This window comes from Dermacentor andersoni, chromosome 10 (genome assembly GCF_023375885.2).
Source record: "Dermacentor andersoni chromosome 10, qqDerAnde1_hic_scaffold, whole genome shotgun sequence".
Classification (NCBI taxonomy): domain Eukaryota; kingdom Metazoa; phylum Arthropoda; class Arachnida; order Ixodida; family Ixodidae; genus Dermacentor; species Dermacentor andersoni.
This window is the reverse complement of record NC_092823.1, coordinates 124,708,109-124,818,852: the sequence shown is the minus strand read 5'-3', so window position 1 is coordinate 124,818,852 and position 110,744 is coordinate 124,708,109. Positions and strand designations below refer to the sequence as shown.

Genomic DNA, 110,744 nt, shown 5'->3' with positions numbered 1-110,744 from the left:
GCGGTAAATAGAATGCCGCGCGAAATAGAAAGTGCGGTCTTTACACGCGTCTATACGGCATTTTGGACCTGTAGCGCAATTAACTCGGTACAATCAGGCCAGTCGTCATAATTAATGTCGTAATTAATACTAACAGCACGAGCATAAATCGCGAGCGAGATTTACGAGCCTTACCAGCACGCGCATTATTAGAACAGAGTTTAATTTCTAAGCAGAAGCTCTGACCGCGTCAACGAGAAAACAGCACGCGTGTCCCACCCTGCCCTCTCGCGACGCTTACATAGATTCGTACGCGCAAAAGGTTTGTCGCTGTAGTTCTTACGTATACGTGTTGTTTGTCTAGAGCTGCCTATTCGTGCCTTCTAGTGGCTCACACTGACAGCGCGGCACTCACGTTTGGCCAAGAAGAGTCACAGTCCGAGTAATGTTTTTTTATTATTAGCGTGAACTGCACATTCGTGGCACAATCGAGACCGTCGTTGTGTGTTTCCGAGTCTCAAGATGCCTCGCAGCTTTCTTTGTGATCGTAGTTTCATAGCTGTGCTAGTAGTGCAATTGAATTGATCTCTCTTAACGTTCAAGGTGCTCGAGTGGCACTTTCCCGAGAAACATGCTCGTAAAGCCCGTGCACATGAAGTGCATTCAGTCACGGGAGATTACGGGACACAATATTTTCGAAAATTCGCAACGCTTGTAAAGCCTGGTCACATAGTCCCAGATTCAAAGTTCAATACCGCACTGCCATTTTCATATTACACAGTGATCCATCAAATAGGGAGCGCCAAGAGTTAACACACCAGCAATTCAGATATTTCTTGGAGTTTTTTGTAAATTTCCATGGCTGAGTTTGCGGACTCTGACAGCGCAAAATACTTACACGCAAAGAGGCCCTATGGACGTGAAAACAAACACTGCCAAATAACACTGGGTGAGTCGCATACTCGATCACTGTAAGTAGCGACATGAAACGGCGTAAGTAAATGCGTACGTCCGAAAGCAGAAGTGCTGATAAATGAGGCTTTCGTGGCTCTTATTGTAAAACCAGCCAGACATTGTTAGTGTCCTTGTTTTCCATGACATGACTCGTTCGGGAGTCGGGTCGATGGTTCCACTTGTCATCGAAACAATGCGTCACCTAGAGATCTGCAATATAAATGAACAGTAATATTACAGCGGTCTGCCTAAGAGAGCGCGGTATTTTTCACCACAAATACTAAGTATTAAAAAAAGAAAAGCCTTTAGAGGGGTCGTGGAGGACAAGAAGAGCGACTGTTTTGTGTATTTACAGAAGCGTGGCAACTAAATTACATGTTTGTACGAATAATGCAGAAATCTAATTATGTATGAATACACACACATGTAAATATTATTCGCATTCTTCTTCTTCCTATTATTATTATTATTATGTTTGCAGACGAAAACAATCAAAGAGAGGAGTAGAAGACGAGCTAGGAGGCAGTATAAAGCCTGCACCTTGCATCCGCAGATAACAGAACAATGATTGGCTTAAATATAACAAAATAAAGAGAATCATTTACTAGCGCTGAAAAAATTAAGCTGATAACCCGCCGGCATGGATGACGTTGAAGAAACTCTTGTATACATTTCAATTCAACATTATACATAAAAAACTTGGTGTGCCCGATGTGATAGCCAATGATAGAAATTCTGTCACTCTTTCTAAAAGTCCCAGTTTCGCTGGACAGGCGAAGCATTGATTGCTATAGCTATACGAAGTAAGGTCAGTCGTTTTATCAGCTGCATAAATTGCTCCAAACATTCGCTTAGTGTCTAAATTAACAAGCACGTTGCCAAGCGCAGACAGGCAAACACGGACACATCTCACTCGATGACCGTGGACACTCGCTGTCAAAACACTGGCATGATGTAGAATATGAGCAGCATCGAGCGAATTCTCTTTCGTGTTGCCTGTCGATTCAATGTGATCTAGGCGTGTGAGAGCACAGCGTGCACGAAGCGATCAGCTACCTCAGGTCGGCTAGCCTTTGAACCCAGCGTAGTTTGCCTCCGAAGTATGAGGCGCACGGCTGCGCTCAGCAGCCGCAGTTGGAGTAGACGGGATGCACGCTAACCCATCCCCTTTACACCCCCCTCTCCTAGCGCCCGGAGATCTCCCTGCTCCCCCCTCCCCCTTTGCGGGCGTGGGGAGACGGTGCCTACCCTGCCCATCTTCCTCCCTAGCGAGCGCGAGAAGACATCGCTGCATCAAGCCACCATCCTTTTCGTCTTACCCTCGCAAGCTTTTGCTTGCACCTACGGCCACGATGTTATTGCAATTGGAATTTGAACGGAACTCCATGACGACCCCGGACTTTGGACGGAACTCCATGGCGACCCCGACGACGGTAACGACGGCGAATATTCGACTGGAGTGTCCATATGATTCCTATCGCCATAAAATATATGATATGCCAAAATCAGTAGCCCGACGGCTATTGTTTTCGGCTTTTGCTGTTCCTTAGTAAAAATGCGCTACTGGAAAGGGGAATCAGGACAGAGTCAAATATAAATTTAACTGTGTAACAACTATTTATACGGTACTTCTGCTAAAGGTGACGTGCATACATACATACATACATACATACATACGGAGAGGGAGAGGTGAATATAGATGAATAACATATTTACTCAGAAAGGCAGACAGTGTTGAAAACACAGACAGACAGACAGACAGACAGACAGACAGACAGACAGACAGACAGACAGACAGACAGACAGACAGACAGACAGACAGACAGACAGACAGACAGACAGACAGACAGACAGACAGACAGACAGACAGACAGACAGACAGACAGACAGACAGACAGACAGACAGACAGACAGACAGACAGACAGACAGACAGACAGACAGACAGACAGACAGACAGACAGACAGACAGACAGACAGACAGACAGACAGACAGACAGACAGACAGACAGACAGACAGACAGACAGACAGACAGACAGACAGACAGACAGACAGACAGACAGACAGACAGACAGACAGACAGACAGACAGACAGACAGACAGACAGACAGACAGACAGACAGACAGACAGACAGACAGACAGACAGACAGACAGACAGACAGACAGACAGACAGACAGACAGACAGACAGACAGACAGACAGACAGACAGACAGACAGACAGACAGACAGACAGACAGACAGACAGACAGACAGACAGACAGACAGACAGACAGACAGACAGACAGACAGACAGACAGACAGACAGACAGACAGACAGACAGACAGACAGACAGACAGACAGACAGACAGACAGACAGACAGACAGACAGACAGACAGACAGACAGACAGACAGACAGACAGACAGACAGACAGACAGACAGACAGACAGACAGACAGACAGACAGACAGACAGACAGACAGACAGACAGACAGACAGACAGACAGACAGACAGACAGACAGACAGACAGACAGACAGACAGACAGACAGACAGACAGACAGACAGACAGACAGACAGACAGACAGACAGACAGACAGACAGACAGACAGACAACAAACTTTATTTGGTCCTAAAGGACTACGTTGTCGCAGTCGCGGGCGGCACCCGCGCCGGGGGCGGAAGGTCGTGATCTTCAGCCCTGTCGCAGGCCCTTTGGACAGCCCGAAGCTGGACTTGAAGGTCGTCGCACTTGACGGAAGGCGAGTGGTGCAACGCAGAACGTTGCCACAGCATGCAGTTCAAGGTGGACCGTTCCACGCCGCAGTCGGGGCAGCGGGAATCCACACCCGGAGTGTAGTGGCTCAGCCTGGATCAGACGGAAAGGGGCCCGTCTGCAGCATTCTCAGCACCGAGGCCTGGGGTCTGCCTAGCTTGGGGTGACGAGCTGGAAACTATCGGCGTCCCAGCTGGTAGTGAGCCATGATGTCGTGGAAAGTAAGCAGTGGGTCCTTGGTTCGGTCGACAGACAGGCGACACATTGTTTAACAGGAATACAGTGCCTGCCTAGAAAAGGCGCGCAGCTTGATGATGATGATTATAAAAAAAATGGCTGTGGCTTAGCTAAGGTTAAGCCCAGGATGCGAAGCATACTAGCCTTTATTTTAGTTGTTGAACCACTGTTTAGTTGCTTGGCTATATTTGGTTCGGCTAGTAGAAGAAACAACTCATGCGTTACTCTGCTTCGCCTTCAAGAGTGGAACGCGACAGCGTTCCCGTCGACCCGCCAAGGGGTGTAAGACAATGGGCTACGGCGCAGCGACTACGCGCCCCGCATTGGACGCGGTGAGCGTCGAGCAACGCAGCGTTCGGCGCGGCAACGAAATGTGCGCCTGAGCAAGCGACGCACGCCTGAGCCTTAGAAACAGCTCGTTTCTAAGGCAACACCGCATTCACTAGAGGCGCTTTTGTACCGCTTCGAAGCACCGTACTCGTGGCTCAGTGGTAGCGTCTCCGTCTCACACTCCGCAGACCCTGGTTCGATTCCCACCCAGCCCATCTTGCAAGAGTTGAGCCAAAGCCACCTAGAAAAAGCGCAGCTGCTTATATACCGCCGCGACGCCGCGAGCGACGGCGCGAGTTGGAGCCCCGTTTCTCCTCTGTCGTGACGTCACGGTGTCACGTGGTATTGAAGGCGAAACCGCCGCGCCTGAGGAGCTGGGTTGAGCTCTAGTTTTATGCGAAGCATGTTGCATGTTTATTAACAGGGAGTAGGAAAGGGGCCCTTAGTCTGGGGCTCCTATGATATATCAGTTGCCGGCGGACTTCAGAGCTCCCGTCGCGAAGGACGCCGTCCCATTGTACTGCATTGCAGGAAGCAAGAAGGCTACCGGGGAGAGGAGGACGCAGTATGCCAGGTTGAAAAAAAAAGAGAAAACTGAATACGAATTGTTCCTAAATCACGTTTTGAAACACTGCACTTATGAAAGTGTGAATAATTTACTTTTGCGTGCGCGTATCACATTCTGGCGTATCGATCCTGCACCCCTTGTTCGAAGTCGGAGCCCCGCACGGCATAAGTGACGTGCTGACGCTCAATTCAGGGTAAACGAGCGAGATTGAGTTCTTGAAGTGCGAAAGCGCCACTACTTGTCTATCCCAAGACGTAAACAGCCTATACAAACCTATCAGGTGAGTAAACGTTGTCCAACTGCAGCGAACCTGTACCTGTTGAACATGAAAGTGCACGTTTCGCCACGCGAAAAACGCAAAAAGAAAGCGTTGTAAGTTGGTCGGTCAGTTAAGTTTTCATTGCCAACGGTGAGCGAACGTTTGCGACTTTGTTCAACTAAAGCCATTCGGTTGTATCTTGGGCTGACCCGTGCAACCATATGGTTTTCGCAAGCCTTGACATTGCCGCTTGGTGATTCATGTAAGCTTTCGCGTTGTTTCCTTAGCGAAAAGTGGACATTAGCTTCATTTGCGTGGATCAAATAATTGTGGGAATAAAGTATACGGGACCCGAAAAGTAAATTTGACATCTTTACTGAATCACTGGACTACTTCTCATTACACGCGATGAAACGTGACTAACAAACAACATTGACTATTTTCTGTATTCATGAGCGTTTACAAGTCGCCGTATTGAGCTCAAAGAATAAAGGATTCATGTTCAGTAGGAGTGATCTATCATTCTATAGCACAGCCTTAAGGAATACAATCTTATGTTTGCGCTCTGTAGTAAACCTGTTTTACCTAAACACAACCACGGAAAACGTATTTTTCCAGAGTTGTATTCTACTGAAGTTTCACCGCATATGCGTCACGTATAAGCAATGCAGTGCAAATGCTCGTGATGAAGTTCCTGCCCGTGATCGACGCCGGGACCTAGCTGGTCATTTGGACCTGCTTTCGCGTTGCATAATGTTTCAGAGCGTCCAGGCCCAGAAATACTGCTTGTAGGTTATCGTTGCAATGCCGGCCGGTTCACAGATGCTTATGCACAGCAAGGCTTAGTTACCTCATTCGCAGTGTACAGCTGACATGGCCTTAACGGCGCTACAAGAGTGGCCATGCTGAGCTGAAGTAGTTGCTACCATATAAAAATCATGGAGTTCAAATTGAGAGAGCAGTTCATGAGAAGATGGAGGTTCGAAGTGAATGGCAGTGGTCGAACAAGGAATTTCGTTGGAGCCAATCTGGCATCAAGGGGCCGCGTCTTCGCACGTAACATTGTCGAAAGGCTGCAGCAACATTCCTACCTCGACCACACGACACAGTAAGCAATTAACCTGAGGGAAGCAGTACTGAACTAAATGTTTCTTTTCGTGTTGAAATAGTAATCAGTAATGAAGGTTACGTTTTCGGTTTCCTTTACATGGAAGAGCGAAGGCGAACGGAAAGAAAGAATCAACGGCAGTTGACATTAAACCAAGGCAAGATCTTCTTCGGCGCAGTAGTGTACTATGTTTGTTGTTTAAGCTGGACTACTTCCGGGATTAGCCCGCATTTTTCGTTTTGTAAACAAACAAACATTTCTTGTTCCGGCATTGAGGGAACGCAGTTTGATCGAGGGCAACTTAATTTTTTTCATAATTTTTGCACTAAATACGCACAGTTACTATTCCTTAAGCTGCCCTAGGCTCACTTGTTGCCTGCTTTCTTGTTCTAAGTTTTATCCAATACAACGCAATGCAATGCAACATGTTTATTTAACGTCATAAGGATGTTAAGTGTGTCAGCGGAAAGCCAGTGTGAAGGCTTGGCGAGGACGACGTGTGCTACAGAGGTTTGCAGTTGTACGCGAAAACATACAAACAAAAACAGCATGAAAGCATTTTCAAAGAAAAAAAACTGAGATAACATACACAAGGTCACAGAGTTGGCATTGTTTAACTTTGCGTGCATCGATTGAGATTCCCTGTTTAATAAATGCGGGAGAGTGTAGCACATTTGCCAACCGTAACTAGTACGGGTTTATTCCGTACAAATTATTCTGTTAGTCTGTAAGTTTTATTTGGTCGCCTTTTTCGCTCTCTGGTAAGCACTAGAAGGCCTCGAACAGTCTAATTTGATGAGCAAAAGGTCGCAGCCAGGCAGCCAAATCTCACGAACACCGAATCGATGCGAAGTGTCCAAAGACATTGTTTTTAAAGACAACTTGCTGCTGATGCTGCTGGTAGTAGAAAAACGTAATTGCTGATTCGTACAAAGTATTAGCAGCCGGTACAAAAAAAGGTAACTAAGCGATTTTTTATTTGCAGCCCCAATCGGAGCTGCTGCCTCAAGGAACCATGGTCAGCGCAATGGCCCGACAGTTCAAGCTTTACTCCTGGCTCTGTTGGGCATCTGGCGTGTTCTTTATCAAAAACCTCCAGTCGGGACGCAAGGAAGACGGACTGGTATCGTGGAAGTCGTGGTACGGCGTCTACTCAATCGGCTGTATCCTGAGCGTCGCCGTGATCCAGCTGTATTTGATCATCTACAAAACACTGCGCATCTACGCCAGGGTTCTTTCATTCACCAAGTCCGTGGTCGTGGTAGGCCCCATGATCGTTACCACCAAACAGATCACAAACGTCGCAAGCGCCATTTGCGGCTCGCGGAGAATGCTGGAGTTCTTCACAAGGTCGGCGGAGTACGAGAAGGCAACAGCATTCGATTGGAAAAAGTACGGCTACAGGTGTCGACAGAGCTACGTCCTGAGGTTTGTGCTTCGGGCTCTCTAACCATAAAAGCCCTACTTTTGAAGTTCAAAAATCGGTCTCTAGTGAATTGTCTGTAATTGAAAATCTAACGCAGGCTCATCATAGCGGCGGGCTTTTTTGGGATCCTGGCGGCCAACGTCTTAATGACCATTCGCTTGCTACGATTCACCGGCGACTCATTGCGCGACTACGCTATCCATGCAGGCATGATGCTTTACACAGCTTTTTTCTTCGCCTATGACATACTGGACCTCGCCATTCTGAAACCATGCTACACCGTTCTCATCAGCTACGTTCGTCAGGAGCAGGATGCACTCAATTCGATTCTAGGAAAGGGCATAGACAAACGACCAGCCAAGATAACGGATGTGTCCGTACAGTTGGAGCGAGTGCGGCTGAACCTTCTCGCCATTGCGAAGCTCAGAAAAGTTCTCAACATGACCTGGCACTTCTCCATCCTGATGTCCGCTGTTGTGCTCCTCGTTGTGTCATGCGTAACGATCCACACAATTTTTGACGGAGGCCTGCCTACTGACCAGTTTATTTTGACCATTTCCTACTGTTGCTACATCACCGTCGACTTTGTGGACGTGACACGGCTCAGCCAAAGGATGGCGGATGAGGTGAGTGTTGATAGGCTGATTGATTGACTCATTGGCTGGCCGGTTGGCTGACAGACAGACATACATACAGTCAGTCAGACACATAGTGGCTCACTAACTTAATGTTATCTAAGAACACCTGCCAATGATAGACGCCGTAGTGAAAAGCTCTAGAGCTTTGACAAACTGATGTTGAGTACAGCAAACTAAGTTCGCACAAAAGCTTTCTTAAGATCCACCCAAATCAGAATTCGGACACCTTACTCGGCTAGAAAACCACGCTGTCTCGACATCACGTTTTAGTTTCATCTGAATTTAACAAATATAAAGTTATTTCCTAACAACTTCAGCCCCCATACCATGCTTTTGCTGGTTGGTATAGAACAGGAATATAAGACACAAAGAATGGCAACAATATGGAGATTGCAGGACAAGCATAGGAAAAGATGACACTAGTGCAATATAACAAAGAAAGTAAGTGTACTGCCGATATCAGCGATGAGCTAACACTAGTGTACGTAGCAAACACACTGCAAGATATCGAACCAAACCTACACACAAGAGAAAATGCAGGTTTTAACGACTTACAATGTAAAATGACTCAGTGGGGGTGGGAGGCCTTTTAAAACATTGTTACTCCTGTACATATCAGTGGGTGAATTGATAGTATTGTTACTTTACGAATTTTGTTGGCAATCACGGGCGAGGAGATAAACGGGAAAAGAAGCAACATCACAATGGCGGCGCCTATGTGGTTGGCAGTGCGACGACCGCTGAATGCGTTTAATTTAACCAGAAGCTGTAGCATGGCGACAGTTTTAGAGCGCTACTCTTAGACGCTCGGTTCTGTGGCAAGAGTCGGCGTCGTCTCTTGCAACCGACCAAACGAAGACAGCGGAGGATGAAAGAGGACGCGGAGCGCAGCGGCAGATGAAAGAAGGCGATAGCGAAGAGAACGACAAAAGGAAATCGCAGGACTCGGGTCCAACGGAAGCATGAGGCGGAGAGCGGAGGAGGACTGTATGGCGAAAGCGTGAGAAGAAAAGCCTAGTGCCACACGAGACGGGTTTCGCGGTGGCGATGGTTACGAGACTGCGTCAAAATAGCGGGCGTCATCTGCATCGAAAGAAAGCGTTGCATGAGAGGAGGTATGTCTGCGGCGGCTGTTATTTGTTGCGCCCACGGTTCACCCATGCGCTGCCTCGCGCGATCTCTCGATTAGCGAGGCAGTGGCGCCACACATTGCTCCGTTTGCAACGTGCCGCACGAGACCGATTATTCACGCCAGCCAATATATAGCAAAATGAAAACACGTATACAGCTGCACTCAAATTTCTCATTAGGGGGTATTGTAATCCTCGGTGAACATTTTAGAATATGCCGATGTATACCTAAGAAACTTTGTTAAACTTTAAATAAAACCCGCACTCTAGCGGCCACTGGAGGCACTCGTATGTTCTAAACGCTCACTTTACACGCTGAACTATATGTATTAATATATTGTTCATTTGTTTTCATCTCTACGCCCTCCTAAGGTTCTAGCGCTCAAGAAAAACCTCGTGAACGTCTCAGGTCTCCACAACTCACCGGCGCTGTTGCAACAGGTAATGTGAAATACAACGTACAACAAACGATGTAAATGCTGAATCAGCTCACGGTTTACTCTGCTCTATACTCAAATGAACAAATTAAATTAAGTTATGGTGTTTTACGCACCAAAATCACTTTCTGATTATGAGGCACACCTTAGTGGGGGAATTCGGAAATTTGGACTACCTGGGGTTCTTCAACGTGCACCTAAACCTAAGCACCACGGGTGTTTTCACATTTTGCCCCCATCGAAATGCGGCAGCCGTGGTAGGGATTTGATACCGTGACCTAGTGCTTAGTGGCCCAACAGCATAGCCACTAAACAACCATGGCGGGTCAAAAAAGAAATTCTGTAGGCATGAAGCAAGGCATAGGTGAATTTGTGACACCATGCTAGAAAGGGAAGTTTAGTTCGAGGCGATTCTGATTTTGTTCCGTCAATAAATGTGAAGAGGAATGGTACTAGCTTGGGGAACTACACAACCAGATATAATGACGTTTGTTTCACATTTTGAAAAGTTTGACTCTACTGACTGTGCAGATTGTATTTTTATTTACTGCCTGAACTATTCTCACAGTATCAGTGACTTATTAAGTTAAGAAAAATATTAAGCTGAATATTTTCAAATCAAAAACAATTACCGAATTTCTGTAAATGGCATCTACAACAGCATCGCAAATCTAACCACAGCGCTTTATAGTCAATGTAATATTTTGCTTTCTCTAAAGAAGTTGTTTGAAAGCCTCGTTCACTGTCTTGTATATTATTCCAAAACAGTGCAATTCACATTACCGTATCTCTGCCCCGTTACGGTAGTCCTCACGACACGTTTCACGAAACAGTAATATCTAGATTTACCATTGGTATATTGACTAGCAAAACTGACAATCAATTCAGTAAGCTATCTGTTTTAAAGCTTGTCGTAACTGAGCTAACAGCCCAAAAACATTTTATCGCGATAGTAATGTTATGGACCCTAAAGGCGAATTTCTGTCGCCGCCGTCGTCTCCGTAAGGTTCCGTGTAAAGTCGAAGTGCGATAAGTTCGCGGCTACGCGCCTAGTGCTTTAGGCGCGAGGAAAAGCATGCGAGGGCGACCCGAGAGGGACTGTGGCTTGGTGCAGCGGAATCTACTCGTTCGCGCGAGAAGGGGGGGGGGGGGCAGGGAGATGTGCGCGCGCTAATGGGGGTGGGGTGGGGGGTGAGTGGGAAACGTCAGGGTAGCGCAAGTCTCTGTTCTAGGCAGGCCGCGGCTGCCCATGTCGCGGTCACGGGCGTCCAATCTTTGAAGCAATCTGCGGCGAGTACGAAGGCTAGCTGACCCAAGATAGCTGATGGCCTCGTGTGCGCTGTGTTGTGCACATGTAGCTAGCGTTGAAGCAGGAGGTAACGCGAAAGGGTGATTAGTTCGCCACTGCTGCGGCTATTCACCACGCCAGCGTTCTGACAGTGAGTGTCCTCGGTCATCGAGTGAGCCGCGTTAATGTTTGCCTGCGCGCAGGTGACACACTGCTTGTTCGTTTAGCTAGTGAGCGAATGTTAATAGTCTACACAGCTTATATAAATGGTAACCTTACAGTGTATAGCTGTTTAATAGGTTCCTATCGCAGTCAATGCTTTGTCGTTCTGTCGAAGCTGCCATTTTATTCATTCACGGCAATTTGACACTTCCTTCTATTGTACCAGCAATCAAGCTCATTTATTCTTGTTTAAATGAAAGCCTTTCGCAGTTTCACGACAGTTTTGTATACGATGGTAAACTTTCGTAAGCGTCCTACAGTTGCTCTGAATGTATCACACTTATGACGAAGTACAAATGCGGGAAATAGAAGTCGCATGCCCGCTATATTTACGAAACTGACTCACGACCTACAAACATGTTTCCATGCAGGTCGCCTATCTGCACAAGGTCATCAAACCAGAAGAAATGTTTCTCAGCGGTGGGAAGTTTTTCAGGCTAAACATGCCACTACTTGTGTCGGTACAGTTGGTCTCCTTACTTCTTCGCCTGCAAGCGATTCTAAAAATATTGTGCTTAGAAAGTTGACTCACACGGTACTGATAAAAATTTTGCCTCTGAAAATTTCGCTATAATCAACACTAGTATGCTGGAGAACGCTGCGCCAAAGAAACCTTTCTGAGCACCTTAGCAATTGAGGCAATGTAAAAAGCATGTATTTTAGCAAGGAAATCAGCTGTGTAACAACGCTGCAGCGAGTGGACGGCTGTGCTTCACCAGGAGAATTCATGCCAACAATTCATGCTAATGATAATATTTCTTGACGGAACATTATGTCCACTAAAAGCAAGCACAACTCAGCGGCGTTGACCTTGCTTGGGGATCAAAGTAGGTGAAGGCGATAGGGAGTGACGCATCTTTAGAAGAGCGTTTGTTGTGGCCGTCATTCGAAAGAAAACTTCACAGCTAAAATTTTGGTGAGCTGAAATGGGGTGATGAAGGGCATGTTTACTTCTTTGATACCATGATCATTATAAGTTAATGACACCACTTCAGTTGCTATACACGATCAGTAATTTGTATCAAATATTCGGAGCAACAGAATATGTAGTCACTGAATCTAGTACGTTGACTGCGAAATGACGCGTTGAATTCGCAGATAAATGTTTCAGTATTCGCACGTCTATCTCTATTACTGACACTGCGCCTTTCCTATTGCTGAAGCTCGCAGGCTCGGTGATCACGTACTCCGTCATCCTGGTGCAAACAAGTGACAGTGTGGAAAAGTTGAAGACTGCCAGCTCAAGCCTTGGCACACCTGGAGCGCAGTGAACAGCCAGTTGTCCCACAGAAATAACGTACTTAGTCGCATAATGCTGTAACATATTTTAGCAAAATATTTGTGAGAAGCTAGCTGATGCGATAATTACACGTGGAAAGGCTTTCGAGAGAATCTACTGAAAGCTAATTAGAAAAAGTAGAGTGGGTGTTATTCGAGGTTTTCAAGTCAGCGACTGTAAGTTTAAAAAAGAAAACGTGTGGCAGAAACCGTCGAAGGTGATTATAAATATCAGTGATAGCTTTGTTGTTTCACCTGCTGCAATCTTGGTGTTATTCCTAAATCACAAAATCTTATGGGTGCATCAGAAGGCACACAAAGTGACAATCTAACTGCCAAACACAATACGAAAAGATACCACGGCAATGTACGTATCAATTCGGATCTAAGTCAACCCCGATTCTAAGCCGAAAGCCAAAAGTCAAACAAACAGGAAGAAAAAAAGAGATTATCCTCCAATGTAAGCCAACCGAAATAAAAGCAATGATCTTTTGAAGTCTCCAACGGTGTTTATTTCGAACATGAGACACTAGTGGCGAATTTGCTGCAGCTTACAGCATGCAAGCAATCACTCATCATCGTCATCAACGTCAAGATCACGAGACTCTTTGCCGCTCGTCTCCTCCCGTAATACGTTGTCTTCTGTACGGCCCAGCACGTTGGATATGCAACACTTCTTAAACGCGTACAAGATGACGGCAACCGAGATGTCCTCCCATGCAGTCTCAATCCAGCTTACCACTCAACCAGCGACGCGTGCTTTATGCGACGAGATAGTCACACGGGCCAAATTCTCGAATCTAAGCCGATGCGTGACTTTCGCATCATTTTTTTTATTGTGTGCTTAGAACCGAATAAATATGGTACCTCGTGTTTTACAGCACTCCGGGTCACAGCACCAAATCCCAGCACCTAGCAGCCTCTATTCAGACAGCAGACACCACACACACAGAGGTGCAAGTTGACTACTTCCTTAAACGGCAAAGTAAGGAATAACCAAAGAAAGTTATCGCTTAAAAAAGATTTTCACGCAGCACTTAGCTTTGTAATAAGGGCACAGGTGCCCTGTAGCGACAGTTTCTTTTGCACCTTAAAAAAATGGCACCTTTCAAATTATTTGACAGAAAATGCATGAAATACTGTGCCCAAATTGGCCGCTGCTTTGTATACAAAGGTTTTTTTTTTGCAGAACCTGGCAATAATTTTATTTATAGATGGTGCCCTAGTAACTAAGTAACAATTCTCTATTAAGTAATCTTGTGCAGATATTTTGTTGACGATTTCGCTGATGCTATAAACTTGTATAAATCTTAACGACATAGAATGATACAGGAAAATGAAGGCTGCATGTGATCAAGTGGTTGAAAAAGGAATGTCGCTGAAGCTTACGTCTCAGCAACAGAACTTGTCATGATCAGGGCAGCAAATGATTCCGTTGGCAGCATTCATGTGCACGTAGCGTACTCTCCCACAGCGGAATAGAAGAAGAAGCTGGTGTATGAGTAGGGCAAGGGAAGTCAAAGTGTAAGGCAATGAATATCAGTCCTTGCTTGCATGAATACATCGTTTCCCGTTCATGTACCCTTCTTAAAATATCCAATAGCAGTAGCACTAACTGTTCCCCCTATCCCGAGTAACACCTACCCATTTTAGCACTTTGACTTCGCTTACTTTACGCTATGCACCAGCTTAATCTCTTCCTCCCGCAAGGATGTTAAGGGAGAGTGAATGACTCCTATAGAACCTCTGCTAAGAATGCAGGGGTGGGCCAACAGAAGCAAGTCCCCTTGTCAAAACAACATGAAACGACATTCTTTGTTCAACCACTGCAAAAGCTTGTGACATTAAACACACGCTATTCACATGCTGAAAATGTGTGCTTTCACACAATTTATTATGAGGAATATCAGATTTCAATGTGAATAGCATTCTTTGCCTACTTCAACCGTTTCCGTCCGTCCGTCCGTCCGTCCGTCCGTCCATCCATCCATCCATCCATCCATCCATCCATCCATCCAGACTGCTTGGGCCACAAGGCGTGTGCTCCTGGTCGTGATGCGTCGTGATCCTGACATAGTCGTTATTCCAGCTTCATATCTTACTCTTCTGATGGCGTCGTTGTCACGTCTTGTAACCGGACTCAGTGGCCAAATTGGTCTAAAAGCTTGGCCTACTACGCGTGGGCTCGCTGTCGTGATGCTTTCGTAGTCGTTGTATCGCCGTCATTTCAGTTTTGTCATCCGACACTCGTCATGCCGTCGTCAGCCCGCTATCACCGACACACAGTCGTTGTCACCCCACCATACTGACGCCGTCATTGTCGTTCAATCGCCGTCTCTCCAGCTTCGGGATCCGACTCTCGTCATCCTAGCGTCAAGCGGACTGGTCGGGATGTCACACTTTTCTAATGATAGCACTGTTATATGTGCTGGTGAATTGGGGCCACTGACCAAATGTCTGCGAGCTGTCTCGCCACACCCTCCAAAACACAGTGCATCTAGTCGGGGCACACACCGAACACCAAGTCAAGCTTGGACAGCTAGACAAGTGATGTGTATCCCTTGAAACCACGAGATGGTTTGCCAGCAGACAGGGCTAACTGCATATCCTCTTTCACTTGGCTGGTTGTACGTGTGACTCCCTCTGTTGCTCACAACTGGGTACTTGGTAATTCTGCAATATTAAAATGTTTGCACTAGTCAGAAATAGTTGGATCGCACAAAAATACCTCAAGCACCATTCAAATAATAGCTGTAAATTAAAAACAGCTATCGTAACATACTAGCATATGGCACCATGACATGAAATAAACTTAGAAGAAAACTTACTTTTGCACTTCGACCTTTTGCTGAGACAGAAGCCCATCCCGAAGTACCAGTTGAATTGCTTACAGTTGGACTGCTGCCCTCTACTGGTGCATCCACGCAGCAGCAAACAACCTTGGCACTTTAATCAACTTCTCTCTCATCCATTCTCCACTACAGAGCAGTCATCTCGAGGACCTTATTGACAAAAACGTCTACCAACTTGTTGATTCATAGGTGTCCCTTGCCAAACCAGAGGCCTTCAAGGATGGTACTGGTCCAGTGCACTGCTGGACTCACAGAATGTGCCACAGAGAATTTTTGTTGCAGCCAAACACTGTAGCACCATCTCTACTGAATGTCACAGTGATATCGCTCCACTCACTTCCCTCCACGTGTTTGCGATGCAGTGCCCCTTCTGTGATGTCAATTAACACTGCATCTTTGCTTGAGCTTTCACTCTGACTTTTCATCTACGAGAGAGTAGAGAAGTTTTAATTTCTAGTCCACAAATATACAAGGTCAGTTTAGACTCGCATAAAAAAATGTTTATTTTTTCAAGCATCATACATATACGTAGAAGACAAAGAGCAGTTTGCGCAAACGCACTTGCCCGATTTCATAAATCATGACATCAAGAGCCGAACATATAAAAAGCAACAAATGATGAGTAGACATGAAATAAATAAAAGATATAATGATGCCCGAACTTACGTGGTTTAAACCTCAATTTGTTTCTTCAAATTTCGTCACTGCATAGCAATGTTGTGCACCGAAATCGCAGCACTGAAGTTAGAACAAACTAAACTTTGTCCGTCAAAATTGGCAGTAGGCGTGCTGCAGGTAGTAAAAAACTCGTAGTGCTTCACTAATTGCTCCTGCCAATTTTTCGCCTTTCTCAGCAAATACTGCGGTGATGGCAGCACCTCCCCTCCAAGTAAAGATGATCACGACATGTGCTAGGTTTTCCGTGTCACTCCAGTTGAGCCTTGCTGATGTTGAGTAGACCGTCAATGTAACCAATGCACCAGCACCACTCAGTTCAAATTTTAGCAATCCTTTCCTTGTGAACAGTTTTATAAACACGTCCTCTCCGCCCACCATGTCCGTGCTGTTTCCATTGCCCGTGTCCACATCTACAGACTGTCAGTTCTTCAATTGCAGGGTCATCTACGATACTCCTCAGTGGCTGCGACCGTCAATTACGCTTGCGTTTTCGGCGATGTCGTTCTCATCAGCCGGTGAACTATTGTAGTCGAGCGGCACGCTTTCGTCCGAGTGAGTCGGCAAGCAACAGTTAACTGGCTCCACGTTTGGAGAATGTTGGTAGCCCAAACCGGTACCAGGTACTCTTAAACGTTGTTAAAAGAAAGAGTGCTTCGTGGAAGCGTTAAACTTGCGCCAAGCTGCAAATAGCGCTCGCGCTTCCTGTTACAGAGTTCTGGATTGACATTTGCTGTCACCTGTAACGCCTCGTAGAAACACGAACGTTCGGAAAGCGCGGATGGCCAAGGAAGTCGTCACAAAGCCGACGAAGCCTCGGATCGACCACAATCACTAAAAATAGCAATACCCTGGCAATAACGGGCAATACCACCAAGGTACCACGGGAAAATAAAATATGAAACCAAGAGCCGCCGCGGGGTGACGCTTATGCCCTGCTTTGTTTTGGAGCTAAAATTTGTTCCTTCTGTATCGCAATGCTGTTTTCATGCACCTAATGCTAAAATGTTTTTTAATTATATCTAATCTAACAGAAAATGAAAATAACCAAGCAAACCAAATAAATTGTCCGCTTTAGTAAAATCCATGAAGGAAAGAATTGTAAGCCGACAACAGCCACAGCTTGCTCTTGTTCGTGCTGTCACAAAATCTGTTCATGTGGTATTGGAAGGTTTTGGTACTTGATTAGTCGTGCATCGATCGTGCTTATTATTTGTGCATATTACGTTGCTTGTGTACGCGTGAAAGTGTCCGCATCGGTCAGGTTTCGCGACCACCACTCCAGAGAGGTCGTCAGCGTCAATGAAATAAAAATTTCCGGTCCTAACAGCATTTTAGACTTTCACAGCAGCAAGTGAACTTGGAGGACAAACAAAAAAGTGGCTTTTAGAGCGAATCTCTGAGGCATCCGTTCCTGGGTAGAGCTTCGGCGTCGGCGTAGCCGTGCGAACACGCTCGTGCCACCGCTTGCGCGTTCATCGTCTTCTACAACAGCTGGCTCCGATGCCGTTCATCATGCTGGCGTTCCCATACTACCCCTCCCTTTGCGAAGGCCCTGACGGCACTGGCCGCACTGCCAGTCATCCCGGTGATTTCGGTCTGAAATCCTTTGCCTCAATATATTGCGACATAAAAACACGCATAAAGCTGACCTCAAATTTAGCATTAGGGAGCATCATAATCGTCGGACATTTTTTTCCCCGAGCACAGATCCTGCAGATCTTTTGGTAAGTGAAATGCTCGTGATACACACATATCGTTCTATAATTCTTGCTTATACTTAGAGTTTGCGTTTGACTTTGCTATGCTCCGATATGGCGCAGAGACAAAGGAGGCTGCAGACCAACCGCCAAGGCGGGACCTGGTTCCTCCGTGCCCGCCGGATAGCGAGAGCGAGATCACAGCGTCCAGTGCAGATTCATTGCACGAGGTAACTAAATTTGTACCAGTTACCTCGTGCATTTCATTGTACGAGGTAACTGGCCACATATATTTTGTCTTGCCTGTTATTATGCTGCATGTGCCCAGCGAGCACGAATATCAATTATTCCGATCGACTAAGCAGCAGGGCACAACTATGCAGCGTATCTGACAGCACAGAAAGGGAATTGTGTGGGCAAATTTTTGTAGATTATACAGAGAAAGATATAAAGTCACATCCAGAAGTGAAAGCGACGTCGTGGTCTTAAACTGCTTGGCGCGAATGTTTAAATTCCTCTAAACAGCGGCATTTTGACTTTTATGTTGGCTGTACGTTGTTTCTCTGAGCTTGCAGTTCGCCTCATCTTAGGGGCGAGCGTGTGTTTAAACCTCAATAGAGGCCTCTGCTTTAAGGAGGTAATCACACGATATTTCCGTGTCTTCTTTTTGTACTTTAATTGAAGATCCGGTATATCACAACCTTCGCAAAATATACTGTCAGGCTTCAAATGGCCATAAATAACGTAACTCTTCTACAGCCAGTTTCGGTTTGTTTATATGTGTTGTGACATCATGACACAGTATTCGCTGACGTGAGAAGGATATTACGTTTTAGCAACCCCACCTGCACGTTTGGTCGTTTGCTATGGCCATAGCGACGAGTAGCAGCATATATATATATATATATATATATATATATATATATATATATATATATATATATATATATATATATGTGCCACAGCGCCAGCCGTCAATACCGCTGGTCTAGTGCTTCCAGTTCAGATGCCGGAGACACCGCACAGATTGTTACGAACCTCCTAGGCCCATTTCTAAGATCTAATGTCGGCAACGGAGGGATTATCACCGACACTTACTGCATCACTCGATACACCTAAACATGTGCTCTCCAACGAGGCACAGCAGCCGAAGCAGCGAAATTGGACATTCAGCTTTCATGGCATGGCGCTCCCGCAGTTGTCATGACAGGGGTACGGCGTTCACGCTCACGCTGGTTGACACCGTTTTGAGGCTGCGTGGTACCGTTCGCAGGAAACGATCACCCACAAAATGGGCTGACAGAACGTTTCAATAACACTCTGGCGGACACGATGAGTAAGTACGTCGACACGGACCCCAAGAGCTGGGACGAGATTTTCAACCTTCGCGTACACAACACGGCTCGTCATGAGACAACACGCATGACCGCCTTCAGTCTCGTTTACAGCCATTGGACGTGATGCGGCAGCACGAGTGTGATGATGGCTAGACGGGTGATAAAGCAGTTCACGCAACGGGAAAAAGAAGCCGGGCCGTTTAAGCGTTTGCGAATCAAAGAACAGGGCTACGTTGCCAGGCGCTATAGTCTCAGGGACAAACTGGTTTCGTCCCATAGAAAGCCGGTGATACGGAATGGGTCTGGACACTCATTCACCGATGGGGGCTCTCTGAGAAACTACTACGGAGATACTTAACACCATGCAGAGCTGTGCGCATCAGTGGCCTGAATTACGAGGTTCTTCCAGACAGCTCTTATTGCTCCGAAAGCAGGCTTCCCCTGCCCAAGGTTTTGTACATGCTTCGTACGAAGGCGTACTTTTCAGGCTTTCGTTAACTGTGCACCTTTTCTGCATTGCCTCCAAAGCTCAGAACATTGGTATGATGGATTTTCGAAGAGGGGGGAGGGCCAAGTGCCTCATTCATATTACCGCGTGCATGTGCAGGCCACGAAGACTACGATGAAGTAGCATGGGAGAAGTGCAAGGACGAGACTGTACGATGAAAACCTTCTTTCGTCTTTAATGAAAATAAAACACTTTTTATTTGTGCCGTACAGCAACTTTCACATCTCTCCTACTACGTCGCAAGAATATGCAATACATATTCATAGAATCGTTGAGGCACCCACATTTCTGTGCGGCACTTTAATTTGTGTAATATCCAACACTAATCAAGCAAGACACCGCTGCGACGTATTATCATTTAAAACCTATTTTAACTTACCAATAAACGACCGAACGACAGGTGTGGTGGTGTGACTTTGTAGGAATCACAACCTGGACCATCTCGCCCTTAAGCGCTTGGTGCGCAAGATGCATACAAATCAGCAAAATAGTCATTTCACGTCAAACATTGGGGGCGTATGCCTAGCAAAAGTGAAGTACAAGAAAACAACACACTACTTGCAGTTGTTTACACCGGCCCAAGGGGCCACCAAGGAGACTCTAGAGTTCTTCTCTATAAGTCTAGTTACATAGATGTACACCCTAAACGCAGAGTTGCTGCACCGCGATATCACAAAAGGCCATACCAATGATTATAGCAGAAAAATTAACTTTGGACTTAGTACGTCCTCAGAACGCTTGTTCCATACAATTCATGAAGGATAGGTTTGGCGTGAAATGATTGTTCTCTAACTACGTACACACGTATCGAAGGCTACAGTGCGGATCTGACGGAGACAAAGGAGGTACACAAAGTACACAGATTCAGCGCTTAATTTCAACAAAAAGTTTTGTTGAAGGTCAGCGATGCGTCTGTGTATTGTGTGTACTTTCTTTGTCTCCGTCAGTTCCCGCGCTGTAGCCTTCTACTATGTTCAGCCAACTGGTTACACTACGTACCCGCATCGAGGACGGGTAAGGTAATTCGCCACGTCTTCTCCCGTGGGCTCATTGACTTCACAGCCCTCAAATACGTGGCCTAGTTCCTGATCCACGGCCTCCAGCTATAGGCTGGAGGCCGCCATATAGGCTGGCACCAAAGTGACGGAAATGAAATCCACAAGTCAATAAAACCGGCAGAGCATCGTCACTAAGATGCGTATCATGATTAGACGTGAGTGGCTACATTACGTGGTTGCTGATCGCATTACCGTTGACAATCATCAAGAGGTGGGTTTTTCCAGTGTTTTTTTCTTCGTTTGAGACTTAATGTCGCGAAAATGTGGGGTACTGTTTTGGTCGCCGCGTATTATTACCACCGACAACCACAGTACTGGTCTACCATTAGCAAGAGTGTAGCGTGCGCAAACAATATTAGTGGTGCTGGTGGTCGCCGATTGATGGCGTCCGTCGCGTTGTACGCTATTAAGGAGCAGCGAATGTTCCGCAACCGTGCGGCCATACGCACGAAATATGCATATTACCACCAATGGATTAGCTTGCAGGCGCAAATCGATGGGAATCCGAGATGCAGTCGTACGAAGTCAACCATATTTTACGTGGCGGACGTGGCTACACACCACATTACCCGCTCAGCCTAGCGCAGTGCACGAGTTAGTGCCATAAGGAGGGCAGTGTCCCCAAACCAAGGTGCAGACTGCCGTATTCCACAAGGTGAGCTCTCTTGCACTATAATTTAAACAATGCGCATATTCGTGGCAACCCCCCTCCCCCCAATTCTCATTGTTTAGGGACGAACGTAGATCAGAAGGTAGGCGATGAGGATGCGTGTTACTTCGCACTGGGCATTTTCATTTCGAGCGTGTTAACGCACGCTACAATATGTTTAAGCTTAGAAACCTTGGGGCCTCAAAAACAGGTAACTATTTCACCAGCCGGAGACACAGTCTGGTATTAAGATTTTCAACCCTTGCTAACATATGCGCATATCATAGTGGCATACGGTTTTACTGGCTGCGGTCACAAACGTATCGGTTATTTAACGTTTTTTTTAGGTACCGCGTTACAAAACCTTTGACGCCGAAAGTAAGGTAAACCGGTGATGCGTAAGCTTGAACGAAATGAAGAAGCTCTCCTAAATAATGTGGCCTCTGTAGCTTTCGTTACACGACGTATCTGAAGCCTCAATGGATCTATTGTTCGTTTGGATGCGTAGTATACCAACTCTAATGGAGTTTGCATAAGGTACGAGAGCCTTGTACTTCATTATATGTGTGCCACCAATTGTATGCGACTTTGCTTGTAGTTTCCAAGGTTGAAATATGTTTCTATCAAGAGCCGACAGGAAACCAAACGTCTCTCCTGTCTGACAAATGACCCTCCTACCTCATTCAAACATTAGTACGTTTCGTATTACATTAATGACAGTATAGATTAGTGGAAGCGCTGGGAGTTCAGTGTTCGGATTGTAACGATCTATCAGAAACAATGAATTATTATAGACAGTTGCTTCCTTTAGAACTGCTGGCGCTTTGTCTCGACGGTCAAGATACCAATACTGCGTAACAGTGAGTTAAATACATTACTGATTATCGGGTAAGCTTGTGCGCAAAATAATCAACCTTCAAGTCAGTTATAGGGATAGGCGCAATCCCGGTCAGTTCACTCAGTGATAGCTGAACTCTCAGGTCAAGTTCATCGGCTATTTGCCATGGCTATCAGTTCATCTGATCTATCGACGCAATTTATCGAATAACCCCGCACTCGAGCACATCGGGCGCCTAATTTCATTAGTCTATTTCGCTATAGAATCGGCGACAATATTAAAGAAATTATGGATACACTAGGCGTATCTGGCGCCAAGTGATAATTGCGTAATAGCGATAATCCAGTGACAGAACGGTGCCAGGCAAAAAGCAAAAGAGTGTACGCGTCACACTACTTCCTAGAACCTGCTGTGTTGGAAAGTGTAAATGTTGTTAACTTCAGTGTGCTGTGAACCCGTAAAGTTGTGACCCGGAATGCCTTTGGGCGAAATTGAAATCAGTGCAGCTCTGAGCTAGGCCATAAAATGCAACATCTTTCCCTGCTATTTAAATCTTTTTCCTTAATAGTTTCAAGACGAACTATCATTAGTAATTGGCTTGAGAGGTTTCGGTTGGCGTATAAATCTCATAAGCTAGATATCGATCAACATGCATAGTATAACGACTTTTCTGTACTTTATTTCTTGCAGACGCTCACACCGAGTGCCGATATACACTGTCCTTACCGTCCGGGTTTCTTGAACATTCTTGTAACGTATTTCCGGGCACCTACTATGACATCCTTCATGAAGCAACACTTCAAGTGGTATGGGCGTATCTGTCTGGTTTCTGGAGTCGCATTTGTTCAAATTTCTGGAACTAGCAAAGGACCTGGAAGCAAAACGCCGCTGAAGTCACTGTACCTATTATATTCTATCTTTTGCTTTGGACTGTTCGCTACTATTCAGGTGTTCTATATTTATCAGGTATCCCTGGAAGTTTTTGATAACGTGCAGGATTTCACGAGATCCCTTTACGTTCTCTTGTTTATCGTCCTTACATTAAAAATAATCGTGAACGTGTGTTGTGTTGCCATAAAGTCACGTTCTCTTTCCGATTTCTTCAAGTCATCGACGAAGTACGAGATTGCCGTGGGATTCATCGCGCCGAAGTACTGTGGCCAATCCACAACTTGTGTCACCGTACGGGTTTTGATGTCGCTGGCATTCATCGCGAACGTATCAGCGAGCACTTACCTATCTTTTGAGTTTGTAGACTACCTCATGTGCAACAGAACGCTCGATGTGTTCTTAAAGGCAGTCTGCTTCGGCGGCAATTTCCTGTTCTACGTGTACGAAATGGTACACTTCATTCTCCTCCGACCATGCGCTGAAGTCATCCGGTTGTACATTCGGCATCAGCATGATCTTCTGCAGCCTGTAGTTGATGGTCGCTGCAACGCCCCCTTGGCCAAGCGTTCCAAAGATATCGAAATGATCAGAATGAATCTCTGCTCCATTGTTGCACTCAAGGACCAGCTCAACGCTATATGGGGTTGGTGCATCATGGCCTCTGGTGCGGTCGTCCTTTTGGTATCCTGCATATGCATATACTCGGTGTTTGTCGAGGAATTTTCGACTGTGCAACATCTACTCACGATCATGTATAGCATTTCTTCAGCCCTGGACTTCGTCGACATTGCCAATCTTAGCCAGCAAATGATGAACGAGGTAAGCAAGCGGGAAGTCTTGTGCTTTCGTGGCACCCTTGTTTAGTGCATTTCGGAACTTGTAGATGAAAGAGCTTATAAATATGGACATTATTAAACAGAGGGCTCCTCTTAACCTACCTGAATGCTATAGTTATTGTCTCGTAAAATTGTTCTAAGAAAGTTCACCACTTGAATAAAGTGAACGTTGTTGAAAGTCAGCCAAGGGAATTTTTATTTGCAAACTTTGCAGTTTCTGCCCGTGTAGGAAGCAATGGTATATTGGAAAACAATTTCGAGGCTATTGCAATACCCGAAAACCTCAAAGGACATTAATCAGACGAGGACAATGTATCCGGGCACCGTACCGACAGTAGTGACAATAAGGGTTGTACTAGGCGGACAGGTTGAACGTAGACCACCCTCAATAAATTGTATGGCAAATCGATGGACACAGTACATGTGGTGTGGGGTTGTGCGACATGACTTTATGTGGAGTTCATAGTCCTTTGCATGTGATGGATGGTAGCTTTATTTTTCAGATGAGAAAAATACGTCAAACGCTCCAGAGCGCTCCAACTTACTTCGAAAATGGAGGCTATTTTAATCAAGTAGGTATCTGTACTCTTCCGATACTCAGTGGTGTGTGACGGGCGACTGCTATAGGATCGCACGGAACGGTTGAACCAAGATCGCTGTTCTTCTTCCTTTTTTAGATATGCCTTCTGAGGGAGTCTATAAAACCCAAGGAGATGGCCTTGTCCGGGGCAGGGTTTTTCACGTTTCATTTGCCACTGGTTGTGTCGGTAAGGCAGATTGCAATCATGCCTATTCATTGTTGTAAATGACGGTGCGGCCTCATAACGAGACGTTCATTTGAGGGATCGCCAGCAATTTTTGCGCCGCCGCCAGTAAGAGCGGGTGCGAGAGAGAAAATATGGGGGCTTTTGCTCCTTGAATATATGACTCTGCCTAGGCACTACGGAGGAAGTTTCCTAGCGCGTGTTGTAGGTGTTCGTCCCTAGGCGTGCCGGCATTGCGTAGTGGGGTCGAGTTTGTTTACGCTCGGACGCTGGCTGCCGGCGCTGTAAAATAGTGAAGCAACGGGCAGTGACGCACGATTTGGCGACCGCTGTGTCGGACAGACTGTTTCAAACCTGCGGCGCTCGAGCTAAGTCAATCATAGAGGATCATAACTTTCTCGCGCCTTACGGCGATGTATAACGACCGTAGTGGACCCTGGGCCGCATGCATTGAAAGAAGTTGTGGGGCGCGGTAGGACTGAACTTAGCGTCACAGGTTCGCGGCTGGACGTCACTATATTTATTCAATCGTGTTTTTTTACAAATAGTAACAACGTGCCATTATTGCGCACTATTGGCGGCACCTCCAGCAGGACACCAAAGCGGCAACGGGAACAGCAAAGCTAGAACCCGAACTGGTCCGTGGGTTGGGGCCGCGAAGGCAGCAGCGTGCCAGGGGGTGCTCGCATAAAAAAAATTGGCTGTCAGCGACAGCCGATCTTACACACCTCTCGCACACGCTGGCCCCCGCGGCCCTTCCTCCAGTTTTGGTTTGGGTGCTCTGGAGATCCTGCGCCGCCTGCTTTATTATAACCTCAGGTGTTCTCCTGAGGCTTCCGTTTACCGGTTACGTGTGCCCTCGTGGAGCAGTGCTTGTAAAAAAACCAATCTATCGTCGCGACGAAAAAAGCGAGCCGTGACTTATACAACACCAGTCAGAACATTGCCCCTTCAGACACAGCGATCACCAAATGGGACGTCCGCGCCCACTGCCTCACCGCGCCGGCAGACAGCGGCTGAGCGTAAACAAACTCGACCACACTCCGCAATGCCGGCATGTCTAGGGACAAATGAATACAACTCGCGTTAAGAAACATCCTCCGTAGTTCCTAGGCAGAGTCATATATTCAAGGAGCAAAAGCCCCCATAATTTCTCTCTCGCGCCCGCTCTTACTCGCGCCTGCGCACAAACGTCTGGCGATCCCTCAAATTAATGTCTCGTGTCTCATACCGCTAATGGGTGGCTAATACTTAAGAGCCCCGTGTGCAGTAAATAATTTTGCAATACAAGGACTTTAAGCACCGGCTTTTTTCCATGTGTGAAATTTTTTTTGTGAGCTTCATAGACCGGTGTTCTGCCTACTTAGTTTGCCCCGTGGTCACTGTTTTTCGTGACAAGCACTAGTCCTCTTTATCATCAGAGTAAGTTTGAAACAGCATAAGTTTATTGCAACTTGCCACTCGAGATACTCTTCTATCATTTACAACGACGCATAAAGACTCTTTTTATGTTGTGGTTAAGACAATCATGCACGTCATCACCATCATCAGCCTGGTTACGCACGCTGCAGGGCAAAGGCCTCTCCCATACTTCTCCAACTACCCCGGTCATGTACTAATTGTGGCCATGTTGTCCCTGCAAACTTCCTAATCTCATCCGCCCACCTAAATTTCTGCCGCTCCCTGCTACGCTTCACTTCCCTTGGAATCCAGTCCGTAACCCTTAATTTACCATCGCTTATCTTCCCTCCTCATTACATGTTCTGCCCATGCCTATTTCTTTTTCTTGATTTCAACTAAAATGTCACTAACTCGCGTTTGTTCCCTCAGCCAATCTGCTCTTTTATTATCTCTTAACGTTACACCCATCATTCTTCTTTCCATAGCTCGTTGCGTCGTCCTCAATTTAAGTAGAACCTTTTTTGTAAGCCTCCAGGTTTCTGCCCGGTACGTGAGTACTGGTAAGGCACAGCTGTTATACACTTTTCTCTTGAGGGATAATGGCAACCTGCTGTTCATGATCTGAGAATGCCTGCCAAACGCACCCCAGCCCATTCTTATTCTTCTGATTATTTCAGTCTCATGATCCGGATCCGCGGTATCCTATCCTAAGTAGATGTATTCCCTGACCACTTCCAGTGCCTCGCTACCTATCGTAAACTGCTGTTCTCTTCCGAGACTATTAAACATTACTTTAGTTTTTTGCAGATCAATTTTTAAACCCACCCTTCTGCTTTGCCTCTCCAGGTCAGTGAGCATGCATTGCAATTGGTCCCCTGAGTCATTAAGCAAGGCAATATCATCAGCGAATCTCAAGTTACTTAGGTATTCTCCATTAACTCTTGTCCCCAATTCTTCCCAATTCAGGTCTCTGAATATCTCCTGTAAACAGGCTGTGAATAGCATTAGAGAGATCGTATCTCCCTGCCTGACGCCTTTCTTTATTGGGATTTTGTTTCCTTTATGGAGGACTACGGTGTCTGTGGAGCCGCTATAGATATCTTTCAGTATTTTTACATACGGCTCGTCTACACCCTGATTCCGTAATGCCTCCATAACTGCTCAGGTTTCGACTGAATCAAACGCTTTCTCGTAATCAATGAAAGGCTGTATATAAGGGTTGGGTATATTCCGCACATTTCTCTAACACCTGATTGATAGTATGAATGTGCTTAATGCACCTACATGTGCTCAATTGGCTGAACTTACAAGGCAAAGAACCAACATGTGAGCAAACCGTTAAACACCCTACATGCATTGTAATTAGTTTTTCCTCCTTCGAGGCTGTATATTGTGGCGGAAGGGTACGTTGCAATATAACGGACAGTCACGTTCTTTATAACTTATTCGAGCTGCTTTAAAACGAGCTATTGCAACCCTCCTACAAAAACAATAATTCGACTGTTTCTTTTCTGTTACATAGTTTTGTGCGATAAGTCTATGTACATTTATCGCTGCCTGCAGGGACCTTGAAATTAAGAAAGAAATGAAAGCGTTAGAACAATTAAAGCCCAGTGCATGCCTATTGTAAACATTCCGTTTCAAGCATGTTTGATACAAATAAAAGACACGCGTTAATTATTACCGTGTCATTCATCTTTTCTTTCAGCTTTCAGGTGCAGTCATCACATACACTGTCATCCTTGTGCAAACCAGCCAGAGTGTAAAAACTACCTGAACATGGCGGGGTCAACATTACACTGTGAAGCAATTCGACACCAACGGGGAAGCTGCTGAAATATACGAGAACTTTCGTTGCATCGAACAGATGACGAATGCACCCTGTTAACCTTATCGTAAGCGCTTATGGGGCATCAATAAGACTGGTGTCCAAATCGCAACAGTGTTCTTGCTGTTAATAGGTATGTGGAATAAAGTCAATTATGTCACGTCAAAGACAGCGACACACTCACTGATACGCGAATATATTTGAACTCCTTTTTTTTCTTTGCCGAACCACATGAACGAATATATATACCTTGCTCAAGTTCCAAAAAAAAAATTCACTTCTAGAGTTGTGCAAATGAATACTACGCGATAAATATGATGCTTGCCGTAGTGAGGTACTGCGGATAAATTTTGAACCAGTGCATCTAATTTTGCCGGTGTAAAGTGCACACAATGCACGCTACAGTTACGTTTTCTTTTGTATTTCGCCCCCATCGAAATGCAGCTGCCGCAGCTAGGGATTTGGTCCCGCACCCTCGGGGGTACCAGCACAATACGAGTACCACTACGCCACCACGATGGGCAGACAGAAATTGAAGCAATAACACAACACTGGTTACATTGCTCAGTTCAGAGCTAGGTGACTTTTTCATGCGAAACAGTCCGTTGAAATTCTCTAGCAGTGGTCCTTTGAATTCGCGCTTCCTTATTTTAGTGCAGCGCTCACAACGTTGCCATTTATTGCGAGGCCAAAACTATCTTGAGAGTAGCTCAGGTATACATAACCTCCCAAAACATTGCCGCACGTGTGGCGAGACCGACAAGAAAAAAGATCCAATGCAAAGCGCTCTTCGACGAAACAACAATCCTATTCAGGCACAGGAATCGATTCGTGTGATAGCTCATGCAAGCTTTCCATATGCGTGTCCGCGGGGATAAGTGCGCCAGTCAGACTTCCGTCCGCTTCTCTGGTAGGTTCTTAACCAACTCATTCAGGTACACGGGGTAACAACCGATGTTCAAAATGATAGCCTTGTTTCGTTCTGTTTCGGTTTTCCTATTTATTCGCGCATTCGTTTGGAATGAACTTCAGTCGTTAGTTAGCGCTCATCCTCTTTTCTCGGGATTATCTCCGTGCCTCCACGCAAACTTTTTCAATATGTCGTCAGCTAGCTTGAGTAATTACTGCTTAACAATGTAGCACAGAACGTTTTCTCCGCTTCAGGTGGTCAGAAAATAGCAGATTAGATTGCTAGCGTAATATTTCAAATGAATCACGATATGAAGCTACAAAAAAACTAAGCACAGATCATTTTTGTGTAACAGTGTCAGGGCACGGTACACTGGCGCACTGAATTGCTTATACGTTTCCAATAATTCTCTGAATACCCGCTTTTAAAGACATAGGAGACAAAACCACTAGTCCCTGTCCACTGCACCTAACAGTGCAGTCTGCTAAATTAGAAACATGAATAAATGGCATGTTAGCCAAATTTGTATAAAAAATGGGGGAGGGGGTTTACCAGCATTAGCGAATCCGGGCCAAGGCAGGGGCGAAATGGAGATCTAATAATACAAGCGTAATACAATAAGTGTTTATCCTCTACTGCAAGTAGAATTATGCAAATAAGGCTTCTCACATCATGAAAACACTGCAATATTCATCACTATCTCTTTCTACAGAGACAAGACAATGCCCTTGTCATCCTTTAGTTGTCGTGATCGTAATTTCTTTCTGCCGCATTCAAAGTCGCTGCTGCACTCTCATGTCCTTCTTATTGTACGCGTTTAATGAGGTGTTCGCGCCTGTAGGTGTGACCAGCTACGTCTCAGAGGTTTTGCAGATGTGCACAAAACAATGTAAATACTAAGGCGAAGATGAGAAAATGTGTGCTGACATCCCTTGTACAGTTTTGCTGGACGATCACACACCAGGTTTTGATTTGTTTCAGGCAGTTTTTTTTATTTTCGGCACTGACATTCCTCTCAATTCCAGTTCTGCACTACGTTCGCAGAAATATTGTGGGCGTAATTCACGAAGTCATGGCTTAGTCAGTTTAGCATCCGTCTCACTATTTCCATCCCTTTATTCCCATCCATCTGAGTTTTCGCTTCTATTTGGCCAAGTGGTTCAGAAATGTTTTCTTGCAAATTGTTGAAAATTTTAACGACCACTGATTCTGTGCTTAGCGAGACAGTATCATATCAAATGAAGTACGGAAGGTCGTCGTCAAACATTCAGAAAAAATTATACCGCTGTGGTCACAGACATCCGGTTAGAAGTTGCTAGTAATGATCTCGGGAGTAGTCGGCACTTGTCGGTTATGGCAAGATGGTTTTTTTTCTCAGACTACGCCGACATTACAGACATAAGTGATTGCAAACAAAAAATGACAAAAAGCGACTTACCGTAACACTGGATTTCGGCAGAAGTTATGGTTATGACCCCACCGTTAGCAAAGGTCAGGTCATAAGAGACCTCACCTTTGCAAGAGACCATTGCTCTCTCGCTCAATGGACGGGAAAACATTGCCTGACAGAGGCCAAATCAACCCACATTTAAGGATGTGCGAGATTGAGCATATGCGACTATGCACTGTTGGCGATTAAGACGTAATCGGGTGCCACAGTCGGGCTTCGCAAACATTTTTGGAAACACTTTTCCGTTGAAAATCTGCGCCCGGCTTTGCTCATGTATGTCTTCACGCCTGGTCACTAGCTGAAATTGTTACAGTATTTGACTGTTGATGACAAAGCCAACTCAGTCTCCAGTGCCTTATAGCGTTACTCTCGACGGCTCAAAGTGATCTACCTGAGCGAAGTGGTTGGAAACAATGCATTTACATTAGGAGCTTTTCCCGAGTTTGTTATAGGTACTGTGGTAAATCTATTAGAAATGCGTTTTTTTTGCGTTTTTTTTTGCGAAATGCGTTTTTTTCGATTTAATATACTATTTTGTCTATTCCATATACATCATTGAAAGCTAGCGTTCTTTAGAAATTGTGGTACTGTTCATACACACACTATGGGAACGACTTCCTTGTTGCTGCTGGTGTTGGGAGTTTCGATGAGCGTTTGATCACGTGGACAATCGATCACTTCGGATACACCGACCCAGGTTTGGAAAAAAACTGCTCCAAATACACTCACTAGGGGTGAGCGGGATATACCAAACATAAGAAAAGATTAAGTTGCACGGTTTTACACAACGATCTGATTATGACGCGTAAGTGGGAGGACTACCCATCAATTTCGACCTTGTGGGGTCCCTTTGTCGTAAACTTAAATTTAAGTACAGGAGCGTTTTTGCATGGATACAGGTGATCACCACCTGTATCAAACCCCAGACGTCAAGCTCAACCGCGCAACGCCATAGCCATCGGGCTACCGGAGGGTACGAAGCGCAGCAGCATTACTTCATCGCAAGTTATGCACAGGCTGGCATCGTAATGAAGGGCTGCACGGATAATGTGCTAGCGCAAATGTCTAGGCCAGCAGTAAATACTGTAGGCGTGTCCCGGTGAAGTCAATGAATACCTGAGTATTTGTTGTACTTCTGTGCTGCACGAAACGTTTCCTGTTCTTAATCAAGGTGACCGATGTTTTACCACGCACACTTTAACAGCTAGAGTAATATCAGGAATCACAAGGTCAATAGAAGTTGCGAAAACAGATATTCTTGCATATGTTAGCGAATCTTGAGCAAATGCACAAATGTGCTAGTCCCGACACGGCGCCGACAGTTTAGCATGTTTGTTTGAACCTACCGCAAACATAGTGAAGTTTCGATACAAGAAATTCTCACAAAATGAACCAATTAGGATGTGATCAAAGGAAGTAAGTAGTCGCTACATATTGGTACGATGAGGTGAAGAGAACCACGTTGGCTCCGAAGACGAGTAGTTGGCACAGCTTGGCTGGGATCTCTTCCGTCTTCGCTAAGGCTATGTACTTGTGAATGCACGTATAAAACTATTTACAAAATGTAAAGTACGTAGGAAGTACTGTGTACCTGTCTTGTTCGCAAAGGAGCTCCGCAGCGGACGTCAGATCCAGTGTGTGACCGTGCCACCTGCGGACGACGCGTCGTGTATGCCTACACGTGCATCGTCAGTCACCCAGACACTGTACCTTGCTCTTCCACGTCTGCATAACCTCGACAGATTCTCCGGCCTCGATGGCGTTGACGGAGATGAATGCGTAAGCATATACGAACGTCTCCGCAACGGGAAAAGGTGGGACCCGACCATAGTGTTTTGCAATGTCATCATCTATCTGGACAGAACTTGGCGCGTTTGATTTCAAGAGCATGAGGAGGAACTCAATAGCCGGTAGCTGTTCAAACAGAAGCTGTCCGACGTTTTTAGCAATTCATCCGGTCAGCAGCTAGTTGCCGAAAAGCAGCTCGCTACTCTCTCCCAAATTTCTATAGACTCGTATGTTTTATACATTCAAGACGTCGTGGTGCTTTGTTACAAAGCTCACACGACCATGGCAGAGTCCCACAACGTAATACCTATCTTCAAGAGCACTGAAGATGACGCATTCAACCTCTTCGTTTTCAACAACGTCTCCACTGTCGGCATCACCTATCTATCTATCATCTATCAGAACCACCGTGTCGACCATCAGTTTTCGCGCCTTCTGATTACTACCGCGACATCCGCTTCCATCGACCAAGATAGCCGTCCTTTGTTAAAGCTCGCAGCGTCAAACGTTGATGAGCACCAACTAGACCGGTCGCACACCTTACCAACATACGACAACGTCACTCGTATTATGCGACGCGAACTCGGAGCTGCGTTCCCCGCCTTGCCCCAGCAGACCGCCCTAGGAAAACTCTGCCGCAACAATATCTCTTATCCAGTCCGTAGTTCGCCAGGAAGTCGCCAACTTCGGCTTCCCCACCGCCTGCTCTCTTAATCGCCCTGTCGCCAGCATCACTCATAAAACCACGCCCTATCACAGCCCGCCCTCCCCGTCATCAGAATGCTCCTGAACGACGTGCACCTGACCAGCTGATCTGCTTCTGCTGCAGTTGAATTAGTTATATTTCTTATCGCTGAAACAATCGTTGGATGCTGCCACTCCGAAAATCTTTTCGGAATACCTCAACGTCAACCCGAAGTGCTTCAGCCCGCCACTTTTACGACGCGTTCGGAGCCTCTACTGCTGAGTGCCGTTGCACTCGCTCGCACTCACGACAGTGTCGCCAGCCACGTCTGCCCCTACTTCGCCGCTCCACTTTACCGACGTACCCAGGACCCACTCAGCCAGAAAACTAGATGGCACACCTAGAGGTGGTGCTGCAATATCTGATCTGCAGCCAAATTCTGCATTGATGCTATCAGCAAGGTACAACCTTCTAGATTTTCAAGTCGATGGCACATCTGTTACAGCACTCATTAATACCTGCGCACACACATCCACTACGAGCGTTCACTTTCTTCAGGTGAAGACGAAAGTTCTTGCACCTGCCATCAGTCGGATCATAGGCGTCGCCCACAGCTGCACGGTTGGCGTGGTGGGAATGTGTAAAGCACGCGTGAGGCATTACTGGTCGCAATGCTGTCGTCCTTTCCAACGTGCTTTCCCACTGCCCGCATGATCTGATACTATGGCATGAACTTCCTCTGATTATTCTGCATTCGATTGTTCCGCAAGCACTCTCCGCCTCGACCTGCCTCTCCTCTTCGATCCTCCTGCTACGGTCGAAATTCGCCTCAGTCCGACTGATCTCGTTGATGTGCCACCTCAGATACTGACGTACACTGAACTTCGCCGCTAGTTCCACATAATGATTACATCACTGCCCCAATCACTGCCGTTATTCTTACGCACAGCCCCACCGTCCCTCCTACCGTACTGAATGTTACGGACAACCGCACGTGCCTTTCCGTGGTAAACTTTGTCTTCACAAAGCGAGTGCTACCACAAGGAGTATCCCTGGACACAATCAACGCTTTAATAGATCGCCGCATTGATACTTCTGCCGCCAATGACTTCAGGTCTACCAGTTCAGGTCTGTCAGTTGTTCTGACGATCACATTGCAAACTTGATTTCCCCGGACCTGTTGCCTGGTCAACGTGAAGCTAACGTATTTCTTTTTTAACAAGATATCTGACTTGAACGACCGTTCCTTGGGCCAGACATTCCTTGTCAAACATCATATACACATCGATGTTCAGCCTAGTAATGGAAGACGCTACCGAGTTTCAGCGTGGGGATGCTAAGTCGTCAAAACAGGAAGTGGACAAGATGCTGGCAAAGGTACTGTTGAGCCATCGTCAAATCCCTTGGCGTGACCTGTCGTGCTAATGAAACAAATAAGGAAAAGACGGCACGTGGAGATACTGCGCTGACTGTCGTGAACTCAATCGCATCACAAAGAGGGATGTCTACCCAATACCTCGTATAGACAAGGCCCTAATCTTCATCGTGCCGAGTACTTTTCAACCTTGGACCTTTGACCCCGATATTGGCCTATTGCCGTGGATGATATCGTGAAAAGAGGTCATTTATAACGCCGGACGGACTCCACCAACTTAAGATTATACCATTTGGTTCATGTAACGCTGATGAATTCTTTATTTCAAGGGTTTAAATGATCGATTTGCGTTTGCTACCTTTATGGCGTTCGTGCTCGCGCCTACGTCAGAGCACATCGTCAGTGACACTCAGCCATTCTTTGTGTTTTCTGCAATGCGGGCCTGCAGCTCAACGTCAGGAAACGCCAGTTTGGTGACAGATAACTGCGCTTGGACGTCTCGGAGACGCTTGTTTAAACCGATCTGAACTTGCAAAAATTCGCGCCGTAAAGACTCCTGTGCCGCACTCGGCAAAAGACGTCCGCAGCTTTGTAGGCCTTTGCTATTACTTTCGCCGCTATGTTAAAGCTTTTGCCAGCATAGCCCGGCTTTCCACAAAATAAAGGTGGGCCTTTTTCAATAAGAAGTGTCCCTGAAAGAAAGATGCCTTTTTCACTGGGCTCCTCCCAAGCCGCTTCCTTCTCTAGTTTCATGACAATGCTCACCAGCCCACCTATGCTCGGCAGGTTCGACGCTTCAGCCCCTGCACTGTTGCGCACTGATGGACGGGGCCACTGAATTAGTGCTGCCTTGGCGCAAGTGGCCCGTGACCATGACCGTGTTACTGCATACACCAGCCGCCTTTTCTTACCTCGGGAGGGAAACCACTCTATTGGGAAGCGACAGTGCGATTCCTGTCTGGGCAGTGACGAAACTTCGTCCCTACCTGTATGACCGGTCTTTTTGCCGTGTCACCACCACCATGCTCTGTTGGATATTGCGCTTAAAAGACCCCACAGGAAGGCTTGGACGATGGGCGCCAAGCACATCTATGCAGACTGCATGTCCGGTTACGCTGTACACGCGCGCGACGTCGACACGGATGTTCCCGCCTGCGTTCTTTCCATCTCCCAACTTTTGGAGATTGCCAATGGGCAACGCTAACCTGCGAACCCTCATTGAGCAAGGCGAATCTTCGTCTACTGACCCATAATTATGGTGGTACGTGCTACAGGACGGCGTTTTTGTACCACCGTAGTTTTCACGTCGACGTTCATTCTCTTAGTAGTCCCTCGACACCTTCGCTCAGCCATTCCGGGCCATCGCGACCTTCACGATGCACCAATCGCAGGTCATCTTAGTGTCACTCGCATCTACAACGGTGTCCGCCGTCTCTTCTGGTGGCCCGGATACGCTCATACGGCGATACGTCGCTGCGCGAGCACTTTTAGCATAAAAAAAAAACAGCGACATTTCTTGTCCGGTATATTGAGCCCTTCACATTCCAACTAGCCATTCTTTCGAGTAGCTTCAGTTCTAGGTCCTTTCCCAGAGTCCAGGACCGGCAAGAGGCGGATCGCTGGGACTACTAATTACGTGACGTGCTCATCGTTATTCGAGCGCTTCCGATTAGTTGTGCGACTCACGTCACGGATTTCCTCCATGACGTTAGAGTGCCCGGTGCGCCACGACAGCTACTCAGGAACGTGGTAGTACCTTCGTCTGTCCAGTTTTCGCCGACATCTTGCACTCTTTATCAGACGCAAGCACACTTCCTGCTACCATCCTCAGACCAATGGCTTATCTGAGCGACTAAACCGGACCATCACTGAAATGCTAAGTACGTTTCGCCAGACCACCGTGACTGACACATTGCGCTACCCTACGCCTCGTTCGCCTACAGTTCACGCCGCGAAACTGCCGGTTATGCGTCGTTTTACATGCTCGCTCTCCACCCTGCATTGCCCCTGGGCGCTTCACTTTCCTCTGCTAGTGCCTGGAGAAGTGAGTATGCCCGTGACGCTGTTGCCGATGCTGACAATGTGCGTCAGCCTGCCCGTAGTCGTTTGTCAGCATGCGAGTATCAAAAGCGCGTTTACGATTGCTGGCACCATGACTCAATTTTCACCAGACCTAAATTGTGGTACTTTGGCCCTTCTTCCCGTCGAGTGGGACTCCGGAAGAAGCTCCTGCCAGGCTACAAGGCACTTAATGCATCCTACGTCAAATGAGCGATGCACCCTATGAGATAGTCCCCGGCAGCTCTACGGGTCATCTGGCATTGCCTCACGTGACGCCGTTCCCGTCGCACGGCTAATGCCTTACCATGCTCTTCCTGATGAACCCGTTTGATGCACAAGTACGATGCTTTTTCTGTCGAGGGTCATGTTGCGAGGAGGTGAAGAGAACGACCGCTGCGATGATGTAGCAAAGTTGACACAGCCTGCCCTGGATCTTCCATCTCCGCTAACGCCCTCTACTTGTAAATACACCTTGTAAATAGCTTTATACGCGAAACAATATGTAAGAATGCCTGAAATGAACGTAAAAAGTAACATTTATTTGAACACCGACGTTAACAGTGACAACAAGGTAACATGCACAAGTGTTGACTTTATTGAACAGTAACATTTCAAAAGTAAAAACAGGACTCGCACTCCATTGTAAATATTGGATTGATCTAAACTTCCACGTTCATCTATGTTTTTCGTTCGCGCTGGCACAGAGGAAAGCGTGGCTCCCTTAGATGGGGCACTAACAATGTACTCAATCAAGTGTGGTTTGTATGAGCAACTTGTTGGTGTTGCACATCATCGCTCGTTTGTACCAGAATAACGGAGTAGGTGATAATGGAGCCACCAATCTGCAAGGCAAAGGATTTACGATGTTATTGCGGGAATGACACGAAAACGTAGAAAATAAAACAGTGACAGGGTCTGTCACTGTACGAATATTATTTAATGGCCGCACAATGTACAGAACCTAATACCATTCAGAAAGAGACTCGGGATGGATTCCAGTTTTGTCCACTAACATAGCCCGCTAGCTTTAGCGAGCAAAACAAAGAGCAGTAGCAGCAGTTCGTTAAAACAGAGGCTCACTTATTTTCAATCCTTCAATCTGTGCATAATTACAATATTTCAAGGAAAGAGAACAGACAGGTGGGCTAGTTGGTACTGCTAACTGGAGGTGAAGCGCAAAAGAGCCCGTAGGACAACAGAAGGGGACGACGAGACAGCGCTGTCTATTCGTACTCTTCTGTTGTTCTGCGTGCTCTCTTGCGCTCATACTGATAGTACCTTCTCTCCCTCTCCCTCTTCTTCCCTTAAACTCCTTCCCCTATGTAGGATAGCAAAGGGGATTTGAGTCTGGCTAACCTCCCTACCTTTCCTTCCTTCTTTTCTTCCTCCTCCTCTCATGCGCTAAAGCTAACATTTTCAAAGCAAGTTTGCTGTAGGTTACACATAATATTGTAATACAGGAGAACAGAGGGGGTTAACCGAGGGGCCCGATTTTTATTAATGATATCATAAGACGCCAACAAACACTGACGCCAAGAATAACATCGGGGAAATTATTTGTGCTTAATAAATGAAATAAGGAAACGATAAATTAATGGAAATGAAAGTGGATGAAAATACAACTTGCCACAGGTGGGGAACGATCCCCCAACCTTCGCATTTCGTGTGCGTTGTTCTATTAATTGAGGTGCCGCGGTGGCATTTCCCCATCCACTTTCTTGGGTATTTATACTTCCTAGTAGAACCCTGGGAGTGTTAGCCAGCGCCATCACTCAGACCTTGGCGGCGGATGTGGAACATCCTTTCTGCCGCAGGTGTCATGAGAACGTGATCTTGTTGGGTGAAGGCAACCGGTTGTGGGATCGTTCCGCACCTGTGGCAAGTTGTTTTTTTTAGCCACTTTCATTTCCATTAAGTTATGGCTTCTTTATTTCGTTTATTAAGCACAAGTAACTTCCCCTATGTTGTTCTTGGTGTCAGTGTTTGATGGCTTCTTATGATATGACAATATTGTAAGTAGTAATTGCGGGTGTTATGGGACTTTCTTTAATGTGAAAGCGTAAAGATTGTCTTACATGCAAACAACCTAAAAAGTAGGTTTTTTTTCTGTTCCAGCGTTGAAAACTAAGGCGCATAACAGGAAGTTTCTTGAGGCCGCCGCCTACCTTCCGTTCTCACGCGTATGAAACTGTCTGTAAACATATGTAGGGCAATCCAGCTATCATATGTACCGAGCTAAAGAAAAAACACTGACTAGTCCACGCGAACAACGCTTGGTACATGTTCGGAGTTCACTTGAGAAGCTACAAGCAATTGTTTATTCCTAGATGTCTAATCAGTTCAATACAAGTAGCTTTCTAAGTAACTTGTTCTAATAGTGGAGATATCAAGTAGAAAGATTCGGATAACTTAAAATCCCGAATCAGACCTTTCTATCCAATTACACATCACATGTTCATTTTCACCGGGTAGGAAAAAAGCACGCCGAACAGATATAACACAACTAAGTTACCGCTAGCGAGTTTGTATATGGTCTTCTGTTTTGCTTCATTTATTTGCGTTATTTATATCTGGCAGGGACTTCTTTCTTCCTTACCCGCTAACATTGTATAAGTTTTCTTTAATCCTTTTTGCTATTTCATGCAGTCTGTTTCCTCAAGTGCATTCACATTTGTTAGAGACGCGTACTTTCACCTTTACCCAATAACATTATACAATTTCTTTGTACACCTTTCTTTTTGCATATTACTTTGTACCCTCCCCTCACCCAATATTCATTTGGGATTCTGTGAGCTCTGTAAATAAATATGAAGAAATATGCTACTGCGCGCACACCAGCACGGGATGGTAGCATCATCTAACAGTCTCGATGGGAAATTGAACTGTCAGTACGTCTTAGTTGGGGGACTCCGCATGTACGTTGACCACACTGGGGTTCTTTTAACATGTACGTTTCCCAGACATTGATTGAGCCTTTTTTAAACCTCAACCTGACATATTGTATCCCTATCGCACTTTTCCCTATTATCTGGTTGTTTTGTCCAAGCTCTTCCACAACGTTCTTATGGTGCTTAATTTTTGTTGCACTACGTGTGCGGACACGTTCCTCGTGTTACCTAATCTTAAGGTTAGGTAATAAAATTTCATTTTTTTAGTGCAGCAATCAGTTGCTTCTTCTCTTCTACTCCGGCTTGTGTGGTAGAGTTCAATATGGTAATTCTGGCTTCCATGCACACATATCTACAGAATAGACACCTATATTCAGCTGGTAATCTGTTCTATTACTGGATGGGCAAAGAAAAAAGCGGTACATGGAAACAGTGTAGCGGACTATGCGCATTTGTTGATAATGAAACCTACACTGTAGCTTAGATCACGTAGCTCATAAACTATGGAATCAGGGCAAAGTCCATAATCCGAGCATATTCATTTTATAGGAGCACAGTCAAGAAGCGTTCGTAAATATGTGTTTATTTCCATTGTACGCACGTAGAGAGGAAGTGGCAGCACCGCAAAAATTATTTCATTCAAGAATATCACACACCAGTTGGGGTTTGTGAAGCGTGGAACGATATAACCGAAAGTAAGATAAGAAATTGGTAATCAAGTAATGTGATCCGTTGTGCAGAATTCAGGCTTGGAAATGGAAGTAAAATAAAGTTAATTTAATCAAGGAAAGCAAGGCGAAAGGGCCACAGGGTGCCTCACAGATTTTTAACTAAATTTTCGATGAACCCCTTTTTAATGTTTAAGCTTAATAAAATTATGGGGTTTCACGTTCCAAAAACACGATCGTTTTATGAGGCACGCGCTATTTGGGGGCAGAGGAATCATTTTGACCACCAGGAGTTTTTTAACGTGCACCTAAATTAAAGTACACGGGTGTTTTCGCATTTCGCCCCATCTAAATGCGATCGCCGTGACCGGGATTCGATACCACGACCTCGTGCTTAGCAACCCAACACGATACCTACTAGCCAACTACGGCGGTTTTATTTTTGTATTTGCACTTTATAACTTGACGAAGGAAAAAGAAATCGACGAGATGGGAGAACCTGGCGCGCTGAGCCGCTGTGCGCGTAGAGAAGGCTATTTTCGTTTCAAGCGCACTGTGAGGAAGAGCTTACCGACACAAGCAGAGGTAAGTCAAGACTGAAGAAGCTGCCCCCACTCAGTGACATGTCTTCAGGGCAGATGGAAATGTAGAGATGGGCAACCTGCATAGATGAAAATTGCGTGAGTGTTTAACGTCAATCAAAAACTACTGGTGCAAAGATACCATTTATTGATTTGCTGCAATTCTGAAGAATAGTAACAATACCCACTCTAATTAGCAGTTTCGTTTATAACCTACTCGGTAGCAGGGAGGACGACGCGACGATAGCTGCTAGGTGGAAGCATTGTGGAAGCTCATGGCTGTTCAGAATTATATAAGCCCCTAAAGAATGCATGGATGTCGAATAATTCTTTGTATGAAAGTTGACGGGAAACACGCATGAGAACGTAACCGCAGGATATTATGCTTCTTTAACAGGAACGCGTGCGTAATATACGTCATAGAGGTGAAATAGTTTACATCAACATGGAGACCTGAATTTATCAGCCAGTAACACTAACTTTTTCTCCTGTGCACCCGATGGAGGCTCATTTGGGGCTAAAAGCTACCTTTCAAATAAGACCTTTAAAAAAAATTGCAGAGTAAACAGCTTCAGCATAGGAGGAGGAGACGAAGGGGAGGATGGGCAGGGAGGCTAGCCAGTGTAGGTACCGGCTGGCTACCCTATACTGGGGAAAGGGGTAAAGGGAATAAAAGGCTAAAGAAGAAGAGGGAAAAAGTAGGAACCAGAAAAATCCCACAATAACGCGATACTACGCGCTTCAACATTCAAAGGCGGTCGCACAATTCGCATGTCCTTAACAATTTCAGCAAAACCCTTAAGGCCTTGAGTGCCAAAGTCCGTCTGGACCAGTGTCCTAGAGCTTCTTCCTCTGTAAAGGGGCGATTGTCCAGTTTTTCAAGCGTGGTCACGAGCACTTTTCTTGGCACTTTGTAACGGAGACAGTCACAAAGGAGGTGCTCAATCGTCTCCTCGCAGCCGCAGGTGTCACAAGTAAGGCTGTCGGGCATTCCAATGCGGAATGAATAGGAGTTCGTCAATGCCATGCCGAGCCACATGCGGCACAGAAGTGTTGCTTCCGCTCGTGGTAACCCTGGTGGTAGGCGCAGTGGCAGACGTGAGCTTCATCACAGATACAGCAGAAGAGATAACGAAAACCTAAAGGACGTTCGTATTGCCGGAAATGCCAGCCATCTGACTGTCGCCACAAATTTAGCATTCCTCTCCGCCATACAGAACGTAACAGCATAAGAAAAGCATGTAGTGATGAATGTGGAAAACCAAGAAATGTCGCACACGTTTCGACAAGGGCACTTGTCACGGCCACAACAGTTTTCGGCATGGCAGCTTGCCTATGGCTCTACTCTGCGCCCAGCGAATAGAGCTAGTGCCGGTACAAGAAAGTCTGGTAAAGGCTGCTACTCTCTTTGAAGATTTCCACTAATAAATTGGCACACACATTCAAGTACGCTGACTTGTACTCTCTCCAGACTCATTTCCCAGGCACAAATTAGAGCTTGAGCGAGTGATGAAGGGGGGCCGATCACGTATGAACCGGATTGAGTGCAGGTAACATGAGTACGAATAAGTCAGCGACAGCAATTCTGAGTGGTCGTGAGCATGAACGTGAGGGACAGTCAGTGAGTGTAAGCGCGAGTGAGTATTTATTTGACCCAATGAGTGCAGGTTGGTGGGAATGGACGCGCCTATGAGCGTGAGTGGATGCCTGCAAGTATGAACGGAAGTTACTATGAGCACGAGTGCTGCTGGTTGTCAGTGAGAACGTGGGCGCGTGCCCATGGGTTTGAGTGCACGTAAGAGTGAATATATAGCTTGCGAAAATATTTGGCAGTGAGTGTGAGTATGCGCTTACTCTGGGGACCTGCGCTTCTATATTTCTTAAACAGCGCTTAACTTCCTCTCTCGATGGTGCCTGCTTATGGTCATCGTCCATAAATAAGGGGGAGGGATGAAGTGCATAATCCCAGTCACTTTAAGGAAAGAAGTTGTTACTACCAAGAAGAGAAGTTCACCTGTCAAAACGTTTGCTGCAGCCCACAGGCTTTTATTGATCACCGATCGTCACGAACAGTAAAGATAACAGAAGCAAGTACCTCACGCAACTCGGCAGCGGAGCTCCGGTGCATTGATGCCGTCGCTAGTGTGTCCTTCAAAGCTCGAACCTTTAAAAAGAGCAAGGTTGGAGATCTTTAGCACGAAAAGATCATAGCAGTGTGGGGCCATTTTAGTCGGCAAACACTTACCTCGCTTGCCATCGCATCACTTAAGCGGGCCACGTCAATAAAGTCCATAGCCGAGTACACAAAGTATGACGAGGTCAACAGGATTTGGTTCAGAGGCATCCCACTATCGAAGGTGCAGTAGACGCAGATGCATCCCACGATAAGCACAGCGGCAGATGATACCGCTAGAGAGTACTGCCAGATATCGTTGAGAAGTTCCCGAAGCTTTGCAACGCACCGCAGGTTTGACTTCACCCTGTGAAGTTCCGCCACTCCCGACATTCCCAGAGGACACGTGATCGCATGATTCTCCGTGGGCACAACTGCCCGGATTATGGCATGTTGGTGTCGTACGTAGGCGATCAACACTTCGCAGCAAGGTCTCAAGGTAAACGAATGGAGCATGTCGTAGAAGAAGAAGAAAAAATTCCCGATAATAGTGGTCACCCTCAAGAGGTCCAAGTAGTAGTTGCTCCCGAAGCCTGCTGTGCTGACTATCATATGTGAGGTGACGACAACGTTCCCCACGAAGGCTCCAATCATAAAGAACCTGGAATGTAATGTTGCTTGGCTTGAAAGCATTGAGTCACGGTCATGCAAAACAGTTATAGGCATTACTGGGCATATGGGTAGCATACTCACGAGTGCATGACCACTGATCGCGCGTGCGTGAGATGGAGTTTTAGTGAGCAAGGTAGCGGGGGAGTGAACGTGAGTATTGACAGAAGTGCTGTGCCAATTAATGTGAGTACGAATAAAAGTCGGCGAATTTGCGTGGACGTGCGTATGCAAGTGAGCCCCAGTGAGTGGTAGTGGATGGTTATAGGCACTGAGGGCGGGAGTGGGTGTCAATAAGTGTGAATTGAAGTCACTTTGAACGCGATTGAGGGTTAATGAGCACGAGTGGGCATGAGTAGGAAGGTGAGTGAGTGCTGACGATCGTGACCCCCATGAGTGAGTGAGCACTGGGGAAGAGGAAGTGGAGGGACGCTTGAAAAGGCGTACCTTAGGACGTAGGATATCCCAGAGCGGTAGCGGTACCTTTGGCGCCAGAACGACGTCTGCATCTCATGATTTGCGGCGTTCCTAAAAAACTCCCTCATTTTGCGCGAGCCGAGGATCGCGCTGAAGATATTCGTCACGACTTTTGCCGACACGGATAACGGGACTACGATGAAGAGAGCTTTCGTGAAGGTCCGGGCTTTCGGTGACAACCGCATCATATTCGTGGCGACAAAGTCTATGTTTATGGATCCGAAGGTTAAGAGGCAGGCTGAAGCGTACAAAGTGTACCAGGACTTCCATCTGACTACCATATCGTCTACGTCAGCTGCCTGAAGGTTCTCGATGAAGAAGACTCCAGCGGCACGACAAAGCCAGCCGGGTACTCGGAAGTTCTCGGCCATTGCGCTGGCCATGTCGGTCATCGCGTTTGCAAGGTGTCAATGCTCTCTTGCCGAAATTTGTTGCGTTGGTTTCGAGTCTGTAAAAGCAACCAGTGGTGTGAAACAAGTCTCATTATTCAGGCTGCATTGATATTTCCACAGATGTTTAGTTACATGTCAGACACCGTCCCTACATGGTGTTGAATGCTTTAGGAGGACTTGCTTAAGCACTATTGTTCCTGTCATGATCGTGAGGTGTTGAATATTAGTCATGATGCTTATACATATATTGGCCAACAACTTCACAGCTGCAGACAAAAACAAACATGAGCCAAGGTTTCTTTGTTGCCAGGAGGGCAGAAATATTTTTAACATTAATGCAATTTTATAGGGTAACCAGCCATGTACTGCGAACAATTGAAGAGAGGGCGCCACGTTAGCACAACAACAAATGACCGAAAGTAAATACACATCTCCACTTAGACAAAAACTACAAGGCGCCTTCAAGTGTAAAGGTTCTCGCAAAGACATACAGTGTTCTTGCTCAGCAAGTCGCTAATGTCCTAGTTTGCATAGCACTGAGTTTATTCGTAAGAACGATTGAAGTGATATATTAGGCAATAAATCACTCATTACCTACAGAACATTGCTATTCCTAAATAAATAAATTTTAAAACTCAAAACAGACAATAACAGAAGCGTAAACCGACGTCATTATCGATGACGCAGTGAAGTGCAAGTGACAAAACACGCCTTGTCAGAGCGCAAGCCTATCATAGGGTCGAACTAGACAATGTTATATAAAGTAATTGTTACAGCGACCCTCTTTACCCCCTAAACGTGCCTTCTTGTAGCGATTGCTGGGCCGAAAATCACTGCTACACGTGCCAACTACTAACGCCTTCTTAAGGTTCGCGCTGGTTTCCTGGCGAACTTCGGCATTAGCTGCTTTCGCAGGTTATACTTTCTTATTCGCCACGCACCAAGTTCCAGCTGGACTGACAGTGAACAGCCCGTATTCGTAACCAACTATACTGCGACGTAAATGATGCCGGTTTGTTTCTGGCCTGTGATAACGCAACAAACGGTTTAGCAAGTGATCAAAAACAACGTTGATGTGTGTACCAGGTGCTTGGAGTTACTGCCCACAGCGGTAAAATATACCGGACGTTAAGGACCTTGCCGAATTCTGACTTCTTGCATATAACATGGTCGTACTCTGATAGAAATGCTGACACTGGCCTACAAGGGGATATCCCATATAGGCAATATTATGCGGAAGAAGAGCTCACCTGATGTATTTTTTCAGCTTGTCCACTACAGCTCTCCTCGATCGTATACTAAGTATACATCCGTGGACTCAAGCGACTTCGAAGCCGCTTGGTTTTACCCCTGCTGCCTTTGGGGGCCCCCGTCCTACTGCCGAAATACGGCAAACAGCGTGATCGCCTCGCTTCCCTCGGCCACACGGGATCGACAGTTCCGATCTCATGCCTGAGGACCCTCGCAATTCAGGTGGGAATTATTAACGCTCATGGGACGGACAAACTGCAGGTAAACACCGTGGACACGCCGGCGTTTTCTCCCTCTCTCTCTGTTGTGCGCTGCAGCGGCGCGGAACCGTAATGGCAGGTTTCGCTGATCGATGTCACGTCGTTAGTGGCTAGCCGAAACATACGTTGCAGACGGAGATGAATATGCTTCTGTAGAATACATGGGCCAACAAACGAATGTCTGCTGGGTCGTAGATAGAGTAATAGACGTTCGTTTCTGCTTTTCTTTGGCTAGGGGAAACAAATGTATACCGCATTTGTAGCTTTCAGCGTCAACTTGTGTAACCAGGCTTTGCTAAAATTCAGACCTTTTATTGCATGAGGGTGCCCCGTCAGCTTTAGTTACCAACAGCTTGTCGTACTTGAGGGCCGGCTTGAACTGTTTGTAACAGATTTATAGCGCTGGTTTATGTAGCATGAAAGCAGGAGGCGGGAACAGGCGGAACCGACACTTGCGTTGTTGTCAGGACTGAAATATTAATTGAAAAACCAAACTCGTATGTATAACGAAAATTAGTAAAGGTACGGCAAAACAAAGCCGTAAGCGCGACAAAAAACGACAACAGCTCACAGGCATAGCTCTAATATTTTAGTATATCAAACAAACCGCGCCTACTTGAATGAACCATTGATGTCTTGCAAAAGGATAGACAGTTGGGCGAGTTGGTACGGTAACATGATCTTGGCTTCTAGCGCGAAGTGAACACGGACACAGAAAGTCCTGTCTGCTCCTTTCTGTGTCCGTGTTCACTTCGCGCTAGAAGCCAAGATCATTAATGTGTTTACCGACAGGTATTTGACGCAGGTGTACCCGGCACGTGTCAAAAGGAATGAAAAAAAAAGAGTTTAAAGAAAAACTAAATAGTTCGCTTTCGGCTTGTAAATCAGCAGCAGCGACCTTTAAGATATGATCGTTGGTTTCAACCCCCCCCCCCCCCCCATTGGCCTGTATATCATTATTAAGATCATTTATGATAACCAAAAATAAGATTGGAAGTAGCCCAATAAACGATGGCACCAGAAAACAAAATAAGTTGCAAGATTTTAATCAGTAGATAGAGTTGTAATCGTAAAACATTTGGTTTGTTCAGATTTCACGATATACCACACGTTTGCAAATAAGAACAATGGCGCAAGGTGTATGGGCGTCACTTCCTTTTCTTCTGAAACTTGCAGAAACCTGTTGCCATCACTTGCGGTAAACATGTGAATAATAAATATACAGGGACACTTTGCGAACTCTCGGCACATCATTCTAGTTTTTTTGTGCACCGCCGAAATGATGGCACCACATAATGACCACTGCCTCCCCTACAATGGAACGAAAGGGCTGTAATCGGGCCTGGTCGCTCTCGGGAAACCGTCTGCGTACTGTATAGGCCTTGTACTACTTGTAAATTTTACCTGGTCAAATGTGGGGTCCCATGCAAGTCCCATAAGTTCTCTGTTGTCTCTCCAAGCCGCGACACAGTGTTACCAGCGAATTGCTCAGGAAAGGCCAGCACTACTTCTTGCCCACAATGCATGCGCAATATTCGCTAATAAATCGGCCAAGAAGGTCGACGCCTAACACGTGCTAGTTGCATTCTTGAATTACTGTCAGCTGGGGTATGTTTACCCTCTTTCGCTCCTTGTGGCTGTAGCGGCTCGCAGTTGCTGCCGGGTGAATTGCGTGGCAGTTTGCGGTAACGCAAACGCAATTACTGTCGTTCCACTTCACAGCGAGGATTTCGTCATCACACATATCGTGAAAGGATCCTCTTTATAGCTTGGAAAGTTCCTTTGAATCTTCTATATGGTACATTTTTCAGTCAGTTCTGTCTCTGACGGTTTCGGCGGCTAGAAACCCTTGCACTTTCGGCTCTTGTAGCAGAGATGTAATGAAATTGCCCATGAAAAGGCTGTCGTCTGTTGGCACTTCTGCACTTTTAAGCGCCTTCAATAGAGTGCGCATTCCCACTGGTTCTTTTACGCTCTCCTGGTCAATCTTTTCTGTGTAGCCGCCAATGTGAAAAGGGTAACCTGATGAGAGAATCCACAGCTTGTAGTCAAATCGTATTGGTTGTCCTTTCATAAAAATTTCGCAGCTGCGCCGACCAAAACGTCGTACCATTTGCTCATCAGCGCTTAGATTAATTGAGAATATTCCAAACTGTTGGAGCAAAGCTTAGACTCAGGAGCAAAAGGCGCCGAATCTCGGACATTTTGTCTCCCTTTCCTAGGAGTGTACAATTAGCGGCGTGAATGTATTTCTTGATTACACGAAATTTGGCCTGACTCATTGTATCCAATAGAAGTGGTACACCGAGACTAACGGCTTCCAACCAGTGAAGGTCTCTAGGAGGAAGCTTGTGGTATCCACAGAAGAATAAAATTTCCAGACTGACAAACTTCTTCAGTCAGTTCGAAGCTATGATCATTCTGCTCTTGCGCATATCGGTTCGATTCTTCAGTCACCAGATCAATAATTTCCTTCTTGAAGAAGCGATTCAAGAGCTGAAATGGGTTTTCGTCCACTCAGTCGGCATGAGTCACTCACAAGGGCTTCCCTTGTGAGCTGCCCATTGAGCTCCTGTAGTTAGTAGTCTGCTTCCACTCAGAAATCACTTTGGCAGGCTTTTTCGCCTTTTAATTATGTGTTTAATCCTCATCATGTTAATTTTTCTCGATAACTGAAGTGTGTACCGTTATTTCCCCTGCAGCTTTCTTTGGCAGTGCATCCACCTGAGTAATGTCGGCGTTTTCCTTCTACGCCAGTGAATACATCACCGGCGTTTGGCAGTGGCAAAGCCAGAACTTCGACTTTTCCCGCAAAATCATCGTTGAGGACCCTTTCTACAGCTTGCTCACGGGTCAAATACTTGTGGCGAGTCATCTGTTGAATGAAAACAGTCATTCATTAAGTCAATACAAGCACAGTATCAGCGGCATGCATGCTATGGTTTTGTTCCATTGTTCGCCTTTGGGAACATTCTTGTTAGCGCGCTGATATTTACGTCATAACCTTGCATAAGCAAAATTGCACGTAATATCGTAGTCCGACACCCCATTAGAGAAAAACAGCAGCACTGGACGTTTGCAAAATAGTTGGGGGCAACTTACCCAGAAAACATCGTCTTCGCTCCTTGCAAACGGGACTGGTTTAGAGGAAAAACTGCCTTGAAGTTGTAACCACATGAACAAAACACGAAACTGTGTTCGGGTGATTTGTTGGTACTGTAGAAAATTCACCATTTTCAAACGTATTAAATTTCCAATTTAGGAAATTTATAAAATATATAAGCTGGTCTCTCTTCCTAAACCTAAGCTGCGATTTGTTGCTTAATTGGTACAATGGCGTGAAATAGGTTAAAATGTTTAAAGCAATTGGAGGTAGCTCGCAGGGCCCGAAAGGGCAAGCACCTTTTGTGTGTAATTACACTGTATGTGGAAGTGAAGCAATCCTCAGTGGGTAAATGCCACGCAAGCACTGCCTGCACTTTTTCCTAATACCGGAACACGCTCTAAGCTCCCGATCTTAATCGACCTGATGAACTTTTGTCCCTCCTCCCTCCCGGTCGCCTTCAACACAAGGGATGACCTCTGTAACGCTGAATGAAGACCTCTTGCGGAGACATTCGCACCTGGCCGAATCCTGCCCTCTTCCTCAGTCTCATATTTCGTGTATACGGTTCCATCTTTCAGATACCCCATCTTGTAGTACAGAAAAACATAGCTAAGCGAGACATGCTTCTGGGGGGAGTTTTTTTAGCTACCGAAAGCCGTTAGGGACACTCGGGCGAAACTTCAGAGTCTGGAAGCAGCTAGCTGCCAGTTCGCTCTATTTCATTTGTGCGAAGACAGAACTAAACACAATTGAGTATGTGGTTTTCACATTTCAATTTTGTGTATGCAGTATGCTTTTATGCGTTCTGTAAGGTAGCTACGGAGAAATACGTCAGTCGTCTCTCGTGCCAAAATTTGAACTTCTGTCTGTGTTCTCGACTTCATTTGTGTACCTTCACTAGTATGCGGAACTGTGAGTGTGTCTGAATGTTTGGTAACTCTTCTGTGTCTTCTACTGCACGAAACTTGAGAATGGCCCATTCTCAGCATTATACATGTGAGTTATAGTACTATCTGACGCAGCATTGTTCGTCATATTTAACTGTAGTCACTATTTCCAGGACATTTAGCTTTGATTTAACTGCGAAAAGCATTAGACGCCACTAATAGCGCGAACCTTTGGTTACATTCGCATGAATTAAAACATTTCAAAACGCATTAACCAATTATGACACCTCAGCAAGTGCCTCCAATCAATTTCAAAACTGAGTAGAAAGGACTGCGCGAAATATTCCAGATATTAAGTCTGATACATAGGATAATTGGTGGAAGCTATGTAATTGTTATTTTCATGCATATTTAAAACGCGAACATTATTCGGATCTGGACACTTGTGTCGTCAGACCACGAAAAGCAACCGTAAAGTTTCGAATACCGCGAGATGTCACATGTATCCAGGACTCAGCGGCAGCGTGGCGAACTAAAGCACCATATGTATTGCCTTTTCGGTAAAAAAAACGAAAAACATTTAACCGCAACAAACATGAGGGGGTGAATTTGCCCATGTGCATGGAGAGGTGGCTTTGACTATCTAACCATGGTATTTAAACAAAAAAAGAAATCATGTTACACGTGTGCAGCATAGCGGAAGATACTAAAATAGACATCAAAAACGATTACGCTTTCGAGTTCTCCTCGGATGTGAGGCATGGGTGGCAGCTCGAAACTGATGTCTTCTAACAATAGGCCGCTGAAGTTTACGGAATGCATTAGTTGAGCAATGGCAGGCGCCACCACCTAGGCTTTTTCCATGGCCTCCACAGGCGTGCGTACCGTTATCACCGAGATCTTCCAGGAAGCTCGCGTCACTAAAATGAGCGGTCCGCGTTTTGCCATTCGGCGGCCCCCTTGTCGTATTTATGGCTTCTATGTTTTCTATGTTCTATGTTGAGATACACAAATTTACACACAGGAAAGGCCGTAGGACATTTATAAGTTGTGTTTGTAATACATGTACATGCATTGTATTTCTGTTTGCAACAGCTGCACAAATTATAAACTGTCCCACAAAGCATAAAGTTTGCAAGGCACTGGAGATGATAAATTTGCATGTATAATCGAAGAAACAAAAGCACGTTTGTCAAAACAAGATTGCATTATTTATTTAAGAATGAATGTTCCATTCCACACAAAAATTAGATTCAAATAAATATGCACATTTTTAAGTGATACACGCTTTACATTTTCAAACAATTCGCAATAATACACATAATTTGACTGTCACAAAAAGTTGAAGTTGACGTTGTTCGTTGACAATATCGGTGCGGTATACAAAACTGCAGCTCGAGGAGACTTTAGTCCACCCTTTGTAATGCTCGAAATGAGCTCTTCAGCTTCAATTGTGACGCTCCGGCTCTCAACAACTAAGTTCACTTAGAACTTACATCTGTGCTTCTTGAGTGCAGCATGCACAATTACCATCCGCATTAGTAGCTTTTGTCCAGAAGGTGGTCATTCTGAAACATGTCAGAGCGGAGACCAATTCTGCTTCGCAGCTATTTCCTCTTGTATGACCACCATGTCATATCGCTTGAAAGCATCTCAAAACTCGTCAGTGGAGGCACAAGTAAGAATTGTGTCACAATCTTGAAGCTCAAGGGAATTCCGCAGATTGACTCATCTGCCGCATAGACATGTTACTACGCGCCTCCTAACTGTCGGTACCTGTCCAACCTGCCTGGAGGGCAGCCCGAATGAAACTTTCCCAGCAGAACGTATTTGAAACGAAGCCTTTTCAAGACAATAGCTTGCCACTTGAGCATGAGCGATAAATCTGTGGCGCAATGGTTTAATAGGTTTTGTGAGTGAGGTGAGCAGTGTTTGAGGCTTTTCTAGTAGTCGAACCAAGTGACCGCTCAAAAACTCGATTTGGGGCAACATTGTCTTTACGGGTTCTTGGAGGTCGTTTCAAAGATCCCTTCCTTTGTCTGGTGTCTTGAAGTTCGCTACACGCCACCACATCAAGACAGTGCTGATATAATCAGCCGTGCTTTTAACATGCTCTAGTTATGCTGCTTTCCCACTCTGGAGTGCTGCGACTTTAACACTGTCAAACAATTTGAGAACAGGTTTCACGTTTTGTCTTTCCGTGTTTGAAGTTTCAGTACCATCAAAGACAATGCCAGAGCAAGTGTTATAAGCTTATTCTCTTTCTCGTCAAGCTCTTGCGGACTGTTGAACGAAGCTATTAGCACTCATGGCTCTTCAGGTAGTCCATCGAGGTCAGGGTAAAACGCACACTTACCGCTGTTACTCTGGTTCAAGGAAGTGGTCTTTATGCACATCAGCACATGCACATAATCCAGAATAAAGAAGGGTCTTGAGTGGTCTGATGGATGCTCGCTAGTCTGAACCTTCGATTGCTGTGTAAATACGTCATTGCTTTCCTATTGATAGAGTTGTCAGAAACAACTGCAATGACTCGAAATCCTGTAGCCTCCAAGTCGTTAATGGACTGATGAAGAAATTAATGGAGCAGTCTTGCGTCTATTTGCACTAGTGGAAGGATCTGCAATAAGTTTTAGCCATTTTCACTAGACCACCTCTGTAGTGAATGTACGGCTGAAGGGGAATTTCATCAATAACAAGCGTCAGTCTTTTCGTGGTCATACATCGCTACTGTCAGGGCCTTGGCGAACAGCAGAAATAAAGTATCTTCAATGCATGGACTGATATCAGATGAATGATTTATGGATGCGGAAGTTGCAGCTTGGACATGCTCTTAATAAATCTGAACGCTTGTGGAGACATCCCAAACAAGGGTAGCAAGCATCGGCAAATCTATAGGGCATCTTGAAGTTCTGCTCAGAGGAATATCCACCTGCTGGTTTAGGAACTTAACTTCCACTTGCCGCTCTAGACGGAAATTTTATTACGATAGCTGATACAGTACTTCTGTCTTCTTCAGGGCAATGTGCACGCACTCCTCGCTGCTCTAGATGTTGCTTGCCAAACTTTGCACCGCATTAAGGAAATTGTCGATCGCGCAAGATCCCAGACGCAGAAAGGAAGCACGAAGATACCAAGCTTGTCGAGCTGCACAGCACCGACAAATACTTCCACGCATAAGTCGTCGGACACTGTCACCCAGAAATGCGTGGTTGGAGCATTTAAGACGCAAAGTTTAAAAAGAGGAATTTGATGGGAGTAACGATTTTGTCCAGAAGGTGGTCATTCTGAAACCTGTCAGAGCGGTGACCGATTCTTCGAAAGCGCTGATGCATTTTTTTTCCTGATCTTCATGTGTTTCAGTGGACTGCTTTATTGCCTCCTGTAGTGCTCTTTGTAGATGAAGCGGCTTCCTTTCGGGACCGTCATGGGCCGCTGTTGCGAGACGAGAAATCCATGCAGGCCAGTTTGGAAATATGCTCAGGATAGCAACAGGCTTGAGTCATCTCAGTCGGAGAGTAACTTCAAGAAGTCTAGGTTTCTCTTATCTGTAGGTCGAAGTGGTCACCAATTCAATTGGAAGAAAGTGCTTCTCACAAATCTGCAAAAAATACGAAAATTACTCTATAAGAAAATTCAAGCAAGGTTACAGCTGAAAACAATCAGCAACATGCGAAGAAACGCGGCAGTATTTGGCGGAATTATGTAACAACGCTTTCTTTGGCCTACCAAACGAAGAAATTTTATTAACTCATTCTCTTGAGGTTTGACTCACCGCTGCGGTCCGTCAGAAGTGTCTGCACCATGAATATGCGACGTATATGACATTTTGGGAAAGTATTTGTGAAAAATGAGCGCGTAAATACAAAAGTACGGCATTGGTACTATGGCTCACACCGCGTATTGCAAGTACTGAAATATGCGGCAATGACTTCGAAACCTTTGGCATGCAAATAATGGAAATTAAAAGCTTTACAACTGCATCAATGCCAACTTTACAAAAGGGGACAGCAGCTGCGAATATCGAAAGAAGTTACTTACCACGGTGCACTTTGTTCGTGTGAAATTCTTGTGAGGGATCGCTTTCGTCCATGCAGTTCTTTGGTCACCGCACGTTGGAAACCGATGAACGCGAGTTTTAGGACTCCGTACGCAGTTTGAATGGCTACCCGGTGCACAGCAGCACCAAAGCATATTGGGTAGTTTGCCTGAGCATGTTCGAACATGACAATTTAAGGTGTTGATTAGAGGAAGAAAAGACAACGGGAGGGGTAACAAAAAGTTTTCGCCTCTCCCTAGATCCGCTGATAACAAATGCCATTACTCTGGCCAGACGCACTTGCATACGCCGTCAATGTTCGCGCGATAAAGCATATCTGTACATGCTCACTAAAGCGCGAAGAAATTGAGTAAGTACATAACAAATAATATAGTAAAGAAACATGTTTTATTTACGCATGTTATTTCGTGTTCTTACATGCTTTTTAATATAGGTTCTGAAACAGAAATCGTTTGTCTACTTTGTAAACAGAAGCTGGAAGGCAATCCGATTCCAGCCAGTCGGGCGCGATTCACCGTGATGACGTCGTGCTTTCGGCATGGCGGCGTGTGGACGCCTTGTAAAAGTCTAGGTGGTGTTGGGTGGGCGCGTGCAGGAGAGTCGGAGGTGACGGGATTACGAGGAAGCCGAGATCGAGGGGAGCGGTGTTACGAGGATGGGCAGGAAGGGAACGTAGTTGCTTTCCCGCCCACCTGATGAATGGCGCCAATTAGCTCTGCCAAAAAGCGGCAGAGTAACGAAGGCTGGGTATTGCTACAGGTGACCACTTTCCTAAAGGCACTACCATGCCTAACGGGAAGGTCGATGTACTGCGTTCCAACGGCAATCGCGAAATATTTTTTTATGGTAATGCGCGCATGTACTTCAAGCCACGGTGACTTGAATCTGCTTACGGAAAAGCAACGTAACGTTAAGCACTAGAAGTTATATTTCCTCGTAAACTATTATGAGAAACCAGAAAATAGACAAAGTAACATCCTTCTCTTTCTTGGAATTGAGCGTCGAGCAACTTGGTATGAAATTGTGTACACTTTATGGATTTATGAACAGTCTAACCGAACTGGAACCTGAAATGGTTAGAGCGTGTCTTAGTAACACCTTTCATGTTTCTACTTGGCCTTGTTCGCGTGGGTAGTGTGGATTTTCTGGAACAACACGGACACTGGCACACATCGACAAAACAAAGCGGGGAGTGTTAAAAGAGTTGGGGAATTTTATTTACTTACCTGCAAGGGCAAAATTCATAGAACAGTAACCCTGCAATAAAAAATTAATTATACTGCACCCCCAGTGGCCTTCACTGTATTATAAATGTGAGAGAAAACTCATTAGTGCCTATTCATTTCTCTACATTTTTGTAGAGCTGAATAGAAAGTTACTGCAACAGTGCAAATTTTCATGGCCACTTAGTATAAAACTCAACACAAACATTTCGCAAATAAGGAATTCCTTGTAGGTAAACGGAATACAAGATAGCATAAGCTACAAGACGCGCTAACGGCGACAGCGTACGTACTGATGCATCGATGCCTTCTACTGCATGGATATGGTAGTCATTGTGACGTCAGTATCACCACATTTATGCTGCCATTCGCAGAAAGATGGAGAAAACGAGAAAGGGGGAAGTCGAGCACGTTTATTGAGTGAGGTGACCACGGGGTACAGTTCAATTACACTTGAAGAAAATTCCCCTATGAAACATCCATAAAGAAACAGTCACGCAATCTGAAAAAATGGCATGACAAACCACGGAAAAAAGGGCAAAACGACAAAGCACAAATAAAGTGCACTACAAAAGAAAGCATTATCGCCACCGGTATTATTAATGGGTATTCAAGTACGCAGTTTGCACTTTCGTAAAGTAATGCAATGGAAACAACAACAATCACGGCAATTGAAAAAGGGGCAATGACACATTACAAGCGTTACAAAAGTCTTCCCACAGTTTTCACAACAAATAATATAAACACAGCAACATTACAAACACTGGAAAAGTTCAACGTGGCGGGTTAGTGGAATCAGAAGCAAGTATAAATGCGCATATGAAAAGGCCTGGTTGGCTGCTCCACGTTCATTCAAGGCGAACAGGAGAATAGAAATAATGAAAAACGGGTGAAAGAAAGCACGGCCAATTCGCGCACTTTAAAACCCGTAAAGCCATAAAAAGCGTATTCATTGGGGCTGGTAGGAACATCTTATTAAACGAAACATTTAAACAGCTGACACAGGTCACTGCAATATAACCACTGGCGAGAGCGCTGTTTCGAATAGTTATTTTGCTGTGGCCTGTGTCGGGTTGTTTAAAGATTCTGTTTGGCAAAGGCGCTCGCATTCCTTAACAAGCACAAAAGTGTCTTCCTTGCTTCGCGGACCGACGATTGGTGCGAGGTCACGTACTAATGGTGCCAATGCACGGACAGTTGGTGATTGTCCATTAGTGCCAATGCACTGAATGATAGTGTAGCGCCCACAACGCAGCTACGCGCGGAAGGTCAGCGATCTTGGTCCACAATGCAAAAATGTGACAAAATGAAAGATGGCCGGCGTGTGCTCACGTCGCAAGCACGGCATGCACTAGTCCATTCTAAGAGCCTGCTACGCTGCTCCTCTGGTACTGGCGCTCCACTGGAACCTCTCGGTTGGCGACATTTGTGACTCCGTACTACGAGATGACCGGCCCCAGCAACCCTCCGCCCTCAGGCAACCGTCCGCCTGACGCTACCGCACGCCCAGAGGACGTCGAAGCTCTACAGCTCCGCCTGCCCGCGTTCTGGCGCAAGGAGCCACATGCTTCGCTCGTCCAGGTCGAAGCCTCCTTCGATCTAAACCACATCACCTCAGAGACTTGTCGGTATCGCTACTTACTTGCCAACCTGTCTCCTGAGGTTTCTCACGACGTCGCGAACATCATCGCTGCCCCTTTGGGGGCATGCCCCATACCAGCACCTGAAACAGTATTTTGTACCGCGCCATACTGTTAGAGCGCACCTCCAGCACCGGTTCACCCCCGAAGAGCTGGGAGATCGCCGCACTTCCCAGCATACGACGGCTCTTTGGCTCAAGCAATGACGACACGAACGGTGCTCTGTTGAAGGAGCTCTTCCTCCAGCGTTTGCCATAGTCCACCCGCCTAGCCTTGGCCGTTGTAGGAGACCTGACCCTTCACTGCCTCACGCAGCTCGCTGATCGTGTCCACGGCGCGACTTCTGTCGTCGCTCTTTCTTCAACGCCAGAACTCTATCATGGCCTGCTTAGAGTCCCGGATCGACCAGCTCGTCTCCCTCGACGCCCTTTGGACGTTGTCATGACTGGCGCGGTTCCTCCTCAGGCCCCAGCCACCGTCCTTCCCCGAGCAATCCCCGTTCGCGCAGTCCTCGAAGTTCACCACAACCGCCCGTGTAAGCCCCCATGCCAATGGCCGGGAAATGCGCTGCGAGATCACTGACGGCGGCGTGTGAGCTCCTCTTACAAACCGGCCGCCTTGTCATCGTCATGGATCGCATTCCTGGCCTACACTTCCTTGTAGACACAGGTTCCGAGTTCAACGTACCGCCGTACCCCCCCCCCCCCCCCCCCCCGTCCACTGAGCTTTCTCAAGCTCTAACCTGCCCAGACTCGCTATAACGTTTTTGGCCGCGAGCTGCTCGCTATCTACTCCAGCATCCAGCACTTCCGGTACTTCTTTAAGGGCCAGTCATTTTCTGTTCTAACGAACCATACGCCTCTGGTGTATGTCTTCCATACAAACTCTTCCAAGCACATCGCACGTGAACTTTGTCAACTGGCTTATGTACATGCCAGGTACATTCGGATGTTCGACACATCAAAGGCACTGAAAACGAGGCAGCTGATGCACACTCCCGCAATAGCTTCCTCGGCACTTCTACATCAACTGTGGACTGGAAACGTCTAGCTCGGGAGCAGCTGGAAGACCCTGAGCTGCAAGCGCTGCGTTATCATTCCCATTACCTCAGTCTACAACTCAATCTTCCCCCATTTGTGCTTGGCTCAATGAGGTGTGAGATTTCAGCTGCTGCACCCCCCCCCCCCCCCATTCATTCTGGCTGCCTTCCGTCGTTCGGTGTTGCAATCCCTTCACGACATCTAATCCCAGCATCCCAGCACCTCGTTATACAGGGCTACGTATGGCCAAGCATTAACACCGATGTTCGCCAGTGGGCGGGTTCGCGCCTCGTGTGCCAGACCGCCAAAGTGACCCTCCACACGAAGACTCCCACGCAGTCTCTCGCCACCTGGCTGTCGCTTTCACCACGCCCATCTTAATTTGTTTGGACAACTTCCTCCTCACGACTGCCGATACATTCTAAGAATGATTGACTGCTTCACCCGTTGGCCCGAAGCCATGCCCGTGCCAGACATCAGTGCGGAAATGGTCGCCAAAGCCTTCGTTTCAGCATGGGTTTCCCGCCTCGTCTGCCCAAGCAGCGTCACCACTGATCGCGACCATCAATTTGACTGTACCCTCTTCACTTGCCTCAACCGCCTGCTTGGCGCTAAAGACTGCCGTACGACTGCACATTATCCCTGTGCAAACGGAATAGTGCAAACGGAATAGTCGACCACCTTCCGATGGTGTTTCTCAGTCTACGCGCTGTCCTTCGTTGCCACTTTGTTCTCCTGCCGCACTTGTCAACGCTGCCCCTCTGCAGCTTCCTAGAGACTTGTTCGTTCCTTCGGACCACTCGCCCCAGCCTCTGCAGTAGCTTGAATGCTTACAGGACTGCGTTCACAGCTGCGACCCGTCCCGCCTCGACCTTCGGGGCCACAGCATCTTGACCTTGCGTCTTGAACACCCGCTTTTTTCTCAGACGACATGCCTTAAAGGCACCCTACACCCTCCTATGACTGGACGTACCATGTCCTCCACAAGAAGCCGAAGCTCGCCACCAGCCTACTGAATGGTCGCGAAAAGGTAGACTCATTAGACCCCTCCCAAACTGGCCTACCTCGAGACGCCTCTCACGGTGCTCCCCGCGGATGTCGCTGGCGTATCCGCGGATCTGCATGTATGTAACCAAGATAGCACCGTCTTCACTTCATCGACGAGTAAATTTAGTAAATTTCGCCGTTCCGTCTGGGCAGGGGCCCCGTAGCGCCTACCGATACCGCTACGCGTGGACGCTAAGGCCGTCGCCCTCGATCGGGATGGCAAGACATTACGAAAATAAAGTTGGGTGGTGCGTGCTCACGGCGCGTGCTTACGGCGCCAGCATGGCACGCAATAGTCCGTTCTAAGAGCCTGCTACGCTGGTTCTATTGTCCTGGCGCTTTGCTGCAACCTCTTGGTTTGAGGCAATAGTTATTGTAAGTTATTGCGAATTTCCTGAAAAAAACCCCATGTCATGCGAGCCACCGAGACTCTGGCCTGTCTGTTGAAGGATTATGGCATACGTTACCACCGAGGCTTCCATCTGCAAATAGAAAAAATGGCCCAAATAAGATATTTAGAAATGGTGCCCATATATATGTCAAATTGAATACGCTACTCTAACACGTGACAACTGAGCAATAGCGACAAAGAGGTACCTATAGACATTTTTATAACAGCGGTAGAAATAATGGCTCGTCTAGTATCTTCAACCGGTACCAATGAAGTTGTAAAAAATACTGTAACTGCTTTCTTTCACGGCTTTATACACGAAGACTGTTTACACTTGAACGGTCCATCATCTGAAGGTAATCTTGGAACCTTCTACCGTAGCGTCGCTCGTGACCTCAATGCTGCTTTACGACGCAAACATCACTAGCTGATAAATGGACAGCTATGCTTATTGACGCCACCAATTCAATCCTCAGGGTCCCGCGAGGTGGTTTCATGGTTGCTTCCTTCAGTCCCGTTGTAATTTGAAACCTTTCTACAATTTTTGCTTGAATAGCCAGTTTTCTTAGGCGAGCTTCTTCCATGCCGTTTTTAATGGCTTAATAACCTTCCTTATTTCGAAGATCCTGTCGAACCCCTTGTACGAATGCTAATCAGAAAATACGATGGCGGAAGAGGCAAATATTTTTTTCGCGGACATTATATGTTAAATACTTAACAAAACAAAACCTCAAAATTAAACTGTTGAACCCAAGGTAAGGGCGCCGGCACCGACCTTTTTCATGTTACCACAGAATTTTGTTACGATGTCACCACCGTTGGACAGACTAAGTTTTATCGTAAGTATATTTCGTTTGTTGGGTAATTGTGATAAAGCCGCAGCATCAGTTCCGCGGCTAATGAGTGGTACCCTGTTTCAAGTGTGTAAAAAGCAACTTAGCCCAATGAAGTGCAAAGTGTCACTTTTCCTTACCGAAACTAACAAGGACATCCTCAGGTGAATAATGTGAGTGCCTTTCAGTCTCATGTCATCAGGATCAATAGAGCTGTAAAGTTGTACCTACAAAACAAAGAAGACTAGTTATTTTCTTTAATTCCAGGAAACACCCTTTACTTCAGGGTTGCAGTTCAGTACAAGAAATTTGTCAGTCTTAGACTGCCATACTTCATTACGCAGGCCAATCACATATGGTACTGAGTTTAATAGCATGCAGCATGCATCATCTTTAAGTGCTTGAAATACATTTCTCGATGAAGAAACTCGTACTTAGAGGGCTAAAAATCCTATCATAGGTGACGTTCGGCCATCATAAAGCATGTGTGTTAATTTACGTATTCCTCATCTGATTTAACGCTCTTTGACCAATATGAACGTTCATCAACTAGCCCAAGTTTCCTTGCTACTGAGTAAGGTGATTACCTGAAAGTACAATTCGCACTGAAAACGGTGAAAACGTAATTGAACGGCTAGTTGGTTTGTCATGGCGCGCAAACTGTGTCGTAAAACACGGAGAATAAGACAGCCACCATACAAAATTACAAGACACTTGCTGACGTCTTGCTTGGCGCCTATCTGCGAAGCCCAGGAAAGATTTGCTACCGAAGTATTTCGGTGGTGGTGTTGATTACACGCTACTGCCTTCTGGTTGTCTTGCCTGCTTTAGCTTACCTGGCAGTTCAAATCATACCCGCCATCAAATGCGCCGACTGAGGTCAATCGCTCTTTCATTCGCTGTGCGACGACAGTTCTATTTCTCTATGATGGCGTTTGAAAGCGTTGAGTTTTTTCGGGTAAGTTATGCTTTACTTCGAGGTTTCTAAAGCGCGCGATGTCCTTTTACTTCAATATGAGAAATTTGTACACGACAAACGCGCCTCAATAACGGATAATGTATTTGGCCGTCGAAGACAAGAGCATGCAGCCATGAAAAGTGTTCAGTTGTAGTTTTCACAGCCCCGTACGTGCTACACCTGCTTATTTAAAAAAATGTGAGCACCGTGTAAATGTGAGCATTTCTTCGCCGACCTCTACCCTCTGTGCGGATCAACTCGTCTATTCGATGTGAGGGGTTCCTAGATGGGCCACATTTCTATCTGGTTCCCACACGCCAGGTGTGTCGAAGATTACATTTTGACCCTGCACTATGACAGTGATGTTATGGTGCTCAAAATGATGACAATGCCACAGGTGATGGTGATGCCAATGACGAGTGTGAGGCAGTGACAGTTATCGATAGATGGATTCTGTAGATATATTACTGCTTGTTTGTTTAATGAATTGGTTAAATCCGCCGGAAGGCGTCGCTCATAATTTCGTGCTACAATGGCTTGGCTCAAAGAATCACTGAAGGTACTCCTAAGAGGAACACCTAAACAAGTTTGGCTGATAATTTTTCCACAGCTCTATATTCGTTCATTTCACGGTATAAGGCTGATTACTGAAAATGAAGTACTGCCAAGCTCATTTCTATATGGCGCCGAAACCTCAGCGCAAGCATGCCAGCGTGACATCACGGATTTCAAGGTATTCGGGCCATCGCGACGTATTGGTTGTTCGAGAAACTCGATTTTTTCCTATTGACTCTTAGAATATGAAGTCCTTACGGACAAAACCTCAACTGGGGCGAAGCAGACACTAAATCTATGACGTCAGGGCGAGGTAGTACGGCAACTTCGAGCCTACTGGGCCTCCGCCCTTTGCGTCTTTTCTCACTTATCAAGCTCTTCTCGTGTAAGGGTGGGCTTAATGTATTTCAGAAACGTTTGTTACTAGTACAAGGAAACCTATATTTCTAGCGTTGCTTTAATGTTTGCCTGAAGAGTCCAAAGGAGCGCACTCAAGTTTTCTTTGTAACTATAGTTTCCTTACTGTGCTGATATCTACATACTGAATTGGCTTTCAAGATAATGGTCAATGGCTGCACATTTGACTGTGTGGATTTGCTTACCTGATGGCAAAAGGCAGCGTTTTCAAGGCTGCTAGCTTTCTTGCACAAATCTTTCAACTTCTTAGCCTGAAAACACGAAAACCATGGATCTGTGGCTCACGTTGAACACCCTTGCAAAAATTATTACTGCAACGCTTTGGTCAAGAAAAGCTTCCATTCTAATAAATGCGCGACGTGACTGCACTATTGAATTACCGAAATCTTGATTTGCTATATCGAGCTTGTTTTAAAATGTTCAGACAAATATAGATTGGCTGGGCAAGATACCCCGATCCGATTGAGTTTCGAACATGCGCCGAGAAGACAAAATCTTCAGTCAAACCTGGAGTTCCTTTGTTTCTAACATCGAGTCAGGGCAAACAGATAATCTATCTTCGGCGTATTAAACGAAAAGTACATATCGGTAAATTTAAGAAATAGGATTACGCTAGCATGCCTTGTACTTAAATAGAATCCTTTCTTTCAGCCAAATATAATGCGATACATCGGACTGCACTTGAAATTTTCTGACACTTTCTATCCTACGTTTAATGCCATGGTTAAGTTGTGCTCATCAGCGCGATCATATTTTATATAGAAAGGTAATTACTTACCTAGCTCATGAGGCACTGACTCAAGTAGGTGAGCGTCTTGAATTGGTAGACCATATATCCGGCGCTTATCGCTATGACGTATCGCTGCTCGGTGATAAAACCAGGTCGACTCGCTTCGTGCACGCCGATGCACGGTAGAGGCAGAGTGCAAAGGCTTGAAATAACGAGTGGCCACCGCCATATGCCATTGATTTTCTCCTTCAGCTGGAGCACGGTGGCGAAGTTCAAGCCTAATGGCTTGAACGCGCTGCGCGTTACCCTCATGGCAGCTCAGTCGAATTGACTGGCTTTCGCACAGCCTTTTCATGCGAATAACTTATTGTCAATGTACGTGGGGAGTACTTGATGACTGCAAGGCAACAGCGTAGACGCTGTCATAGACGAAGTAGAAGATCATGCATATTAAAACCTTGGACCTGGGGTGCGATTGGAGATCGTTGTTCGGCGCATTAGTTCGTTTACCGAAGCGCGCGATTGGCCTACTCTGCGCCAACGTCGCCAGCCGCGGGCGCGGCGACATTTTTGGTGACATCAAAATGACGACATGCTCCTGTCAATCTTGAAACCGAGAGCGTCGTCTGCTAGGCGCCGAACGCGACGGGAGTTGGGAGGTTTGGACCGATCATACGCTCATTACGAGACCGGCTTCGCATGGTGGGTCTGGTGGATTGGATTGGATCCAAACGGCGACTTCGGCCACCCTCAATGACACGTTCGGATCCAATGCATAGTTCAATTCGAGAAAATGGCGCTTGCGAAGGGAACTTCGGTTGTTGCATTGGCGTTGCTGGAGGAGGAGCGAGAGCAGTGGAGGTGCGAAACGCGCTTGAAGAAAAGGCAGTAAGCGAATTCCGGCGCCCCTTTCATTTTTCTATACAAATAGTGCGTTGGTTGTGCGGCAAACTCGACCCTATCATTGGGTGCCAGCGAGCCAATGAAATGTTTTCGTTGGCACCCGATGAGCGCGACACCACCTAGCGACGGCGCAGAGAAAGTAATAGTTATAAATTGTAGTATTCACACGTATTACTTTTTGAAAGCGTGTTTAAGCTTTAGAAGAATAAAATATATTTTATAGTTAACGATTTCATTGATTGGAAGACGAGAAACATTTCGTTTTGAAGTATACTGCCTGCAAGCAGGCGACAAAAGGGGAAGTATACTTCCGGGGAGTTCACCGCTTGCCGATTGGCTGCTCTCACCGCCCGTTCTCAAAAATTTTGCCTACTGCCACTTTTGTGACGTTCCAGCAACCGAACAGAACGCGGCTCGAATAAAGGTCTCCGATCGCGCCCCAGGAGTAAGCCTGCATCAGTGCACTGTAGTGTTCCTCGCTATCTGGGTGATGCAGTAACATTCCCGTTGTGCAGTAGACAATGCAGATACAGCCTCTCTGCACATCGGACCAGTAGAATAGCCTCAGGCTGCAGCAGTCGCACGACGAGATACCGGTTATCTTCTCAAATTTCTCAAATGTGGAGGCCTTCTCGTAGAAAGACGATCCTGGATGAACCCAGTAATATGCAAAGGTAGTTTGCGGCCATCCTGGAAAGAGGGAGCACAATATGAATTGCCTAAATTGCAAAAATATGGCTTAGGAGGAACATAGCGTAAAATCCACTCAAAGGAACAAGCTCTACGACACATTGCGAGCCGAGTAGGCAAAGTACGTTATATTTACTGTTAATAAAATCACGTACTTACCTCATGAAGGGGAGTACTTGCAGGGAGATTCGTAGGCTATTCTCGAGGTGCTTTTGCGGATGGCACAACTGGCGAATGAATGAAACAACTGTATGCTGATCTTGGATTGTAGCACGAAGTGACACTTGAAGAAGCGCGAAATTTCAACCTTGAAGCGATTTATTACAGGTGGAGTTTTGAACGGTAAATGCCGAGCGAGTGTCATTCTGTCTGTTTGCACGCGGATATTTTTGTGAGGCAACAGGGAAGGACACGGAGTGTATGTGGGTGTGCACACCTTCAGCGTACGTGCGTGTGTACTTGTATGTGTGATCGTGCGTGCTGGTATCTCAGTATTTGATAAGCGTGCGCACGAGTGCGTGTATGCGTGTGCGAGCATACGTGTGTGTGTGTGCATCCGCGGGTGCGTGTAAATGTGAAGGCGGGTGAACCTGTGTCGTATCTGTGTGCGTGGGTTTGTGTTAGTGTGTGCGAACGTGCGTACATTTTGGTGCATGTATGCGCGCGTGGGTGCGTGTAAATGTGAATACGGGTGAACCTGTGTCGTATCTCTGTGTCTGCATTTGTGTAAGTGTGTGCTAACGTGCGTGCGTAAGTACATTTTTGTATATGTGTGCGTGCGTGGGCTCGTGTAAACGTGAATGCGGGCGAACCTGTGTTGTATCTGTGTGTGCGAGTGTGTATTAGTGCGAGCGTTCGTACATTCTTGTGTATGTGTGCGTGGGTGGGCTCGTGTAAATGTGAATGTGGGCGAGCCTGTGCCGTATCTGTGTATGTGCATTTGTGTTAATGTGTGCGAACGTGCGTACGTACATTTTTGTGCATGTGTGCGTGCGTGGGCTCGTGTAAATGTTAATGCGGGCGAACCTGAGTCGTATCCGTGTATGTGCCTTCGTGTTAGTGTGTGCGAACGTGTGTGTCTACGCACATTTTTGTGTATGTGTGCGTGGGCTCGTGTAAATGTTAATGCGGGCGAACCTGAGTCGTACCTGTGTATGTGCGTTCGTGCTAGTGTGTGCGAACGTGCATGCGTACGTACATTTTTGTGTATGTGTGCGTGCGTGGGCTCGTGTAAATGTTAATGCGGGCTAGCCTGTGTCGTATCTGTGTGTGTGTATTCGTGTTAATGTGTGCAAACGTGCGTGCGTTCGTACATTTTTGTGTATGTGTGCGTGCGTGGGCTCGCGTAAATGTTAATGCGGGTGAAGCTAAGTCGCATTTGTGTATCTGCATTTGTGTTAATGTGTGCGAACGTGCGTGCGTACGTACATTTTTGTGTATGTGTGCGTGCATGGGCTCGTAAATGTTCATGCGGGCGAGCCTGTGTCGTATCTGTGTGTGTGCAAACGTGCGTGCGTTCGTACATTTTTGTGTATGTGTGCGTGCGTGGGCTCGTGTAAATGTTAATGCGGGCGAGCCTGTGTCGTATCTGTGTGTGTGTATTCGTGTTAATGTGTGCAAACGTGCGTGCGTTCGTACATTTTTGTGTATGTGTGCGTGCGTGGGCTCGCGTAAATGTTAATGCGGGTGAAGCTAAGTCGCATTTGTGTATCTGCATTTGTGTTAATGTGTGCGAACGTGCGTGCGTACGTACATTTTTGTGTATGTGTGCGTGCATGGGCTCGTGTAAATGTTCATGCGGGCGAGCCTGTGTCGTATCTGTGTGTGTGCAAACGTGCGTGCGTTCGTACATTTTTGTGCATGTGTGCGTGCGTGGGCTCGTGTAAATGTTAATGCGGGCGAGCCTGTGTCGTATCTGTGTGTGTGCATTCGTGTTAATGTGTGCGAACGTGCGTGCGTACGTACATTTGTGTATGTGTGCATGCGTGGGTTCTTGTAAATGTGAATGCGGGCGAGCCTGTGTCGTATGTGTGTGTGTGCAAACATGCGTGCGTTCGTGCATTTGTGTATGCGTGCGTGCGTGGGCTCGTGTAAATGTTAATGCGGGCGAACCTGAGTCATATCTCTGTATGTGCATTTGTGTTAATTTGTGCGAACGTGCGTGCTTACGTACATTTTTGTGTATGTGTGCGTGCGTGGGCTCGTGTAAATGTTAATGCGGGCGAAGCTGAGTCGTATTTGTGTATGTGCATTTGTGTTAATGTGTGCGAACGTGCGTGCGTACGTACATTTTTGTGTATGTGTGCGTGCGTGGGCTCGTGTAAATGTTAATGCGGGCAAAGCTGAGTCGTAATTGTGTATGTGCATTTGTGTTAATGTGTGCAAACGTGCGTGCGTACGTACATTTTTGTGTATGTGTGCATGCGTGGGTTCGTGTAAATGTTAATGCGGGCGAGCCTGTGTCGTATCGGTGTGTGTGCATTCGTGTTAATGTGTGCGAACGTGCGTGCGTACGTACATTTTTGTGTATGTGTGCGTGCGTGGGCTCGTGTAAATGTTAATGCGGGCGAGCCTGTGTCGTATCTGTGTGTGTGCATTCGTGTTAATGTGTGCGAACGTGCGTGCGTACGCACATTTTTGTGTATGTGTGCGTGGGCTCGTGTAAATGTTAATGCGGGCGAACCTGAGTCGTACCTGTGTATGTGCGTTCGTGTTAGTGTGTGCGAACGTGCGTGCGTGCGTACATTTTTGTGTATGTGTCCGTGCGTGGGCTCGTGTAAATGTTAATGCGGGCGAGCCTGTGTCGTATCTGTGTGTGTGTATTCGTGTTAATGTGTGCGAACGTGCGTGCGTGCGTACATTTTTGTGTATGTGTGCGTGCGTGGGTTCGTGTAAATGTGAATGCGGGAGAGCCTGTGTCGTATCTGTGTGTGCAAACGTGCGTGCGTTCGTACATTTTTGTGTATGTGTGCGTGCGTGGGCTCGTGTAAATGTTAATGCGGGTGAAGCTAAGTCGTATTTGTGTATCTGCATTTGTGTTAATGTGTGCGAACGTGCGTGCGTACGTACATTTTTGTGTATGTGTGCGTGCGTGGGCTCGTGTAAATGTTAATGCGGGCGAGCCTGTGTCGTATCTGTGTGTGTGCATTCGTGTTAATGTGTGCGAACGCGCGTGCGTACGCACATTTTTGTGTATGTGTGCATGCGTGGGTTCGTGTAAATGAATGCGGGCGAGCCTGTGTCGTATCTGTGTGTGTGTATTCGTGTTAATGTGTGCAAACGTGTGTGCGTACGTACATTTTTGTGTGTGTGTGCGTGCGTGGGCTGGTGTAAATGTTAATGCGGGCGAGCGTGTGTCGTATCGGTGTGTGTGCATTCGTGTTAATGTGTGCAAACGTGTGTGCGTACGTACATTTTTGTGTGTGTGTGCGTGCGTGGGCTGGTGTAAATGTGAATGCGGGCGATCCTGTGTCGTATGTGTATATGTGCATTTCTGTTAACGTGTGAGAACGTGCGTGCGTGCATTTTGTGCATGTGTGCGTGCGTGGGCTCGTGTCAATGCGAATGCGGGCGAGCCTGTGTCGTATCTGTGTATGTGCATTTGTGTTAATGTGTGAGAACGTGCGTGCGTTCATACGTTTCGGTGCATGTGTGCGTGCGTGGGCATGTTCACATGAGCATGCGAATGCGAACAAACAGCAGTGGGGATAAAGGGCACCGCTTCCACAGTCCCTTGTTGATATCAACTTTCTCCTTGCTCCTGAGCCCTTCCCATTGAACGCAAGCTGTATTTTCTAGGTAAATCTCTCTCAAAAGCTGTACAATCATTACCTACGCTTCCCCCTTCCAGGATATTCGACAAAGTTGCGGTCTACGTTGTCATAGGCTCCTGTAATGTCTAAAAAGGCCACATTTAGTGGTCAGCTTGCTGCTTTTGGTATTTCAATACAGTGAGTAAGAAAAAAGTTATCTAAACGCCTACCCATTCTGAAGCCATTCTTAAGTTCTCCCAAGATGCCATTATTCTCTGGCCATGCTTGAAGCTTTAATTTGATTGCCTGCATTGCTTGCCTGCATATTAGAGATATCAACCGTCTATACGAGTGAATTCTATCTTTCTCCACCTTACCTTTATAAATTAAGTTCATTCTACTTTGTCGCCAACTGTGTGGTATTCGTCTATCTTTTAATGTTTTTTTTACTGCTTTCACCAGATCTTCCTTACTTTTTGGTCCTAGTTCATGAATCATCCTAAAGGGAACCTCGTCTAGCCCTGTGGCTGTGTTCTTATGAATTTTCTCTTCGGCTTTCTTCCTGTTGAAATTTGTCAGCACCAGCTCGTTTTCCACCTGGGTCTTTCATGCTCTATTTTTTTTTTCTTCAATTACATCCTCGTCATTGCCTAGGAAAGATTCGGCTGGTACTTTTCGGATGCATTTTATTGCCGCTTCTCCTTCCAGTCTTTTCATCTTCGTCTAAGGTATGTTGCATTGTTGTTGACTTCCTGCCTAATAATTTTATGTGGTTCCAAAATATTTTAGGTGCGGCCTTTTTTCTCACGTATTTTTGACAACTAACGTTCACTTTCACGTTTTAATTTTGCTTGCACCAGTATTTGGACCATAGCCTTTTTGTCCCAGTATATTTCCCATTTACTGGCTACATCATCCTGCGGCAACTGCGTCTTTGCCTGCCTGTGCTCCCAGGGTGCTTTCTGTCGTTCGGCGATCGCTTCTCTTATCTCCCTGTTCCACCAGCTTTTCGGTTTCTTCCTTCCTTTCCAACGAACATGTTTCTCTTTCCGTATTTCTGTCGTTATTACACTTAGAAGCTCACCATATCCCCACTCTTTCCTTGGCCATTTGCCAAGTTCTTCCTCTACACTAGTGGCTATATTTGCTATTTGTTCGGCGTTGAAATTTGCACTGGCCATTTTGCACAGACCCATATCCCATTTTCAAAATGATGCGTTTATGGTCACTCCCTATGCTGCTATGCCCTTCCTCATCAATGACCATTTCTGCCAAATTATGAATTCCTTCTGCGATCAGAGAGTAATCAATGGTCGATTGCAGGTTTCCCACTTCCCACGTGATGTGCCCTTCACATTTACGCCCTGCGTTCACGATATCGAGGTTATGTTGCTCGCAAAGTTCTAGCATTGACTTCACGTTGTTGTCGGTATAGCCATCTAAATCCTGCATTTGTGCATTCATATCACCTAATAGGATAATTTGAGCACCATTCCCGAAACCATTAGTATCAACGCTTATGCATTCCATTAACTCTATTCTTCTATGGGCAATTTCCGGTCCACAAATACGCAAAGCCCACAGGATGTAGGTCCTGTGGCCGACGCCAGCGCCCGGCAGCTGTTGCGCGACTGCACGTATAAGCGAGATGCCTGGTCATCAGTCGTCACAGTGTGATTCGGGCCTGAAATATGGGACGCAGACTCCATCACATTCAATACAGTGCATTCTATGGCGTCACTTTTCGACTGCTGGTCGAAAAGAACAAATAAGAACCAATTGTCCCACGTGCCGGCTGTCACCTTCCTCAAACTTCCAACATTCCTTCCCCTCCGAAGTTGCTTACTTTTTATTGGGTTGGGCTGCTTATCACGAAGTCCCGGGATCGAATCCCAGCCATGGCAGCCGTATCTCGTTGGGTGTGAAATGCGAAAACAAACGTACTTAGGATTAGGCGCACGTTAAAGAACCCGAAGTGGTCTAAATTATTCCGGAATCCCCCACTACGGCGGGCCTCATAATCAAATCGTAGTTTTGGCACGTAAAACGCCATAATATGTTATGTAACATTCGTTAAGGATTTCCTTGGCAGTCGCACAACGCCTGAATATAAATAAGTGCCAGTAGTTGTGTGCGAGCTCTGAGTATGTGGGTAGCCTTTATGGCGTCCGATACCTACTAGCCTACATTGCGGCTATATTATAAAGGCGGAACGGCAACATGGTAGACAATATGGAGAACGCACAAGTCCCGCATATATTACTGCAGTATAATCTTAAATAGCAGTCTTCCTTCACGCACGTGGATAACCGTCATAAGTGTACTTTGGAAATTAACTGCACGTATTGCATATGTCATACCCAAGGGTGTACCTCGCCTGGTGGCTAGTAAATGTGACGTGATATTAGAGCAGTTTCGGCCATAGCATGCTAACCGACGACGACACACACTGAAGTGACTAGCGCAAGAATGGACACGGGACACTAAAAAGGCAGCAAGGACAAGCGCAAACTTCCAACTTCCAGCTGGAAGTTTGTGCTTCTGCTAGTCGCCCGTTTAGTGTTTTTGAAATCAGTCTTTCCGGATATCAAGCCACAAAACAAATTGTCATTGTCAACTACAGTTCACATCTACGCAATACGAAGCATTCTGCGAATCCTTGCCGCTCGAGACGCCGACTCATACCGGGCTGTCGCAGCAGAAGCGGCCCGAGATGTGCGCTGTCGCTTTCCATTGTGTTGCGTTTGATTCCGCGAAGAGAAAATCGAAGCTGTACGTGTTTTGCACAGCGGTTAACATCTCAGGCAAACCAGACCCTGCCACAGACGCTGCACCAGGCTCCGAACATGTCCCTCAAGAGGTGCTCGTCGAAGTACCAGTGCGCAGCACCGTAGGGGTGAGCAGCTGCTCGCTTGGGCCGGAGCTTACATGTGGTGTCTTGCATCCTCCGCTCTAGGCGCTCAGCACGGGCTGGTAGTGTTTTTACTGCTTAGCGTCGTCCTGCAGCCTTTCACTTGCGGTCCTCGAAGTAACCCTCGGCCATGAAGCTTCTTCCGGCGGGGCATTTTGGCAGGTAAGTTTTCGCGTGCCCATTCGACGAGAATCATTGCGGCACCAGTCGCCGATGCACATCGAGCTTGAAGCCGCGTTATCTTTTTTTATGTATTTATGCTGAACTTAAACCTTGCTTAACGTAAGCGTTGCTGTAGAAACTTAAGGATTATAGATAAGGGAAGTCGAAAAGGGCAACGCTGTCTTCGTCAATGTCCCATGGCCCTACCTACTCGGTAAATGACTACGGTTACCTGTAGGTCGTTAATAGTGCTTGCCAAAATCACTGCGCCAGGAGGGTCCGAGGTTCATAGGAGGATCAGTCAAGTCCCGTGGTGTCCGAGGTCACGGTGCACAGACAAAATGAAGAATCCTGCCCTGGCGGCTGCAAATGCCGGGTATGACCGTAGATGTTCGGCTGTTCTAGCCCGACAAGCTCAGGTACTGGGGACCACAGTAAGTTTCTGAATTTATAAAGTGAAATCTGGTTGGTGAGAGCAATGCACCAGTGCGAGTGCGGTAGAGAACCGTCTCTGCCATACGGAGTGCATTGATTGGTAGCCGGTGAGGTCATTTGAGGTTGCTAAGATGCTTCAAGCTGCTACGGCTGTAACAACGCAGACGTTGCTAAGTCTGCTACACACCGATGACAAGTGAGATGCACCAGCGGAGTGGATGACCATGCTGGGGAAGCAAAGTTGGCCTCAAGAAAAGATGCAGAAAAAGACGTTGCTTACGCTGCCTGGTGTGCCGTATCTCTTCCAGTGATTCCTTCGTGCGCGGGAATCCAGCTAATAGTGCATCCGTTATCTCGTAGCCGGCTTAGCATTCCTCGCATAGATTTAGGTGTGGTAAATTCTACCCCACCGGCACGGCAGCCGCTGTAAGCAGCTTGAGAATTCGTAGAGACGTAGTAAGTACAGCAGATGAAGCCGGTCGGACGTATGTACGAGAAACGGCAAGGTATAATGCAATGAGTTCTACGTTAGTCAAATTGTTATCGGTACAGACGTGTGCGGCGGTGATGATATCCGGCTAACGATCAACCTACAGCTGCACCGCGGCCAGAATGGGCGGCGTCAGTGTAAAGCTGTAGGACCCCGTCGGAAGCAAGTTTGCAGCTACTTCACGCGGTGATGTATTGGGTATGCTCATGTTCATCGGTAAAGGATTCCGTCAACCAAGTCAACGAATGACCACGGTGGAGTAGGTGATGGGATTCGATCGAGCTTGTTTATGGTATAGCCGAATGTCCGTAGGATTTGGCGGCCAGCTGCCGTGGGGAGACCGACACGCTGAGCTTGCTATTGCTGCTCTGCCAAATCCTGCAAGGCATTGCCACGACTATATGCATGTGCGCCAGTGATGGGTGTGTATTCGAATAGTCCAGTGATCAAGCGCATTGTTTGAAGGTTCATTGGAGTTAAAGAGTTTGTGCACTAGTGTGCACATAATGGTAAGCACACATGTTTGACAGCGTTCGGTTATGCGCTGCATATGATGTAATGTTTGGTGGCAGCTGACGGAAGTGCTGCGCAACAACATTGAAGCGCCTCTGTCCTGGTTAGTTTGCATGGATGGATGGATGGATGGAAGGTAGGAGCGTCCCCTTTGAAATGGGGTGATGGAAGTTGCCACCATGCTCAGCTTTTTTAGTTTAACTGTGTTGTAAGTTACCAAATTCGCCATGTTATTTAAATACGTCTTCCTACACTTTTAACCTTATGTCACCTCTCTACTTTTGAGCCACCAATATTCTAATCGGTTTTTGCTAATTTCCACCGCATATTTATTTACATGACTATTGTAATCTATAAACCTTAGGGCCTCAGGAAGCGTGACTATGACCGCATCGACATCGGGATGGATATCATCACATTTTAGTATGAGGTGTTCTATTGTTTCTACAGATTTACCACACATGGTACATGCCTTTTATTTCGTTTTATAAATTGTTATTTCTTTTAAAGCTGCGCGTTCTAAGACATCTTGACCTAGGTTCAAAGAGTATGGCACGTCCTCGAGTTATAAAACGCTTCCTTCCTGATCTGCTGTTTCCAACATCGACATAGTTCCAAAATATGCTTCTTTTCATTGAATTTATCCAATTTTTACGTTCCGCATTTTTAAGCTGTCGTTTAATGCTCTGTCTTTCTCCGTCCTCGTGTCTAGCATACTTACTGGTTAGCTTCCTAGTTCTTTTCCGCCATTGGTAGTCAACGCTCTTTCTGTATAGGTATTTAAATACTTTAGCTGCCCACATGTTATCGTCCGATTTCCTCAGGCATTTTGCCTATAGGATTTTACTCAGCTTCCCTTGCTTCGAACGATGCGCAGCCCATATCCCCCTGTACTGCCTCGTTTGGTGTTTTCCCGTGGGCACCTAGTGCTAATCTTCCAACAGTTCTCTGATTTACTTCTACTCTCGACTGAACTTCTGCCCTTACGTACAGGGCCGCATTCCCGAAAGTAAGCCCCGGCACCATTATTCCTTTCCAAATACCTGTCAGTACTTCATACCTGTTGAACCCCCACAATGCCCTGTTTTATTATCCCGGCATCTCTTCGCCCTTTTGCTATGACAGACTGTTCGTGCTTTTCCGTGTACATCTGCCCTTTGTTTATCCATACCCCGAGATGTTTAAATTCGGCCACTCCGGGTATTTCATGGCTCTGTATTGTAAGCTCCCGATCAGTTGTATCGTTGAAAAACATCCCACTGGACTTAGCTGCGCTAAAACTGAAACCTAGAGTGTCTCGTTCGTCTCCACGATTAACCAGAGTTTGCAAATCTTCCTGGCTCTCTACTAACAGTACAATATCGTCCGCATACATTAAACCAGGTAGTCGTTGCTCAACAACCTTTCCCCGTAATCTGTACAACAGAATATACCCTAGATTGCTTCCTCGTAGCCCTCTTTCCATACTTATCATATAAAGCATGAACAGCAGCGGTAATAGAGGACAACCTTGCCTTAATCCTTTGTGTAAATCGACAGTTCTTGTACTCTTAATTCCTTCCCACGTTATTTCAACATTTTCTCGATATATTTCCTGTAGGAAATCAATTACCTGATGACGAATACCTTCATATTTTAATATGTTCCACAGGAGTGCCCTGTTCACTTTGCTGAATGCACCGTTTATGTCCAGGAGGGCTAAATACAGAGGTCTGTTTTCTGCCTTAGCTATTTCTAAGCATGGGTAAGCACGAACATGATATCATCCAAGCACCTACCACTTCTGAAACCCATTCTGAAGTTCTCCTGGTATTCTATTACTTTCTACCCGTGACTGCATTCTTAATTTCACCGCCTGCATCGCCAGCCTTTATATCACCGATGTTATCGTAATTGGTCGGAAGGATTTTATGTTCTTATCACCTTTCCCTTTATAGATCTAACTCATTTTACTCTGTTTCCAGCTGTGCGGAATTCGCTCATTTGTTATGACTGCCTCCAATGCTTTTATCAGCGTTGCCTTGCTTCCTGGGCCAAGTTCATTAACTTAACTGGAATTTCGTCTATCCAAGCGGACGTGCATTTTGAAAAATTTGCTTCCGCCTTTTTCCAGTAAAGATTGGTCAGTTCTAAGCTGTTTTCTATTGTGCTATCCTGTGTTGCTCCCTCATTTGGGGCGAGCACCCTATCGTCTTTCCTAAATGACTCAGATATAACTGAACCAATGCAGTTCACAGCGTCATCTCTCTAAACTTTTTCCCTCGGCACCGTGAATTTGTTCTTTCTGTGATTCGCTTTACCCAGCCAACTTATATGGTTCCAGAATTTTCTTGACCCTGCTTTAGTTGCATCGCGAACTTCAGCCAGCCAGCAATCAGAGGACTGCTTTATTTTAGCCTGGACGAGGACCTGCACTTGTTTCTTTTGTCGATAAGATTCCCATTTTAGGCCTATTTCCTCTTCAGATAACTGCGTCCTCTTTGCTTCTGTGTTCCCGTGGTGCGAACCGTCGTTGTTCGATGGCCTCCCTAATTTCCTTATTCCACCAACTTCGTGGCTTCTTTCCTCTCCAGTGGTTTACTCCTTTTACTTTTATTTTTGTGCTAATGAGTAGTTCTAACTCATTATGATCCCACTTTTCCATGGGATGTTTCTCTCTTGGTTCCTTTATGCCGGCCGTTTTACGCTATTTGTTCGTCATTTAATTTTGCGTACTCTTTCACTTCCCTGCATTTCTCTTTTGAGCAGGGCTCCCAGCTTTTGACTAATGCGCTTATGATCCCTTCCGAGGCTGTAGTTCTCTTCGTCTATTTCCATTATTGCGAGCTTGCTATACATCCCCTGCGACATTAAGCAGTAGTCAATGGTCGTTTGCCTGTTACGGGATTCCCACGTGATTTGTACCTCACACTTAGTTTCTCTATTTACTATAACTAGGTTGTGTCGCTCACTGAAGTCTAACATCAACTTCCCGTTACAATCTGTGTATCCATCCAGACCTACGATGTGGCCATTCGTGTCACCCAGCAGAATAATAGGCACCTTCTCCAAACAGCTTTATATCGTCATTGAGACACTCCACTAGATCCTTGTTCTCTTGCCAGCATTTGTCGCCTGTCCCTAAATAAAGTACTCCTAGCCATGTCTTTACCGGCAATTGTACCTGATACCCATACATATTCTTTGCAAGTTGACTTCATTCTTTGCCAGTTTGTTCCTTGATGTATCACGATACCTACTTCTCCCTTCCTCTGAAAGTGAAAGGAACACTGGAAGGAGTACAATGCAACAGATGTGTTCCTACCACCTTTTCGTGTCTAGCCTGCGCTGTAGTACGATTGGGTCGCTGTAGTTAGCTCCGTTTTATCTCGCTCTCGTTACTGCCAGGTAGAACTTATCGGTGCGTGAGATTCCTGATGTACCTGATAGCCTTTCCCAGAATGGAGCACCTTTGATTTTGCCGCTAAATTCTAGCCCCCACAATTGAGGCAATTCGGATTTGCCTTTCTTGGGGGGGTTGTCCGATTTGCCATGCGCGAGATGACTGCAGCTGTAACACTATCACTGATCAGTAGCCGGGCACGCTTCTTGCCCAATATAATGCCAGAGTCCACAGATTGCAGACTGGTTCATATAATAAACCACTGGTAAAAGCAAAATACAAAGATTAATTTCGCTTGGCAGTTTGAAGCCGTCAAATGTAAGAGCTGCGCTTTGGTTGCTCATAGACCGAGAAATAAATATCTTGCACGAGTTGCAAGTTAGCCATGACTACTTAAATGGTTAGTGTTAGCGCGACACATCACGCCGCGTTCAATAGTTTCATAAGGTTGAGTTGGTAGTAAGCTGCCACTGACGTAAAGATTTCGCACTGCAGCCAAGTGGTTTCTGATGTGCGGATGTGATATGTGGATAACAATGATATGTGGATGTGATATGATGGATGTTATGTGGCCGTATCAAAAATACAGTATGAAAATGAATTCCGCAGAGTTCACTGGCCATTGCGGCGTGCGAAGACCCCATGGGATTGTGCTTAGCGGTCCAGATGACGCCAATAATTGATCATCAAGTGTGCTCGACTTATATGAGATGAGATTTGTGCTTATTGTTTTTCCGGCGAACAATTTGCCAGCTGTCTTCCTCGTGTGAGGCGAGTGTGCCGGGACAAGTCTTCATTACTGCACAGGCTGCCTTGTCGTGGTCACATCGTTCAGCATTTGCGTTTGGTAGTAGAACATACGAGTTGCCCGCGAGCCACTAAACCTTCGCTCGCATCCTTTATCAGCCTTAAATAAATGAAAAATATGTTCGGTGCTACCTTCACAGGGTCATTTCCCGCCATGCTTTCAGTGGTAAGGACGAAGAAGGGGTCGGAAACTAGCATGAACAGAATCTGATGAGCGGACTCGTCTGCCATGCTGGTATTAGCGGCGGCATTGCCCGAAGCAGTTTCTTCGTCCTCCATGCGGGCGCCAACGGTGGGTGTATCAGGGCTGTCAGTGCAATTTTCCTTGCGGGCTTGGTACGCAGAATCATCCAAGAAGGTGTCCGTCGGTGGCGGAATGCACTATGGTGTCCCATTTTCGGGGGTGTCGTACCCCAAAAAGTTCCGAGCAAGCGGCAAACCCCTCGAGAGCAACATGAAATGCGTCCGACCAGGGAGGCTACTTGAAGCACTATGCGTCGTTTTCCTATCACGTAGCACGTTAAGACGGCTGACTGCCGAAACAAAATCGAGCTGGCGGGCGACGCCGCAATACAACGCCTGAGGAAAAGTTGGCGTTCCCGTCGGGCCGATAGAATTGCCATTCGTAAGCTGTTATCTTTCGATGTCGTCGGTATTGCAATGACTCTGCGTCTGCTCTGGCAAGCGCTGGCCGCCGGTGGTTCGTCTGCTGCCGACGCGACAAAGCATCCGGTCGACTGACTGACGCGGTCCGTAAGTAGACGGTAAAGGCGGGCCATGCATGCTGCGTAGAGATTTTTTTTTCTCCACAAAAACTTCCTTTTCGCCTAGCAGTGCTAGGAAGAGTTTTCATGGACGCATTCGTAGTCTTTTTGTCACGTTTTTCTGAAGAAATTGAGCTTCTGCTGTCAATAGATTTGTACTGCCTTACGTTACTGGTTCGTAAACCCCGTACCAAAAGGTACTCTCCAGGACGAAAGGTATACGCTGCGGAAGAAGGGTGTAGCTTACAACACTATCGAAAGTGCCCGAGAGGGAAAGCATGTGGGTGTCTGATGAATGTAATTGCATGTAGTTTGTCAGTAATACATTGAAACCCTTTAAATAAGGTTGTTTTTGTGCTAACGGCGCAGAAGGAATGACGCGATTCGCCTCGTGCACTGCTAATTTGAACTGAACATGTGGAGCCATCTACGGTGTTTAGCGCCGCCGCACGTATATGTGAGGAGCAGCACCTTTCTGCCATTTACAGTTTGTTTCTGTGGTGGCTCGCTTATTATACCTTGGGGATCTGCTACATCTTTATCCTTGCGCGAGCATCGTGGTTCTCTTCCGCCTTTCTTGCACGGATTGTGCGTAGTCTGCTCAATACCTGAGGTTCATTATAAAGCGTGCACCATGAAAAAAAAATTCCAACTGAACACAAAACATCAGTCGACCTTTTTTTGTTGTATTGGCGGACGCAAAAATTACAAGAATACATATCAAGGTTTCACGATATTCAAGTACACAAAGTTGGACAAGATGCATGCGTGAGCCCACGAGTCACGGCATCAACTAAACAGAACATTAACTGTCAACGCACAGAAACCAAACTGAACGTTCACCCATTACAAGCACAGGTAGGCAACAAAACGCGAACAGGTTTTTACACTTGTTCGCGTTTTCTGTTGCTGATGTTTCTCACCGCACGTAGGAGGATTATGAAGCAAAGACAAAATCACCGTAACAACCACGGAATAAAATATCTGTGATTGTTACTAAATGCTATTAATCACTGAACGCGGTACATATGAAATATTTCAGGTAGTGTGATTACTGCTGCGGACTACATTGCTGGAATTTTTTATGACCATGAATCATTTGCACATCCACTTATTCTTGAGAATTTCTTGCAACACTATTCCACAACTAAATAGTGTCCCTGGCTAGTCTTCGAAACGACGACAACAGCGCACTTGGATGAACGGGTTCTGCACAGAACACTGGGTGAAACCCGCACCACAAAAAGCGCGACATTAGATTGCTTGCAGAGCAATGACGCCGTCCAGTGCGAAACCATCCTGTATTTCCTTCTCGCGCTTCTTGGGAGCCATGGAAAAGGTCAAACGTACGTCATCGGCATCGAAAGGAGAGAAGTTAAACGAACTGAATGGTCACGGTGCTTCCTGCGGCGAGCACGTAAAATTATAAAAGCCAGAATGTCAAGCGCGACGAATACGACGAGTCCCGTCGGCTGCAGAAGGCGGTAACGGAGAAAAAACAAACGGTCGCAGTATCGACCAAAGAGCGAAGCATTGGTTGCGATAGCAAGATATTTCGACAACACGAACGATGCAACCCTCGCAGTTTCATTGGTCGTATAAATTGCAGTGAACATTCGCATACTAATTACGCTGTCAAGCGGGGTGTCGCGCGTTAACGGGCAAATATGATCACACCCAAATCGATGACCCCGAACACTCACTATTGTAACACTGGCGCGATGAAGAGTGGCAGCGGCGGAGCTCTATACGCTCGCGCTATTTACGTGGAAATACTAAATCATTGCTTGCAGCGCATCGACATTTCTTAAAACTAGCCTATTCCGTTCGAGAAATGCGAACCAGCATACCACCGCGCACGGCTTAATAGACAGAGAGGTAGTTTATTTTGCATTTTATTAGCAACCTTTCCACAAAAAAAAAAAAACCATCGAATACATAAATAAGTGTTGCAGAGTTGAGTTTTATTATCTACAGTACAAGCTGCACACCCAACAGAGGAAAACACCACACGCAATCGACGAGAGCGGACCTGCCGAAACAGCTCCTGGACACAGCAGATGGAGTTTGACCGGCACGCCGTGCGGAGGCACACGAAGCATCGCCTGTTTGCACGACATGTCTTGCATCCCTGCCTGCTTCGGTTCGGGGCTTCGCCGGCGGCGAGGGACCCAGCCTGCTGTTACCACAGCTGTGGCCGCTTCGCTATTGCCTGATCCACTGATCAGATCATTAAGCTTTCACGGAGTCCACATAGCTCATGTGCAGTGCATTACCTCCTAAGCGGTGGATATACCGCCGGCAATTATGGGCGCTTCGACGACGAGCCAGTCATCAAGGAATCCCAGTGGTGATGGTCGTACGATCACTTGGCGGCCTTCGCTTGGACCAGTGGGCGAGACCCACCTTAGGCATCGCGCTGTGGGCCAAATTGGACCTGAAGATGGAAGACCCGAGGGGACCTCATTCTTCGGACTCGACTAGATCGAAATTTCGCGGTCGTTGGTACACCACTGTCGCAAGTGGCCAATGCCCTCCTCAAAGTGCAACATGTGATCCTCGGGCGGCGTAGGTAACCGCTATTGACGTACCTGGCCGCCCCGCATGACTCCGTAAAGGGCAGCATTTTACTGGTCTGGCAGCCAAAAACACTTTCGTATGTCTTAGCGGAAGAAATGTGCGCGCCTGGCACCCGCATATTGCGGGTCGGGATATTGGGTGCCTCGGTCTGACTTGATCACTTTCGAGGGCCTCAGACTGCCTCGCTTCGTACGCTTCCTCGGGCGTAGACGCGCTGCTTTCCACATCCTCCTTGTCAACCGATGTGCACAATGCGTCTGAGAATAGGTCAACGCGATGACCAGTGCTCCACACCTAGCATTTATCCTGTGAAACTGTGCGGAGTCAAGAAGCTGACTCTTGTACCCGCACATGGTAGACATTTACAAAAATGTACATTGTACATTCTTGTACCCGTCACTACTTATCCTGCAACGGGGATCATGCAACCACTGCAACGGAGTGCTCGAAGCGACAGCGACAGCCCTTGAATAAAACCTGTGTTAGGGCGCTTTAAGAGGACAATCGGACATTCCGAAATGTCTACTCCGATAGTCATCCCATAAGATCCTCTTGCTTGGCCCAGATGACAAACAAGAAACCTCTGCCACTCTCTCTCTCCCCCTTCCCCATCTTTCATCGCCCCCATCCCTCTCCCATGTGTAGGGTAGCAAGCCGGTTACGCTAAACTGGCTAACCTCCCTGCCTTTCCTTCTCTACTTTTTCCTTCCTTCTGCCACTTTGTGGCCTCTCGCCCTCACTGGCACGTTCGAAATCCCAGGCCCGAAGTCGAGCCGATACAAAAGTCAACACAAATTCACTCCTGCATATTACCCGTATCACTGCCACCTCGGAGGAACACAGGCCCTCACAGCCAACATCTCAACAGGTATAGAGCGTCTCACTACTTCGGTTGTGAATACGGGCACTCAACTTGTCCCGAGTGGTAGCAGGAGAACACGCCCCTACTCACTACCACCACTTCTATTTGGTGAGGATGATGAGGATGGCTGCGACGCGTAGCGAGAGCTAACGAACGGTGTGCCTATTGAATTGTGGGAGGTCCCTGCATAAGTACCACTCCCTGCAACAGTACATAGACACAACCAAACAACCTCCTGATGTAATCGTATGGCAGCAACCCAATTCAGCCCCAAAGTGGACAGGTTATGAAGCATACGTGGGGAAATCACTATTAGATGCTCTGGTATCACTGGTAACATGCATTCGTTATACCTAGGCCATAAATATCCCCCACCAGATCCTTGAAATAGTCGTTAAGAACAAACATAGTCAAAGCCTTGGCATCGTTAAGCTGTACATCTCCCCTGACTTTAAAGAAACATTTCTTTGATTGCCTTATCTAATTCGAACGCCTCAGATGCGTTCTACTGGCGTGCGGGGACTTCAATGCGCCGCACCCAGTGTGGGGCAACCTCAAAGCTACAGCCAAGGGGATGCATCTCTGAAGCGGCTTATGCAACCTCCACTTTAACTTGAATACACATCCAGAGCTCTAATAGTTGGAAACAGAGCCTCGACCGATACGTGCTCGGATCTTACGTGCTCTGGGCATGCCTGATAAGCCTAGTCGCACGGACGTCTGCACGAACGCTTGGGGAGCGACCATTTTATTGTGGCTACGGTACTACCACTCCGTAGAGTCCGGCGACCAGAATGCAAAGTTTGAATCGTGGACTGGACATTGTTTAGGGAACACCGTCAGAATCCCCCAATCGAGGGCCGGTGCGAGGAATAACGCAGAGCAATTGCCGATGATCTGGAAGCTGTAACGCGCGGTAACCACCACAAATCAGAATCGAGATGTGAACTGCAACCTTCATTTGCGTGATGCAGGTCGCAGGCTCACACGCCGGTGAAAAAAGCATCGCCTCAATAGAAAGCTTCGCAAGAGTATTCACCTGTCAAAAGAGGCAAAGGACTACGCTCACATTCTTACCTGCAATAACTGGCATGGCTTTTGCGACGGCTATCGGGGATCCTGGGTACGGCCAAGACCCGGTCGAATACTGAGGGCCCTAGTACACCCTACTAACAGGAAATCCCAGTACTTCAACCATCTTCGCACTCTCTCGCACGCCTACCACGACGACCTGCAGTGGCTCGGGAAGTCGAGGGGAGGTTCATCTCCACCTGTGCCCCACCGACCTACCCAGATTACCTCATTCCGAGATAGCAGATGAGTTACTGCAGGCAGACATCTCCGTAGAGGAGTACGGCTTCTTTCTCCAGGATCTCTCACCACAACTTCTCGCCAGGGAAACATCGGATACGATAGAAGATCCTCCGTAACCTCTCAGATTCCGATCTCGAAAAGGTAACAAATTTGTAACACACACTGGAGGCGGGGATACCTGCCCCTGGCATGACGCCATGCATATATCATGCCTATAACAAAGCCAGAAAAACTAATGAAACCTGACGAACTCCGCCCCATTTCTCTCAACTCAAACATCGGCAAACTCGTACAAGGCGTATACTTTTGCGCCTGCCTCAGCCGTTCTTCGAAAAGGCACGCTTTCCTCGCGTGCAGCTCGGCTTCAGACCGCATTTGTCAAACGCAGTATATCCTACGTTTCGAAGACGACATCTTCGGTCCACCATCAAGGGCCCACACGCGCCTTCGATCTGAAGAGCGCTTTTGACCATATCGGCCTTGAGTGAATTCTACGTCACCATTATGACTCGCGCTGCGCCAATAGCATGTATAACTACCTACGATCTTTCCTTCGTGATTGCACAGTCAACATAGGGATTCGTCCATATCGATCGTCAATCTCTTGAGCGCATAGAGGCACAGCTCAAGGCCACATTCCATCCACTGTATCGTTCAGCATTGCTCTCCCCACTCCCACCGCTCCTGAACCGCATCCCCAACGTTGACATTCAGAAGAGCCTTCAACGCGCCGTTGAATTGGCAGTCGCGTATGTCCCTCAAGGTGATTTGACTTGCTCTCCACAAGTACGAACTGGTGGTCATCCGCTCTCGCAGGAGTACCTCCCTATACCCCATTTTATTGGGCTTAGGTGACACCCTTATACCGCATCCATGGTTCGTATGTTCACGATGACGGCCATGCGCAACACGGCGTATCGCTATAACTTCGCCAGAGTGACCCGATCCTGGGCATGATGCGCATGGTCTCTAATCGCTGGTTCGGTCTCCATGAACGCGACTTGCTTTGGCTGGTGGACGCGTGCATCATTAGTAGAATCAAGTATCATATGCCCTTCCACTACTTAACTCATAATCAACTGGGGTGACAACGTCCTGCTGTGCCAGGAATTAAAATGGGGCTCGGCCTGCCACAGTCTATCACCACCGACCGGCACCTCGAACTTTGTACCGATGACTCGCTTGGGAAGCTTTTGAATGCCCAGTGGGTCGTCATAAAGCAACGGCTCTTACTAGCGCCCACATAAAGGTATTTGCTCAGGCAGCTCGGTCATCCCAGTCCAAATGACGTGATGGAAGTGGGGATGGTATTCTCCTTGCGAAGGCTGTAGCCTGGAACAAAAGGAGGTAATAAGTTATATGCGCACACACAACAATTGCTGAAACGACCTTCAGCACTGTTTCAACAAAAGAGTAAGTTAGGTCAACTAATATTTAATGGCCGGAACTATGTGCTAGAAGTACGGCACAAAAATTTAACAAGCCATATTATATTTATTGCTAGCATATTGAGCTTGAGAAATATTGAGTAATGAGGTTTTCTAATGCGTCTCTATCAATATCTTTCTGAATATACTTAGTCTCTTCCAACAAAAGTATTTTGATACATGAATTTCTCATTGATCTGCAAATGAGGTGCTGACAGGATAGCTTCCTGCACCTGTAATTTAGTCCCTGTCTTCTTCGTTCTTCAGAATGGCTATTACAGGAAGATTAGCTTCCAGAAGTTAAAGCCCCTAGTCAACTGTCTATGAGCATTAAGGCTCAGTTCGCTCATTCTCACCAAAACCTGTTCGACATTTGAGCATTACACAGAGGAACATATCGGCAGGCTCACAGAAATCCCGGACAAATTTCAGCTTATTTACGTAAAATTCGCCCTGTGTCCTTAGCAAACGCGGAGAAACCGCGCTTACGGTGCATTGTGTACCAGCGCAGTGCTTGTTTAATTGGTTGTCCTCACCTCATAATATTTTAGGTGGTGTACATTGATGGACCAAGAATAGACAAGCACAGTGTTCTCTATCCTGATCCCCTAATCTCTGCAACATGCACTCAAACATCCTCAGCAAAAATAACTATTCCTCAAGACAGCGAACAACAGTCACTGAGATATAACGATGAGCAATTGCCGTCTGCGACTTAGCTAGCACTCAACTTGACTAAGAAGCTAGCTTTCGTGTCCTTACATGTCACAAGCAAATGAGCCGCGCACGGAAGACCATCGCTTTCGTTGTACAGCCGTTCAATAAGTTTAGTAGCTCTTAGCCACATAAACACTACATAAAAGGACTGCTTACCTTTCATTCTTTTGGAAGCGGAAAAGTAGTCCTTCTCTCCTCGTGTTGATCCACCGCAGAGGAAACTTAGTGCGCCTTTGTGGTCTTACGGTTGTCTCACATTACCGGAACACCGGCCGAAACAAACGAAATCTTGCAGCGCACAGTGGACGAAAAAGGCGCGCACGTCTGCAGATAGCGATAGGAGCAGGCGAACAGAATGGCGGCTGAAGACGTAAAAGCGAAAAAATCGTCCGTTGGCGCAACGAACCAAGTGACGAAGTAAAAAAAATCGCACGGTAAGTAGAAAACAGGAAGAATCATATTTCATTCCTGCGCATAGTTTCGTCAACCTACTTCAAATATAGGTAGGTTCCGAAGAAAAATCGAAGTATGCAAATTATATTTTTCGTTGGCCACTTGAAAGATGGTGACGCTAACTGCCACAAACCAAGCTAGCTCAGCAGTCCAGAGGGCGGGCGGCTCGGCTACTAGAAATGTCGAAGAATCATCATAATAGCGAAGAATTGATTGAGGTATAAAAGTGGACAACACGATAGATGCAAGTCTTGCATTTTCACTGGTCGTATAAATTGCAGAGAACGTTCTCTAATTACGATGTCAAGCATGGTGTCACGCGGGCGCAGGAAAATATTCGATCAACTATGACCGCGCAAATCTTACAACACTGGCGCGATGAACAGCGGCAGCAGCGGAGAACAAACTGGCCTTCGGGCTGCCTCCGGCTTCATCGCGAGGTAGACGCAGGAAAAGAACTCGCACGATAACTTCCCTCGGCGAGCGTAGCCTTCGAAACCAGATCAGACTAGCGCGCGTGACCTCGCTCCTCCACGTTGTTGGCAAGCGCCCCGTACTAGATAACGCTCTACAACGTGTCTCCTCCCCCTCCCCTCCTAGGTGCGCTCATCTGGGTGATTCGGCTCGGGGCTTTGCCGGTGGCGACAGACCCAGCTTGCTGTCGGCACAGCTGTGGTGGCTTCGCTCCGTGCTTCTCAGCAGCCAATCGGAGCATCCACTATGGCCTCATCCAATGAGCCCATCATTGAGCTTTCACTTTGCCTGCACACAGCTTGTGTGCAGTGCATTGCCTCGGAAGCGGTGAATAACCCGCCGGAAATTACGGGCTCCTCGACGGTGAGTTGATCAAAATCTCGATGCCTCTAGTACACCGCTTTTCCACCTGGCCGACGCCCTCCGCAAACTGCAGCATGTGAACATCAGGCAGTGAAGCTACCCGCTATTAAATGCGCGCGCTTGGCACCCAGATATTACAGGTGCTTATGTCTGGTGCCGGGGGCTCTTCCTTGGTAAGGTTCGAGCACCTCAGACAGCCTCCCTTCGTTCGATTCCTCGGGCGTAGATGCACTGTTCACACCGTCCTTGTCAACCAATGTGCATGACGTGTCTCAGTATTAGTCACCGGGATGACCACTGCCCTACACCAAACATTCTTCTGTGTGAACTGTGCGGAGTCAAGAAGCAGCCTTTCCCGCATTCTTGTACGCGTCACTGCTTATCCTGCGACGGGGATCATCCAACCACTGCAATGGATTGCCCAAAGCGACAGCGACAGCGCTTCAATGAGACTTGTGTTAAGAAGGCGCTTGCAGAGAAGCGGATATTCAGAAGTGGCTAGTCTAGTAGTCAACCCATTAACTTCCCTAGCTCCGTCCAGTTGAACAAGAAGCAGCAGCCGCCACCTCGCGCCTGCTCGGCCTCACTGAAACGTTGGAAATTCAAGGCCGGATGTCCGGGTCATGCAAAAATTGGACAGTTAGTCACTCCGGCAGGAGATTACCCATGTCTTTGCCCCCTCGGAGGTACACACTGAGGCCCTCATAGCCGACATGGTGACACGTAAAGAGGGTCTCAGCCGAACAACTTCCTAATGTGATTGTATAGCAGGAACCCCAATTCTGCCTCGAAGCTAACGGGATATGACACCTACGAGGGAAAATTTTCACTAGTAGGAGCTCTGGTATCAATGTATAACATACAGTCTTCATACCGTAGACATGGGTATCCAGCACCATATTCTTGAAATCGTCTTGCAGGGAAAACAGTCGAAGTCTTGGTATCCTGAACATATACATCTTCCCCGGCTCTAAAGAGCACTGCTTTCATCGTCTTCTTATAGAATTTGAATGCATTGGATGCGCACTATTGGCGTGCGGGGACATCAGTGCGCCGAACTTCGTGTAGGGCTACCCCCGAGCTACAGCCAAGGGGATGTGCCTCTCGAGTAGCATATGCAACCCCCGCTTTACCTTGCATACACATTCAGAGCTTCCCATGCGGGTGGGAAAGAGCATCTCGCGCGATATGTGTTCGGACCTTATATTCTCTAGGTATGCCGGATCAGCCGTGTCGCGCGGCTCTATTCGTGAACGCTTGGGGAGCGACGATTATTGTGGCCACGGTACCACCTCTACGTAGAGTCTGGCGACCTGAATCAAATCGTGCTCCTCCAAGCATCTCTACACTTCCGTGCCTACCGAGACGACCGAAAGCAGCTCCTGCGGGAGCTCGAGGGGAAATTCACCACCGGTCCCAAGCCAACCTACCCGGATTACCCTCATGCTCAGGTAGCAGATGAATTTTTGGAGGCGGACATCACCGTTGGATAGGCCTTTCTTGAATGTGTCACAAGAACTCCGCGACAGGGAAAGTTAGGGTACTGGAGAGGTTAATGGAAATATTTAATAGGCATCGCAGGCGGAGATACCTGTCATTGGCATCGCGCCATGCAGATATCCTGCTTATACCCAAGCAAGGAAAACTGATCAAACTGGACCAACTCTGCCCCATCTCTCTGAAGTGAAACACTAGCAAACTTCTCGAACAGGTATACTTTTGCGCCTGCTGCAGCCGTTCTTCCTAAAGAAGGCATACTTTTCTCGCATGCAGCTCGGCTTCAGACCGCATTTATCAAACGCAGAATGCAGTTGAATGATGACATCCTTGGTCCACCATCGAGGGCGCACACACGCCATATCTTAGCCTTCGATCTAAAGAGCGCCTTTGTCCATGTCGCCCATGACTGAATTCTACGTAATCTTGATGACTCGCGCTGCAGCAATCACATGTATAACTACGTAGGCGCTTCACAATCGCACAGCCGCCATTAGGATCGGTTCATATCGATCTTCACTATCTTGAGGACATACGGACAGCTCAAGGTTCCCTTCTATCCTCTGTATTGTTCGGCACTGCTCACGCCAAGCTGTCACCGCTGCTGCGCTGGGTCCCCAGCGTCGCGCTTGCACTCTCGGCCGACGATACTCCAATGTGCACCAATAGAGGCTCCGACGATGATATCCACGTGAGCCTTCAACGCGCTGTTGACTCGGTAGTCGCACACGCCGCTCAAGGCGAGCTGACTTGCACCCCATATAAGTCCGAACTGGTGATCATCCGCTCTCGCAGTGGTTCGTTACGACCCCCCCCCCCCCTCCCATTTATCTGCGCATAGGTGACACCTTTACACCGCCTCCATGACTTGTATGTTCAGGCATATCAACAAGGCATATCACTAACTTCGCCAGATTGATCTGATCCTGGGCATGATGCGCACGGTGTTCAATCACGGGTCGGTCTCCGCGAACGCGACTTGCTTCGTCTGGTGGACCGCGTGCACCATTAGTATATTCAACTATCGTGTTTCCTTCGACTACATAGTTCATAACAAACGGGGGGGGGGGGGGGGGTGCTGGAAGCCATGCTGCGCAAGGCAACTAAGATGGTGCGCAGCTTGCCACAGACTACCGCCACAGATAGCCTCCTCGCACTGGGTACCCATAACTTGCTGGGGGAACTGTTGGATACCCAGTGGATCATGCAGAAGCAATGGCTCTTACTAACGCCCACGGTTTAAGACCTCCCGCCCAAGCGCCTCAACCTCTCCGCATACAGTCGATCCATCATAATGTGCCCTCTGCGCATGATGAAGTTCTCCGCTGGGAAAGAGTGGGATTAGGCGCATCAGGTCATAAAGCTTCTTACAGTTTCTGAATACTCCTACCGTATGGGAATGGCCGAAAGCCCGATGTGCGACTCCTGTGGGTGCGAGGAGACCATCGAGCACCTATTGTTTACCTGCCCTCGCTACGATGTCCAACGCCTCTCTCTGCGGGCAACTTTACGCAGACTGGACTCGAGATCTTTCACCGAGTCAAAGATACTCGGACCGTGGCCACACCCGTCACTGGCTCGAAAAGTGATTCGTGCACTAGTGCGGTACTTGAAGTGCACGGGCTTAACAGACCGTTTATAGTGTCCTTGTGTATGGTGTCGCTCCCACACGTACTCAGTGCTTCCTCTCTCCCTTTCTTCCTCTTTCTATTCCCCTTTCCCCCACCCCCAGTGTAGGGTAGCAAACCGGATGCTGTTCTGGTTGACCTCCCTGCCTTTCCTACCCTTTTCTCTCTCTCTCTGAATAGCAAAAATCATGCTCTTTTGCTTTGCCTGTGACCATCCTGCAACAGCAAATTGTTTGTTGCAAAAAGTATTTGTGTTTACTTATGCAAGAAATGATCAGTGAGCAAGATCGGTTGAAATGATAAAGGCAACACATTTCGCATACCCTGGCACAGACGAGAAGGTGATTCAGAGGAGGTGGAATTGTCCTTGCCGATGCTGGGGCCTGAAAGAAAAGGAGGTATCAAGTTATATGTTGACGCACAACAACGACTGGAACGACTTTCAGCACTCATTTCACGTAAGTCAGCTCATATTTTACGGTAGGATCTATGATAAAGATATCGCGCAAAAGTTGATAAAGCAAAGCTCTAACTTTAACTGATAACTGATTGAAATAAGATGTCTTAATGCTTCTCGATAGCTTTGCGAAAACACTGATCAGTTTCTTACAGCTAGATTATCTGGGTCCGTGAATTTGTCATTCGTCAGTAGATGAGGCTCCGACGGATTAATAAGCTAAACCTGTTATTTACTACCTGTGTTCCTCGTTCTGCGGGATGCCAATTAGAGGATGATTAGCTTCTAGAAGTTGGAAGCGTCTGGTAAACTGTCCATAAGCATTGCTTACTTTACAATAACTTGTGAAGCGCAGGGGCAGAATACCTTGGGCAACATCGGAGCGCGCGGCTAAGCACCGACGTACGTATTATATTCGCTGTTATTTTCGCGAGAAATGTAAGCAGGAACCCAGGAGCGCGTTTCATATAGCCTCGAACCCTGCTATAGGGGCGATACGCGGCGGCCACCGTCCGAACCGAGGTGGAAAAGGGGACGCTGTTCTAATAACTGTTAGCACTCCCACCATGCGTCTGTTTATTCGAAGTGCGGAACTTAACATCGCCAGCTCACAATGATAACACTGACATTGCGGTTAGTAGTAACGTGCCGCGAAGCGTCGTCAAGAGTAACAATGCTTTAATGCGCTAGAATTCTAGGGCTACTGCTCCGGAAATCCGCCCGTCTGTAACGCGTGACACGATGAGCTCTATAAAGTGTGCATGGGGTCCCGTGAGGGTATGTATGAGAATGCGTTATGGCTACTTATGGCTACTGGTATTTATTATTTTGACTATATGTAGCCAGTACTGAAAATGTATTCAGGGTAACAGAATAATAAGATTAATTACGATAACCGTAAGTATACAGAAGACTTTACGGCGAACGGAGGGTAAGGAACCGTAAAAAGGATTATTATTTGGTTAATGAGCGTAGTTTATTAGCCCAATTAGGTGTAAGTAAGGTGAAATTATATAGCCAAATTAAGACTAATAAGGGTAATTAAAATTAAAGCACATGACATTCACTGACGTACAAACTATTTCTAGACTAATTGTTGATCCCAGAGGCTCGAAAACGTAGATTCATCTGAGAAAACCACATACTTCTACTCGCTCACTCCAGTTGTGGTGTTCAGTACAGCAAACCTCAGGCGAGCTGCTTGGTTGGCTGCTGTGAGAAGAGGTTTGTGAGCGGCGATGCGACTTTCCAATTTTTTCTGAGCCTTCACCGTTCCGTGCTATCGCGCACATTGACAAGGCCAAGAGCACTTCGCACGTACTTTACACTTTGAAATGGCTTGTCGTTCACTGCAGCAACGATGTAACGGTCTTGGTCATTTGAACTAGATGGACTTCGCCTCTGGCGCGACGCGTCGTTTATGCTTCCATCTCGGTAAACCTTGACAATCCTCTTGACGGTCTTCAAAGGATGGTTTGTCCGGAGAGCAATATTACGCTGCGCGTAACCTCCTTTAGGAATTTCTATGATATGTTCACGCTGTTCAAGAGGCACCCGAGGCATTGGCAGTACAGTATCACAATTGCCTGTTGTGTGTTAGCCACTGTAATGTTCTACATAAGTGACCACGAAGGAAAAGAAATAAACGCAAGCGACCGCTTACCTATCATTCTTTTCATTTTTATTCCGTTCAAGAATCATTTGGTTCAAACGCCATCAAAGCGCTGTTAAAAGATGCCACTGACAACTTGCCGCATCGATTGGTACAAAATAATCGGCTTAAATTGCGAGCGAAGATTAAAAGTTCCGCCGCACGGTTGCACGATAAACAAAAAGAAATAAACCAGCATGAACGAAATGACTCCCTGTAAGTCACTGGCGACGCACAACCGTCTTATCGACTGTCGGCGGCCGCTGACATGCGAAAACGGCAGTTCATACGGTAAAACGCAGGTGTGGTGGGAGCACCAGCATTTATTGAGCCCGGAAGGGCACCCCCTTTCCCCTCTTTCTGACAGCACTATCCGCGTATCGCTCTAACTCTGTTTCGAGGCAATTTGCAACGCGTATTGCTTACGATAGTACGCAGCCATAGAGAAAGAAATACGCAGCTTAGCGCGCACTGCGCGCGACTTGCTGCGAAGGTAAATTCGCTAGTTCTCAGGGAAATCTGCTCGGCCATTGAATACCCGGTAAAGGGGAACGTACAGGCACGCTTACAAAAATTGGTGACAGAAATTTCAGCTTCGTGACGTAAAATGCGCCCGGTGTCGTTAGCCGGCAACGCGAAGAAAACCGCGCATATAGGGTGCATTTTGTACCTCCTCAGTACTCCCTCAATTGGTCTCTGCACCTCTGGAAGCTTTAGACGGCTTGAAATGTCTAACCAAAAGCAATAGGCGAGCACAGTGGTCTCTGTCGTAATCACCTAATCCATGCAGCGTGATGTCAAACTTCAGGGAAAAAATTGTTTTTAATTCCTCACAAAAACACCAACCACCGGGATACAACGGCACGCAATTACCTTCTGCGGGTTAGCTATAGCACTCACTCGATTAAGCTGCAACTGTAAATACGCAGCTTGAATGGCTTTACACGCCTCACACAAAGCTACCGGTTACGGAAGACCATTCCTTTCTTTACATTGCCGTTCCAATAAAGTTAGAGGCTATTCGCTACATGAAGACTGCATAAAGTGAGTGCTCACTTTTCATCCTTTCGGAATGAGAAAAAGTGGCCCCGCTGTCACGCCGTTTTGGGCAACCACAGAAGCGCACAGTACGCCTGTGCGGTCTACCGTTTCCCCTACATTCTTGGAACACCGGCCTACACAAAGCCAAAATCTTATGGCCCACAGTAGACGGCAAATACCTGCATGTATGCAGCGTGCACAAGTAGCAGACAAACAGAATGTCATACGAAGTGTCAACAGCGACAACGCCGGCTGTCGGCGCAACGAACGACGCGACGAAATTGAAAAAAAAAATGGGCCACAATTAGTAAATAGGGGTCAGGCCATTTCATTTCTACGCACATTTTCCAGCAGTTATTTCAGGTGAGGCCCTCTGACGTGCGTAAGGGGGCGTTTGAGCGAGCGCTGACCAAATCGAACGCTTCGGAAAAAATACGATTGGATTTTTTTTTTAATTCCCAAACGCAGGACCTCGAATGCTCACGTAAAACACGCCTGTTCTTATTTGGCGGTCCAGCGGCTCATTTCTTTTTGCACCAAAATGCGAACGCATTCAGACGAAGTGTGTGACGCCTCTTGCCGCATGAAATACACAGCGGGAAATCCGAACGCGCCGCTATAAGTTCCACACAATGCAATACAATTTACGTGAATAAATAAACATTGTCAGAGCCACTAGCGCATCGAAATTGCTCATTAACGCTCAGTACAGCAAATTTTAAATGCAGCGGCGGCGTAGCTAAAGGAATAGAAATGGTAGACTGCAGCCCCGCGCTAAGCGAAAGTCGAGCTTCAAACCAGCAGCGTCGTATCTTACCTCGATATGTCCTCGTTGTTCAGCCGCTTGAGCAGAACGACCGCAATTTTTTGTTTCGCCTGCACCGAAACCACGAGCAACTCACACCTTCCGCAGTTCTGACTCGAATGACGCTGACAAAAGTAGGCGTGAAGCCGCACGCGGCAAGACCGCAGCCGCCACTGGCTTGGCTATGCACTCGGCTTGTTCCTCATCGCGGTCGTCGCTTTGTGAGGCTGCATTTTTCAAAATTATACGCCCCAAATTCTTGGTTCTTTTTATTGCACATTTGATTAATTTTTTTTTTTCAGAAAAAGGATTACGACGCTCGGCATAGGCAGCAGCGTATGTTTTTTCAACGAGAGTAGCGCTCTTGGTGAACTGTGTGAAAAGAAATTTACGTCGGCGCTTCCCTCACTTGTAAGGATACGAAACTTGCATCAGTGTCCGGGATCTTTCTGTGCTGCGAAGCAAGGTTTATGATAGCCAGCATGAGGAAGAATGCTTGGATAGGCCTGCTGCGCCTTCGATGCACGAAATATTATCGCTTGTTCTAAAGGGTAAGAAAGTTAAAGTGTTCCTACCGAACTAAGGCGCAATTCGTGCGTGAGCTTCTGCACTCGAACCCGTAAGCGCGCAGTTTCTTAAGTTGCACAGTTCGGACCTACTAGCGAGAATTGACGTGCGTCTCTCAAGCGAGAAATTATACCGAGGTGCGTTTGCAACAGTTGAGACTGGTGCGTTGTTTTCGCTGCAGCGTCAGCCGCAGGCATCGACGAGTTGACGGACAAAATGCAGAGATAGTCTTTTGGCGAGTGCAGGATGAAAACACCACTCTTGCTTCGGAACCAGTGAGTGCACAATGGTGGTAAGCCTTACCATGGTTAACACGTGAGCGCGTGTCACTCGAGGCGAGTATACAGGGCTATCACAAGTTCACCTTCTTCAAGGTACGCCCTGTAACTAATAAGAGAGCATGCACATGAATAAGAAACGCGACTGTATACTTGTGATAGCCCTGCAAATAACGAAGCCAAGGGACCCGAGCAGTGTCTACAATACTTGTGAATCCGGTACACTTTTGTCACATGGCTAAGTAGAGGGTGCATGTTCGTAGGCAGATGGGTAGGCAAGTGACGGATATCAAAGGTAACCGTATTATTTGGCCTGGAACTACGATTCACCCGGATACCAGCAATAGTGACAAGGCTCTCGGTTGTTGCCAGATAGGGACCCTGCACAACTCGGCTCCATATTTAAACACACATCGAAAGTTCACGAAACATTGATGGTGTTCATGTTTATATGGGAATGTAAACCAGCATACGCCGATTGCGTGCGGTCCAAATACACGGTTTATGTCTCTTTAGCTGGCCATAATTGGTGACATAACACGTATGAGATAATCTGATACAGCGAGAGTGTCTAACAAACGAAAGAGCGATAAATGCGGTAACTGTCCATTTGCCGACAACCGATAGAAAGCAAATGAACATGCACGTGTCAACGAGTCTCGTTTTGACATTCATGATATCAGAAGTGCCATAGGCACTGCTTTCAGCCACTGTGCACTGGTGTATATATATATATACTGTATGGTACCATGTAGTGTCGTAAAGACCACCATAATACTACTACCCTAACATACTACCCACAAGAGAGGAATTCTGGGTGCTTAATGATGTACAGCGCTGTTTCTGCCATCTACGCTACGTCCGATTTTTATTATGTTTTTTTTTGCAGTGTCATCTCCTTCAATTCGTAACTTTTCTTAATCGACTCATTCTGAAACAATAAAATTGGCAATGAAACCTTGTCAAAATCAGAATTTGAAGCCACTGAATGCATAAAGTGACCAGCGTAACCAGCTGGAGACGTGAAAACGCTTCGATCGCAATATACTGCAGGAAACGAGCGCGATCGATTGCGTTCACTGGCGTTGATGGCTGCCCTCGATGACCTTAATGACCCTGTCTGCAAGGTGGCTATTGGCGCTAAGATCATTAGCATTCACATTGGCCTCGACGCGCTGCGCCGATCACAGCGTGCATTATTAAAGGAGCAGCTGCTGCACTCATAGCGCATCATTCACGCTGCACTCATTCGGCTCACTCGTACCACGACACACGCCATTCTATGGATACGTGCGCAATATTTCGATAAGGGTGCAGGTGCATAACGTCAACATGACCCGTGGAAGAGGGATTCGCTCGCACCCGTTTGCAACCTCAAGCGCACAGCGATTCTTTAGTAAGGACAGTGTTACCCGATCGATGGGTTCCAGTAAGGCTCGTCGCTGGACTGTATAGAGAGAACCATCACTCACTACAACCGCAGGTGTGCGTTTCTCAAGAAACTGAACTCGTCGTTGCACGTCGTATATCCTTTCGTTTCCGGCAGGACGTCCACCGAGCGAGGGGGAGCTCTGGCGCCAAGGTACGTACTACGCTGAAACCTCAACCTGTGCCTCGTGTCTCCTTCTTTTCGTGGTCGTTCTCTCTGCTCTGTATAAGCCGAAGATCATGAACCAACGAGCTGAAATTTCCACTACCTTACGAAATTCGAGCTGTTGCTCGAAGTTATAAAATGCCCAACTACTTTGGCATCTGCAAGTCAGTCGAAGCAGCTTAGGTATCGTTGCCGGCATTCAGATTTGCCCGATTAGGCGATGGAACAAACGTGTCAAACTATATATATATATTTTCTTTCCTTTCTAATGTTTCAGGTATGAACCTTAAAAGGCACTGATAACCGATTTTTCAAGACTTAGCTTTTTATGGCGAAAGGCAAAGCTCCTCCACGGTAGTGTTTACATCTGCATCAGTTACTTGTAAAATCGCGTGAACATTTAGTAAGCAGAATTTTGCCATCTGAGCAGTCTCTAAAACAGTAAGAGTCCCTCCTCCAGCAACGCTGTGAAGTGTGAGCGATCTAGTTAGCCCTCCTCGCAAATTGTCAAAGCCGCCCATCGTTCTGCTCGCACAGGAGTGAGTGTAACTGTGGTTAACTACATACATTTTGACCTTTTCCAGCCCTTTTGAGAAAAAATAGAGCTGCTGCAATAAGTTTGCTTTGTTGTAGACGCATTTCTTTAGTAGCACCGCGTGTTTTCCCAAGCACACGCCTACGTCCTGACGGGCTGGGCCCCGTCGTCATTTTACTGTCGATAAACGAGCCGAGTCAACTCAACAAAAAACAAGGCGAAGACAGCGCCACTTTTCTGCTCACTACAAACTAAGGCTAATCTGCAGATTGTAAGTCTGGAAAAATTTATAATAAAAAGTATACTGCGTTTTAATACTAATAAGTAGACCAGAAACCACGCACAGTAGTAGAAGGTCACGTGGTGGACCTCTTGTGCAGCTTCATGTTTTTGCCGCGTGGGGCAGCAAAGCTAACTTTTTGTGACTTTCAGGGATGAATTAAAAATATAAAGCCGCGTGTAATCAGGAAAACCTGGCTGATTTTAGCCACTACGGTAGGGAATTATACCATCAGCACGGTTACTCTCGATACGGGTTCTGAGGGGTTGTCTATCCCTTTAACGTAAAAAAAATGACGCTCCAGAATGCCATGTCAGTAAAACTTAGTGGCATTCTTTTAAATTCGTTGCGCTATATCGTACGTTACGTCAAATGTTACGTTATATCGGCAAAAAAATGAAATGATGGAGCCAGGGCACCAGTTAGAATTTTGAGCTTGTACCCCAGCACCAAGGTCGTCAGAGCGACATCATGGTTGAATAGCGGCTTACCCAAGTTGCAGTCTTCTTAAGAGTGAAGGAAAATTCCTGTGAAACTATCCTGTGCCGTTGAGCATAGGTGGTTTGAAGGACGTCGTGAGAAATTATTACGTTTTCTGACCACACTATGCTTCCGCAACAAGAAAGATGGCTGCCCTTGTCGTGGAGGAAGCTTGGTTGGCGAGATCTGAACAAAAAAGCTAGAGACAGGCGGCAATACCGTCATGAACTTTCCACAGTAGCTGTCCATGAGGTCACTGATTCGACAGCATTTGCTTGGGTATAGTTATGATTATCAGTAATCTGAAACTATGGGCCCTGTAACGAAAAGCTATTCCAATATCTTTATATTCCAATCACCTGACGTCAAATTTACGTAACTGCAGACGCAAGCATCGGGCCTTGACCTGCAGCGTTGCCTGAACAGACCAACCAAACACTCTCCTCGTTTATAGGAGGACGCTTTTGTTTGCTATAAAAACGAATAACATTGCCTACACTGAGCGGCTTGTATTTCCTAGGTATACCTTGTGGCTCAACATGCATTTTTTTGTAAAAGGACAGAAGAAAGGAAGACAGTGAAGCGCCAAACTACCAACTGTTTAATGACAGCCGGAAAAAGCGTATAGAGCAAAAGACAACTTCCGCTCATGCGCAGGGAGCCAAAGTGTGACAGAACAGCATGGTGATGATAACATACTTTGGATAAAGGACATTTCTGCGGAATATATTACGATAGATGTATCGATGACACAATCAGACCATTTCTTTTTAATATAGACCGCTTCCAACAACTCCCTTGCAGTTTGGTTCCTACTTTTGCCTAGAATCAATACTTGCTCAAAGCATGGCGTACAACGACAGGCTTTACAGTGCGCAGGTAGATGCGCCATGTCTCGTTTACCGATACTATTAGCATGCTCCCTCAGTCTGTCAATAATACAACGTCCCGTTTGTCCAACGTATGACTTGCCAAAATCTTGGGGTATCTCGTAGACCACCCCTTCAACAAAGTCTATGAAATGTTTGGGGTGCTGCTTCTGGCAGCCCCGATGTCCTTCGCGGGTGATCTGGGGGCACAATTGAGCTAACTTGTTGGGAGCCGCAAAGACAACCGGAATGCCATATCTGGTAAGTAAGGAGCTACCTTCTTGAGGTTTTGACTCACACGGTGTAAATAAGGTACTACTTCTGGTTTTACATGCTCCCTTTCCTTTCAGTGCATTTTCACACTCGCAGCAGTAGTTTTTAGCTTCTGCAGGAGGGACTCGACCACGAAATTTAAGACAGACTGAGGGTAGCCTGCTTTTAAAAGTCTCTGAAGTTGATGGCAGAAACTCGCCTGCATCACGTGCACACATGACCTGCGCAGAGCCAATTCCAGGCAAAGTAAGGCGATTCCACACTTCATAGTCTTAGAGTGCGCTGCATCATATTGTAACAATTATTTTTTATCTCGAGGTAGGTACGCACAGCAAACGTGATGACTCATAAGTGTTAGGTTAACGTCTAGAAACTGCAACTGTCTTTCGGAAGCTCATTAGTAAATGTAAGTACTTTTGCGTTTGCTCTAAAAACGTCTAAAAACTGCTCAACCATTTCATGGCATGTCAAGGGGCATCGAGAGGAAAGTGCTTACATTTACTAATGAGCTTCCGAAAGACAGTTAGTTGCAGTTTCTAGACGTTAACCTAACACTTATGAGTCATCACGTTTGCTGTGCGTACCTACTTCGAGGTAAAAAAGAATTGTTAGAATATGACTCAGCGCGCTCTAAGACTGTGACGTGTGGAATCGCCTTACTTTGCCTGGAATCGCCTCTGCGCAGGTCTTGTGTGCATGTGATGCAGGCGAGTTTTGTCATCAACTTGAGAGACTTTTAAAAGCAGGCTACCCTCAGTCTGTCTTAAATTGCGTGGTCGAGTCCCTCCTGCAGAAGCTAAAAGCTACCGCTGCGAGTATGAAAACGCACTCGAAGGAGAGGGAGCGGGTACCAAGAGTACTACCTTATTTACACCGTGTGAGCCATAACCTCAAGAAGGTAGCTTACTTACCAGATATGGCATTCGGGTTGTCTTTTCGGTTCCCAACAAGTTAGCTGAATTGTTCCCCCGGATCACACGCAAAAGACCACCTGGCTGCCAGAGGCAGAAGGCCAAACATTTCAGGGACTATAGTGAAGGGTGTTACGGTTGGCGTCTTGCACCCCGGGCAAAGTGGATTCTCGACCACCATGCCTCATCGAAACCAAGTGTGACTTCCTTATTCGCCATGGTTGTCTCGAGTGTATGCCGGTCTGGCGGATGCCCCGCAGGGTTTGCAGGCCCCTTTTGTGTGTGTGCGACTTTAGAGGCACCCTTTACTCGAACTGTCAAACTCTACCGAACTTCCACGAACCAGCAACGCGCAAAAGAGAAGGATGAGCATCTACAATCCAGCGCCTGCGGCTTGGTATCTACGGAGGCGGGACGCCCATCCACAGAGCAGACTCTGAGGCGGTCACGTGACGTCGACGGGAGCAAGATCCCTCCCACGATTTGAGAGAGCCTATTTAAGGGGCTTCGAATTGTACTTTTAACACACTACATTCTCTTCTTATCATCTTTCACCAACCTTTGAATAAACCACGCAAGTTTCGCAGTAGAAATTGTCTCGTTCTTGCTTGGTCGCCATGTTCTATCGGATGCCTGCAGCCCGCCGACAACGCCTCGCCACCCAATAGTAACATCGGTCGAGCTTCGATAAACAGGCGTCGCTACAATTCGGCAGCAGTACGATACGCTACCCTGGAGTACGCAACAAGGGGTGGTCTACGAGAGACCCTTAGATTGCGGTAAGTCATACGGGAGACAAATGGGACGTTGTATTAATGACATACTGAGGCAGCATGCTAACAGTATCGGTAAGTATGACAAGGCGCGTCTGCATGCGCAGTGTAAAGCCTGTCGTTGTACGCCATGCTCTGAGAAAATATTGATTCAAGGCAAAAAAAAAAGGGGGACCAGACTGTAAAGGAGTTGTTGGAAGCGTTCCATATTAAAAAGAAAGAGTCTGCATGTGCTAGCGATACATCTACCGAACTACATTCTACAGAAATGTGCTTTATCCAAAGTATGTTATCATGACCATGTTGCTCTGTCACACCTTGGTTCCCCGCGCATGAGCGAAAGTTCTTTTCTTCTATACGTTTTTTCGGGCTGTCATTAAACAGTTGGTAGCTTCGCCGTTTCACTGTCTTCATTTCTTCTGTGCCTTTTCAAGAAATGTGTTTTGCACCACAATGTATACCTAGGAAAGCCAAGCACCAACTTGCCCAAAAAGAAGTCCTTTTGAGCGGCTTGTCCTATCTAATTGGCTGACAAGAGGCGAGGAGCACGCTCAAATTGAGAGGGAATCGATGGGGCCGAGCCAGTGCACTGCAAAGCGATAACTGGATGAAGAGGGTGTTACGGCATCCGCAACTGGTCCTCTTTCCCTTACTTAGCTTGCTGTGACTGGTTGAAAATCGCGGCGGCATGCAACGGTAGGTCAGGACTGCCGCTAAAATGGATCCTCAGCAAAGGAGAGTTGGAAGAACGAGGTCGTAAACGTGCCGAAAGTTCTCGAAAACGTTATACTGCCACGCAGCAAGTTTATTTCCGCGCAAATAAACCCAAGGTCTCCGGCAGCTGCGAGTAGCCAGTGCCTGAGCGATCTGTGGCAGCCATATTTTATTCCTTTCGGAACGCGGCAGCCCTGCGGTTATTCAGAAGAAAATTCAGTTTTGTTCTGCATATTATTGCATGTTTAACGCGTGCATGTTACTTCGACGTGGTGAGTTTTCGCGGTTTTGTGACGTCGCGTGACAGGCAGGTTTAGTGGGTGCAGCCCGAAACTTTTGACCAATAGCTGAGGGCTAACGGCGAAAAGGCGTGGAATCAAAAATAACAATGTTTTGTTTGTTCGGTCCAATCATGCATAATCAGTGTGTACACGCCATATCAGATTGCGAGCTATCGCGGTTTTCATGACGTCGCATGACACACTGGTGAAGCGGGGGTGGTCCCAAAATATGTTGACCAATTGCGAAGGGCTGATTGCAGAATTGGAATAGAAAATTTTGGAATAGCTTTACGGTATAGCGCCCTATATTGTATTATAAAGAAATCAAAGGATTGATACCTAGCAAGTTCTTATTTTTGTGCCAGAGTCGTCCAATTACTGCAACATAGTTATAAATCCATGACGTCACATGGTCGTCCCGGCGGTGATTTTCCGTGGAAAATATAAAAATGCTCTGGCTACTTTTTTCTTTCTCGTGAGAATCATCTTTTTTCTGCCAAACGAATACAAATAGTTTTCAAGGGTATTTTGCTAATATAAATACATTATGTGCGGTTTGTAAGTTCCGTTTTAGTGAAGTTCACTAAAGAGATACCATGCTGCAGCATTTAGTGCCCCTTTAGTTAACGTGCTAAAGGTGACGTAATGTGCACTTTTCAAATATTTAGGTGTGAAGTACATTTTCTTGTTTCTTTTCCATTTCAGATGTCCTGGTAGCTGCAGTCATGACGGCGAACACGACCTAATGCTCTCCTTCGACGTTCAGACTAAGTTTTCGTGTCGTCATAATAGGGCCGATCGTAAAACAGCACAATGACATCCTTTATGATGCGACACTTCAAACCATATTGCTGGGTCTGCTTAGTTTCTGGACTTGTGATTTTCCGAGGACTTCGTGCAACAGAACAACATCAGACGAACATGATTTGGAAAGCCTCCCCCCTATTTTACGCCTTCATCTGCTGTGTTCTACTCACATTGTCTCTTGTGTTCTTTTTTTATCAGATGGCTGTAGCATTCTTGATCGGCGTTCAGGTTTTCACCAGGTGGCTCTACATTCTCGTTTTCTCTGTAATCAGTTTCAAAGTTCTACTGAACGTTCTCTGCATTGCCCTTAACTCGCGCCACCTCTTCGATTTCTTCAAAGAATCGGCCAGGTACGAAAGCTCAGTAAATTTTGTGCCACCAGCATGCTGCCGGAAAACGAAAACCAGCTATTTCATACGACTTATGCATTGCCTTGCATTTGTAGGAAATTTGGGCCTTAGCAACTACCTCCTTTGTGACTTCCTCGACTACCTCGAATATCGTGGTGCCCAAGGCGTCGTCCTCAAGGTATCCTGCGTTGCCGGTGACTTCATCTTCTACGTGTACCAAATGGTTGACTTCATTGTTCTAAGACCGTGCCTAGAAGTGCTGCTGTTGTACATTCGGCAGCAGCACGAGGTTGTTCGCTGCATGATCGATGGCGGCGGCAGCTTGGTTTTCGTCAACCGAGCTATGAAAGTCGAAGAGGTTAGGATGAACCTTTGTGCTATAGCGCTGCTTAAGACGAAGCTTAACGGCATTTGGCGGTGGTCCATTACGGTCTCCGGTGGAGCCGTCCTGTTGTTTGCCTGTATCTGCACTTATACGGCGTTCGTAGAGGGGCTTTCAACGCTTCAGTCTATAATCTGCCTACTCTACACTGTTTTGTTGGTCCTGAACATTCTGGACATTACCGGATTGAGTCAGGAAATGGTCAACGAAGTGAGTATAAGGCCGAAAATATAAGCAGTTCGCGCCTTGTCACATTTCTACTTGTAAATTTGACATGTATAAAGCGGAGTGAACTTGCGTATCGTTGTGCGCGCGTGTGTGTGTTTGAGTGTGTTTGTATGTGTTTGTGTTTGTGTGCGCGCCAGCATGCGGCCGTACGGGATCACTTGGCAGAACTTGTGACAGCATGGCTCACCAGGTTCGGCAGCAAGCCTCTAAATAGCTGGAAAGTTTATTTTATCGCTCATCATCATTCATTCATTGGACAATTTAACACCACGGGGAAGCTGGCAACATATTCTATTTGTTACAAACATTTACAATATAATATAAAATAAACCAGGCCGGTTGGGCACTTATTTCAGTAGACACATCACAACTCAAAATGCGTTTCTATTTCGGTAGAACACCGTCTTCATGTGAAAGTTACTCGCTGTAGTAATTCTGTTGAAAGGGTGCATCCTTTGGCGCTTTCTAGAACTTTACCTAGCCGTCACGTTTACGGGCGTCTTTCGGTCGAGTCAAGGGCTTCATCATTCTTGGGTAGCACGTTACTTAGGCCTAAGTCCACGCAACACGAAGAACCATGTGTACTTACTGTTCTTTGCAGTTGCGAAGCATGCGACAAACTCTTCAGAGCGCTCCAACCGGCCAGCAAAACGGAGCATATTTTACTCAGGTGCGTAGTTTGTTGTCGTTATTGTTAATAAGCATGCTTAAGAAAAATTATGGGCTTTTACGTGCGTGGTTAAGAGGAAGCTTTACATCAGCAACTCTACTCTAAATACAAAGGAATCGCAACTATTACATTTTAAGAAAAGTTTGCACCCTTTGAGTCATATCTTGCCACACAACGATAAACGTTATTTGTCTTGTCCGGATTCCCTCTTTTTAGCGCTGCGATCTCGGTACTTCCCAGTAACGAACGGCATGCGCCTTATCAGCATGCCATAGAACTGCCGACAGGAAAGTAGAGGGCGCGCCGTTTTTAAGAAATGAAACGCAAGCAAGGCAGATGACGATTATCGTTGTGTGGCAGATACACACCCCAAAGCATGTAAACGTTTTATAGAGTGTATTGGCGAGGGTTGCAACTAGTAAATTTAAAATGTGAAATTGATCGACTTATGGAGGCAGCTAGGTTTTTTATTTAGCCCTACATTCCTTAAGGATTTCTTTTCTCGAATGGTGAAATAAAAAATACTTTGGTATGCCGTTTACAACTCTATTCAGCAATAACAAAATATGTCCCAATTCCGTAAACTGGGCTCATTCAGATGCATCTAAAGAGGGAAATACTAATCTGTTTTACATTATTCAGATACAAAGCATGAATTTATGAGTAGAACATTTGTAAAACAATTATAAGAGTTGTAACTCTTCACGTCCAAGTTCTAAACTTCTATACCACATTTTCCCGCTTCAAGTGCTCTAGCAGACGGCGTTTTTAGTACTGCCATCTCTATCATTGGTGCAGAGTTATCCTACATCGGGATCTTCTTTATTCGCTTTTGTACTTCCATATTTCAGAAACTTCTTGTGGAAAACTGAGGCCCTAAACTCTGTTTGTGTACAGAATATAAATATTTATCGTAAAACCCACAAATTTCCTTCAGATTGGTCTAACAGTTAAAGCATGCGTGCGTGTCATATATCTTTGAAAGTAAAATGTTATTTGCCTCTAACCAAATGCTTTCTCCTAATTGTGAACGACGGAGCGAATGACCTTGACCATGGTCATTCTTTCGTTGTTGCAGATAAGCTATCTGCGAGACACCATAAAACCCAAGGAGATGGCTGTATCTGGATCTGGCTTCTTTTCGTTAAATCTGCCATTGATTGTTTCGGTAAGTACCATTTCGCACTGCTTTTTGAAGGAATTGCTATTTGTTGTTGGACCACCTGTTATAAACTTGAGCTGTGTGAATAGCTATGTCGCGTAACGAGAATGTAGCCACTCGTATGTCTATTTGTTGGTGCATATTTAAACGAGCTACGGTGTTTATCCGAATCCAGGCCGTTCACAAATATAGGCCAACGCCCGATATTTGGAAGGTCACAAAAAGAAAGAAACATGTCCTACAATGTCATCTGGACGAATACGCCATTCGATTTTGAAAATAACATGCAAGCTTCTGATGACGTTGCACTTTTGGAGAGCACGCATTATGCGATAGGCCTGAGTTTTTTCACCACCGTGATCCAATTGGATACTGCACTAAGCCAAGTAGACTTGTCCGTCGTATATCAAAATAGACTGGCGTCTTTTTCCGAGCGACCTTTTTTACTGCACGCTTTTTTTTTCGGGCGGCTTTTTTCGAGCGACACCGGTTGTGACTTCGTTCACCCGTATGATGTCTGTTATTACGGACATTCCTTATTGAAAAAAAAAAAACACGTCTATCACATAACGGCCAAATCCAATAATCTGATATAGAACATATAGCATATTATATAAAAACCCACTTTTCACATACTCACTGACAGCAAGTAGCCTGCCGGGATTTTCAGAAAGGGATAATCTCATGGCAAGCCCTACAAATTCTCACAGAAACGGCATAGAAGCACCTACCAGATATAAAAATCGCTCGGACTCTGAAGCCCGAGTCTCTGTAGGGAATGACGCAGCCCACGTAGCTCACGTTTACAGGGCTTTCTCATAGGACGCGCCAAGGAGGACTGTTGAAGTCCCAAAAAAGCACGTCGATATTGTGCAACACTACAGGCTAGACAGAAGAACGTATCGGTCACTTAACCCCAGCCGAATTAGAAAAGAGGCAGTAAGCCTCAGGAAATTGAAAACCAACAGCTACGTCCATGGTATCCTATTGCATCGAACCTCACCTACTGAGCTTTCATACATCTAACTGCGCGTACTCTAATGTCCCAGACAACTTATGTCAAATGGTATGGGGATGTGTGAAACAATATGGCAGCGTAGACTCCCAAAGACTAACCGAAGGGTAGGGGGAGGCTAAGACCTGAAAAGACAGCGTAGCCCGATCGAACGGGCACGGCAGATGGCTATGACCTGCGGCTTCCTGGAACAAGGAAGCTGCTATGATCGAGCTCTGAAGTGTGAGAAGAATTCAAACGGGCTTCCCCTTGTCAACATAATTGCCCTCTTCTCTGAATCGACGCCGCCTCCTTCTCCACGGGGTGACACGAAATGATAGAAGCAGAAACCGAACGTCTAGATGACGTCACGCTTTTACCCGAGCTGGCACCAAGGATCGGCAAAAAGAAAAGACAGGCTCCCCTTCTGAAACAAAAGGATAGAAGAAGAAACCAGAGATCAAACGACGTCACGCTTTTTGCCAAGCTGACACCAGGGATAGCCAAAAGGGAAAGACAGGCTCCGGAGGAAGACGGCGACGATGACAGGACCGGCAGTGATTATATAAGGCCGTGGTGGCCCACGTGTTAATAAGAACCGCCCGGGACCCAGATGGGAGTCACATCCATGTATCAATCAATAGAATCTTTTCTACTTTTTTTTCATCATCAATATGCCCGGCTTCATCGTAATTTCCTTATTCCTGCGGTGAAGACCCACCTCACCCGGTCCAGATCGTATCAAGGCCGATCACCAAGGGCGCGGACTGCGCTTGCTCAGAATAAATGTTTATTCTTTCTCTACCCGCCGTGGTTGCTCAGTGGCTATGGTGTTGGGCTGCTGAGCACGAGGTCGTGGGATCGAATCCCGGCCACGCTGGCCGCATTTTGATGGAGGCGACATGCGAAAACGCCCGTGTACTTACATTGAGGTGCACGTTAAAGAACCCCAGCTGGTCTAAATTTCCGGAGTCCTCCACTACGGCGTGCCTCATAATCCGAAAGTCGTTTTGGCGCGTAAAACCCCATAATTTAATTTTCTTTCTCTTTTTCCCTCCCATATGGTATATGATGTTACTGTATATAGAAATTAATGGGAATGCGGATCTTATCCAGTACGAATTCTCTCTGCTCCATTTGTTCTGATAAAATCGGCAGCTTCGTTTTGCTCCTCGTGGCATCGATCTTATCGTGATCGGTGGTGGCTAGCGCTTGCGGCCAAATCGAATCCTCGAATCTGAGGTGGACTCCCGATTTTTGTTTTAAGAAGAGTCTCAGCCTAAATTTGAGTAACTGCGGTAAGCGAACATATGTGTGAAACCTGAGGTGTGCGTAAATGATAGTGAAGCTTGTTTCTGGAAGACATTTTATACTTAACTAAGAAACGACATAGCTCTCTTGTCTTGAATTAACTTACTCCATTGCAATTTAAAAGCAGATATGTATTGTCTGGAACTTCTCCTTAGAACTATTCTTGCTGCTATTTTTAATGTGTTGTTATTATTAAATCAAGGGCGGTGCAGGTTTTTGCTGATGTAACGCAAGGGCTCGTTGGCGCCGAGGTGTTGAGCTTGTGGAGTAACACGGGCTTGATTTGGTAACTATATAAGGAAATGTATATCAAATATGGACTGTGAAGCTGTGCGTCAGGTTCTTTGCGTTGTCATTGAGGTGGCATCGTCTTTTAACATCATATTCTGCTTGTATAAGCAATTGTTGACCGAGCGGATGAGCATTTGTCATCCACGGATATCAATTGTAGATCACTTTATTCTGTTTTAGCATGTTCCTACGTTAATACAGCGTGCCTAAACAGACGGAGATGAAAAAATGTTGCTTTCGGCAGTTGCACCAAATGACAGTCTCGTATGCCCCTACAGCAGCGGCTGGTGAAGTACCTTTAACAAGGAGCAGGGTTTCAGTGCACTCTTTTGGCAGATGCCAGTACAACTAGGCTGCTAGCGCTGCTTATTAATGCAATGAACGTTTATGCAAACCACTGAAATATAAAACCAGCATGTGTAATTTTTCGGTCCGAACGTCTGTGTTACATTTATTTTCGTTTGTGGTAGCAGTGATTGCGGTGTCCCCACGCGGCAAAGTGCAATACATAAATGTCAAATGAACTGTACATTGCTGAGCAGGTTAAGGACGGTATTTGGTCATTACTGCTGATAGAAAATGTTCTGTCAATTTTTTTGTCGGCTAAACATAAACAATGAGTACGGCCTTTGTTACTTCAAGAGTATAGTAAAGAAACGGAGACATGCGCGTTGAGCAGAAAAAAATATTAAATATGAGAATATCAGTTTATGCGATTGGAGCCCGGTCATATTTGGCCAAGCTACATATTGCTAAGCGACTCACGCTTTTACATGTGCTATATAACATTTGTCGCCTTCTGACTGCGAAGTGTTTGATGGATACTGGTGTGTTTGCTCGTAAGTAATCTTTTAATGTATTTGGCGATGTTATTAACGTAGTATTCTATTATATATATTTTAATGATACTAATAATGTATGTTTGTAATTTGGTGTGCTTGAAAAGTGTTGTATTATTGTGATACTTTTTTTTCTCAGAAACCAATACGGCTGCTGCTCTAGCAAGGCGAAGGCATTAGGAGCAGCTTGTGCTCCATTTGCGTTGGATTGCGGGCGAGCGTTGTTATGGTCAGATAAAATACAACAATGCGAAGGCCGTTCGTATAGCCACGTTCTTTCATATATATATGTAATATAATAGTTTTGTTCTCAATTTTCAGCTCGCCGGGTCAGCCATCACCTACACTGTCATTCTAGTGCAAACAAGCGAAAGTGTGAAGACAACAGCAAAGTAAAAGCACCGAACTGAGCCCAGTTTCTTTCCGCAAAGAAAGGCCTTGAAACGCCACCGCAGGTCAAACAAACGTGCGAGCGGCCATTTTCACGTTGACGTAAATGAACGCAACCAGGCCTATAACGCAGTACACTATCTTGGTTGTGGCACTGTAATCAAGGCCGGGTTTGCAGTAGGAGACGGGAGCTTTGCACTTGCAAGCCTGGACAAGCACATGCTAAATGGTAAGCGTCTGTTTCCGTCACTGGAAGGAGGCAGTTTGGACATGTTGCATCCAGCGGAATGTTTCAAGGACTTCTGCGTACATTATAACAGATAGCACAAAATAATGTCTCAGTTTATATGCAACACAGGTCTCATACAGCACACATATACTACATACCCAACCCTATGTCTTCTTAGGGCAAACCTACGTGGCAAAAAAATATGTTTGTAACGTGACGTTTGCCACACAAGGGATAAATTCTTCCGTGTTATGTAACAAAACAAAACTTACAACCTAAGATGTAGATGAGATGTATTAACACGTCTATGTATTGCAAGGGAAACACTATATACATCAAGACACTGCACTACTCATGAAATGAGGGTCCGAGAAAAAGAGGACAGAGAAGATAGAGTGCTCTTCTCCAATTTGAATTAACTTTGAAAATAGTGATGACAAAGTCACCTGGTTACAGCACAAGCTAAAATTTGGCACATACCTGGACGAGCGAGGGGGGGGGGGGGGGGGGGAGTGCTTAGATGCAGAGCAAAAAACTTTCTGAACATCGTGATTGCTGTGGGAGGCAACATTATGCGAATAATTTTACAGGTAGCTTGCTAAGCGAGGCTGCTGTTGCTTTACGGCGTTGGGGAATCGAAACTGGTGGGAAAACTTGCTTTTTAATAGACTGCAAGCAGTGCAGCTGCAGACGGGCCTCGAACTAATCACGTGAGCTACCTGGTTCTAGCGCATGCAGCGGACGAGTCGCAACCGAAAGTCGGATGACAAAGCTGGTATGTCAATGATGCAGTGACCACGACATCATCACTAACACGAGCACATACCCAGTGGCCGAAGAGCGTAGACAACTTGGGTCACTGCCTCCGCATAAGTACATAGGAACGACATGCACGTCTGATATGCATGACTTGGCATCATTCATGTGATGCATGCATCTCATGCGCGTCAATCATGTTAGGACGTGTTCATCATGTAATGTCATGCAATGCATTTTGTGTCAATCATGGCATGTCATGCAAGTTATTCACGCCATTCTAGTTACGTCATGTGTGTCATCTATTCCACCGATATTATGACACATTAGGTGTCATATGTCAATGTCATGTGCTGACATGCGTGTAGTGTAACTTTTGTCATCCGTGCCATACTTGTTATGACACGTTTGTCATATCATTCATGTCATGCCTGTATGTCTTGCCTACCCTGATATATATCCAGTTAAATAAACAATCATAATTACATCTCATTTGTTCCATTTATTGCACGACGTGTATTTCATTCATGTCATGCCATACAAGCATCGCATGCCATTCGTATCCTGATTTATGTCCAGTTAAAGAAAGTACCACACCGGCACGACGCCATTTATGTCATGACATGTTATTAACGGCATGTACGTTCTCATTGCTATCCAGTTAAAGAAACGACCAGGATGGCACCAAAACGTGAGGGTTTAGACAGACAGACAGACAGACAGACAGACAGACAGACAGACAGACAGACAGACAGACAGACAGACAGACAGACAGACAGACACAGACAGACACAGACAGATGGACGGACGGACGGACGGACGGACAGACAGACAGACAGACAGACAGACACAGACGGACGGACGGACGGACGGACGACAGACAATTAGACAGACAGACAGACAGACAGACAGACAGACAGACAGACAGACAGACAGACAGACAGACAGACAGATGGGCGTACGGATGGACGGACGGACGGACGGACGGACGGACGAACAGATAGACAGACAGACAGACGGAGAGAGGGATGGACCGACAGAAAGACAGACAGACAGACGGATGGACTGACTGATGGACGGACCGACAGACAGACAGGTAGACGGACGGACGGACGAATGACAGACAGACAGACGGACGGAGAGACGGATGGACCGACAGACAGACAGACAGACAGACAGATAGACGGACGGACGGACAAACAGACAAACAGACAGACAGACAGACAGACAGACAGACAGACAGACAGACAGACAGACAGACAGACAGACAGACAGACAGACAGACAGACAGACAGACAGACAGACAGACAGACAGACAGACAGACACACAGACAGACAGACAGACAGACAGACAGACACACAGACAGACAGATAGATTCAGCGTGTCCAAATTAGGCAAAGAATGCTTCACATTAAAAACTCTTCCACGCCATCTTCTAACAATTACAGGCATAGGCTGCGCCGACAGAACTTTACGGATGTATCACTGGATGATTCATTTGTGCTTTGACATCAAGCGCATAGCATGTCTCATAATAAGTGCTTTCATATGCGGCTTGCCCAAATAAAGCATACATAAATATAAACTTGTCTTCTTGTTGTACCCGCTTTGGTGGCACAACGGCTATGGCAGTGCGCTGCTCAGCACGAAGTGGCGGGATTGAATCGCCACCGCGCCGGCCACATCTCCATGGCGGCCAAATGCAAATACCCCTGTGTGCCGTCCAGCAGGATCACGTTAAACATCTCCAGGTGCCCAAACTAATTCGGAGTCCTCCACTACGGCATAACTCATAATCAGATCGAGGTTTTGTCACGTGAAACCCAGAATTTTTTCCCTTAATGTTGTTTCTGCGATGCCCGACGCCCTGATGTGTACAGAGAACATGTTTCCGCAGAACACTTACGTAAAACTCCTGCTTTTGCTTCGAATTATTGACAAATTCCACTTCGCCCTGCCATCTGCTAGCCGCCTGGTTAGCTCAGATGGTAGTGCGGCTGCCTCGGTGGCGTCTTTAGAATTGATAGTAGGTACAGCGTGGCGTGGTACTTTTGACGGAGCTCGACGTTTCTGCGCAGGCGCGAGTAAGAGCGGGCGCGAGAGAGAAAATATGGGGGCTTTTGCTCCTTGAATATGACTCAGCCTAGGCACTACGGAGGAGGTTTCTTTGAGCGCGTTGTATTCGTTTGTCCCCTAGACATGCCGGCATTGCGGAGTGCGGTCGAGTTGGTTTATACGCTCCGCCGCTGGCTGCCCGCGCGGTGAGGCAGTGGGCGCGGACGCCGCTTGGTGATCGCTGTG

The 110,744-nt window shown here is 46.5% G+C and overlaps 2 protein-coding genes and 2 long non-coding RNA genes across 6 annotated transcripts; 3 read left to right on the top strand and 1 right to left on the bottom strand.

Annotated features, from left to right (window-relative positions):
• Window positions 1-7,204: 7,204 nt before the first annotated feature.
• On the top strand, window positions 7,205-12,804 carry LOC129388100 (uncharacterized). The gene is made up of 5 exons (XM_055078147.1): window positions 7,205-7,617; window positions 7,713-8,241; window positions 9,756-9,824; window positions 11,702-11,791; window positions 12,494-12,804. The coding sequence occupies exons 1-5, from the start codon at window positions 7,205-7,207 to the stop codon at window positions 12,599-12,601; spliced, it is 1,209 nt and encodes a 402-aa protein (XP_054934122.1). The 3' UTR covers window positions 12,602-12,804.
• A 10,119-nt stretch (window positions 12,805-22,923) lies between these two features.
• Window positions 22,924-28,105, top strand: LOC126544938 (uncharacterized). Its single transcript, XR_011890501.1, has 4 exons — window positions 22,924-23,935; window positions 24,456-24,524; window positions 24,630-24,719; window positions 27,826-28,105. It is a non-coding gene; the product is annotated as an uncharacterized lncRNA (long non-coding RNA).
• Window positions 28,106-36,732: 8,627 nt separating this feature from the next.
• On the bottom strand, window positions 36,733-92,633 carry LOC126544940 (uncharacterized). Of its 2 annotated transcripts, XM_050192493.2 has the most exons (5): window positions 43,581-44,619; window positions 42,597-43,125; window positions 42,447-42,515; window positions 40,342-40,431; window positions 36,733-37,056 (listed from the first exon to the last, which is right to left on the bottom strand). In XM_050192493.2, the coding sequence occupies exons 1-5, from the start codon at window positions 44,000-44,002 to the stop codon at window positions 36,964-36,966; spliced, it is 1,203 nt and encodes a 400-aa protein (XP_050048450.2). In that variant the 5' UTR covers window positions 44,003-44,619; the 3' UTR covers window positions 36,733-36,963. The 2 variants fall into 2 exon arrangements, 1 of the variants encoding a protein (XP_050048450.2); XR_008615122.2 differs by lacking the exons at window positions 42,447-42,515; window positions 42,597-43,125; window positions 43,581-44,619 and adding exons at window positions 88,848-88,907; window positions 92,491-92,633.
• An 8,470-nt stretch (window positions 92,634-101,103) lies between these two features.
• LOC126544941 (uncharacterized) lies at window positions 101,104-107,510 on the top strand. 2 transcript variants are annotated; one of them, XR_011890499.1, is made up of 4 exons: window positions 101,104-101,782; window positions 102,402-102,470; window positions 103,549-103,638; window positions 107,389-107,510. It is a non-coding gene; the product is annotated as an uncharacterized lncRNA (long non-coding RNA). The 2 variants fall into 2 exon arrangements; XR_011890500.1 differs by lacking the exon at window positions 107,389-107,510 and adding an exon at window positions 107,207-107,347.
• Window positions 107,511-110,744: the final 3,234 nt, after the last annotated feature.

What these genes read in the sequence shown, in the direction of transcription:
- LOC129388100 (XM_055078147.1), top strand. Translation starts at nt 7,205, where the DNA reads ATGGTCAGCGCAATGGCCCGACAGTTCAAGCTTTACTCCTGGCTCTGT. An exon ending in GCCAAAGGATGGCGGATGAG is followed by an intron (nt 8,242 to 9,755) that starts GTGAGTGTTGAT and finishes CGCCCTCCTAAG; the next exon opens with GTTCTAGCGCTCAAGAAAAA. An exon ending in CACCGGCGCTGTTGCAACAG is followed by an intron (nt 9,825 to 11,701) that starts GTAATGTGAAAT and finishes GTTTCCATGCAG; the next exon opens with GTCGCCTATCTGCACAAGGT.
- LOC126544940 (XM_050192493.2), bottom strand. Translation starts at nt 44,002, where the DNA reads ATGACCGACATGGCCAGCGCAATGGCCGAGAACTTCCGAGTACCCGGC. An exon ending in GTGATGCGATGGCAAGCGAG is followed by an intron (nt 42,516 to 42,596) that starts GTAAGTGTTTGC and finishes CTCTTTTTAAAG; the next exon opens with GTTCGAGCTTTGAAGGACAC. An exon ending in CCGCTGCCGAGTTGCGTGAG is followed by an intron (nt 40,432 to 42,446) that starts GTACTTGCTTCT and finishes TCATCTATGCAG; the next exon opens with GTTGCCCATCTCTACATTTC.